A 144,179-nucleotide genomic window follows, 5' to 3' on the forward strand; every position below is an offset into this window, starting at 1 on the left:
AGCAGAGTCATGGTAGGGCAGCAGCATCCCCTTTTGCTCCCAAGTTGCTGAGAAGGTTTAGATGTGAGCAATGGTTTCTCTGTTAACATCTCATTATGATGACTGGTGCAGTTTACACCTCTTGGAGCTATGTGCTTCCAGGCTGTCTCAAAAGTCAGGCTGGCATCATTGGATCCACTCCATTCAGTTCATGTTTTCAAGCTTTTCTTTGTAATCATGAGGTCTAGAAACATTTTTAAAAAGGAAAGCTGAGATGTTTGCTAACTTGTAGCACCCTAAGATGCATTCTGGGAGCCACTTACAAATCCTCTGGGAGGATATGACTTTTCCACCCAACCCCTCTGCTGTGGCGATAAAGAGTCTTGGTGATTTCCTAATGTGCTTGGTTCTTTGCAGGTAGAACGCCAGGGCACACTGGACATTGAGAGAGTGAAGTCTCTTGTCTTCAGAGGAAGTGTGGGGTTTTTGATGTGGAACTAAGAAACAATCCTAAGGGAAACCTAGGGTATAATCAAAGATTAACCTTTCTTTGTGAAACGCTGTATAAGGAGTGTCCACCATGATGGCTCCGAGCTCACTGACCCTGGTGATAGCTATTAAGAACGCCACCTTTGTGGACAGGTGGGCCCTGGTACAAGTCAACATGGGTTCAAAATATGGACTAGTGAGCTTGGAGAGGATGAGGTTAATGTCCCGTTGAGGAGTAGGTTTAAGCGCTGGTGGGAAGGTCCTGATCAGGCCTTTCATGAATTGTACTGGGTAAGTTAAGACAGAGCGTCTTTCCATCGCAGGGAGGAAGATACTAATCGCTGCTGTTGTAGTCCTCCTAGTGAACTAATAGAGAGACCTGATGTATTCAGGGACAGGAGATAGTCTAGAACAACCAGGATGCTTATGGTATCTGGAGAATGTTGGTGTAGTTGTGCCCAGGCCAAAAAGTGTCTCCATTTGGCTTGATAGCAAGTTCTAGTAGACTCTTTTCTACTGTGATTAAGATCACCTGAGGGGAGGCTGAATATTTTCTTTGTAACTAATTCTGACTATTATGCCTCATTACTTGTAATCACTTAAAAACTATATTTCTATAGTTAATAAACGTGTTTTATTGTTTTATCTAAACCTGTATTGATTGCATTGAAGTGTTTGGGGAACTTCCTTTGAGATAACAAGGTTTGTGCATATTAATGAAATGACAGACCGTCTATGGACGGTCCTGGGCAGTGCAAGACACACATTTCCGGGGGGAAGTCTGGGACTGGGAGTTTGCTGGTGTTCCCTGTAATGTAATTCATGCCTGGCTGGCTATAGCACTCATACAATATAGCTGGGAGTGATTTACATGCTCGAGGCTGCGCATGAGCAGGCCAGGAGTGGTTGCTCTCACAGCAAAGCAGTGTAAGAGGCACTCCAGGTTGGAGAATTGAGGGACACAGCTGGCCATCTGTCCAGATTGTACCGTGGGGAATGTCGCACACTATAGGATTGCCTCTGTTGTTTCCTCCTGGGGGCCAGAGTATAAATCCTCAGGGAACACAGAGTCGATCTTGAGTCTTAGTGAACGTAGGAACTTGCCCGTTTTCTCTCTGAAAAGATTTGGCTCATGAGAAGAGAGGTCCTGGGTGGCGTTTTGGACCTCCCTAGGAAAACCCGATGAAAGCCATCAGGAATCCCTCCTCTCAGCTAATTTACAACAGCCAAATTTCTGGAAGCCCTGTCGATCAAGTCCACTGCAGCCTGGAGAGCTATTTTTTGCCACTAATTGAAAGAGACTGAAACTGGGCCCTGTCTTCTGTGGAAAGCTTGTCTGTGGAGTCTGCAAGCCTGGAATAGGCATTAAAATCATATTTTGCTAACACCGCTTGTTAGTTAGTGACACAAAATTGCAGGCCTGCAGAGAAGACCTTCCTCCCCAGGAGGTCCAGTCTCTTAGAACCTTTATCTGCTGGGGTGGCCCTTTGATAGTGCGACCAAGCCCTTTCAGCCGCTGTCTGAACCACCAGCGAGTTGGGGGTGGGATGGGAGAACAAGAATTCATCCTCTTTAGCAGAAACAAAATACTGTCTCTCTGCCCTTTTTGGTGTAGGGGCCCAGGTTGCTGGAGTGTGCCATACTGCTCTAGCCAGTTCTAGTATGGCCTCATTGATGGGCAGGGCCACTATTTCTTGGTCTCTGTGGCTGCAAGATGTCCGGAGCTGGTGTTGAGCGTCCTAGATCTCATCTAATGGGATCTATAGATCACTGACAACTCTTTGTAACAGCTTCTGGTATTGGCGGTGGTAATCCGGCAAAGAAAGCAAAGCTGGAGTGACCACCTCATCCAGGGATGATGAAAAGGAACCCATTGGTACTGTCAGTATCTATGGGTCTGGTTCCACCTCTATCTCCTCGTACACTGATGGAACTAGCTAGTGAGAGGGATATAAGCAGTACGACTTCAGAGAGGGGTTTGGATGCCTGCCATAAGGATCCTATGGACCCCAATAAGGTCAGAAAGAAGGATCAATTGGTACTAGCAGAAAGAGCATAATCTCTTGACTGTCTATAAGAGCGGTTCTCAACCAGGAGTCCACAGCCTCCTAGGGGTCCACGAGCCTACTTAGGGGTCCGCGGGGCCCTGCGGCTAAAACGCAGTACCCCAAGCCCTGGTGACCCACGTGGGGCTTAAGCCCGGAGTCCCACTGCTCCCCTGTGGGGCTGAAGCTGGGAGTGGCACGGGGCTGAAACTGGCAAACCCCCCTCCCCACTGAAGCAGCCCGGGTGGAAGCTGGGAGCTGTGTGGGACTGAAGCCCCTGAGTCTCGGCTCTCCCAGAAGGTAGAAGTCCTGAGCCCATGGGCAGAGATGGGGGGGGGCACAAAGGTGTCCCCCCCACACACACACACTGCAGCACCTTACCCAGAGTGGGGCAGTCCAGGGGAAGCTCCAAACCCCCACCACCCCTAGCCTCCCTCAGGCCCAGCTGCTCCTCTGGCTGGTGGTGCCAAGGAGCGGGCAGCCTTGGCATTCCCCCATCTGCTGCTGGTGTCCGGGGTTGCGGCTGCTCCTCAGCTTCCAGCCCCCTTTGTCTGCTCACGCAACCAGTAAGAGCCACCCAGGTCGGGGGACCCAGCTCTGGGTCCAGCAGAGCCCTTGGGGAGCAGCCACCATGGGGGGAGCCCTCCTGGCACACATCCCCTAGCTACCCACTCCCTGCACCCTGAACTACCCCCCTTCCCAAACACATCCCAAGCTACCACCTCCCTGAAACCTGAGCTATCCCCCTGCCTGTGCACAGCCCCTAGCTATCCCCTGCCTACACCCTGAGCTACCCTCCTGCCCACACACAGCCCCTAGCTATCCCCTGCCTACACCCTGAGCTACCCTCCTGCCCACACACAGCCCCTAGCTATCCCCTGCCTACACCCTGAGCTACCCTCCTGCCCACACACAGCCCCTAGCTATCCCCTGCCTACACCCTGAACTACCCCCCCCCCCCGCCTGCACACAGCCCCTAGCTTCCCCCTGCCTGCACCCTGAGTGGTTTTCAAACTTTTTGAGCTGCATCCCCACTGTGAGTTATATATTTTTGGTTGGGGCCCCCCACAGCCCAGAGGCTGGGTGGCCTGCTGAGGTGAATCAGGGTGAAGGTGGCGCTCCCTCCCTGGACCCCGCTGTGTGGAGTTGGCATGAGCCCTGCCAGCCCTTGCCCCCGCAAAATAGAAGTCAAACTATGCCTATGCCCAAGGGTTCCCCCCCCTCCTGCTGCCTGGACCATGAGTCTGCCCCCCACACCTGCTGGGCCCTGGAGTTTTTATAGAATGTTGAGGGGGGACTCAGCAAGAACAAGGTTGAGAACCTCTGGTCTATCGGATCTCACCTGTCTCTCCAGAGATACAAGCGTGGCCATCTCTGTTTCATCCGAGTCCAGAAACTGCCCCACTGGTAGCAGCAGTGCTGTCAGCACTGGGACACTCCTGCCAGATGCTTCGAGGTGAGATGGCTTCTGGGACAGTGACGTAGACTCCTCCTCCGGAGTAGGGACATCCCTCAGAAAGGCCAGGCTGGTCAGCTCAGGTGCTTCTGCAGGCAAAGCTCCTGGGCTTCTCAAGTTCTAAGTAGGAAGGAGCCACAGACACTGCACTTTGCAGAGATATGTGCCTCATCCAGACAGTACAGGCAGTGTTGATTTTCATCACTGGTGGAGAAGGATCGAGGACAGACTTCTGTGAGGCATTTGACATGGTACTGCATGACATTTTGATTAAAAAATGAGAATGATATAAAATTAACATAAGACAAGGTGGGTGAGGTATTATCTTTTATTGGACCAACTTCTGTTAGTGAAAGAGACATGCTTTCAAGCTACACAGAGCTCTTCTTCAGGTCTGGGAAAGGTACTCAGAATGTCACAGCTAAATACTAGGTGGAACAGATTGTTCCATAAATTCCATAAATAGTTAACACATATTGTAAGAGGCCATTCAAGCTGGAGTGGCCAGTTAACGTCTCTGCAGTCACAGGGCAAAAAAGGGGGGTTAGTGGGTTACAGATTTTTGTAAAAATAAAGATACTGGATTTGTGGTTTAAGGCCATGATTTTCAGTATCTAGCAAAGTTATGACTTTAAACTCCCAGGCTTGTCTTTTGAAGGTGTTGTGCAGGTTTCCTTTGAGGACAAGGACTGAGAGATTAGATATAGAGTGATTGTTTGTGAAAAGTGTTTGCCCACAGGTGATATGATGTTCTTATCTTGTATCTTTTTTCTGTGTGAGTTCATTAGAGACCACACAGATAGTCTGGTTCTACCCATATAGTTGTTATTGGGGCATTTAGTGCATTGGGTAACATGGCACACATTAAATGGATTAAAAAGTGGCTAACTGATAGGTCTCAAAATATAATTGTAAATGGAGAATCATCACTGTACATTTCCAGTGCAGTCCCACAGGGATCTGTTCTTGGCCCAAAGCAGTTTAACATTTTTATCAATGAACTGAAAGAAAACATAAAATCATAACTGATAAAAGTTTGCAGATGACACAAAAATTGGGGAAATGGTAAGTAATGAAAAGGACAGGTCACTGGTATACAGCATTTGGTAAGGGCACAAACAAACAATATGCATTTTAATATGGTTAAACATAAACATATATCTAGAACAAAGAACGTAGGCCTTACTTACAGGATGGGAGACTCTATTCTGGGAAGCAGTGACTGTGAAAAAGATGCGGGAATGAGGGTGGATAATCAGCTGTACATGAGTTTCTAGCAAAACGCTATGGCCAAAAAAGTCTAATGAAATCCTGGGATGCATGAACAGGAGTATCTTGAATAGGAGTGAAACCATTACGGTAACTGTGGTTCTTCAAGATGTGATGCAGACGTATATTCCAAGTGGGTAGTGGAATACACATCTGCAGCTACTCAAAGAAGAAACAGAGATTATATTACCTCTATATTTGGCACTGATGTGACTGCTGCTGGAATACTGTTCTAGTTCTGGTGTCCATAATTCAAGAACGATGTTGAAAAATTGGACAGGATTCAGAGATGAGCCACAACAATGATTAAAGGATTAGAAAACATGACATAGCGATAGACTCAAAGTGCTCAATCTAGTTAGTTTAACAAGGAGAAGGTTAAGGAATGACTTGATTACAGTCTAGACATAGCTACGTGGGGAGCAAATACTTGATAATGGGCTATTCAGTCTAGTGGAGAAAGGTATAAAATGATCCAATGCCTGGAAGTTGAAGCTAGCCAAATTCAGACTGGAAATAAGGTGTAAGTTTTTAAAAGGGTAATTAATCATTGGAACAATTTACCAAGTGTCATGGTCGATTCCCCTTCACTGCAGTTTTAAAATCATGATTAGATTTTTTCTACAAGATATGCTCTAGGAATTATTTTGGGTAAATAATTGGCCCGTATCACACAGGAGGTCAGACTAGACTATCACAATGGTCCCTTCTGGCCTTGAAATCTATCAATCTACAAGAGTGTCACCGGTAGCCAAAAGCTCCTCAGATCCTGAAGGAATTGCCCTGGGCTAACCCAGCAATAGCTCAGCCCCAGTGTACAAGACACTTAACTGGCGCCATTTTCTGCCCAACAGCGGAACTGCTAGTTCCCTTTGAACTCCCAGTGGCAGACTTCCTGTAGCACTCGCACAGCTGGAGCCAGCTGCTCCCTGGCAGGTGGAGCACTCCTCTCAGCACTTCCACTTCCAGAAGAGGCAACTGCTTCACAAGTACTGAGGTAGCACCACCTGGACTCCTCTACACATGGAACAGACTGACTCAGGTCCTCCCCTTCAGCAGTGGGTAAGTACATTACACAAGGAAAACAAGAAGCATCTCTGTAACCTCTTGAATTCTAATTCCTGCCACTGACTCATGTACTCCTTCTGATATAATTACCTTACAGGCATCATTAGTGAATTCCATCTGCTATCATGTTGTCCAAAGTCTTTGCTAAACTTTGTAATTTTGTGCCATCTGCAATTGTCGCTATTTCACTGTTCAACCCTTCCTCCAGATTATAAATATATTAAATGCCAGTTCTAACACATGTCTTTATGGCAGCCAACTATTAACCTCTTTTCCTATTGAAAATTAAGTATTTATTCTTACTCTTTTTTCCTATCTTAATAAGTTAATGGTTCATAATAGAACCTCACCTCTCTTCACACAACTACTTAGTTTCCTGTAAAGTTCACTGGTTTCTCAGAAATTCCCCTTGTTCATTTGGTGTTGTAAACTCTTGCGCGGCACAGCTGTGTTCTGTAAATAGCTGATATGTTCCAGAGGTAGACTAATTCAGGAGTGAGTGAGAGATTCCATTATATTCCATTGATTTACACAGGACTACTCACAGTGCACAAAATGAATCAGGGCTATAGTGTGTAAAGTGCTCCAGGTTTCCAGTTCAGGAATGCATCCCTAACTAGGACAGCACTTATATGTGCTTAACTTTCAATAAATAGGACTGAAAAAAGAGTACACTAGTCACATGGTAATGTCTCCATCAGTACCCTACTGCATGAGTTGTGGTTTTGAGGCATATCAGCCCTCTGCAGTCTATTAAAACTATATGTTTTTGAAACAATGTTAAATGCTCTACTAATAGAATTGTGTGCTCTAGTTGGATATTCTACCATCCAGTTAGTATTCTGGTACTTAGTATAGTGAGATATTAAAATTGGTAAGTTAAAAAATGGAAAGTGTTGCTTTTACTTTGTTTCTTAAAGCTTGGTACTTAGAAATAAATTTGGACAACTAATCACTTCAATTTGAAAGTCAACTAAGTACTGCTATTTGCTATAGTTTCTGAAAGTCTTTGGAAGGATTTGGATACATTTAAAGATTTATTAAAACATTGACGTACTTTGCCTATTACAGAGATAGAGGATGATTGGTAGAAGGCTGTGCAGAACTGATACCAGAGAGTATTAAATCTAACCTTGATATCCTGAATGGCAGGTAACCTGAAAGGTGAATGACAAGCTACTTAAGACTTCATTATAACTGCAACATTCATATTTTTGACTTGATACCTCTGTCACTGTAAACTGCAGATTCAACTGCTTTGTAGACTTAACAGTGATTAAAATTCTAGCATCTATTTTCCACATCAAAGCCGTACTATCATATTAGGTCAGGAAAATATGCAAAAAACTCTGCATATAGAATAAATGACAATTCCAGATGACAAATTCATACTTGCTCTCTTTTCCTTCTCTTTCTAACAATGAGAACAGATCTTTTTAAATTTTCAAAAGCAAAACAATATTCCTCCAATTATAATAAAGACCATTTTGATTGTTCTTAATTGTATTGTAGACACTTTGTTAGAGCTGCAGAATTATGAAACTCTAAATCAGGCACAATCACAGAGTATTACTTTTATCTGGAGGAAGTGGTCTACACTCACATAGTTTGTAGGTATTAGAGAGGATTTTTTTTTTTTAGAGACTTCTTTATGCAGTACTCACAGTTCACTAACTTTTTATTTGGAATTGTACTCACTCCAGGATTCCTCAAAACATTGATTAGCTATTTTAGGCAGTAGCAGAAGATTTTGACCAAAGAAAAAACAACTATATTTTCTTTCTTTATATATTTATATTTTGAGTGAAGTAAACCTGAATTCTCATAACTTTATGAGCTAGAAAGCCTTAAACATTAGAAGATCTTTCCCATAACTTGTAACAGATCATCTTCAAAAGGACAAAACCCCATCCAATGCTGAGTAAACTAAACAGTAATACGCTTTAAAAAAACCCTTTAAATCTAGCTTGTGGATTTACCATCTTACTTTCCTTGTATGCAACTGCAAAAAGGGAATTATTTTTCACAGCTGACAGTGAGTATGCTGAGCCCAGGAGGCATATAGCTCAAGAGATGTGACAGCATGCTTGCACTGTGCCTGAAAAATGTGACTCATCTAAATGTTGCGCAGAAAGAGAGAGAGAGAGAGAGAGAGAGAGAGGATGAGTTTAATTGCTTCTGACTATAGAAGTCAGATCTCAGTTTTCTCTAGAGATGTGCATTGCAGGAAACACTTCCTGAACCTGGATCTTTTTAAAAAGGCCTAATTTAATCATGCCTCAAGATCATTTTATAATGCAAAAATGTAGGACACTATTAGGAGATTTAATTATAATATTTTGTAATTAGTAAAAATTATGAAATGTTCATTATTAGAGGCCACAGAGAAAATTATTTGGGAGAACAACATTATGCAATGGCAAAACACGAAAGCAAAGTGGGTCCCTTTCTTCTTTTTAAAAATGTTCAAAACAGACAATTTATGAATAAATTATAGCTATTATGCTCAAAATGAAAACATGGGAGAAAAGTGCATTGAATAAAGTAAGTCTATTTACAATGAAGACTTAGAAACAAATTCTTGTTAGGCGACAGGTGACAAGAGTTCAGTGATCAAAATATTTTCTTGCTCAGTGGATAATGTTAAACATTTCAAAATGCAGACAATTAGATACAATTAGCATTTATTGCTCAAAAGAGCCCATAGAACTGCAAGCTAAGGAGCTTATATTATCCTCCCATTCTAGAGTTAGACAGGAAGCATAGTTCATTGTTGATATGAATTGGTATAGAAACACTATGAAATTTGTCCTGTACTCTTCTATCCAGCTACACATTGCAGATAGATACACTAAGGGCTTCAGGCTTCTAATGTTTTCAATCTCTCAAATTACATAAGCACCTAATTTATCAAAAAGAAATAAAGGGGCAAAAATCCATTCAGTGTTCAAATAGACAGACTGCCACCTGGACTGCTTCCTAACGTAAGCAATTCCCAGTGGTAAAGTTTAATACCAGATTTTTGTGCTGTACTAATATATTACTATCAGAAATTTTGTTTTGAGTCCTCTATGTGTTGTTAACCAGCCACCTTAATATGCTTTCTAAGAAACTCAAACAATCCAATAATTAATCCGGTTTCCTGGAGGAACTCAGATGGCCACTGTTTGTTTCAGGTTTTGGAGCAGCCATAAATATATGGGTACTACAGTAAGCACAGCTTTACATCATTTAATGAGAAGTAAAGAAAAATAACTGTCCTGGAATACACTCTGTATAGTTTGGTATATACATTATTTTTACTAACACTGGGAGGTTTGAAAAATGCCACACATTTAATCCTTTTACAGTGGATATTTTTTCTTGATATAAACACCTGGGAAATTCTGCCCTTGACAGGCATTAGAATACTAACCTGTGTAGAAATGGTAGTTTGTCTCCTGGTGTGCTGGCACCCCAACCGTTTGTCAGACTAACTGTCTCACATGGTAAAAGTAAAATGGTGCTTGAATTTAACAGAATGCAATCAATTTACAAAGCATGGGCTCTGGTTTGGTCTAGTCAGAAGAGATAAGAAGAGTGGACTGGAAGAGCATTATATAAAATAACACAGGAAATAAAGACTTTTCTTCCCTAGAATTCTTTTTCATTCTCTCCAACTACACATATTGAAAAATCAAAATACAGATTAAAAGGAAGGCACCTCTGGAAAAAAAAAATCTTTTCTCCACTTTATAGTTTACTGCAGTGATGCAATTCATCTTATTTAATATGCCTAACTGAAATGGTCTTCTGGAGACTGCTACATTTAAAATATCTTCTCACAAACTTTGATTAACTTGACAGAAAATATGGCAGATGACTTTTAATGGCAGGAAGGTGGATTTACTGGCAACAATGTCAGGGTTGCACTTAGCAAGAAATTGGCAGATAGTAGAAAATGATTTGGATGGGATTCAGACTCCAACAGATGCAAGAGCTAAGAATTTTGTAAAAGGATTTATTTTAATAGATAAATAGGGTAGAAAATATTTACTTTGGTTAAAAGTATAAGTGCTTTACATTAAAACATGTAGAAACTAACTTACAGTGAAAACAGATTGCACTGCTCCTGACGTGGTCAGAAATGCTCCCAAGGAGAAACGTGTTACCTTTAGCCCTAATCAGGTCATTTATTGCTTCTTGCTTTCCTTGATTGGTTATATATTGAAGAGTCATATTAAAGGTGAAGCAGACCAACATTATTTAACATACAGTAACAACGTACTTCATTTTTATCCTAATTGGCTTAAATGACATTCAGGGCATTCATTATTCATGAAATGTGACAGGATGGGCAGCTCAGAGTTAGAAATTGCAGAAGAAGTACAGGTCAGTGGCAGCACAAGCTTCCTCACACAGGCATGCAACTATACACCAACTGTGCCTTGGAAAGACCACTGTTCAGGCCTTATTTTTACCCACTAGGGTAGGTTTTTTGCCAAAAATTTCTCACTGTTGCAGCTCCACCAGTTGTAGCCAGGGCAGTTTTGCCAACTCTTTTGGTTTTATTGCCAAATCTTGTGATGTTTAATATTTTTAATCACCCCAGGTCATAAAACATCAGACTATCTACTTTCATTTTAAAAAAAGATTCTAGCTCTCATGGTTGCGAAGAAAACCTGAATGCTTAAAAACCAGAAAGCAAATAAAAGAGAACCCAAACTTTTATTAAAAAACTGTATATTTTAAGCCAATCTCGTGTTTTTGAGGGGCCTGACATGATTTTTGAGCAATTGGGGCTGGCACTACTGCAAAAGTGGGAGTGCTAATGTAGACAACGTTCCAGCGAATGCCAGCATTTAAATCACCATATCATATAGATCTGGTGGTAATCGCAGAACTAGACGATTCGGTGCTTAAAACCTCAGATGCTGCAATGGAGCCCTGACTACACTAGAACTGCCATGACTGGAGCTAAATTGGTGGTAATAACTTTGGATATGTTCACCAAGAAGTCGAGCATGGCCCACTCCCTCGTGCAAGTGGCTTACATACCTATTAAGGCCTAGACTAAAACTGCAAACAAGGGAGCCATTCGTGATGTTCACTTTGGTGAGGCAGACATTTGATACTTAATAACTAAATATTTCCTGTAGGCCACAGAACAGGCAATGGGCCCTGTTTTAAAATTCTGTCAGGGTGGATCTGAACTACTTCATTGTACCCTCACATCTAGCTTCCGGAGACAGCTCTAGACAAATTTATGATTGTACAGTCCAGCCTGCTTTAAAGGTACACAAAAATTACAGGATACCAGTTAATTACCTCCCTCTGTCACAGCTACAGTTCATTTGTGACTCCTCAACTCGTGTTTCCAACTATTTCTCACTATTCTACCTCCCGGAGCCTTTCAAGGAGCTATTTTCCCAATAATCTGATACACATAAAAGTAACATTTTACCTTGACAGCAAGAACTAAAAGGCATTTTCCTCAATAATAAGGGTAAAAATTACAGTTCTCAAAAACCTGTACCAATATTAAAGGCTAGATTGAATGAAGTGGGAGGGTTTAGTTGGAAGGTGCAGGGAACCTCCACAAACTCAGACCTGTGTACAATAGAACTAGTACAATTTATGCCAATCTTCACTCTGACTACTTTATTTCCATGTTCTTCCTCCTCTTATCAGCAATTTTTCACCTTTGATTCAGCACTTTGGAGCAATGACCATCTCTCTCTCTATGTTTTTCTAGCACTAGCACGAGTCCCTAATCTGGATTGGCTGCTACCACAATACAAATATTAATCAGCACTCCCCTAAGAGAAAAACTAAGGGGGACCTGTCTTCTGCTACCAGAAGACTTAAGACTTAAATCTAGCACCAGATATGGAACTATTAGCTGAACACTGATCATGTGACTCTGGAGTGTGTATCTGGAAACCCTATCCACAGCCAAAACGGCAGAGTGAAATGTCAGCCAGCAGTATTTGGTTTGATTTTCACTGCCCTGTTCATGCAGGGTAGATCACTCACACACCCCACACAGGAGAATTTTGTCCAAAGTAGTGTGGACCTGGAAATATTTACTAGAATTAATGTGTTATTTTCACTATTTGTTTTTAAAACAGTGACAAGTAATTTATAGCAATTGAAGCAACTTGTAATCTCTGTCATCCCAGTATAAACCTGGAGTATCTCCAAGGTAACTTCATGATAATTTCTCTGGATTTACCTCAGGTAAGAGAAATCACAATTGCAACCCATTATTTGTAGGAAAAGCCAAGTGACAACACCCACCTGGAGAAGTTGGCCAGAAAAGTAAATGAGTATAGTCAGCCTCTTTCATGCTAAAGTAAACAGCGCTACACCGTATCAATTTTCAGAGACAAAAGTCTAAACTAATAAAATTGCCACACAGGTAAAAAACGTGTATTATCGGTTCTTACTGCAAATTTGAAAACTAGTATCAGCAAACTATTAGCAGCTCACTTACGTTTCTGAAACGTCTCTTAGTTTAACCCCCAAAACCTTGCAATTTATACTTTGCAATCTAGCAGAAGAGTCAGCCATACACAGGCAGTCACATACGAAGGCCCCAGTCCTGCATGTTGCTCCACGCAGGCAGATGCTTGTGCAGAGTCTAATACTACGTGTCTCTATGCAGATGTGTGTGTGTAGGATGGTGAGGTCTGCCCATGAAGACCAGCTGGCAGGATCAGGCCCCATTCATTATTACTAACCAAGAAAAAATGAGAACATTTTAAGAAACAGAGGGGAAACCCCCCATAATGTGATGAATCAGCGGTAAAACTGCATTAAAACGGGAACAATCAACCGTTGCCACTCTTTTTAAGTCATCAGATATAATTTTCTCCTAGAGGTCATAATTTTTCTTGTGTCATATTCTGTGCACAGACATTTTCACGCTTCAGAGCTATGAGAAATTTGACAAGTAAGCCTATTAAAGTTATAGCATTTTAATCTTTATGCTTGATAAACACAAACCAAAGTTGTACAGGTTTGATAATGGTAAATTCAACATAAGTTGAATTTATAGTTATAAATAAAAAGAAAAGGAGTACTTGTGGCACCTTAGAGACTAACAAATTTATCTGAGCATAAGCTTTCGTGAGCTACAGCTCACTTCATCGGTTCATGAAGTTGATAGATTTCCACTCCATACGGCTAAATTCAGTGCCTTGCATGACAGGTTTCAGAGTAGCAGCCGTGTTAGTCTGTATTCGCAAAAAGAAAAGGAGTAAAGCTTATGCTCAAATAAATTTGTTAGTCTCTAAGGTGCCACAAGTCCTCCTTTTCTTTTTGAAAATACAGACTAACATGGCTGCTACTCTGAAAATAATTATAAATGTCCTTCCAAAACAAATGGATATATAGTGGATGTATTGTAGAAATATAATAAACTACATGGCTGGGCCTAGATAAGATGATGATTCTCAAACACCAGCACCATTTGCCTAAAGTTAAAACTTAAATCTACTCTCCTAAATTCCTATTCATCCTTCTTATGACACTTTTTCCAAAAAGCACAGTGAATGGTAGATAAAAAAAGTATCTACCAAGGCACCACAGTAGCTCCGATGGAGCCAAACAGCAGAGATCTAAATTCTAATAAATAAATGAAGTTTAGCAATTATTGCCAGCAATCATGTCAAGCAGGCCATAGGAAACTGTAGCAATGCAGCTGGAGAAGGGCAAGATTCTGCAAGCCAGAGAAGTCAATGGAACTCATCCAGCTCATCCAGATTATTTATGGCATGCTGACGAAGCAACAACCTTCCATACAAGGAACAGCTTCTAAGTTGAACAGTGAAGCTGAAACAGTTTTAGAAAGGAAGAAAACAAACAAACAAACAAACAAAAAAAAAAACCCAGAATACCAAAAAGTACAGCTACAAAAACAATGACATTCATTTCAATAATTTTAAAAATCATTTATGTGCAAAAACAGATGTTAGCTTGTCAAACTTTGAGGTAAACAGCAAACTGTACTCATGACAACCACTTTGTTTAGCAGTAAATTTGCTCTATTTAATGGTGCTGTAAACAGGCTTCCACATGTTGCTTCCAAATATTATCATATTGAGTACAAATTCAAGCAGAAGCACATGGAAAGTAAAGTATATATCTGTAATTAATACTGAACTATTTTCAAATACCCAAAACTTTGTATTTCCTTGCACAGGCTATCATAATCATAAAACCCTGAAATGTATAAAATATGTATCAACCTTTTTGTTTTAGTGTCTGATTATAAGCACTCCAGAGGACACTGAGAAGTAGCTTAGAACCATGGTCTGATCTGCCTTTAAACCTATGAAATATGAGGACCTTTTATGCCTCTCTGGCTCTTTTACCCAGTGTCAAGGGGCTGAAGAGGGAGTGAGGATCTCATGGCTCGTGAAAGAATTCTAATTCTTACTTTAAAAGAAAAATCACCACAGATGCATATTATATACAAAGAAAATAAAAATTAGTGTTTGTTCTTGTTTGAACAAAATAAAAGGGTAAATGTGTGTGCCTGCCCTCCCATTTTGCTGGCTCTGTTGCAGCAGCATTTTGTCAAATATTTTCTTAGGGTTTTTCCAAGAACTGCTCTGACATCACTGATGCTACTCCTCAACACAAGAAAGAACAATAAAGCTGAGTCTATGTAAGCTCCTTTAAAAATACATTGGAAGGAAAGGGGAATTCTTTGTGGGGAAGGGGGGAATTAATATTTGCAACAAAAAACATGAGCAGAACAGAAATGAAGATTTTTTTATTTGCAAGGTTTTGGCTAGATCTTAAAACAAAGGGGGGACAAAAAAATTAAAACAAATGTCCTTTTAAATATGACATGGTTGTAACAACTTTAAAATATTATTTAATGAAAACAAAACGTGAGTTTTACACAATTTCCTTTGATGTGTTTTAACTACATAACTAGAGGGATTATTCTTATATTCTAGAATTTAGTCTCAAAGACACCACTCTAAGCAGTTTGAATTTGACAATTAGCAAAGGCTAATTCAGAAGTGTGCTTCTCAATGAAAACATGCTAATTCAAGAGAGAATACTTCTTAGGCCACGTCTACGCTACCCACCAGATCGGCGGGTAGTGATCGATCCCCGATCACTCTGCTGTCGACTCCGGAACTCCACCAGGGCGAGAGGCGGAAGCGGAGTCGACGGGGGAGCGGCGACCGTCGATCTCACGCCACGAGGACACGAAGTAAGTGATTATAAGTCGATCTAAGATACGTCGACTTCAGCTACGCTATTCTCATAGCTGAAGTTGAATATCTCAGATCGACACCCCACCCCAGTGTAGACCAGACTTCCTTAGTGTAAATACACTGTACTTAATGAAATATACTCCTTGTTTGAAAAGAAACATTTAACTTTAAAAAGTATTCCTTTCTAAATGTTCTTCACATGCTTACTTCACCTATTCAGTAAGAGTACATGTGAAAGGTACAATATGAATACACATGTTAGCATCAGAGTATGAACAGTTTTTATATCTCCAGGCAGTAGAGATTTACGGGTCATCAAAAGAACCCACCAGAACATAAAATAAAGTATTTCAGAACTAGTTTGGCATATGAAAATAGTATCTTTCTGATAAAAGTTAAAGTAATGAAACAACCAAGCATTTGAATCAATGGGAATTTGGAGGGAAATTGTCAAATTCTACAGGGATTTTTTCCCCTCCTCAAACAACTGCAGTTTCTGAGATTTTTCCTTTTTTTTTTCTATTTTATTTGGCTCCAGTCTCATACTTAAACACCGAACAGCATTATAGGATAAGGAATGTCATTCAAACGTTATCGTCTTATCAAACTTTTACTGATGTTACAGAAAAATCATGTAATATCTTCCAGGATCCCACTATGAGAAACCAACATTTTTTAGGTCCTATCTTCCTATGTTCCCATAACCAGGCTAAAGTCTTGGACTTTTCAGAGTTTTAGCAAAGTCGTATGTGCCTACCGCAGACTTTCTATGGATAATTCTTCCATCACTGCACTACCACAGGTACAGCTCGACAGATGGTAGAAATGGAGGAAGCAATAGGGTAAAAGGAGCACAAGCATTTTGATCATTGTGTCATCTTACGTCCTTCGAGCACTGTTAGACAACATAGCAGTGAGTACCTAAGCCATCTACATTAGTGTCCCCAAAAGAGTCTAGGTGTAGACAAAGTTTTAGCTCATAGTAGCATAAACACAACTTTTAGGCTGTGTGTACATTGGCTGGCCAAACAATATGGGAACCCTATTTGGTCACAACAAACTTTAAACAAGGCTTAGAACCTTGATTGTTAGTGCAGAAGGAATCAAAGAGCCAGCAGTGTGAAGGTTATCTTTATAATCAGAATATCTTTTTTTTTTTTTAAGAAAACTTAAGTTCTGAAGACTTCTAAAGAAATCCATAGGAGCTCCTTGAAGTTCATTAATATTTTTTCTTGTGGCTTTCTATTGTCCCAGTGTACAACTGTGCTCCATATTTATAAGCATAAAAAAGCATGTACATTAAATCTTAACATGCACCCAGAGAACTGTATGCATATATACATTTCCCATAAAATCTGGAGGCACTGTTAAGATTGAAAATTATATTTTCAGTCTGGTTTGTCATTCTGTACAAGAAGAGCATTTGTGTGCCATTACTTTACAAAGGGCACACATTAATGTATCTGAGTACAGCATAATATAATATCAGTTCCTCCCTTTTTCCTCTTAATTTCAACCTCTTACATTCTGCATACTTGTTTCTGTGAAGGTCCTTGTGAATCAACCTTAGTATGGCATTATATAACAGGCTTGTGTGAGTCTCTGTGTATATATATATATATCTGAAAAGGCCTATGGTGAGAATTAACAGTTTTGTATTCAGCAAACAAACCTAAACTACACGTAAAACCACTGCAACTGATCACCAAAGAGAATGAGTGAATTAATTGTAAATTTTTGTGACATTGCAAATCAGACACAAATAAATCAGTAACCTTGGAAATGGAATACTTCTCGAGCTGAATTTTGCCAATGCTTCATTTTTCAGCATTATTAGAAAGTTCAATAACTCCCTGTTTGGAGAATGAATTAAAAATAGTCCAAAGAAGAGAGGGGTCTTCACAGTTATGATGATTCTGCCAATGACTGAAAAGCTCCTCTTTTCTTCTAAATACCTGCTTACATAAAATACAGTTATAATCAGCTTTACACCAAATTTGAATTTTTTTATTTTGTGTGGCACAGCCAAAATTTTGCAACTCTTTTCCTGGTTCACTGTTACTTGATGGAATAAGCTCACTTTTAGTTAATATATCAAAATTATTTTGGTGAAGATATATTTTCCTTTTCAGTTTTGGAAAAGCATAAAACTCTTCCTCACAAGTGGCATGTTTGACTGGATTTCGTCTCTCTTTGTGCTGCTTCCAGAAATGAGCTGCATGTTTGATTAGTTCTTCCTGAGCGCCCTTGCCTCCCTGTAGAATTCCTTCTTTTATTCTTCCTTGGAGCTCCTCTCCATGAAAACACAACAAATGAAACTTCATCTCAGCAAAAGACTGTGCAGTAAACTGGCATCTGCCACAATTGATCTGCATTTTGACTTCTCCTTGACTCTGAAATAAATCTTCAAAATTGCATTTATTTCCCCTAAAATAGGAAGAAAAAAAAGGAATATGTACGCTACTTCAATACTAGCCGTGTTTGGAATTAGAATGGAAATTTCTAATCTTCTAAATTTTAAGAAGTGGAAAAGGAGGAGGAATTTATGAAACATTATATTTACTTTATTAAAACCATGCATTTTTACTGCAATTAATAAAATATCTGAGTTATAAGGACTGAGAAGAAAAATAACGTGATAAAATAGTAGGCAGTATGGGGTGAACAAAACAAATTATATGAAATTATACACAAATTGAAGCTGTCAGGAAAATTATTGTCTCCAAAATCAGGTTTTGTTAAACTTTTACCAACCCCTAGATGAATTTCAATGAAATGTTAAAACACAACGATAACCATATGTGGGCAACCCAAATATTGCAGCACTGTGCTAGTAAGATGGAAGTGAAAATTACTAGACATTGACTTTCAAAAGAGAAATTCATTAGTCTATTTTCATTTATTGACATGAGAAAAATCCAAGTTCTTTTTTAAAAGGCAGAAATAGGAAAAATAAAATGGAATATTAAAGTTTTTTCGATTTTAACAGTCTATTACTCCTGAAGGCATTCTGCACCAAAAAATTTAAAATTCTGCACCAAAAAAATTAAAATTCTGCACACAATATTGGTCAAATAAATGTGGAGGCTCCAGCATGGCATTGGGGAGAACAGGCCACTGGCTGCACAGAGGTGGGAGATCACTGTGCAGCTCCCCCCGCCCCGGGACACGAACTCAGCAGTGAGGCTGCACCCAACTCTAACACAGTGCAAGGTCCTGGCCTGCCCCAGAAACACCCCAGGGCTCTGCCTCTCTGTGTGGGCCAGCAGGCTCAGCAAGGCAGGATCCAAATGTGGAGGAGCTTAATGTGGGGGGATCCAGGTGTGGGTTGAGAGGGTTCTTTGTGGGGCAATTTGGGTTCGGGTGACTCAGTGGGGATCCGAGTGCAATCTGGATGCACATGGGCTTGTTGGGGGTTCTGGGTGCAACAGTAATGGGACTCTGCAGGGGGTCCAGATGTAGGTGGTTGAGGCTCAGTGGGGGGAGGGTCAGGTCGGTGTGTGGGGGGGTAGAGCTAGACAGGAGGGTCTGGGTGCTGGAGGCTCAGTAGGGGGTCCAGATGCTAGGGGAGTAGGGCTCAGTGGGCTGGGCATCCAGGTGTAGCTGGTTGGAGCTCCGTGGGGTGGGGATCCGGGTGCGGGTGGTTCGCCAGGGGTGGTCCATGTGCAGGGGGAATGGGGCTCGTCGGGCGGAAGGGGGTTCTGAGTCTGCGAGGGCAAGGCTTGGCAGGAGGGTCTGGGTATGAGGGGGTCTGGATGCCTGGGGGTTGGACGCATGGGGGAGCAGCTCCCTGTACAGGGATCCCTCCCCCTGCAGCTGAGGAGCAATGGGTGCAGAAAACAGGGGAGTTTGCAGAGCTTCCTGCAGCCACAGGACAAATCTGTGGGTGGCTCTGACCCGGCCCCGGATGCCATGCAAGGGAAGTCCCGTCCCCCACAGCTCAGCTGTGACTAGCAGCCGAGCCTGGTGCAGGGTAGGAGCCACCAGCCAGGTCTTCATCAGTTCCGCCTCCTGGCCCACAGTGATTTTCCTCTCTCCAGCTGCTCTGGGCACCTGAAACATACTGCTGGGGAGGCTTGCATGACCGCACTTGCAGCTTCCCTTTGCTTCCCTGTCAGAAAGTCATTTTTATGCAGGGAAACAAGAAATCTGCAGGGTACATAAATTCTGTGCATGCGCAGTGGCGCAGAATTGCCCCAGGTATAGTCTATGATACTGTTGATGATATAGGTAAAGATTTTAAAAATATATATAATTTATAACCAGACAGTAAATGCCCTTTTAATTTCTTTCTGTAACAGGATATCAAACATGAAAGATAAAGAAAACAGACGTACAGACAGACAACATCTCTTTGATTTGAATTAGGTTTCTGACAGGGCTCCACAGAATACTTTCCCATAGTAGCTAGAGAAATATGGGTTAGATGGAATTACTATATAGTGATACAAAACTGACAAAAAATTCAAACTAACAGGGTAATTATAAATGATTCATCATAAACTGAACAGTGAAAATTAATGAGGTATTGCAGTGTCCACTTGGGTCCAATACTATTAAAATTTTAATTAACATTTCAGAGGATAGAGAATTCACTGATCAAACTCACAATGGTATAAAGCAGAGAGGGGGTCAAATTAAAACACAGTATAGTATTGACACTGTAGAGAAACAAAATGAACTTAATAAACTACATTTTAATAAATACAAATTCATAGTAATACAAACTAGAAAGATAGCATTTATCCAACCATGGAAAGATTAGTTCACCACAAGATCATAAGGTAGGAGCAGGAGCATTTTCTATCTTCTATAATAGAGAGTAGAAAGCAGTAATCAAATGCATGAATATGGACTAGGTAGCAGTACTTTTGAGAAAGAACAGGGTAACAATACATAAGATGGTAAACAGAGTACAAGTAAACAATGCAACACCATTAGATGTCTTGAAATGTTGTGTTCAGTTTTGAATACCATTCTTTTTAAAAATACAAATGGGAAAGAATACAGATGAGAACAAGGCTAAAAAGTAAGACTAAATATTAGGAAATACTTTTTAACTGTAAGAAGTCAGGGAATGAAAAAAAAAAAACCAGCTCCACTATTGGTTGCGGTATTACTTTAACAGGAAATATTCAAGACTAGACTAGGCACAATCTGTCAATGATAATTTAGGATTAATAAATCCTGATCGACTATAGGAGGAAAGGGATGGACTAGATGACTGACTAGAGAGGTCTAACAAAATTTGCAAGCTGCTCTGAATCTCAACTTGGAAGAAAAAGTTAATAAAAATAAAAAACTTTTATAGTAATATAAATCCATAAATAGCACTAAAACAATGAAATCATTTTCTTATTGACATTTAACTTGTATATACACTCACCTTTCTATTATTTCTTCCGCTCCTTTTATATTTATGTCTCTATTCTTTAAAGCATCTTGCAGCTGCTGTTCACTTGTGGAGGGCTCGGTGCTGATAACAACCCTGTGTACTTCCTTCAGATGGCCAAAGTATACTCTTGCATGGCCAAATACTTTGGCACAAAACTCACAACACACAAGTTTCTTGAGTCTACCTTCATTGTGATGAAGCTTCATGTGAGTGCTTAGGCTTCCTGAATGAACATATGCTTTATGGCAAATTCGACAACTATAAGGCCGTCTATTTGTGTGTGAGTTCATGTGGTCCTGAAGATGGTGTTTAAATTGAAAGTTGTGGTTACAGACATGGCACTTATGCCATGGCTTAGGTACAGTAGAAAATACATTTCTACACAGATCACTTTGCTTAGCAGAAGTGCCATCACTCTGCTTATAACTTAAATATTTATTTGGAAGTGGATCATTTAAGAAAATGTCTTGTTCTATGGAGTCAGGAGTATGAGTTTCTATTATAGCCACAGGAGAAGTCAGTGGAGCTAAAGCCTGCATAACAACTACAGGTTTTGGTCTGATACTACGGTATTTTGTCACTGACTCAGCCCTACAATCTTTTGATTCACGGGGATCAACTTTTATTCTCTCTTTACCCTCTCTAAATTTATTAATGATGCACTTTCTTCTTTTGGTCTGAAATGCCAATATATCATCTGGGGTTCTTCGTTTTCTGCCTCTTCTCTTAGAGGCTACACCATTCAATTTCTTTAGATTATCAACATCCAGTTTAGTGGCTGGACTGAAGGTATTTTCACAGGGGGCTTGTTTGGAGATTTGTGCAAAAGATATCGCTAGTAGTTTATCATAAACTCTGGTAGAAACATTAAAGGTTTTCACCAAAGGTGGTATTTTTTCACATTCAGGTCTTCGCCCAGGAGTAGATGCAGCCACAGTGTTAGAATTTTGTTTAGGTTTACAGAACATTGCATTTTTCATTCTTGAATATGGCAAGATAGGAATTTTTCCTTTTGGTGCGGAGTGATTCAATTGAACTTCATTGCCAAATATTGCCGGTGACAGGACAGTGACAGAATTTGCAGAATTCACCAGTTTTTCTTTAAGTTTCTCAGACAGTATGACTGAGCCTTTTGTGGCTTCAGTAGTTGATTTTATGGAATGTAGATTTATTTTCACAGGATTTCTTGCATTCATTGGCTTGGACAAAGATTCCTTAATGACAGATGGTCCCGAAATACTATCTTCAGCAGTTTCTGTTTTGTTTATTAAAGGAGATACAGATTCTATACAGTTGTTTTCACTGAGTAAAGTAGCAACTGTAATTTCAGTAGAACCATGATCAATTAAAATAACTTGTTCAGATGAATCTGTAGTAGAATGAGCTTCAGGAAGGTCTCCAGTTGAAGTAGTCATTGCTGGTGTCTGTGATGAAATTTGTGCCTTGGTAGGAATCTTGTTATGTGCACTTGAAGAAGAGGTTTGAATTGTTTTTTTGTCAATCAACAATTTATTTTTTACAGATTGATACCTAGGAATAGGTAGTTTGAGGTTTTCAGGAGGGGACACATTTGATTGTTGGATTCGTTGTGCTGCCGGTGAAGGGGTAATATGTGGCAAAGCTACAAGAGAAAAAGTTCCCTCACGACCAGCAACTTGCATTAGAGTATAGTTTTGTGTTGGCATTATAAGTGATTTAGAGCTTGCAGATGAAATAGGATTTGTTTGTTCAGGAAGAACAGGTGGAAGACAAGACACCCCTGATGTTATAACTTTGGGTACCATCTTTGGTGCAATTGTCCTAAACTGACTTTTATTCTGAAAACCATTTCCACTTCTTATTATCCCAGAAGAGGATTTCCGTTTATCTGAAATAATGAAATAAAACACACAAACATGTAATATAATGTATAACAACTTTTTTGTTTAAATTACTGTATCAAAAAGGAACTTGTTTAGGAGCGATTCCATTGCACAAAAACTTACTATGTTGAGCATGCCTTTCTACCTGTCATGCTATCTTGCAAGTCCTTTTTAACGCTTGTGGGTTTTTTAGATCTAGACAGAAGCTCATCTGATATTTCAAAAATTAATGCTACAAAATATGTAAACGTACCTTGGGATAAAATGTACTGCCAGCAAAACCTTATAATCACTCTTATTTCTGCCTGTGGAAATGATATGCACTTTGGCGGCATAGCACCAGAGTTCCATTTAAAGCTATGGTTGTAGTTCTATTCCCTTGTGGGACTCTTTTTTTAAAAGCTTTCCTCAGACTTTTGTAATGTTTTTACATGTTTTTACAATTCAATCACAGACATTTTAAAAGTGAGTCAACTCCTTTTTTAAAGTATTAATGGGGGAACAAAGAAAAACATGTTGATAAAGAATAAAGCTAATGAGCAACAGAAGAAAGTTAAAATATACAAAAGGCAATGGACATGGATCAGCAGAGGCACAAGCCTACCTTTCAGGTAGAATGTGGAAAGACATTAAACATGTGTTACACTGCACCATTGCCATTTTCACATTACAGCCTCATTGCCTATCAATAAACAAACCCATTCTCTGACACCTCAAATTAGCACAGCCTGAGGTTATTGCAGAAAAACTCCTCTCACTTTCTAGGAAGGAGATGAACCAATGTTGCTCTAGATTTCCTGCTTGCTGATTTCAATCACTTTGGTTTAAATCAATCCATCCTGTAACTTGAGATACCTCTCATCCAGAACACTAGATGCTCAGGTTCCAGAAATACAATCTGGTCAGGTCCATCACCTGTACGGTCCTAGGCCTTCAAGTAATATTGGGAAAAGAGCAAGGTGTGGTATTAGGAAAATTCAGTCTTAAACAGAGGGCTGTCAAACAGACAATGTAAAAAATAAAGGAATATTGAAGGCTACAAGACACACCAAAAATTTTCACAGTGAATTACCATGAAGTTGTTTAGTAGAGAAGTTTCTGTAATACGTACAGCATTACAACTGTACAAAGACTGAGTGTACCTTTTTTCTAATACTGCCAACTCTAACACTTTTATCCTTATATAGCATATACCAATTCATATTACAAGTTACATACATTATTTTTAAAAATACATTTTAATCTCACCCTAAAGGCCGTAATACAGAGGGGTTTTCACTAGAACCCACTGCTCTGCCAGAGTCCCTGGGCACAGAATCAAAGTAAAAAACCTATTCTTAGCTCTTAATACACAAGCTCTCAACTGTTAATATTATTGGTAGTATTCAGGCTTTTTGCTTCTTACACACAATTGTTGTTTTTAAGGTAAGATTTTATGTGGGTTTTGAGAAGTACAACATGACTATGTGGATTAATGTAATCATTAGCCCAGGCACATAATTCTGAGCTGTAGGCTAGATTCTGAATTTGAAAGTTCAAAATGCCTATATTATTTAATGACAGGAGATTAAAGGACGACTATATTTTTCTTTTAGGGGACAGAATCTGCTCTTATTTACTATGTTACTTTCACCATGTATGGATGTCAAAGAGTTTCTACACAACAGGCAGGTTTTTAGTTTATTACAGTATTCCACAGGAGGTGGTTTCCATTCTCCTTTCAATTTTGGCTTTCTCTGTGGTCTCCATCTTATTATCCCAAAGTCCCATTCAACAAAGTGAACATTCTGAGATGGATGACAATAGCTTTTTGTTTGAAGTGATGCTATAGCCTTTTTGATCCCAGGTTATTAGAGAGACAAGGTGGGCAAGGTGATATCTTTTATTGGACCAACTTCTGTTGGTGAAAGAGACAAGTTTTGAGCTTACACAGAACCCTACCAAATAAGTACTTTCTCTCTGACTAAAGAAGATGACATATCAGGGTCAATAATCCCAGTAACTCCTTGTGACAGACTGACAATATCCTGAACAAACCTTATTGAATTAAGTTAAACTTTACTAAATTAAGTTTAGCATCTTTGGAGCTCACTGTATTACAAATGCAAATATTTATGAACTATTGTGGGATTGCATGGAAGCTCTTTAGATTAAGGGGGTTTCTCTAGGAGGAGGGGATATATGCTAATATAATTCCTCTTTTTATCAACCCTTTGAAGACTCTCCCTAGGGAGAGAGAGAGACCCAGTGCACACTAATTATCTGCTTCCGGGAACTCCAGATCAGAGATCTTTGATGTTTATAGTAGGGTGGACTAAACTTGTCATTTGAGTGTGCCTGTTCTGAGCTGAAGCTCTGATGAACTTATAACCACAAGGAAGCCCCTAAGTTGGGGTGCTGAAAGAATGTTCTGGCCAGAGCCCACGTGATAGCTGGGAATACTCTGGTAAGCTTATTAGGATGTGTGTACGTTTTTTAATATGTTTTCTCTGTAATGCTTTTTACCTTAAGAATAAAGTAGGCTTGCTTAGAAAACTCCAAGAGGTAACTTACAACTGTAGGAATCACTCTATTATCAGTCTCTGAAGGGAAAGCAAGCAGGTCTGTTTAGGCAGACTGCCTTTGTTGGGAAATACACAGTGAAGGCAGGGAATTGTGCAGCCTGGACACACCCTGGTCCGAAAGGAGTGAAATGTGGGTCTCCACCCAGAAAGGCAACGGCTGGAGATCTGGAAGCTGAGTTGGGTGCCCTTGCTGGATCACGGAGGGGAAATACAGGTGCAGTGGCCCTGAATACTCTAGGACCCAGGAGCCCAGAAATGTCAGGCACCACAAGAACTATTAATTTTGGGGTCTGAGGCACCTTTTTTGGAAACTGCTGCATTAGTGGGTATTTTTACATATTGTCCTTTTGTGAAACTCATGAATTTTCTTTATTGCAAACTTAGAAGACAGCAAAATGGTATTTATTGAAAGGAATTCTCTATACAATTCATCACTCTGAAGTGACAGTCTCATGAAGTTCTTAGCCAATCGAATAATAATTCATGAAATGGCCTTTAAAATAATGGATTTTTTAAATCAATTTTTCATATTATGCAGTATATTGTAACATTAAGCAATGATTTAGCTGAGTTTGAGACAGAGTTTCTATAAAAACACTTTTTTCAACTGGTCATAATTTTATCATAAATATTCCTTCCAAGCTGAACCATCCCATGTTTGGTCTCAGTATTGAGTGCTGACTTTTTTGCCAAGCTTACAATAGTCTAGTGAAGAAGTGTGGGTTGTAATTTCTTTGGTATTGTAATGGATCACACACTTCTATCGCCTCCCAGTGGGAATGCCTTTCAGTCCAGTTCCCCACCCAAGGATGGGTTTAGCTTCAGCTCAGATTTGCAATGTCTTTGCCCCTTTTGTTATCAGAGTGGGAGTGGGATTGGAACGACGCTTATGCCCCTCCTGCAGCAGGGCCAGTTGGTATGGGAGCCTGGGCCCTCTGATGCCAACAGACACTGATCGAAGACACTGCACCCTGGAGTTCCCTTGCAACCTTCCCTGGGTCACTTCCTATTATCTGTCCCTTCCCAGGGCTCCAAGTCCAAATCCCTTACCCAGGAGCCCTCAGGATGTGTCTGTCTTCCTCCCCAGCTTCCCCTTCAAAGCAGAGTTGCCCCCGTTTAAGCTTCCTCTCCAGGTCTGGAGGAGTAAGACTACCTGGGCCCAGTACTGTACCCCTTTGGGCCCAGTGTGGGATGTGCACAGATATGCAGAGGAGACTCAGCTTTATATTTCCCTCTCATCCAACAGCTAGTGTAATTAAGATTCTTATCTAATAATAGAGAGACTGGGGCATCAAAGCCTGTCTCAGGTAGACACAGCAGCACATGGGACAGCAGGGGGAGCTAAGGGTAGCCTGTTAGAGAAGAGATGTGACCCACTGCCAGTGGAGCTGCTGCTTCTCTATGGCTTCCTGCTCCCCTTCCCCCAATCATGGGCCATTCTACCTCTTCCAGGTAAAAGGGGGAACGCTGGATGCTCGGTCTCCTCCCTTGGCCACCTCCCCTTCTTCCTCCTTTTCCATTAGTGCTGGTGGTGGTGGTGGTGGCAACAGGAAGATGGAATGGCAAGGGGCTGGCCAGGAAGATATACAGGTGACACCAGTGGGAACTGTTCATAGGCAGTACTGTGGGTGGAGTTTGTGTGAATACCACCACTTATTATTTTTTGTAATTTAACCAAGGAGTACCTGAAACTTGCTATATTACGTATGGCAGAAAGCTGCAAGATGTCAAACACTGTTTAGTGATAAATGTTAATTTTTAATGGCAATAACTGTATTATGGGAGTATTATATAAGAGTAGGTATATGTAGATTGACAGGTAATGCAAAGAGTATAGCTCTCAATGTGTCAGGTGTGACAGTTTTTTTTAATTGCATTTAGTGATAAAGAAAGCATGGTAAGCACTGTGGCCACACAGAGAGGTTCCGAATGAGGGAGAAGTTCTGTGGAGAAAATAATACGTGATTGTGTAAAGGCTGTATCATAATGGAGATGCAGTAGGGAGCTGAATTAAATTGTATAAGCAGCCTTAATTCTAGCAATTTCTAACTTTCATGTGCTTGACTTTGCAATCTAAATAACATTTTTAACTTTTAAATATATTTGTATTAATAGTTGTGCCTGAAGGTCCTAATCAGGATTGGGGCCTCATTGTACTAAGCACTATAGAAACACAAGAAAATGCAGTCCTTGCATTGAATTGCTTATAGCTTTAAAAAAATGCCACATAACACACGTAGATTCAATACATAACAGAAAATGGATTCAAAACTGTGTGACAGTATGCATGTTGGAGGAAACTATATCAGGTAAAAAGAAAAGGAGGACTCGTGGCACCTTAGAGACTAACAAATTTATTTGAGCATAAGCTTTTGTGAGCTACAGCTCGCTTCATCGGATGCATGTAGCTCACGAAAGCTTATGCTCAAATAAAGTTGTTAGTCTCTAATGTGCCACAAGTCCTCCTTTTCTTTTTGCGGATACAGACTAACACGGCTGCTACTCTGAAACCTGTCATTATATCAGGTAAGGTGCTACAGGGAGTCAGTATTGGAAACCATCATGTTGACTATTCTCATGAAGGAATTAGAGGTAGGATTAAAATCAATACAGAATACACTTGATCCACACCAAAAGCAGAGGCACAGCAAACACACAGGAGGACAGAGTAAAGTGCTAAAGTGATCTGGAGAGATTAGCACAATGGATACATGAGATTAAATAAGATTTAATGCTTATAAACATAATATCCATCTACTTGGAAAAAAGATGCAAACCGATACTAATTGGAAACGAAGTCGTATAGATAGCAGGAAAAACAGAAGTAAGAAATTGCAAGGAATTGTCCTTGAAAAAATAAATCAACATTATATTTTATTCATATGAACTAAACAGACAGATATCTTGTATAAAATTAGGGAGGTGATAATGCTTCTATGGGTAGCTCTGTTACAAATTACCAATATCTAAAATACTGGGTGCTATTCTGGTCCTCAGAGTTTAAGGAGAATATTGAAAAGCTACAGAAAATACAGAGGAAAAACAAATATATAAGAGCTAGATATTATTATTATGTACATGTACAAAGATTAGAAGATAACATACAAGGAAAGAAATCAATTTATACAATATTTAAAAACCCAATGGGGACATGATTGCTGTATATAGACACACTAAAGGAAATAAGATGTGAAAAAAGAGATTATTCACAAAAAGGTAGTACAAGGAGGAAAGGTCTAAAATTAAAAAAAAAACTTTTAGACTATCAATTGGCATGTTTTTTGTGAAGTTGGAGAAACTAGGCATTGGGACAGTTTTCTCAGGGTTCAATCATAAGCTCTCTTCCATATCCACACAGAAGAGGAAGGGGATTTAGGACTGCCCTTGCTCTTCTGTATGGGCTATACAGGAGGAGGAGAAAAGAGATCACCACTGTCACTGGGCTGCTTAGGTTCCAGCTCATGCAAATGGGATTTCCCCCATGAAACAAGGAGGAAGCACCAGACCGTAATTCTCAGAGTAAATCTGATCCATGACGTGTTACCTCTTACTACATTCGTAATAGAACAATCCTGTCCTGTACCTACCTAGCTACTAGGTAGGACATGAGCGATAATAATGTAGGTCAACATCCAGGATCTGCATGACTCAAGGTGGTCTTTTCTGGCCCTACTATCTATGAATTTTACAGAAGAATATGAGTTTTCGATGTCTGCATGAAATCAAGAAGGCAAAAATACCTCTAAACCACCATAGTCTTAGAAGACATTACAGACTGAGAATAATCAACCCTTATTTCCTTGGTAACTGTTGTCCACTTCAATTAATCAATTAATTCTTTGGAAAATAGTGAACAACAAAAAAAATCCCATCTCACAGTAACTACCTAACTGAGTGTATGACTGGACCAATAACAGACAAACATGAAACAAGAGAACGATATTCTTGCTTCACATGAAGATTCAGACTTTAGATCAATAGGGCTTCATATAATTATTTTATTAAATGTGTCATGATATTCCAGTTTTTTGTTGACTTCAAAAGAACTAATCATTTCTAAAGGGAAATACAAATGGTTGAAATATAGAAGAAAACTGTTATAACTGAGAGTCGATATTACATGTGTGTCAACACTAGCCAACTATTACATTTTACCAAATCTCCATACCCACTGTGAATACTGTCTTTCCAGCATAAGTTTCTTGTGTTTGATGACACAGCATAGTTTGTTGGACACAATGTTTCTCTTCAGGATTAGCATGCAAAAAACCACCATCTGCAAAAGTTCTTCAGTCACTTATAAACAGGTCCCAAGACAAGAAATACATTAAAGAGACAATATACAGCTTTATCTTCCAGTTAATGCATTAAAAAAGATACAGCTTTCTCCTCTTTGTCATTCTACCTCCACTCAAATAGCACTTTAAAAATTTATATATTAAATGCTAAAGACAAGGTGATAGTTTAATAAGTGACTAACGCTGGTTAATGTGATAGACAGGATGATTTAGTTTCAGTGTTATGGCATGCAGTCAACAATACCAAAACAAAAAAAAGCTCAAAGAAAATTGAAGTTCCAACAGCTCTTAAATACAGAGGGCTTGAAGGCAGTGCTGATTTACACTTCACACAAGCCCACTGACATCAGTGGGACTGCACAAGCTAAGTAAATTTAGCACAGAACATCTTGAAAACTGATTCTGATGCACACTATTACAGGTGAGGCTGATAGCAGTACCTATTAAGGTTGCCCAACAATGACCATTATAAAACCCTGTTTCCATACTTTAATTGTTTGGACGGAAGTTTTTCATGCTAGCTGTTTGACTCATACAGAATTTTTTTGGACATTTTCAGTTGAAATGGTTCAACTTTTTTCAAGAATGAGACTACAGGGAAAATATGTTGTTTTGTCCATGTAAAAACTCCTGGCAACCTTGTCTTTTAAAAAGCTGTATAAGACCCCATGTTCTGCAGCAGAGACTTGAAATTTGCAGTGAGGATGAGAGGCTGTTTGTACATGCTCAGTAGACTTCTTAGATTTTCAGTAGCTAAATTTCCTGGAGAATCCATCTGCACTGGGCATTCTTCAGCAAATGGCTAAGCATGACTTGCCCTGCAATTGCACCTGTATGCTGTGAACCATGCCAGGTCCAGGCAACTGAACAGACAGCAAGGAGACTCTCTCTCTCCTGTGCAGAGATCCAAATGCAGATGGGACAAGAGCCAGACCTGCAGGAAGAGTCCACTGGGACAGGGACCTAGGGGAGGGGAGGGTTGGGAAGAAATCATGACTGGAAGCTGGTTAGGATGGTGAGAGGGAAAATGAAACAAGTAGTTTGGGTGGACAAAGACTGCTATGGGAAGCCACTGTGGGGACTGGGACTGGCTGAGCAAAGAGATTACGAGCCAGGAATGGGGCTGGGATTGAAAAAAAGTTGGGTGGACAGAAAAAAAGAAGGGAGACCGATCTGATCGGGACTCAGGGTGAATAACTGGAATTAGCTAGGCAAAAAGGGTCGAGGAGCCAGGGGTGGAGACACTAAGATTTGACAAAAAGACTAAGACATAGATTGGGATTAGGAGCCAGTGGGGCAACTGGATGCCAGTGAGTGGGCGAGAGACAGATCGGGTGATGAGTCATGATGTGGGAGAGGCAACTGGGATTGACTGGGCAAGGAGACTGGGGACAAAGATCTGGGGAAAAACTAGGAATGCCTTAGCTAGGAGACTAAGACTGGACGTAAAGAGAGGTGAGACTAAGACTGACATGAAACACCTAAAGAGTGGAGATTGGGACTGGGTAGGCAAGGAGATGGACTAGGACAAGGTGTGGGAAAGAAACATGACTGGGACAAGGAGAGGTTACAGGGGACGAGGCAGAAGAATTTGTGCCCACCAGAGCAAACTCCCTTCTAAATCTTGAGTCTCACCATTCTTCTTCTGACAACAAACATCTGTGAAACCCAGTGGCTGATGACCCATGTTGATGACAACAGGATGCCATATAATCGAATTTCTGGTTGCTTTTTAAAAAACTTAGGAAATTACACACAAAAAAAACTATGTTAAAACAACATTATTAAGGTTGCATTTCAAGCATTTAAAAGCTGGGAAATGCCAGAATTAAGGTGGCCTGTCCAAACTTAATTCAATCCCCTTGTGCATTATGATAGTCTATAATTACATGATCTTATTCTATTTATTTCATAGACCCCTAACTGTAGGATCCTTGCTTCATTTGATGGTAAATCTGCTGTGAATGAGCCAGGGAATTGCACAAGAAAAGGTAGTCTCAACCCGTGGTTCTGCCAGAATTCCTATGTGATTCTGGACAAAGTCACTTAAACCAGACTTTTCACAGGTTGTCATTAATTGTGCATTCTTCATTTTCTGGGTGCCTGACTGGAGAACCTGGGGTCTGATTTGAAGTGCTGAGCACTCTCAACTGCAACTGAGCTCAATGGGAGCTGTGCTTTGCATATATGAAGTGTTATACAGTGCTAAGTACTCTGAAAAATCAGATTCTAGGTATCTCAAATTGGGTACCCAAAATTAGTGGATATTTTTGACAGTAAAAAGATTTGAGAGTTGGAGAAAATGTCTTACAGGAGACTTAAAGAGCTTAATCTGTTTAGTTTATCAGAAAGAAGACTGAGAGAATACTTGATTACAATGCAGAAGTATCTTTAAGGGGAGAAAATACCAGGTACTAAAGGACCCTTCATTCTAGCACAAGAACCAACAGCTGGAAGATGAAGGAAGTCAAATTCAAATGAGAAATCAGTGGTAGATTCTGCTTCTCTTGATGTGTTTAAATCAAGACTGGATGCCTTTTTTAGATGATATGCTTTATACATATAAATTATGTTTTAGCAAAACACAGATGTTACTGGGTTTTATACAGAGATAACTAGATAAAATGAAATGGCATGTGATATACGGGCTAGAGTAGGGTACAAAATATGTAGGAATGACAGAGTAGGTCCTGGTGGTGGGGGAGTGGCACTGTATGTGAAAGAAAGCATAGAGTCAAACATAGTAAAAATCTTAAATGAATCAAATTGTACCACAGAATCTCTATGGAGAGAAATTCCATGATTGAATAATAAGACTAGAGCAGTAGGAATATACAACTGACAACTAGACCAGGATAGTGATGGTGATTTTAAAATGCTCAGAGAGATCAGAGAGGCTAGAAAATTCAATAATAATGGAGGATTTAAACTATGCCCATATTGACTGAGTACATGTCACATCAGGATGGGATGCAGAGATAATTTATCACAAATGGTGTCTAGAAAGTTTAAGGGGGAGGAGAGGTAGCTCCCTTTTATGGACACCCAGCCAGACAGTTAACTATAAAATCCCTGTTAGTAGCTGTTCTCTACTTGCTTTACCTGTAAAGGGTTAAAAAGTCCATAGGTAAAAGGAAGGGAGTGGGTACCTGACCAAAAAATCCAATGGGAAGGCTAGAACTTTTTGAACTTGGGAAAAAACTTTCCCTTTGTCTGTGTTGTTCTCCTGGAGAGCAGGGACAGGGCTGGAGCTATGCTGTAAAAGCTTGTGCCAGGTATGAAAATCATCAGATCATATCTAGAACTACTCATTTAAAATCCCAGATATGTAAGTAGATCAGGAAATGTCTAGGAAGACGCAATTAGGTTTATCTCTTTTATTTCTTTATGCCTTGGGGACTTCTCTGTGCTAATCCCAGGCGTTTTTGTTTTGGTTGTAACCTTTAAGATGAACCTCAAGAAGCTATCTTGATGCTTAATCCCTGTAATTGTTTTAAAACCTAGCAAAAAGCCTAAATTCCAAATGTATTTCCTTTCTTTTTGTATTAAATAAAATTTACCTTTTTTTTCAGAATAGGGTTGGATTTTTATGTCCTAAGAGGTCTGTGCACATGTTGTTTAAGTAGCTGGTGGCAACAGCTGATTTCCTTTGTTTTCTTTCTCTGTGTGTGTGTGTGTGTGTGTGAGTGTGTGTGAGAGTGTGTGAGAGAGAGAGAGCGCGCTTGAGGGTACCCCACAGGAAGAAATTCCCAAGTGCGCCTTCCTTGGTTCTAAAAGAGTTTTTTTATAATTGGGTGGTGGTGGCAACTATCCATCCAAGGTTAGAGAAAAGCTGTAACCTTGGGAGTTTAATACAAGCCTGGAGTGGCCAGTATTAATTTTTAGAATCCTGTGGGCCTCCACCTTCTGCACTCAAAGTGCCAGAGTGGGGAATCAGCCTTGACACCATTAATGACTGCTTTTTGGAGCAGATAGTCCTGGGAACCCACAAGGAGAGGGGCAATTTTTGATTTAGTCCTAAATCAGCATTTCAGCTGGAGCACAGGATCTGGTCCAAGAGGTGAATATACCTGAACTGCTTGGCAATACTAACCATAATACAATTAAATTTAACATCCTTGTGGGGGTGCAGGGGAAATACCAAAGAAGCTCACCACAATAGCATTTAAATTCAGAAAGGAGGACTACACAGAAATGAGAAAGTTGTTGCCAAAGGATATTGTGAAAGTCAAAGCCATAACAAGGTTCCGAAATAAATTTGTTAGTCTCTAAGGTGCCACAAGGACGCCTTGTTGTTTTTGTTGGAAGACAGGATACTAGTCTAGATGGACAATTAGTCTGACCCTGAATGGCCGTTCTTATGTTCTTAGATAATCTAATGGTCCCTTCTCACCTTGAACTCTAGAAAACCTTAATCTCTGTGCCTCAGCTCCCCTTCTCTAAATTGCTGCTAACACCACCTTCTCATCTTGTAGGTGTCAAGAATCAGGGCTTGCAGCAGCGCCAGTCCCTGGGGAAACCTAATGAGCGTAGCTAGTCTGTAATAGGCTGCCTGGTTGGCTATACCACCTAACTGGTGGAAAGAATCAGCAGTCCAGCTCTATTAAAATTTATCACATTGCCAGCAGCAATTCAGTGGCTGTGCAAAGCATTTGCTCACAGATGCATTTGCTCCTGTGCCTGCTTAGAATAGAATATCAGGGTTGGAAGGGACCCCAGAAGGTCATCTAGTCCAACCCCCTGCTCGAAGCAGGACCAATTCCCAGTTAAATCATCCCAGCCAGGGCTTTGTCAAGCCTGACCTTAAAAACCTCTAAGGAAGGAGATTCCACCACCTCCCTAGGTAACGCATTCCAGTGTTTCACCACCCTCTTAGTGAAAACGTTTTTCCTAATATCCAATTTAAACCTCCCCCACTGCAACTTGAGACCATTACTCCTCGTTCTGTCATCTGCTACCATTGAGAACAGTCTAGAGCCATCCTCTTTGGAACCCCCTTTCAGGTAGTTGAAAGCAGCTATCAAATCCCCCCATATTCTTCTCTTCTGCAGGCTAAACAATCCCAGCTCCCTCAGCCTCTCCGCCTCTCCTCATAACTCCTTGTTCCCAGCCCTGCTCCTTGGCCCCAGCCTTGGCCTTGTCTTACCTCATTCCAGGTAACCCAGCTCTGCACCTTAGCTCTGACTTCTGGCCTCTGACTCCAGCTCTGACCCCTGACTCAGACTTCTGACTGTGGCTCTGCATATGGCCTCTGTCCCTGGGCTCCTATTCCTGGCTACCAACTCCTGTCTAACCACTAGACATGACTGTCTACGTCCCAGTCTCTGACAATAGGAATGTTGTGTAAACAAATTCATTAATATTTGTGAAGCACTCATACTAAAGTGATGAAGGCCATAAAAAAGCCCATTTGGAAATTAGTCTGAAGTATGAATAGTCTTCAGTAAATAAGGCATGAGACCACACAAAGAACAATGAGGAAAGCTGCTCATTAAGTGAGCACCACCTATTCTGAGCACTGAATGAGGCAGCACTCCTGTGAGGAAAAAAAAAAAAAAGTAAAGCATACATCCTGCATATGTATGGAGTGAATTAAGATTGCTCAGGTAACCTTAGTTCTGGTATTTCCTAACTTATGAGTTCTTAACTTTGCAACCTTAATAATGTTCTTTTAACATAGGGGTTCTTTTTGTTTGTGTGTATGTAATTCAACATAGGTTTGAAAAATAAACTGAGCACAACATTTAAACTGTTGTTATAATACAGGGATAAAGAACAAAGATGTGTCATTAGCACAGAATCTCCAGGGTGCAGAAGTACACATATGTACAGAAAACAGCACACACTCAGGGTCATAGAGGGAACAAGCTTTAAATAATTTGTTAGAATTCTACAAGTCAAAATGAGAGTCCCTTTAGAGTTACATGTTATCTCTGATTTAAGCATCAAGGTGCTCTCCAGGCTGAGGTATTTTTAAGCTGCTCAATATTTTTACCACTGAGAATAGCAAGGGCTGCCCCCAGTTTAAATCTAAATGAGGTAGCTTTTTTTTTCCCCCATAAGGGAGTGGAGTGATAGTGACTTACAAGGAATGATATGACAGTGGGGAACTTCCTGGATCCCCTAAGTATTCATTTCCATACCTTTCTTCTTAATGGGTAGAACGTTGCAAAGAAAATGTATTTTTTATGTAGTAACTGGACTCCATTGAAACACACTTTCAACCTTAACTATTTTTATGGAAATGTTTAGGTTGGGAATAAATTAAATCTATTTTTGGCACAATCGATTTATGGAAGTCACTTTGGAGGGGTAACTCATAGTATCGTCCAGCACCACTTGAGTACTTTGGGCAAGTTTCTCCTATTTCCTGTCCAACCCAGTTCCTTTTCCATGACATATAGCCTCCTTGCACTGCCAAGCAGATCTCAGCATATTACATGAGCCACAAAATTCATGCCCAAGTTAATTTACACATGAAAAGTATAAAAAAGGTGAATTCTCAATTAAGGCCAACCCTGCCTTTCTTGTTACCTTCCTCTTTTATTAGAAAGTGCCCAGTGGATTCTGTTCCCTATTTGCAGTTTCTTTCTCCAGGCAAAGACTCCTTCTGACAATACCAAGTTATTCAGCCCCCAAAATCTCCAGAGCTTTGCTATCAGAGAAAGACTGGCCAAGGACAGAATCTTTTGCCAAAAGTTAACACATCAAGTGTGGATAAACATTCATAAGATCTTTCTGTCATATTGTTATAATCAAAAATAATGAACCCAAGCCATCATTCTGACTGTGTCCCTCAGAGAAACAAAGCCTCGCACTAGATTTTAAATGTCTAAATGCTTTGTATTTGATCTGAAAATTCATATCTGTGTATTGTTCAAACTCAAATCTTTTAAAAATACATTAAGTGCTACATCTTGGGGGACTTATTAATTGCCACCAGTTTGGATGAACATTTTGGGGGTCTGGCATAAAAAAATAAACATTAAAATATTGCACCACATATTAGCAAATCAAAATTTTAAAACAACACATTTTATACATATATAAAATAGGCAAATCAATTAGAGTAAAATTTGGTCATCTTAAAAAAAGCCATCTTTGAGCTACTGTATAGAGAAGTCTGGAGTCCCTGACAAGAAAAATTAGTTCCTTCTCTAAAATACCTTTGCTTCTAAGAATGGAGGGATCCATTGCCTGGACTTCATTGCTGGGAGAGTGCTACTCATGTCACAGCAACAGAAAGAACGTGGAATGTACTTTTGGAGTGAGGGGACAGCAGAGTGAATTTCCTCCCCATCCCTACTGGATTACAACAGTCCTAAGCCCCACTGAAGATTTCCAAAGCTGAAAATTACATAAACTTAGTAGAAATGCTGATAACATTATAGATAACACGAGTAATAAAAAAGAAAGCTGTAAGTTGTACAAACTTAATTTTACCAAAACCATTCTTATGTACAGGGAAAGCGTTCGGACAGAGGATGTTACGTTATGATAAACTATAGAAAAATTAACTTACTTTTCTACTAGAAGTTCAAAAAGTAGAGGGCCTATAGAACCAGGTAAAAGTATCACTGGGAGTTTTAGCAGAGGTTTCTCTTGCCTGGTATCTTGATTATTTACCCAGAAGGCAGAAGCCCAAATCTAGAAATTTGAGGTTGGGTTTTTAAACAACCATTTGCAGTGGATTAAAGAAAAGGTATAAGGCCCCAAATCCTCTTGTATCATTTGGTCATAGACAATTTTGAGATATAAAAAGAAAGAGTTCCCTTTTGTTGAAGGCTCCGCCTCTCACACTCTAAACTATTAATTTCAATCTCTAATGGTTAAAATAATTTCAGAAGTTTCAGACGAAATTTAAATGCCTTCAAATCAACTGCTGAAAACCATGCAAGAGTGCAAGATACAAAATGCCTAATTATTAATATCATTGTCATCTGTATCAGCTTGGGAAATCAGTCTGTATGACCAATAAGATATCAACAAACAGCAGTGGTTCCCAAACTTTAACAGCCCCAAAACACCTTTCACTAAATTGTGAAATCTTGTGAACCGCCTCCTAAAAATGAGTATTTCCAGGGACTGAAGTTTAAATTTCTTCCGCACTCCGCAGGGCTCCTGCTACTGGACCCTGTTGACCATCCTGGTCAATTGAGCTCAGGCTGCAGGTCCCGCTGACCGCCGGGGCTCGGGCTGCCAGCTCCAACTGCCCGGCCCCGATCTCCCTGGGGCTCGGGCTACCAGCCCTGCCCGGTGCACTGGGATTCAGGCTGCTGGCTCCTCCACTCACGGGACGGGGGAGGGCTCGGGCTGCCAGCCCAAATTGCCCGGCCCCGCTTTCCCTGGGGCTCGGGCTGTCTACCCTGCAACTGGGTCCCACCTGCTGCCTCCAATGCCCGGGTTCCTCTGGCCGCCATTAGTGAAATTTTTCTGATGAACCCCCTGTAACATTCTGCGAACCCCAGTTTGGGTACCACTGACATACAGCTATTCTGCCCTTATTTTTCATACCACTCTGACAATAAGAGAGCCAGGAGAAAACTAGAAATGTTCAATTCAAATCATGAACTGGAGCTGGTGTCTATCTTCCACATCCAGAAATGCTGATATCATAGGAAAAATATTGGCATTTTCCTGTTTAAAAACAAACAGTGTACCTGAGGGAAAAACTGTTTGGTGGACACATTATCAAAGATATATAGCTCAGCTTCCACATCCCTCTACCAACCTTAAAGTTAGTCTTACCCTGAGAATATGCTGTTTCAATACATGGGCCCCAACTGTGCAGGAAGGGAATGATTGTGATAGCATTACAATTCAATTTTTTTATCTTGAGTCCTCTTGCTTCTGTTCAGTTGTCACACGATGCAGAAGGTAATCCCTGAGGACTCGTGAAGTAAAGCTTCAATGGCAAAACTGCTTTGGAGGGACTATCAAAAGTTCTAATTGTTCAGAAGAACTAACTTAATGAATGGAGGTGCAGCACTGGCCACTGAATTCATACAAGCATGGCACCAACATGAATGTGAACGAGACACACTGGAAGATGGCTATTGAGCAGAACATTTGAAAGAAAAGGTTGAAACTGAATGTTAAAATTTTCTCTTCTGGAAGAGCTGCCAGTTGAGATTTCTTAAAATGAGTTCCAAGAGGGATAAGACCCCAACTAGCAGTTCATTCCTTGTGAAGCAGATGTAAAAAAAAAAAGACTATCAAGGTAACATCAACTTGGACAACATTCTGGGAGTAGAAGATATACTGAATAATGTGGTAATTAATAGACAATGCTCCCCCTGAACTGCAGGAAATGATAGTGACCAGGTCTGAGGAATAAATGAAGGTAGAATTCTTGAAAACTGTGGAGCAAGAAAAGGTCAAGTGGCACCGTTTCATGAATAAGTCATGGAATGTTTTCTGTGCTGAATCTTGCTTCCCTTTAAAATAAGCTGAGGATAAAATTTTTTGTCTTTGTATTGACTAAAAAGACCCCCCAAAATACACACAGATGTAGTATTCAAGTGTAGTAGGGGGATAAGGTCTCTTAACTCCAAAATATATTTTTAATACAGAAGCGCTGGAATAGACAATAGAATGAAGACAATAGGGAAAATATCTTGACATTTTATGAAGTACATCCTTTTATATGACATTTAAAACCCTTCTGTATAAAGTGGAACCAGTTCAGAGGAGAACAGAAAATGTTTAATTTACCAGTTAGGCTTAAAGCCTCCTGCAGCAGCAAATATACATCGTATGGTGTTATTTGAGTTGCTGAAAAAGTATGTGTTGACTTCCATATTGCAAACCTGGAAAAATGCTTTCTGGTTCCAGATAAACAAGAGAGCTGTAAGATTGACTGTTGAGACTTGGCCTGAAAAATGTTGGTAATTTTCCTGTTGTTCTTGTACAGTGGTTCATCATCCCTGATGGAAGGACTAGACTCCAAAACAGACTGCTAAATCTGGATGATTTGGGGGAGAACCTTTTCTTAGGGTTTTTGTAAATAAACTCATTTCCACTGAACATGGCCTAGGTGATTTAACTTCTGAATGTGGTAACTGCATCTAGGATTTTTATACTTCTCTTTGATCTATTCCCTTCCCCTTTCTTCTTTTATGATGAGCAATTTATTTACAGTAAAAACATATAGTTCTGGCTGAGATTATACAAGACACTGACACCTATAGCCAATTTGGCTGTGACACAAAAAAATAAAGTTCAAAGAAGCTTCACTGTATTCTATATAGGCATGTCATTTTCCTTTCCAAACAAAGACCTTCATAGAATCATAGAATATCAGGGTTGGAAGGGACCCCAGAAGGTCATCTAGTCCAACCCCCTGCTCGAAGCAGGACCAATTCCCAGTTAAATCATCCCAGCCAGGGCTTTGTCAAGCCTGACCTTAAAAACCTCTAAGGAAGGAGATTCCACCACCTCCCTAGGTAACGCATTCCAGTGTTTCACCACCCTCCTAGTGAAAAAGTTTTTCCTAATGTCCAATCTAAACCTCCCCCACTGCAACTTGAGACCATTACTCCTCGTTCTGTCATCTGCTACCATTGAGAACAGTCTAGAGCCATCCTCTTTGGAACCCCCTTTCAGGTAGTTGAAAGCAGCTATCAAATCCCCCCTCATTCTTCTCTTCTGCAGGCTAAACAATCCCAGCTCCCTCAGCCTCTCCTCATAAGTCATGTGTTCCAGACCCCAATCATTTTTGTTGCCCTTCGCTGGACTCTCTCCAATTTATCCACATCCTTCTTGAAGTGTGGGGCCCAAAACTGGACACAGTACTCCAGATGAGGCCTCACCAATGTTGAATAGAGGGGAACGATCACGTCCCTCAATCTGCTCGCTATGCCCCTACTTATACATCCCAAAATGCCATTGGCCTTCTTGGCAACAAGGGCACACTGCTGACTCATATCCAGCTTCTCGTCCACTGTCACCCCTAGGTCCTTTTCCGCAGAACTGCTGCCTAGCCATTCGGTCCCTAGTCTGTAGCTGTGCATTGGGTTCTTCCGTCCTAAGTGCAGGACCCTGCACTTATCCTTATTGAACCTTCAGAGCATCTGCACCATATATTAGAATTAAAATCTCTCTGGAACGATTGTGGTTCTGGTTAAGAGAAATCTGAAGTTTTCAGAACATATGAAAGTTCCCACTTTCTGTTGAATGTGAACTTGGCGGGGTCTCTCTGGCACACGTACTGAAGGACCCAGTAGAAAAGAAATCAGACTACAGCATCTCCATGTTTACCTCTTCCTGCATGATTCCACCTATTTGGAAGGTTTGCTGACATTGGTAGACCAGTGGAAGTTGCCAGACCAACAGGCTGTGGCTGCTCTAGGATACACTTTGAGGAAGATGCATACATACTGTGGTGATAAGTGCTAATTTACCATACAACATATAAGATCTAGCTAAATCTACAGGAACCAGTAGGAATGCAGAGTCAGCAGGCAGCCTTGTCAAGCTGCCCTAAGCAGAGAGGTCAAAAATTTATTTATTTTGAGTACCCAACAGTTTGTGACAGGATATTCTCTCACTCCCAGCACATTGTTTTGGACAGCAGTGAGTTTGAAGCTGATCTCTCTCAGACAAGGCAACTGAACTGTGGTCAGAATACTATGTTGCAGCAGTCCAGCAGGGGGAGTCTGAACTAAAATAAAGCTCCTATTTAAGCTCCCTTTGTTGGTGTGAAATGGGCAGTCCTAGCTCAGCAATGAAGTCCAGACCAATGCTCATTAATGAAAAGAATGGGTTTATAATCAATGTGCCATCTCAACTAAGTACAGCAGTCAAGCGGACGATCCTACAATATGCCAGAAACAACTGAAATTCTAAACTACAAGTCTAGTAACTTTGTAATGCTGTGTTTTTAGTGAGAAATACGATCTACCTTGAACAATTTATGACAAATCGTACATTACTTTCAAACATTATTTTAATTAATTTATCTTTCAAAATGTTTGTTAATATTCGATCTTTGCATATTTGAAACTTTTCCAAATCAATATATTTTGCATAACTTTGAGTGCACATATGAATATTTTAAAGCATGACAGTCAAAGTTGCCTATTAAAAGTAAAAGTAATCTATTTTGCATCATTTTTAAATAAACTGGAATTATAGTGCTGAAGTGGGACATTTTTGTAGTGTTTATGGTTTTTGTGCCAATACACTTAATGTGAAAAACAATGTGCTTTGTTTTATGAAAAGCATTAGTATGTTTATATGGATTTTTATTCTTATTTGTGGTAGATATTTGAAAACAAAATAAAGCTGTCTGACCAACACTCAAGAAATCTTTGTCAAACTTTCCTGCTTTCATCATTGCTCAGCTCATCACACAAGCCATCTGCATAAATAAAGATGTAAGCATCTGTTATATGGCAAGTGGTCTCAAGGGCAGATGTTTTTATCCTTGCATTCATGTCACTGGGCTTGGATACATTATTTGAACAGATGTACACAATCTGAAAGTGATGTGTCCCACAGTGAAACATCTCCAACTGCTTTCTCTCAAAGTACATAAATGCTATTTGCACCTGCATTTATACTAATGATATAAAGGCAGTGGGGGTTCTGAGAAAGTGCTATGAAATACATGTACATGGTTAATTGAAATTTGAGAGCTTCAAGCGCCAAATGACTGTACTGACATTGATATACACGGAACTAAATTGTATAAATTATTTTTTTTAACATGAATGAATTGATAAGGCCATGCCCAGCAGGAAACCTGTGATTCCAGTTTACGATTAGAAAGATTTTATTCATGGTATATTATAAAAATAATAGAAAAACATATCATAATACATTCCTGGATCTACCTGACCTGTTTCATGTTGTAAGACCAGTTCATATTAGCCTTGTTTTGAGGACAAGATTTATAAATCACATGTTTCCCATCTGAAGATTTGTTAGCCCTCCAACAGGCTGATAATCCACAATGGTAATTTGCATGGCTATTAAGCATTAGAAAAATCTCAGTTTCCAAAGTTAAGGGGACAAATAATACGCTTGCAAGTGAAATTCTGTGCATAATGTAAGATCAAAATATATTATGGTTTAACAATTTATTAGCCTATGATGTTTCAGTAGGGGTTTCAGAATGCTAGATTTAGATTTTTTCCTCGAAAATTTAAATATTTACCACAAAGACAATTCCTTTGTCACATGAGCAAACTCTCTTTGAAAAGTTCTGTTCATAAAAGAGTGTTTTCCTGACTAGTATATATGTGCCCGGCAGGAATACGTATCAAATGACAGTAGTAATACTGGTATTATATAACAAACGTAGGAGTGAGGGGTTTCAGTAGTCAGTCAAGGAACTTGTGCTAACAGTTACGGCTGTGACTTTCTACAGTTGAAAAATAATGGGCACTTTCAATGAGTAGATTTATAGGCTGATAAAACAATAGTATATTGTGTGTGTAATTGACTGAGAGGTTCCACTTCCAATATCATTTGTTTTCTCACCACTTATTCAAAAGAAATGTATCTGCTTATCATTGCACATAAATCATTATGAACTGTTAATGTAATCATAGAATTCTCACAGTGCAACAGCGTGTTTAAGAAACAAATCTGATTTTTGACTAAAAAGGACAAAATGCTTTTGATGGCAAAATACAATATGTCACACCAAGACTAATAAATTTTTAGAATATTACAGTTTCACACTGATGTAACTTTAGTCAGAGTCCTGTCAGCATTTCCACCATAATCCTTCATTTCCGAGTTTTATACCTAGGCTGTTATAATTCACTCTGGGCTAAAACGTGGCACACACCATAAGCCTGGGATGAATTTTTCTTTAAAAACAATTTTAAAAAATGGTTCTGCAGTTTCCATGTATTAAAAAAATAGCAGCTTCACCAGTTTACGTTTTTTTCCTATTACTCAAAAATGTATTTAATATAAAACACTATATGGATTTGAGCATATTGGAAATCACTTTTTATTATTTTAAAAAAATATAGCAAAGACTTTTCAGTTTAAGGACCAAGAGCACATGCAAAAGAGATGGATTTATTCAACAATAAAATATATCTCCAAAGGAATAATAGTTCCATCAGGCCTAGGATGTGCCAATGAAGAGGAATTTACAGGACATATCATAATGGCTTCTTCACAACTTTTACAGCATTGCATAAAATATTCACTCTTAAAAATGTCAAAATACAAACATGACAGGAAGAGCTCTAGACTTCCAGTTAAATAAGAAAAATATTTTTTTTAAAATTAGCATGAACAATACACCGAATATTTAACAAGTCCCTTCTAAATCATTGCAGATTGTTACGGCCTACAACACTTCTCTCAGGTTTTAATACTACTGTTAACAAGAATGAAATTTACAAGTTAAAAAAATCTTTAAATGTTAGTTTTATGACCATATTTACATAGAAAAGGAACTGACGTTTAAGATGAAAATGCATTCAAAATTCTCAGTATAGTGAAGATGCATTACAGCACATATATATACCTACCAATATTGGGGGAGACAAAATGGACACATTTTTTAGCCCTACTAAAATACAAATTGACAAGAAAAGACTTTTGAAGGGACAAAGTAGAAATACAACAAAATAAATACAGGGACTGTTCCTCTTAAGTGCAACAATAGGCACACACAGTAACACCAAGCATTGATCTCAACATACTTGAATACAAGTTTACATTTTCTTGTTTGTACTAGTTATATCTAGTAACTTTAAAATTACTATACTAGTTAATAGTGTGGAGCAGATTTTGTAAATTTTTCTTTCCAAATTCCACTATAAAAGTTCAAAGAAAAAAATATTCTAATAAGTGTAATAATCTTCAAATAATGTAGAACAAAAGAAGATCAGAATTATTTTCATAGTACAGGAAAGTACAGTATTCAGCCTTGTGAACAAGCAGTTATTAGCTTCCATTTTCCATCATGGATAGTGAATGTATATAAGGTACATCTACCAATTCTCTTCAATAACAAAAAAATCCGAACTATTCCAGTTGTAATCATGATTCTAGTACATATGCACAAAATAAAGGTAGAAATAATCTAAATCTGAGCTCATTTTAGTGTAATTCTACTAATTTTCCACCACATTCCAAATCACAAAACTACAGTTTCTCATAAACTTGTTTAGAACGTATACTGTACCTTCAGAAAGGTTTAAAGGGTTCTGCATTGTGCCCTCTGACAGTCACAGTAACTTTCCTTAAGAGGAGAAACAAATACAGGTATTTAAAATTCTTGATGCCATTTCTCAGATTCTTTAAAAAAAAAAAAAGCATCAGTACAACCCACTCAAATATAAGATTACGAACAGATTTACAAAAAGTCATTTGTTTTTAGGAGGACCACTTGTCTATCTTTCTTAAATTCTTGTTTATAAATGCAAGGGTCAACAGAATTAGCCAAAATGCAGGCTATTTAGTTCTGAATGTAAAAGTCAAGTTATTTTTTCTCCATACCCTTCATCTTACCAAACCTAACTACTTGTACAGGTAAGTAGATACATGAATGAACTTTCACAGGATACCTTTCATCTTTAGAGCTATGAAAGCATTTTGTAAACACTGTAAAAACCAGCTGCCACTTTAAGCACAACTATCTTTAATGCCAATGAAGCTGACACTGTGTTCCAGAATGTAACAAAAAAGCCTCACTGTGATTTTTCTTGCTAGTAATTTTCCAAAAATTTCAAGGCTTAAGGAATCAAAGCACTACGCATCTACATAAAGAAGTAGCTATACAAAGCAAAATAAATCATCAGTAAATCATACCACAGTATACATTAAGGGCGTGACCCAAAGCCCATCGAAGCAAATTGAAAGCATTCCATTTTTTCAGAAGACTTTGGACCAGGCTCTAAAGAACTAATATAATATGATTTATACATTACTTTTACTGCTTATTTTTCTGTTAATATTTTAAATGGAGAGATTGCTATTTTAACTTAATTTGGTGCTTGCAAGAAGTGCCAGAGTAACAACTCTGGAAGCTGATGTCCTCTGTATAACAGTAACAACAGTGAAAGCTTCCTTCCATTTCCCAGTCGTTATGCCCCAATCTTGACCTGCAGGAGCTACCTCTAGAAATGATAGTTCAGTTGTTATGGCCCATTTAGTCACTTACTTCTCTAGTGAGACTTTCAACAAGGGTGCCAAGTGTAGTATTATACTTAACACTTATATAGCATGTAAACACCCGTGTATTAGGCAGAGATACCGTCAAAAATTTGCATAAGGCCACTGAACAGTCCTCAAGAGTGTTGACCCCAGTCCTGATTTATGTGTGACTGTTCAAGTTTCTGATGGGACTCTACTGAAAAGTTTTCATAGAATCATAGAATATCAGGGTTGGAAGGGACCTCAGCAGGTCATCTAGTCCAACCCACTGCTCAAAGCAGGACCAACACCCAACTAAATCATCCCAGCCAGGGCTTTGTCAAGCCTGACCTTAAAAACTTCTAAGGAAGGAGATTCCACCAACTCCCTAGGTAACGCATTCCAGTGTTTCACCACCCTCTTAGTGAAAAAGTTTTTCCTAATATCCAACCTAAACCTCCCCCACTGCAACTTGAGACCATTACTCCTTGTTCTGTCATCTGCTATCACTGAGAACAGTCTAGATCCATCCTCTTTGGAACCCCCTTTCAGGTAGCTGAAAGCAGCTATCAAATCCCCCCTCATTCTTCTCTTCCGTAGACTAAACATCCCCAGTTCCCTCAGCCTCTCCTCATAAGTCATGTGTTCCAGTCCCCTAATCATTTTTGTTGCCCTTCGCTGGACGTTTTCCAGTTTTTCCACATCCTTCGTGAAGTGTGGGGCCCAAAACTGGACACAGTACTCCAGATGAGGCCTCACCAGTGTTGAATAGAGGGGAAGGATCACGTCCCTCGATCTGCTGGCAATGCCCCTACTTATACAGCCCAAAATGCTGTGAGCCTTCTTGGCAACAAGGGCACATATCCAGCTCATATCCAGCTTCTTGTCCACTGTAACCCCTAGGTCCTTTACTGCAGAACTGCTGCCTAGCCATTCGGTCCCTAGTCTGTAGCGGTGCATTGGATTCTTCCGTCCTAAGTGCACTTGTCCTTGTTGAACCTTATCAGATTTCTTTTGGCCCAATCCTCCAATTTGTCTAGGTCCCTCTGTATCCTATCCCTACCCTCCAGTGTATCTACCTCTCCTCCCAGTTTAGCGTCATCTGCAAATTTGCTCAGGATGCAATCCACACCATCCTCCAGATCATTTATGAAGATATTGAACAAAACTGGCCCCAGGACCGACCCTTGGGGCACTCCACTTGATACCGGCTGCCAACTAGACATGGAGCCATTGATCACTACCTGTTGAGCCCGACAATCTAGCCAGCTTTCTATCCACCTTATAGTGCATTCATCCAGCCCATACTTCTTTAACTTGCTGGCAAGAATACTGTGGGAGACAGTGTCAAAAGCTTTGCTTAAGTCAAGGAACAACACGTCCACTGCTTTCCCTTCAACCACAGAACCAGTTATCTCGTCACAGAAGAAAATTAGATTAGTCAGGCATGACTTGCCCTTGGTGAATCCATGCCGACTGTTCCTGATCACTTTCCTCCCCTCTAAGTGCTTCAGAATTGATTCCTTGAGGACCTGCTCCATGATTTTTCCAGGGACTGAGGTGAGGCTGACTGGCCTGTAGTTCCCAGGATCCTCCTCCTTCCCTTTTTTAAAGATGGGCACTACATTAGCCTTTTTCCAGTCCTCCGGGACTTCCCGCGATCGCCATGAGTTTTCAAAGATAATGGCCAATGGCTCTGCGATCACATCCGCCAACTCCAACCAACTCACTGTCATACAATGGTGATATTGCATCACAATGCAAATGTAACTGCATCACAAAAATGCCAACAAGTTATGATGCCATATGTTTATCCTGAAGGATAAACACTTAACAGTATGCGAATCCTGCTTAGATGCTGGTCACTTTTGGTTATTAACTTCCTGTGGCCTACAGTAAGTGTAAAAAGCTTTGAATCTCGTTACCTTACTCATCCTCTGAGCTATCCAACTCCCCCAGCGACATCAAACTCTGTGGTTATGCATATATTCAGTCTTCAATTTTATTTTCAAAGTGCATTTGTATTGGTTAAGTCTTCATACATAGAACCAAGTTAGCATTCATGCTCTTAAGGTTTTTAATTTAGTAAAATACAAAGTGGCTCTTAGTCAAATTGTCAGGAGCACTCCTAGCATGGGTAGTCAACGTTGTTGACCTCCTTCTCCTCTGCAACAGATGCACTTGGGAGACTGTTAGCACACAAAAGAGAGAAAATAATGGTGTACCCCCAAGGCTCTCTGCTGGCACTGACACTTTTCGATCTGTACACTAACAAATTCCCACTTACCCAGTACTGCAAGTTCACGTACGCAGATGACATTTGCTTAAGCATTCAAGCACGGTCAACCCCAGAACTTGAAGACACCCTAAATGCTGACTTGACTAAAATGTCTGAATACTGTAATTGATAGCATTTACAACTAAGTGTAACCAAGACAGTTTTGAGTGTGTTCCATCTTAACACCAGAGCAGTCCAAGAACTGAGTATCTTTCTCAATGGACATCACTTGAAACACAAATCCCACCCAGTCTATCTCCGAATAACCCTAGATAGATATCTCACATATCTTAACCACCAGAGAAAAACTGAGGCTCAGGTGAGATTGTGTAACAACCTCCCAAGCAAATTTGCCAGCATTTAATGGGCAGCAAATGCTCAAATTCTCTGATCAGTCTCTCCTCTGATGTCGTCTATTATTCTGCAGGAGAATACTGTGCTCCATTTATCACGCATCAAGTTGGCTGACACACAACTACACTCACTCAACCTCATTGTAAATGGGACAGATCAGCCCACAACAGTACCATCACTTTCTATGTTAAGCAACATCATTCCTTCACACACTTGTTGTGAGGTTGCTACAGCCAGAATATTGAGAAGATCAGCGCAAACCCGAGCCTACCACTATACACAGATCACTTTGACCACCCAAAAGTGTACCTATTGTGGCTGTGACAGTCTATACCTGGGGGAGCATCCTGGAAACCCCATATTTCTCATTTGTATATAGTCATGATCTTACATATAAAGCATGCCTTGTAAGGTATCAGCGGAAAGGTTATGATCTGCTGAAAGTCATTTCTCTATCCATATATGTATATCATTACTGCATATGAAGTTATGAGAATTGTGTTATATGGTTGTCACTAAAACATGCTGTAAATTGAGGAATCAACCAGATATTAGCTCCAGAGGGGCAACAGCAAGGAAAGTAACCAACACCCAGGTGGGGTTTCAAACAACCCACCAACAACCATTGTCCAGCAAGGGACCTACAATTCAATGACTCACCTGCATGAGGCCACACCACAGGAATTGCTCAACCTTGCCTGGAGACTCAGCAATGCCCCCAGACATGCCTGGACTTGTGTTTTCCAAGCACATGGACTGAGGGTATAAAACAGACAGAGTGGACACATACGGGGCCCTTTTCCTGCTCCCACCTATGCTGCAAGCAACGAAGACACTGAGAAGACGACAAGATTCCAACAGAGGAGATTGGCCCAGGTTTAAGGAACAAACCTGTATACGTAGGACTACAATATCCAGTGGGGTGAGAAAACCACTTAATCTAGATGTTGCCCAGTCTAATAGGGTTGAGTGTTTAGACTGCGTGCTTATATTTCATTTCTTTTGGTACCTAACTCTGACTTTTTGCCTATCACTTAATATCACTTAAAATCTACTTTTATAGTCAATAAATTTGTTTAACTGTTTATCTTTACCAGTGAGTTTGTGTGAAGTATGGGGCAAATCTGCTCAGGTTTTGCAAAGACTGGTGTATGTCTTCTTTCCATTGTTGAAGCGGTGAACCAATTAATAAATTTGCACTGCCCATCTTGATCAGTGCAAGACAGTATATTCCTGAGGTACAGTGCTGGGAGGGATTTGGCTCTGGTGCCTTTCTCTGTGAGATTCATCAGTGGCTCTGGAAGCATGCATGCAATATAGCTGGGTGTGGGGCTCCACATGCTGTTGTGCTGAGCGATCACAGCTCCTAGATGGGTTTGCTGCTGGTCACTAGCAGGGAATTGTGAGACACAGCCCAGGCTGGAGATAGTTAAGGGGGCACAGTGGTCCCACTGTTCCAGGCTGCACTCCGGGGGGATCCCATCACAGTGGCCCACTTGCCCAGCCCAGATTTCTCTGCAATGTCGAAGTGGTGTGAAGAATGGTCTGCAGCTGACATCAGAAACCAGTCTCTTATAACTGATCCAACCATGCATGCACCCAGCTTTGATTTGCCACACATCTCATGGACCCTTCTGAACTGATTTTTAAGCTGCTAGGGGTCAATGTGCAACTAGCCTTCACACCTGAGGCCAACGAGAGGATTGCACATGCAGCTCTGGCCAAAAACAGACAATGTCACACGTTACTGACAACTGCGCTCTGACCACATTTGATGGTGGTCTGAAGGATCAGCACTTTGCTGATGAGGCTTGCAAATGGGCTTGGCAAACTCTGCATCTGACAAGAATGGCTTTGCCTAAGAGCCATAGAGGAGATACCTCAGAAGTACAAGGGAAGAGGTTTCTTCTCCCAATATTTCTGTATCCTGAAGAAGAAGGGTGGTTTTTGTCTTATCCTAAAGATGAGGAGACTGAGCAAATACTGTCTCATGTTCAGGATGGTAATGCTTGCCTCTATCATTCCATGTCTGCAGGCTCAAGACTTGTTCATGATTCTCAACTTCCAGGACACATACTTCCATATCACCATCCAGCTGGTCCACAGGAGGTACCTGAGATTCACCGTGGGACCAATCACTATCAGTATTGCCTGATGGTAACCTGTTAGTTACATTATAGTTAAGGATATGATTCTGTTATGGAGGCCACAAATTCCATAACTTTCTGGGACCTCTGGGATTTCTTCCGGGGCAGGGCTGGAGGAGCTGTCAGCCCCAGGGCCACTAGAACAACGGCTGGGTTTGGCTCAGAATCCCTGGGCTTGGAGCAGCTGGTGGTGGTCAACGTAGGTGCTGCCGGAGCAGCGGCTAGTGGCCAGTCTCAGGGCTGCTGGAGCAGTGGTCAATGGCCCGTTGAGCAGCGGCTGCGGTTGGGTCAGCCTCCCTGGGGCTACCAGAGCAGCAGCGGCCAGCCCGTGCCACAGGAGCAGCAGCGGGACTGGAGCAGCTCCAAGCCCCTGGCAGCGCTCTGACTATTTGCCCTCTCCCTCCCTCTGGGTATTTTTAGTAAAAGCCAGAGACAGATCGGGGGTGTTCATGAATTTTTGTTTATTGCTCGCGACTTGTCCCTGACTTTTACTAAAAATACCCATGACAGAATCTTAACCTTAGTTATAGTAAAGGCATGTATTCAATATGTACATTGGGTAAGTGTAGAAAAAGTATTTGGTTTGCAAGAGTTTTCTAGCCTCTAAACGGTTAGAACTCTGCCACATAATATTCTTTTCAGTGCTAATCGATAATCTACAGTTAAATTCCAATTAAGCTTAGTTTCATTAGGATCACTTTTTAATTATTCCTAGAAGACTGACAGTGAATGTTTATTGGGTCAAACCACAACCTTCTACCACTGAAAAAGCTATCGTGTTTCAGAGATTCAAGTGCAGAGGGGACCATTGTGATCATCAAGTCTGACCTCCTGTGTAACACAGGCCATAGAACAAGGGTGGGCAAACTTTTTGGGTATGGAAATTGTATGGCGGGCCATGACTGCTCATGGGGTGTGGGGGTGAGGGCTCCAGCTGGGGGTACAGGCTCTAGGGATGAGGGGGTGGTGGTGCAGGAGGGTGCTCCAGGCTGGGGTGCAGGCTCTGGGCAGAGCTTACCTCAAGCAGCTCCCAGAAGCAGCAGCATGTCACCCCTCCGGCTCCTATGTGGACGTGCAGCCAGGCGGCTCTGAGCACTGCCTTGTCCGCAGGTGCCGCCCCTGCAGCTCCCACTGGCTGCAGTTCCCGGACAATAGGAGCTGCAGGGGCGGCACTTGGGGTGGGGACAACATGCGGAGCCCCTTGGCTGCCCCTATGTGTAGGGGCTGGAGGGGGGGGTGTGATGGGACACACATGCCACTACTTTTGGGAGCCGCGCAGAGCGGGGCAAGCCCCTGACCCTGCTCCCCGGTGGAAGCTCAAGGGCTGGATGCAGTCCACGGGCCATAATTTGCCCACCCCTTCCACAGAACTTCCCCAAAATAACTCCTAGCATAACTTTTAGAAAAATATCCAATCTTGACTTAAACATGGTCAGTGATGGTCAATGCACTGTGACTCTTTGTAAATTGTTCCAATGGTTAATTACCCATACTGTCAAAAAATTATACCTTATTTTCTATCTGAATTTATCTAGCTTCAACTTCCAGACAGACATTCGATCAGGTTATACCTTTCTCTGTTAAACTGAAGAGTCCATTATTAAATATTATTCTGCATGTAGGTACATATAGAATGTAATTAAGTCACCCCTTAACCTTCTTTTTCTTAAGCTAAATAGATTGAACTCTTTTAGTCTATCACTATAGATAGTGTTATTCTACTCTTATAATTATTCTTGTGGCTCTTCTCTGAACCCACTCTCCAATTTATCAACATCTTTATTGAAGCACAGTTCTGTCCATTTAGCAGTTAAAGAGCTCTTGCATACCAAGTATTGCCCTACAATGAGAGAAAGAGATCTGAGAATTTTTAATCTACACCATTGAAAGCACCACCAGGGTGCAAAGAGCTGTTCAGTATCAAAATGTTTCACAGACATACTTGGATTGATTTGAAATATTTAGGGACCGATACTGAGACACTTACTCAATGTAAGTCTTGAATACATGCCTTTACTATAATGTAACCAATAGGTAATTTTTTAGAGGCTTTGGCACAAAAAGCTGTAAGTACTTTATAAGATTAAAACAACAAAATTTTTCATTCTTGATATATTCTAAGGGTTATTGTAATGCTTAGTCTTTTTTATTCTGGGTTTTGCTTTACCATTATTATTCACTGATAATGCACTTTGTATTTTTTTACTAAATTAAAAACCTTAAGAGCATGAATGTTAACTCAGTTGTATGTATGAAGAGACTTAACCAATACAAATTACACTTTAAGTCTCTCACACTAATGGATTTTCTCTAGTCCTCAAAACATTTTTGTGGCTCTTTTCTGCATCTCCAATTTTTCAACATCTTTTCTTAACATGTGGAAACTAGCACTGGACTCACTACTCCAATATCAGTCTCACCAATGCCATATACACAGGTAAAATCACTTCCCTACTCCTACTGACTACTCTCCTGTTTATATATCCAAGGCTCACATTAGACGTTTTTGCCACAGTATTGCACTGTGAGCTCATGTTGTTTGCCCACTATGACCCCTAAATCCTTTTCAGAGTTGCTGCTTTCCAGGATGTAGGTATAATCTGCATTGCTTGTCCCTAGATGTATAATTTTGCATCTGGCCAAATTAAAACACATTTTCTTTGAATGGGCTCATTTCACCAAACATTCCATGGTTCCTTGTATGGCTGCCATGTCCTCTTCATTTAATTGCATCATACATAAATTTTATCAGCAGTGATTTTACATTTACTTCCAGCTCATGGATGAAAAAGTTGAATAGCATCAGGCCTGGTACCAGTTCCTGTGGAGCCACACTAGAAACTCACTACTAGATGATGATTTCCCACTGACTACTTTTTGAAATCTTTTAGTTAGCCAATTCCTAGTGCATTTAACATGTACTCTCATTAATATTGTATATTGTGCTAACTTCTTAATAAAACTATCATGTGGTACTAAGTCAAATGCCCTACAAAAGTCTAAGTATATCACCTACATACAGTTACCTTTATCAACCAAACTTGTAGTCTCAAAGAATTAAAATAGGTTTGTTTCACAAGGCCTATTTTCCATTAAGCCATCTTGACTGGCATTGATTATGCTCGTATCCTCTAATTCTTTGTCAACTGATTCTTGTATCAGCTTTTTCCATTATCTTGTCCAGAACTGATGTCAAGCCAGGTCATCCCACTTGCCCTTTCTGAATATTGGCACATTAGCACTCTTCCAGTCTACTACACTTTCTCCAGTATTCCAAGATTTATTAAAAATGTACATCAGCAGGCCAGAGATCTCACCAGCCAACTCTTTGAGGACTCTTGGGAGCAAGTTATCTGGGCTTGCTGACATAAAAATGTTTATCCCTAGTAGATTTTGTCCGACATCCTCCTCGGTTACTTATGGACTAGAAAGTATTTCTTCATCCTCATATTAGTCCACCATTCTGCTTCTCTTCAAACACAGAACAGAACATTTTTCTGCATCATTAAGTTTTATCACCACCATGTAATAAAGGGCAATACCATTGCTGAAGCTTTTAAAATTTGATACAGTCTTGACTCTATTTTCCTCATCTTTAAAAAAATAACATTAAATAAAAAGAATCAAGATCTGGGCCTCAAGCACTAAGGATGGCTCCACTGTAAGCTTATTATTGACTGGTTATAGAAAGAAAGAAGAAATCTATCATTAATAGTTCTACCAAACTGGAGTCACAGCAATCTCTGAAAAGACTCTACTAGAAGAAAAATGTACATCAGGGTCACAGAACATGTTCCATCAATGGGTGTTGCTTTGTAGTTTCCACAAAAATGAAAACACAAATTGATTTCATAACTGAAAAAGAAACTAGATTAAACAAACTGAAAAAATCCTAAACTACCATAAATTAATCTTTAAGAGGAAGTAGTCCCAAGGAGTAGAGTGTATTTCAAAGATAATTTAATGAAAAAAAATACCAGCAACTCCTTTTCCAAGTATGAAATGGGTGTCTTGACAGACTCCCTAACATCTGAATATCAGGTGAACCCAATTAACCTAATTTTTTCTTGTCCATACCAAGTGGTTACTTTAGTTGTTACACTATTCCAAAAAATCCTTTAGGGTACTACACAGAAAACCATAAACAGGCTGTAAAGGTTATGACATTAATTTTGCTGTCATTCTCATGCCTTAAGTAGGCATCAAAACTCAAAACCTTGTCCTTTGGGAAGGAAGAAGAATCTGAAACTAATTATGGTACTTATTACCATAATATTATTAAATTAAGCCACTATGACCCTAACTGAATTTATTCTTGGCGCCTTTTGTTAAAAGAACAAAGCTTCTCAAATAAGATGGCTGTACCTTCTAACACAGAGAACACCAGTTCAGACTCCTGAAAGGAAGTAGTTAATCAAACCTTGCAATTTCATTCAGATTAAGCTTAATTATCAAACCATTTAAAGCCAGGCGTATAAAGAAATATTACGAACTAATGTATTTATTACATAATTTCACTTCAGAAGTACAAAATTCAAATGAAAAGGGAAATTTAAGACTGAGTGCAGTTTAGAAAATGGTTCATATTAACTACAGTCAGTGAGGTGTTCATTAATACTTTAAGAAGGAATTTCATTTTATTTTTCTTAATTGTTTTCTTTCAAGTATTGTGTCATCTCATAGGTTAGGATTTTATGTAATAGTTGGAACTATTATCACAAATCCGTTTGCACCGATTATTGGCTTGGGGAAAAAAGGTAGCCTTATTTGTGCCAAGCTTACACCTCTCTGTGGACCCAATTATTTTAACATTTTGCAAAGATTGAGACTGAAGTCAAGAGACAACAATGCGTGGAGCAAATACTATATCTGGCATTAATTTACTAAAATACAATAGTGAAGATTAAACTATTGTTGCTGCTCAAAGGATGATCAAGTCTGCAGTAAATTTACGGATTAATAATTCTGCAAGCTCCTGTCTTTTCAATCTTTCATTACTGGTGTGTTGAGACTTCAAAATAATATTAACTCTCCCTCAGATGTTCCATAGGAGAAGCAGATCAATTCTATGTATCAGCAAGTGAGCAGGGACTAATCCAATCAACAGTTACTGTAATAATTATCACTAGCTAATAATGAAATTAAGTATGTCTTAGCTTAATAGCATCACTTCAACATTACACATAATTTTGTAATGATGCTTTTAAAAAAAATTGCCCTTTATTACTGTTATGAAAAAACAGAAGCTTTTGCCTAAGTATCCCCAAACTATAGTTTCAATTTCAGACTCTATAATAGGGTGTATTAGCCACTTCAATCTATATTATGTAAAGATATTGAGCAAACTTCTGATATCAGTTAACAACTATGAACTGCACCTGAAATCAATGACTGGAACTGCTGCTTGTACCTTATTCTTCTTGTGTCCACTCATTCTTGGTAACTGTCCCATATTATGATGCATATCTGGACATAGATGAATTGATAATTATGGATCTTATCCTGAAAGCTTTTTAAAAATATTTGATTAAATATGTTTCTCAAAACTGATTTTTGTAACATCTAGGAGTGAGTAAGAAAGAGCATTTTGGGGGGGAGGAAGAGAGAGGCTTACACAAGTGAAAAAAGATACAGCAGGCAACACTTTCATAATCTCCTTTTCTGTATTTTGTTCATAAAGAAGCTGAAAAAACCTTTCAGCTGAAAAAGTGACTTGTGCATATGTGCATGAAGAAAGGGATCCATAATAAAATTCCCTATCAGGCAAGGCCCATAGTTTTTAATACCCACTTAAAGCACACCAAAGCAACTGCATTCTCATCAAATATGCAGATCTTGAAACAATAGACTATAACAAAACTGAAGGTTGATTTTTTTTAATTTCTCATATCAAATTACAGTATTTTAATCAGCAACAACAGAAGACACTTCATCTAGTTTCCCTATTGCAGTAACCTAACAATGCAGAAAACTTCGGGTTAGATTGAACAGATTTTTTAAATGTAATTTTGCCGTTTGCTGGAAAGTTATCAGAAAAGTATTTCACAAGAAGTTACTCCTTTTGTGCAGTAACGACGGTTCTTCAAGATATGTTCCCCTGTGGGTGCTCCACTGTAGGTGTGTCTGCATCCCTGCACTGCTGATTGGGGAACTTTGGTAGCAGTGTGTGTTAGGCCTGCACATGCGCTGTCTCTCCTTGTGCTGTGCCACGAGGCTAGGCAGCGCGCACGAGCTAGCCCCGCACTGTTCCTTTTCTACCACAGAGTCATAGACAAGAACTCTGAAGTAGAGGGGAGAAAGAAGGGTTGTGAAGCACCCACAGGGACGCACATCTCAAAGAACCATCTTTACTGCACAAGATGAATAACTTCGAGTAGTGTCCCTATCGATGCACCACTGTAGGTGACTTCTGAGCAGTATCCCTTCTGCAGGGCTGGGACTTCGGATTCTGGTCAGTCACAGATGACAGCACTATGGAGCCTAAGACAGCATCAGAGACAGAGTCCCCAGTGATCGTATACTGTTCTGTGAAAAGGAGGACTGACACCCATGTCACCGCTTTACAGATCTCTGAGATAGGGACATTCTTGAAGAAGGTAGTGGAAGAAGAGATTGACCTTGTGGAGCATGTACGAAGAGAGTCTGGAGGGTTATGTTGTGAACTTGATAATTCTGTCTCATAGAATTCGAGATCCACTTAGAAAGCCTTTGAGATGATTTTGCTGAGCCCTTGGATCTTTCCATAATGGAGAGAAAAGGCCTAGGGAGCTTTCTGAAGGCCTCTGTCTTGTCCAGGTAGAAGGCAAGGGTTCTTTTGACATCTAGGGTATGTAATATAGCCTCCCTGTTGTCTTGGTGAGACTTGGGTAGAAGATTGGAAGGTGAATCAATTGATTCATGTGAAATGAAGAGGTTATCTTAGGGATTAATTTTGTATGTGGCCTGAGAGTAACCTTGTCTAGAAAAAATACCGTGTGTGTGTGGGGAGGAAAGGGGGAGATGCGCCATCAGAGCTGCTCTCTCCCCAATTCTCCTGGTTGAAGTAATTGCTATCAGGATGTGCATCAACAATCAGGTGGTCATGGGCTGAAAGGGAGGTCTAATCAATCCTTTCAGTAGCAGATTTAGGTCCCACGTGGGGGTAGGAATTTGAGGTTGAGGGAAGAGATTTACTGTACCCTTGGGGAACCTTTTAGTAGTTGCGTGTGACCGCACTGAGTATCTTTCTACAGGTTGATGTAAAGCTGTTATAGCTGCTAGGTGAATCCAAAGAGAGCTTAGAGATTGTCCCAACTGTTTTAGGGTCAAAGCATAGTCTAGGATATGCGGAAGAGACATGGAGGTTGGGGAGATTCATTGGGACATGCACCAAATCTGAAACCTGGACCATTTCTGCAGGTAAGTACACCGTGTCGAGGACTTCCTACTGTGTAATATTACCTCTTATGCCTCCCTTGAACAGGAGCTTTCTAGGTGTTGGAACCAAGCAGGAGCCATGCCTTGAGGCACAGACTCCGCAAGTTTGGATGTAGTGTACGTCCTCTGTTCTGTGAGAGGAGGTGCAGGATGGCTGGGAGAGGGAACAGCAAGCATGTTGGGAGCTGTGCCACATAAGGGTACCAGGTCAGTCTCCGCTAAGTAGGAGCAATCAAAATGACGTGAGCTCTGTCCCTTTTTATTTTCAGTAGGACCTTGAACAGTAGGGGAAAAGGATGAAAGGTATAGTGAAGGTCCTTTTCCTAGAGGAGGAGGAAAACATCACCCAAAGAACGTTGTCCGATCCCCACTTTGGAGCAGTAATGTGGACATTTCTTATTTAGGTGAGTTGCAAAAACGTCTGTGGACTGTTGGGTGTACTTTCCACTCGTGGTTGTGTGGGAATTTGTGACTGAGACTGTCCACTATCGAGTTTTGTGTGCCCAGAAGGTAAACTGCAAACAGCGTAACATTGTGGGAGATCCACCAATTCCATGGCCTCATCTCTTCTGCACATAAGGAGGGCGACCTGGCTCACCCCTACCGATTGATGTAGTACATATAGGCTATATTGTCTGTTTGGATAGTTGTGTGTGATCCTGTGATCAGCGGGAGTAAATGGGCACAGGCGTTCCTGACCACTCTTAACTTGAGAAGATTGATGTGAAGGGATATCTCCGCGGGTGAGCATTTGCCTTGTGTCGTGAGGCCATTTACATGCATGCCCCACCTTATGAGTGATGAACTGGTGGTGAAGATCAATAACAGTGTTGTTTGTGAGAAGAGGACTCCTTTGCAAACGTTCCAGCCAACAGACTAAGGAGTTTTTGATCCTGGTGGGTGCTGACTGGGATTTGTCTAGCCTGTCCTTGTTTCATCTGTAAACCAAGCTGAACCACAGTTGGAGGTACTGCATGTGAAGCCTGACATGTGGTATTACTGCTCTGCCCTCTGTCATATGCCACAAGAGTTGGAGGCAAAGCCTGGCTGATATTTGTGGGCTATTTTGAATGGTGTCTATGAGAGTGATTAAGGATAGGAACCTGTATTGAGATAAGGCAGCTTTGGCCTGTAATGAATCAAAGTCGGCCCCTATGAATTCCAGGCATTGCACTGGAGTGAGTTGACTTCTAGGAGTCGATCTGTAGATCCAGTTCCTTAAACAAGTATATGGTAGCGTCAGTGACTTGGTGAGCCTCTTGGAGAGATCAGGCTTTGAGGAGGCAATCATCCAGGTAAAGGTAGATCATTATCCCTTGAGAATATAAATGAGCGGCCACCACTGAGAGAACCTTGGAAAATACTTTTTGGGCTGATGATAACCCAAAGAGGAGCACTCCATATTGGTAGTGGTTGTGTCCTAGAGTGAATCTGAGAAATTGTCTGTGAGCCAGTAAGACTGAGATATGAAAACGGGTGTCCTGGAGATCAAGAGCCAAAAATCAGTCTCCCTGTTCTAATGTTGGAATGATCATTGATAAGGTGACTATCTTGAATTTTTGAGGCTTGAGAAACTTGTTGAGAGATCTGAGATCTAGGATGGGTCCCCAACTTCCCTTCTGGTTAGGTATTAGGAAATAACTAATGTAGAACTCTTTGCCTGGTAGATGTTTAGGTACTGGTTCTATGGCTCCTAACTGGAGAAGGCGATCTATTTCTAGTCATAGTAAACTCTTGCGAGAAGGATCCCTGAAGAGGGATGGGGAAGGGTGTTGTGGAGGGGGTAGTGAAGTAAAATGGATGGAGTACCCGGTTCAAATGATCTTTAGGAACCATCAGTCCGATGTTGTGTGTTCCCAGGCACTGCAGACCACCACCAATCAGTGGTCAAATGGGTGTGGAACAACGGTCAGTTGTGTAAATCGCGAAGAGTGACCTAACAATGAAGACTGAAGGCCAGATGGTTTGTGTTTAGGGAAGAGGGGCATCAGTCTTCTTGGTGAAAAGCTTCATGCCCTCAAATGGAGGTCCTTGACTGTGGACTGTACCTCTTTCGGGAAGCCCAACAAACAGAGCTCTGATGCTAGTCACATCACCACAGCCATGGAGATGGACCTAGACACTGTGTTGCCTGCTTCGAGGGAAGACTGCAGTGATGTCTTTGCCATTAGTTGACCCTTCTGGATAATGGCATTAAATGAGTCATGATGTGCTTCTGGCATTTTTTTCAATAAAAGTCATTCAGTTTTGAGTAACTTATAAAATCATATTTTGCCATGAGGCCCTGATAATTGTCAATATGGAATTGTAGAGCAGCTAAAGAGTATGCTTTTGTACCCAAAAGATCAAGGCGCTTCCAATCCCTATCATAGGGAGTAGTCCTTGACTAGTGTTGGCCATGTAAGTTGATGGCATCCATCATGATGGAGTTGGGTGGCAGGTGGGATAACAGGAATTCAAATACTTTGGTGGGGATATAGTATTTTTTGTCTGCCCACTTGCAGGTTGGTTCCACTGATGTTGGGGTTTGCCACACTGTCTTTGCTGGATCTAAAATGGCTACATTAATTGGGAAGGTGATTTTCAAAGAGAACAAAGAGCAGAGGATGTCATGAAGTTCATGGAGGAAGTGAAGGATACCCATCAATGGTATCTGGAGGGTGTCTCCCACCCTCTTCACCCTCCCCGCTCCCGGAAGAGATGGAAGTCATCTGCCAAAGACCGTGGAGGAGGCATGACAGCTTCGTCTGGAGTGGCGGAGGATATGGTCCTTGGTGTCACTGCCTCCTCAGTACCAGCTTCTTTTTCCTCTATGTTTCGAGGCGGTTCTGAAGCTTTGGATGCTGCGGTCAAGGGGATGTGCCTTGAGGTGAGCTCAAAGCCCGAGGCTTGCTGGCAGTGCGCCAATATGGCCATGGGAGTGGTGGTGGTGGCTTAGAGCCCGGGGATGGTGTCCAGGGGTGGCAGTACCAAAGTAGTGGTGGTGGGGTCATCTGCAGGTGTATCCTTGGGCTCTGTTGGTAATAACCACCATATGGAGCTTAGGAGGAGTAACACTACATCATCTGACTCACTGTCTGAACCCTCACTAGAGAGCAGAGGGGCATGGCATGGCAGCAGGGATACTTCCCATGCTTGGTAAAGGCTCATTGCAGAGGTTTTGGTACTGAGAGGTGGGGTCTCTGGAGTGGCAGGATTCCACCAGTACAGATTGTCCTGGTGTCGGGGGGTGGGGTGGGGACCTTGTCTGCACAGGTCGCTCCAGTGCTGGGTGAGGCGTCAAGGGCGGTATTGACATGGGATCGCATATTGGTGCCTTCTTAGAGAAGTGTTTAGTCCTGTCTCTGTCCGTTGGTACCATTGACTTGGTGCCCATGCCTATTGGGTCCGTAGGTCTTTTCAATGGTATCTGCTGCTGAGGATTTCTGCAAGCCCTGGGTACCGGACTGGGGGGGGGAGGGGGGTCTCAGTATGTGTGCTGGAGAATGGCTACGGCTATCTTGGGACTCACCGTGGGGACTTCCCGCTCTCTTTTTCTATGATTTGTGAGAGGCATCAGTGGCTTGTTTCTTCAACTTACTGCTTTTAGATGTTGACGGCTGTGGGGAAGACTCATGTCTGCCAGGTGACCAGTGACACAGGTCCAGAGAGGGCAGAGCGCGGTCTCTGTGAAGATGATCTTCTGCCTCATCTCCCTATCCTTACAAGACTGGGGCCTGAACTGCTGGCAAAGACCACACTTTTGTTGAATGTGGCCTTCCCCAAGGCAGCAAATGCACTTGGGAGCGCTAGTCTCTGACAGCGATTGCCTTTTTCGAGGAGAGACAGCGCATGTGCGGGCCTAGCAGATACTGCTACCGAAGTTCTCCGATCAGGAACACAGGGATGGAAGCACACCATGGGAGCAGCCATGGAAATACTACTCGAAGAAGAACAATTATTAATTGATGTTAACTCTAGGTTAACCTTAATTTAATTAATTGATGTTAATATCTGAACTCCATTTGTTACATTTTTCAGTTCAATCAAATATTTACTGATGAAAACCTGCTGAAATTCAGATTGTAATCCTTTCTGAAGATCAGTCACAGAATAAGTTTACAGAGTACACTGTAGTAACTCCTGCAATATTAATCAATGTTTACCCCCTATTAGCCCAATCTGGCATCCTATTTTGTGTTCTCTTCACTGTCATTTGTTAGGCTTCTTAAGTTTACAGAATAGATGAGCACAAACTTTACACAACAGCTCTGAAGTTACTAGTAAAAAAAGGTCTAGTTTAATACCAGTTAGAAAAGGATAAATGCTCTTTAGACTGAATAAAACTACAGGTGAAGTTCTTCAGATTTCCCTCATTATTACATTTTCAGCAGCTCATATGATGCACACTTATGGCTTGTTGAAGACAGAGGAGCAGTGTGCCTGGAGAGCTGTCTGGTGGAGCTGAGACGGTCTCAACTTCCAAGCTTTCAGTAAAGTTGTCAGAGAGATCAAACCACGCAGTCTGCAACTGCAGGTTCTTCCTCTTCCCTGTTGAGGAAATCCACAAGGCAGGTGGAACTCAGGGTATTAAGAGGTAGCATAGTTGGCAAATGAGAAGACTCTGACAGGTGGTCATTGAAAGATGGTGTCAGACAAAACACTAAGGGCATAAGGCAAATAAATCCCTACCTCGAGGGAATTTTGATGACTCTCTTTTGGGAATGAAATTTAGTTCTGATCATTTAACGAGCAAGGTGATATGAAAAATAAAGTAGTTTTATCCCCAACTTATAAACACATTAGTAAAAAATTGTTTATTTAAAAATAAAGTACTATTGTCAACATACATGCAGAACCAAACAGATAAAGTTAGATGGAGACAGACACGTTCTTGGAGTTGTATGGATTTTTATGTTTTAATTTCTTTAATGCTTTGTTAATTTGTATTTTTTGCACAAAACACAACCAACTTCGGAATAAATTCATCTTTGTGACCAATTTGATATAAGATTTGAGAATGGTGGGGGTAAGGTGGTCTAACTTTTGCCTCTGACTCCATGAAATTCAGAAACATTTAGGCTATGTCTAAACTACGGACCGTACAGCAGTACAGCCATACCGCTGCAGCTGCACCACTGTAACGTCTCCTGTGTAGCTGCTATATGCCGGTAGGAGAGAGCTCTCCCGCTGGCATAATTAAATCACCCCCAACAAGTGGTGGTAGCTGTGTTGGCAGGAGATGGTCTCTCGCCAACATAGCATTGTCCACGCCGGCGCTTTTGTCATTGAAACTTATGTCGGTTAGGGGTGTGTTTTTCTGGGTTTAGGGAGAAAAACCCAGTGTGCCCCCCATTTTGTGATGGTCTATGTCACTCCAAAACATTTACATGAACTAGAATGTTTTTTGCAACTAGAAACATTAGATTCTAATTTCAATCTGTGAAAGAAAACAAACTCTTCTAAAAAGTTAAAAGGGAAGGTTTGAGAACACCAAGGTTGTTGGTATGCCTATAATGGCAACAATATGAACATCAATAAACTACATTGTTTTCTTCATGTTTCCACAGACTAGCATTTCATTTGTTTCTTTTGCAAAAGCTGCCTCAGTAGTGTTGTTTTTAACATCATTGGCTGTAGCCCTGTGTTTGTTGCAATTCTGCAGCAGTGAAATCCACCCTTACCACTAAATAGTGTTACAAAATCTAATCTTACATTTAAAAAATACGTCTAGCTTTTACAGTTGTGAAGATAACCTTGAAACCATGAATCAAGTGTAAACCAATCCATTATTTTCCTCCTGAGTCTGCAGACAGCCTGAAATAATAGCTCTGAAAAATGTAAACTACTCATTATATCTCAGTAGGTTCCCGGAATCTACAATCACGACAATACTTAAGTTGATCATAATTGAATCGGTTAACAGAAACATCAAGCTAATGTTCTTGACCCACAATCTCACATTGCCTCCCATCAATTTTCCTTCTAATTTTTTATCTCTGCAAAATGAATGACTACATAAGGTCTAGTTTAAAATCATCTGAACAAATTACCATTTTCCCCCTTTTCCTCATACTAGTTTACCCTTTCATTCATTCATTCCATATCCAAATTATTTGCTGGGCTTCTCAGTCACTCACAATCTACCCAACACCCTCACACAACTTCTCCTGTTACTTTCAAAAATAAATGCTACCACCAAAACAGAATTTGAAAAGTAGTATTCAAAGCAGTATTTATATTTTGTCCAATATATATTTAAAATATAATATGCCTATACTGGAAAAAAGTATAGGAAATTTTCTAATGATATCTTTTTATTATTCTTGTATGTATTTCCTATTTGTTAAAATTAGTACAAACTACAGAATTTGTTGACCTTTCTGCCACATCTGTAAAAAAAAAAAGTAATAAATTAGTTTTTCAAAGGATAAAAACATTTTCAGATACCAAAATATGGTTAATTCATTAGTTATAAGACTAATTTATATTGTTAAATATGACACACTTATATGTTAAAGCAATTTTTGTAAAAAGTTTAGCTTTGAAAAATATTACCTCCACCTTTCATGTATTTTCATTCCCTAATTCTTCTATTTTCTCCTTATCCTGATGAACAGCAGTCATCAACTCATATTGCATATACATGCAAGATAATCTAAGTATATTCCTTCATAACTAATACCAATGCCATTTTCTGGATCCATCAGTACGTGAACTTGCACAAAGTAATATAAATAATAAATTATGTTTCCCATAAACCAACCATTCACACTGAATAATAAAGCAAGGAAAAGTTGAGTTACATCATGGGAATAACTTTGGGCATGATCCTACAAGATTCTGAACACCCTCAGCACCCACTGACAGGATATTTTCACCACTTTACAGGATCAGGCCCAAAGTTATTGCCAGAAGTACAGCATATTGAAAAATATCTACAACTGTTTCAACAGAATAAATTTGGATTAGATTATAAATAGTAGTTGACTGAAACATAATAAGACTGCCCAAGTTTTAAGCTGGTAGGGGAAAAAATACACCATCCAGAGGGCAAAAGAACATATCAAGGTTTTGGGGGGGTTGTTTTCAGTTAAAAAATGTATTTACCATAGCTTGGAAACTTGGAAAGTTCTTAATAACTTCAGTCATGTCAGAAGATTTCAAGACTCTCTCTAAATTTTGTTCTCCTAATTCACATCACTCCTGCAGGAAAGCCATCTTTACAACATGCAAAAAATAAAACTGAGTTAACGCAACATTTAAAAGGAAACTTTCTACACTGTATACATTATGGAGTGAAATATTTCAAAAACTGCTTACATAAAGTTAGCTTTCAATACTGATTTTGATAATATAACATTCAATTTGTTACTCAGTTACTATTCCAAGAATATTTTAAACTTGCTTTATACTGTAGAGTCTTTTACGCTGTAAACACACTGGGCTAGATCCTCATCTGGCGCAAACTGTCATAGCACTGAAGTCAAACAGGCAAAAGAAATAACCAGGTCAATGTAGCATGAATTCATTCTCACATGTCCTCAGCCCCAAAACTACTCAGAATAAAACTATATTTCAGGTGCTCTCTTGTGGGACAGGAGTTAAATGTCAAGGAAGGTTGACATGAAGAGAAGTTGCAAGTTTACGCATCCATTTTTCACTTGTATCTTTATTATAGATATAACAGAGGAACAAAAGACTAGAAGGATAGCAGTACCTCAGAGAACAAAAGGCAAAATTGATAAGGAGAAGAATGAATTAAGCAAAGACTAGCTATCTGTTGGTAAAAGACCAAGAAGTAGCCTTGCATTTATCTGCTGTTGGTATCTTCTCCATCTTTACTAGCTGAGTGAGCTATTATTAAGAGAGAGAAAGACATATTTCTGGTGGAAATATGCTTTAAGGATACTGCTGACTTATCCATCTGGGTGTTGTGTGTGATGAGACAGACCGACCCAGACCATACAACTGAAAGGACACTAACACCCAGATTTTTAAAGCTATTTAGGTGTTGCTATGCTCAATATTGCCTTGTCTAACTGATTTAGGAGCCTAAATCATTTTCAAAAGGGATTTAGGCATTTAGGAGCCAAAAATTCCATGGACAGTTGACAGGATTTAAACATTTAGGAATTCTGAAAATGAGATGGTCTCCTAAATCAGTTATATTTTGCAATGCTTAGCACAGGAATGCCTAAATACCTTCAAAAATCTGGGCCTAAAAGCTTATCTATTTTCCTAATTAACAGGTTCCTCTGAACATAACATTTTAAAGGTCTTTGACTTATGACAGGTCTATTTCCATCACATTTGTGAATTTGAGTGTAAAGACTTAAAGATATATTTGAGATTTGAGCTCATGCCAGCATAAAAGATCAATAATAGTCGAAGAAAAAACAAACTCCTTTGCCATTGCAAAAAAAGGGTCGGACGCCACAATTAAAGCACGAACTTCACTTATTCCTCTGGTTGATGCAATTGACAATGATCCAGATAAGCAGTGTAATGCTAAACTTTTAACAGCTTCAAAGATGACACCAAAATTCTCTGAAAAGCAGATGAACCATGAAAAAACATGAACTAGTTCTTCTGCTTGGACTTAATCATTCTGGGCCATTCATAAAAGGAACTACAAAGGCCATTTTATCAGGACACTAACTTCAATTCTTACAAACAAAATGATAAAATATTGTAGGTCAGTTGTGTGAAATTATGCACAGGGCTTAATGATCTTTTTTGACAAACTGAGCAATGAGTTTGGAAGTTTTTAAGGCCCTTCTACAAGTAGGCAAATCATCATGTGCTGGCTATCTAGCAATCCAAAAAGATGTTTGAAAACTTGGAAAGGTTAATTTCCTTGTGCAAGACCTTTGATTCAAAACATGGAATTCTTGCCCACTTGAGAGCTACAAAGTTGAATATACTAACAGATTTTGCCAATTTATTAACTTTCAGCTTTCTGACTGAAATTTTCTAGGTATGACCTGTGCCTAAAAAGTATAGTATTTAGAAAGTTTGAGCAACAGTGGTCCAGCTGTTTTCAAATGAGATAGATAGGATAGATAAGGTTACCACATATGAAACTTAATAGCGCATATTATAACTTCAAAGTATATATTAGTTATTCATGAACAAATAAAACAATAATTCAGGTACTGATAATTTAGGTAGAAAGAGCTCTCTGCTACACTACGTAGAAGATCCAGGTTGGAAGGCAAATTCATGACTGCCAAACAAGACTCCAAAATGGGAGTTGTGTTGCTTCCATGGCTACAAACCCAAAGAGTGGTATTGATGATAGACTTTTACGAAGCTTATTGAATCCTGAATAGATCAAGTACAAGTTCAACAAGTACCTGGCTATGACATTAATGGATAGCATGAAGGGGAAGAGAGGTATGAAAGAAAGAGAAGGTAATCGTTTCAAAAATGGCCATATCTAAGAAACAAGTAATATTTTCCAATGCTTAACCCAATCTAAGTGCAGCTACATTCCAATACCTTTGATTTCCCTCTTTCTCGACATTAATTTGCATTGTGTTACTGACAATTTTAATATATTAAAATGAAGATTCACACCAATTTTCTTCAACTAACCCCCCCCCAACTTCTATTTGCTGTCATTCTGAGGAGTGGATGGGACTCACCTGTGAACTGCTCACCAACAACTCTCCTAATTCAGTCAATGGCAATCATGTTTACATATGACATGGCTCTTCCTTACATTGTAATGTACAGGTGGGGAAAAAAGCACAGAACTATAAGTCATGCTAAAAATCACTTATTATTTTGGTTCATGTTGAGTCCCTTTTCTCCATCTTGTGTCTATATTTTGCCCTCTTAGGTTGTAAGCTCTTCAGGGCAAGAGATCTTTTTTTCTGGATAGTTATATGTTTGTGCATGAAAACACATTAAAATAATTCATTTCCTGTAATGGCATCACAAAATGGGGAAGAGAGGGCCAGCCCTCTGTGGAGACAGAGGTGGTTAGGGACCATTTAGAAAAGCTGGATGTGCACAAGTCCATGGGGCCAGACGAGTTGCATCCGAGAGTGCTGAAGGAATTGGCGGCTGTGATTGCAGAGCCATTGGCCATTATCTTTGAAAACTCGTGGCGAACCGGGGAAGTCCCGGATGACTGGAAAAAGGCTAATGTAGTGCCAATCGTTAAAAAAGGGAAGAAGGAGGATCCAGGGAACTACAGGCCAGTCAGCCTCACCTCAGTCCCTGGAAAAATCATGGAGCAGGTCCTCAAAGAATCAATCCTGAAGCACTTGCATGAGAGGAAAGTGATCAGGAACAGCCAGCATGGATTCACCAAGGAAAGGTCATGCCTGACTAATCTAATCGCCTTCTATGATGAGATTACTGGTTCTGTGGATGAAGGGAAAGCAGTGGATGTATTGTTTGACTTTAGCAAAGCTTTTGACACGGTTTCCCACAGTATTCTTGTCAGCAAGTTAAGGAAGTATGGGCTGGATGAATGCACTATAAGGTGGGTAGAAAGCTGGCTAGATTGTCGGGCTCAACGGGTAGTGATCAATGGCTCCATGTCTGGTTGGCAGCCGGTATCAAGTGGAGTGCCCCAAGGGTCGGTCCTGGGGCCGGTTTTGTTCAATATCTTCATAAATGATCTGGAGGATGGTGTGGATTGCACTCTCAGCAAATTTGCGGATGATACTAAACTGGGAGGAGTGGTAGATACGCTGGAGGGAAGGGATAGGATACAGAAGGACCTAGACAAATTGGAGGATTGGGCCAAAAGAAATCTGATGAGGTTCAATAAGGATAAGTGCAGGGTCCTGCACTTAGGACGGAAGAACCCAATGCACAGCTACAGACTAGGGACCGAATGGCTAGGCAGCAGTTCTGCGGAAAAGGACCTACGGGTGACAGTGGACGAGAAGCTGGATATGAGTCAGCAGTGTGCCCTTGTTGCCAAGAAGGCCAATGGCATTTTGGGATGTATAAGTAGGGGCATAGCGAGCAGATCGAGGGACGTGATCGTTCCCCTCTATTCGACATTGGTGAGGCCTCATCTGGAGTACTGTGTCCAGTTTTGGGCCCCACACTACAAAAAGGATGTGGATAAATTGGAGAGAGTCCAGCGAAGGGCAACAAAAATGATTAGGGGTCTGGAACACATGACTTATGAGGAGAGGCTGAGGGAGCTGGGATTGTTTAGCCTGCAGAAGAGAAGAATGAGGGGGGGATTTGATAGCTGCTTTCAACTACCTGAAAGGGGGTTCCAAAGAGGATGGCTCTAGACTGTTCTCAATGGTAGCAGATGACAGAACGAGGAGTAATGGTCTCAAGTTGCAGTGGGGGAGGTTTAGATTGGATATTAGGAAAAACTTTTTCACTAAGAGGGTGGTGAAACACTGGAATGCGTTACCTAGGGAGGTGGTGGAATCTCCTTCCTTAGAGGTTTTTAAGGTCAGGCTTGACAAAGCCCTGGCTGGGATGATTTAACTGGGAATTGGTCCTGCTTCGAGCAGGGGGTTGGACTAGATGACCTTCTGGGGTCCCTTCCAACCCTGATATTCTATGATTCTATGATTCTAATAGAACCAGTGATGTAAATATAATAGGTTAATTCCCTTTTCTGATGTTGGGTACCAAAAAACCCAACAAGATTCAAATTATGAATTATAAACCTTTTGTTTTTTTACGCACTTACGACTAAGACTTCATAGACCTCATTAGACTAATTCACACAATGACTTGCTAAGAAAATTTATTGCCCTTGCTACATCCCCACCCCCACCAGTCTCATCAGATAACAAACTGCACTTTGAAAGAACTGGAAACCTCAAATACTAGGGTTACACATTATGCTGTTAGAGGACTATATAACTAGAATAGCAAATTCATACTATACCCTCGCTATAATGCCCTTCACAATAGCAAACCTAGTCCCTCGATCCCACCTCCAGCCCTGCCACTGAGGAGGCGGCAGCTGACAGCTCCTCTGGCTCCAGAGCTGCAAGCGGCAAGGTGGGGTGGGGACAGGGGAAGTGGGGAGGAGAACAGAACTCTGACACACCCTCCGGCCCCCGGGGTGTGGGGCGGGGGGGTGAGACAGAGCAACAGCTCCTCCAATCCCAAGGCCTCAACCAGGGCAGACTTCTGCTCTGGCCCCAGTGCCAGAGGAGTCCTCTGCTCTGCTGCAGGGCTTGAGGTGTCAGCCACCCAACCTCCCCACAGCGGAGCTCTTTCCCTATAATGAACCACTGGCTATAACAACCAAATGGCTTAGATCTCCAGCGGTTCGTTATAGCGAGGGTGTACTGTATTTAAAATAATGCAGAATTCAGAATACTATGTTTTACCCACAGATTATAATGATAGTGCTTTAAATATTCAGTATTGTTGTACAAACATCATTGTAAATAAAAAACCTTAAACACAACTCATTTAGTCAAAATTATGCTCTAAAAGTTAAACTATTTATTTTAAGACCAATTAAAAATAATCAGCTATGGTATAGCTCTATATGCAATATTTAATAACACACATTTCTTTTACTTCTTAATACCAATCTTAAAATTGAATAAAGGAGAGTACATGTCTTATCTGACACTGCTTGAATGGTTTGTATCCATGAAACCACTTTAACTCATTATTAAAGCTGGTAAGTCATTTGCCATATGGCACAGATGACAACTAATGAGAGACAGAATGGATATACTGCTAAGATTTATTTAAATAAAAATATGTAATATTTGATAAATATTTGTGACCGAGTGCTGGGCAACAGCACCTGATCCAACACTCTGATTGCTGCAACTCCAGGTAGTTGCCCCAGAGCACATCTGACCATGGGAACTGATCCCAATTGATAGACTGGGATAGGCTGGATGGAGTTAAAAGGCTAATTAACTCATTTGCACAGATGGTGCAAAAGTCACAGGAAGTGCGACCAGGAAGAGGAAAGTGAGAGTTGAGTGATAGAGAATGAGAGCTAGGCTTGCAGACAGAGCCATGAGAGATTTCTCCCCTCCTTGGCTCAAGAGCTGAGGGCTCCATGTTATTGTTGGTATGAGGTGACAGTCTGAAAAGTTGGTGGAAAAGAACAGTGTAAATATATTCTTTTACCCAAAGGTCTCTGAACTGTTTGTGGGGGCTACATATATGTAGGACTGAGTCTGCCCTGCCACACCCTTCTTTAGAAATGAATCCCTGACAGCACAGCATTACTGACAAAAATGCATTTTTATTACAAAGAATATTCTTTCAGATAAACATGCAAAGAATAAACCAAATTATAACCTTATCTTTGTTCACTGCATTTCTTCTTTGTATTACTGTGTTATTTTTATTGCACAAATAATCCCTGCCAACATAACTTGAGTTTCAAAGAATAACAGACATACTTAATATAAGTATCCTCAAATCACTTTCACTGCAAAAAAATATGAAATAAATAATAAAAAATTATCTCTGGCTATTCTCCAGGACCAGCTGTGACGCTCAGACAAAGTTATGCCAGGGAACATTTTTCTTGCTCTGCAGGCCTCCAACTTTTCTTTCAATTCGTTAAAGAATATGTATCTTGCTAATTCATTCAGTAAGATCTCAAGCTGAACACAACTGGACCAAATTAGTACTTTGATAAAAAATAACGAAGGATATCCAAGGTGCTGAAAATGCTAGGTGTTCATGATTTCATAAACAGAACCTTTACCTCCAAGTCCTGAGAACTGTGTTAGGAGACAACTTGCTAATTACAAATTCCATCTTTCAGACAGATAATGTCTGGAATCAGGGCCTGCAGCACAGCTCATTTCCAAGCAGCCTCATCAGTACAGCTGGTCTGCTGCAGGCTACCTGACTGGCCAAGCTCCATGGTTCGCTGGAGGGACCAGCAGCTCGCAGGCTGCTCAATGCTCATGCCCTCTGTTTTTCCTGCTTCTGTGTTACTTTACTCCAGCTAACTCCTGCCTTTCACCCAGACTTGCCTCTTTCTTGTCTGCTACTCTGCTCATTCCAGTTCCTGACCTCCAATTTAAACACTGGCTCCAGCTTCTAACTACTGACTCTGGCTTGACCGCTGGCTCTGGTATCTAGCTTCTGACCTCCAGCTTGATCTTTGGCTCCAGCTTCTAACTACTGACACTAGCCCTTGGCTCATGACGCCAGCACCAACCACTAAGTCTGACGCCTGTTCTGACCACTATACTAGACCACCCTCACCACGATCAGCTGATAGATAAAACCAAAGTGCCACTTCCAGTGATTAAGTCTCCTAAGTAACTCTACTTCCCATTACTGCCACTAATGGTATTAGACCCTCCATTTTGGCCAAATTAAAACTTTAGCAATTATGTTCACACTTCATAAATTCCCCCTGTAGTTTCAATTAGATATAATATGCTTCACTGTCATAAATTGTTACATTTCACATGAGATAGTAAATAGCTCATATATCTAGTTTAATTTGTAAAATTATATCGTGATCCTTCAAGATTTAAAGATTTGCAGAAATGTATGAGATTATTATGGTGTCTATTTGCTTTCAGAGAAGACCCAGTTTTAAAAGCACTATTAATGTGGACAAATGTCGAATATAGTCTTCATAATCTCAGTTCATCCTAAAAGTAACTAATGGCATCAAATATTAGGAAATGAAGATTCAGAAAGGAAAAAAAGCACCTTTGAGTTTTATTTGGATTTGATTCAATTCTCAAAGCAGTAATTTCCTCCAAAAACAATACAGCAGCTCTCAAATAATTCATAGATAACAGTCCCTCTTAGAATCCCTGATATGGTCCTGTTCTTTACACTATACTTCTATGGAATATGGCATATAGATGAATCAATACTCCTCTAGATTGGTTTCTTCTCCCACCACGTGTTTCAACTCTCTCACACGAAGCATCTAATTATTGCAGAACAGTCTCAGATTGATCATTTTATAAAAGTTGGCTATTCTCTTCTTACAAGATCCTATCACCACCCCGTTAGTTTGGTCTTCAAAACATCAGACTAAATAGAAACTCGTTGATGTCAACAGAAGAGGCTGTTCCTGGTTTATTTATTTTATTTTCATTCTGTTAGATTTTTAGAATATGCCTCACAAAGCCTGAGATGCTTCACCACATTTTTTTAAGCATATACACACATTTTTCAGCTTCTTAGTAAGATTCCATGCTCTCTACGAGCTATAAAGAAAAGAAGACAGAACAAAGAAGTCAGTGGAACATTTAAAAATCTAGAGAAGATACCATCTACCACCACAGATCAAATATATATGTCCACATTGCTGGAAAAGAATTCGTTAATTTATTAAACCTTCCAGAAAACATGATCTTTTTTTTTCCCCTGTGAAGGGAATAAAAAATTCAAGATTGCAACATGGCAAATCAGAACTTAGACAGTCCTTGGATGTGAAACCGCCTCCTAAAGGACATCCATAGGATTGTACCTTCTTGGCTGCTTTTAGAGCATGTTGTAAAGTGCATGTTAAGTTTCACTGCCACCATTTTTAAGCACTCTTTTGTTTTTGTTTTTTATTTTAATATTTGTAAACACCTATTTCTTTTCTATTCTTTTGATTAATTGGGACTTGGTTCTCTTTGTTCAGTGGGGTGCTTTGCCTGATGGCTTTTGGGCTCATCGTTTATATAATCTTTTATATCATATATCATCAAATATATAATCTTCCATTTCAGTTTTGGAGTCAGATTTTAAGGCCAGAAGGGGCCATCATGATCATTTTAATCTAACTTCCTGCATAACATATGTCAAAGAACCTCATCCAATAATTTCTGCATCAAGCCCATAACTTGTTTAACCTTTAGAATAACCTTTAGAAAGAGATCCAGTCTTGATGTAAAAACTTCAAATAACGGAAAATCCACCACATTCTTTGCTAAATTATTCCAATGGGTAACTAACCTCACTGTTAAAAAATTCTGCCTAAAATTATCCACCTATTAGATCTTATGCTTTTTTTCTGCTACATTAAAGTACCATCTAGCATCAGAAATCTCTTCCCCACGTAGGTATTTACAGACTGAAAAAAAAATTCACACCTTAATTTTGTCTTGGATAAATTAAATAGGTGGAGTTTCTTAAATCTCTCACTATATGGCATGTTTTCCAGATTACAGATCATTTTTGTACCTCTTCTCTGAACACCTTCCAAAATCCTGTCACCATTCTTTTTGAAGTGCAAACTCTGGACTTGTACACAGTATTTTCATAATGGTGATGCTGTACACAGAGGCAATATCACCTCCCTCTGGGTAATCGCATCCACAAACAAATTTAACTACCCTCTCTATTCTGAGGACTCACAGATCCATCTCTCTATTCCAGACTCATGGATGTCTAGCCATCAGCGCAAGCTCAACGTGGCTAAACAGAGCTCAGTCTTTCCCTCCATGCCGTTCCTGCCACCTCCTTTCTTGATCACTGTTGATACAGCTATTACCAGCAGGACAGTGGGGTGGGAGGAGGTATTGTTTCATATTCTCTGTGTGTATATATAGTCTGCTGCAGTTTCCACGGTATACATCTGATGAAGTGAGCTGTAGCTCACGAAAGCTCATGCTCAAATAAATTGGTTAGTCTCTAAGGTGCCACAAGAACTCCTTTTCTTTTTGCGAATACAGACTAACACGGCTGTTCCTCTGAAACTGTTGATACAACCATCCTGCCTGTCAATCAGCCTGGTGTCATCTTCAACTCGGACCTTCTCGAGGTTCTCACATCCAGGTATATTTAAATCTTGCTAATTCTTTCAGTACAACATCTGTAAGACCCAGCCTTTCCCATCATCCACACAGCTAAAACTTGTATCCAGGCTCTCACCATCTCACCTTTCAATTATAGCAACATCCTTTTCTCTGCCCTTGACAAATGCAATCTTGCTCCACTTATATCCATTCAAAATCCTGCAAAGATAATTTTCCTAGCCCATCACTTTGACCGTATCAGCCCTCTCTTTGCAAACCCTCTACTGGCTTCCCCTTCTCTATCACATCAAATATAAGCAACTTGCCTTCACTTGCAAAGCCATTTATGGCCAATCCCCACCCTACCCACCATCTCTCATTTACTATCAAGATATCAACTCCTACCTCACCACCCACTTAATAGTTTTTCAAACGAGCACCTTCACACTTCCTCCCATGCTGCCCCTCATTCTTGGGAGGAGTTTCCCATAAACCTCTGCAAAGATATTTCATTCTACTTCAAAACACTCCTTAAAACACTTCTTTTCCACAATGTCAAAAAAAAAAACTTGACAACGGTTAGACCATGGTATGTGGAGGCCATTGCTAACCATGCTGACCAATATTCTCATTGTTTCCTTATACTCTTTACCTAGATTTCAGAGGAACAGCCGTGTTAGTCTGTATTCGCAAAAAGAAAAGGAGTACTTGTGGCACCTTAGAGACTAACCAATTTATTTGAGCATGAGCTTTCGTGAGCTACAGCTCACTTCATCAGATGTATACCGTGGAAACTGCAGCAGACTTTATATACACACAGAGAATATGAAACAATACCTCCTCCCACCCCACTGTCCTGCTGGTAATAGCTTATCTAAAGTGATCAACAATTCGCAAAAAGAAAAGGAGTACTTGTGGCACCTTAGAGACTAACCAATTGATCAAGAGACTAACCTGTTGATCACTTTAGATAAGCTATTACCAGCAGGACAGTGGGGTGGGAGGAGGTATTGTTTCATATTCTCTGTGTGTATATAAAGTCTGCTGCAGTTTCCACGGTATACATCTGATGAAGTGAGCTGTAGCTCACGAAAGCTCATGCTCAAATAAACTGGTTAGTCTCTAAGGTGCCACAAGTACTCCTTTTCTTTACCTAGACTGTCTGTACCTATCTACTGTCTCATTTTATACTTAGATGATAAGCCCTTGAGGCAGAAATCATCTTTTTATTCTGTTTGTATAACACCTAACATAACAGAATCATAGAATATTAGGGTTGGAAGAAACCTCAGGAGATCCTCAAAGCAGGACCAACACCAACTAAATCATCCCAGCCAGGGCTTTGTCAAGCCGGGCCTTAAAAACCTCTAAGGATGGAAATTCCACCACCTCCCTAGGTAACCCATTCCAGTGCTTCCCCACCCTCCTAGTCAAATAGTGTTTCCTAATATCCAACCTAGATCTCCCCCACTGCAACTTGAGACCATCGCTTCTTGTTCTGTCATCTGCCAGCACTGAGAACAGCCTAGCTCCATCCTCTTTAGAACCCCCCTTCAGGTAGCTGAAGGCTGCTATCAAATCCCCCCTCACTTTTCTCTTCTGCAGACTAAATAACCCCAGTTCCCTCAGCCTCTCCTCGTAAGTCACATGCCCCAGCCCCCTAATCACTTCCATTGCCTTCCGCTGGACTCTCTCCAATTTGTCCACATCCCTTCTGTAATGGGTGGACCAAAACTGGACAGGGTCCAGGGATATGACTAGGATTCCTACACAATACAGTAATTTAAATAATAATACATAATAATACTTTATATTTCCCTGCTTATATATCCAAGGATTGCATACATTATCTTAGCTAGAGCATGAGCTGATGTTCAATTGGTTATCTACCATGGCCCTTAAATCCTTTTCAGAGTCACCAACTTCCAGGATACAATTTTCCATCTTATAAATGAGATCTACATTCTTTGTTCCTAGATTAATTATCTTGCATTTGGGTGTATTAAAATGCATGTTGTTCAAATAAGACACCTTACCAAGCAATTCATGTCAATCTGTATAACTGACTTGTTCCCATCATTTTTTAGTCACTCCACAATTTTTTTGTCATCTACAAGTTTTACCAACAAGAAGTTCATATTTCCTTCAGGTCTTTGATGAAAATATTGACTAACACTGGGACAAGAACAGATGCCTACGGGACCCCACTAGATATATCTCCATTGGATGACAATTTCCCATCTACAATTGCTTCTTATGACCAGTTTTTAATATATTTGATATGGGCTGCATTGATTTTGTATAGTGCTATTTTTTAATCATAAGTGTGCATAAGTAAAAATGCCTTACAGAAGTTTATTATGTCAACCGAGTTACCTTTATCAACCAAACTTCATTGCAACAAAAAAGATACATTCTTTGATAAAACCTATTTTCCATAAAACCACGTTGATTGGCATCAATTATGCTGCCACTCTTTATGTTTTTACTGATTGCATCTCATATCAACCTTTCCATGATTTTCCTGCAGATCAATGACAGACTAATTGGCCTATAGTTACCTGAGTCACCCCTTTTAGACTTTTTGAATATTGGCACATTCGCTTTTTTACAGTCCTCTGGACCTTTCCCAGTGTTCCATGATCTGTTTAAAATCAACGTTAATGATTCAGAGAACTCCTTAGCCAATTGTCTTACTACCCATGGTTGCCATTATTGCAGATTTAAAAATGTTTAATAGCTGCTGTTTAACATCCTTCCTCATTACTGATGGGATTGAAATTATTTCATCAACACTGTAAAATATAATACACCATCCTACCTCTTTCTGAATCAAAACAGAAATATTTATTGACTACTTATGCCTTTTCTGTATCATGATTGATAATTATACCATCCTTGTCTAATATCGGACCTATAACAGACAGGATTTTGTTTGATACACACACACAGTCCTTGTTGTCCTTAATTCTAAGGATCATAGATTTTTATCGACACCTTTAACTTCCCTTACCGATTATTTTCTAACTGCTTGGTATGCATGGCTATCAGCTTCTCCAGTTTTTCTATTTTTCAAAATTATTTTATTTTGTATTGGTACCTTTCACCACACCTTTTCACCAGAATGTTTTTTTAACCAAAGAAGCCTTCTTTCATAACTCAAAGAGCATATTTTGTTGGGTATCTAATCTCTCTTGCGCATTTGAAGAGTAACATTCTATACATACAGTTGTAGGCCCATAAGACATTTCCAAGGCCTCCCTTGTGACACTGGACATTTTCCAATTCACCTTTGAATCTAAATTTGGGGCACAGCATTATGTGTTCAATGATCTGACTGCTCTCACAGAAGTCACACGAAGGGGAGTTCTTTGATTTTCCACTTTTGGCTCAAGTAGCCACATTGTTCATGGTTTGTTCAGATGTGATTCAATGCAGTCCAAAGTCTGTGTGGCAGGTTGAAACCAGGAGGGTAGCTTCTTGGGTTAGTAATAATGTGCTTGTTTCGAAGGGTAGATGAAGTCCAGACACTTTGCCATTCCCTGGCCAGATCCAGAGACATGAGATGGTCACTTGTGGTACATAGTGGTTTTCATGATTTCAGGCATTGTTGGGAATGTAGCCAGGAGGGAAGTTCTGCGTAATCTTCAGAGTGTTTAAGTTCTAATGCTCTGGCTATATTTCAGCTGATAGCAAATGCTGAACATGCAGCTAATACAATGATCACTTGCACAAATGGAACCATCAGTTTTTAGTTCAGTGATCAATTAATCTTTATCCATCAGAATAAAGTCTAATGCAGAATTACCCCAAGTTGAGTGCAATGTTTTTGTATTAGAAAGTTATGTGTGATTTTTAGAAATTCTAAGGACGTTTCACCAGTGGCAGCATGAGACCTCTAGCATGTGTTTCCCATACTGAAATCCCACATAACATGTTTTTTCATCCTATACATTACAAATAGATGTTTAAGTAGCTGCTCATCCACTTCCATTATGTCATGTGGACATTTATCTGTCTTGTGATTTATCAGTTAGCACATTGATCCATACACATTCCAGGTCCCGTTCTTCTGAATTTTCAGTACCTGCTAAGGATATGTCTACACTTCAAGCAGGAAGTACACTTTCCAGTTTGAGAAGATGATTGCACTAGCACGCTACAAACAGTTTAGATCTAGAAAAAAGTCCTGAAATGAAATGGAATACTATTGAAAGTCTTCATTAAAAAAAAGACAAATGTTTCCTTTGACGCACATTTTCTTGTATGAAAGCTTCATTGCACCTTTCAATAATATATTAAAAAAACAATTCAAGATATATTTTGTAAAGTTGATCCCAGTTTTTGGGATCTACATGGATACTGATGGCTGACTTGCTACCAATCTTTGCTATCATCTTGTGCAAGGAAAAATAAGATTTAGTCCTGTTTTATGTGCCAAAGTTCATCTCCCATCCCTTCTTGGGGTTTTTTGAGGGGGGAGGAGGAATGGGGCCACAGTGGCTCATAAGTGCTGAAGACATTTATCACCTCTCTCTTGTGGATATTTTTTACCTGTATAAATTTGCTTACTTTATGGAAGCCTCTTGATACATACCATGTAAATGTCGGCAATCATACTAGAATCTTGCATATTTCTATTTAAGGTTAACCTGCTTCAGTGCTGATGACAAACATCCACTCTCAATTCCACTGTCCTTAAGTTAATGTTGGTTTTCCTCTTGGTGAATGCTTAGTTGCATGAATGACAATTGTCTTTATAGAGGCTGAATAGGTAAAACCTCCCAAAAATAGGTGTCTATATTTTGAAAGCTTTGTGTCAAATAAATGTATTGTTTATAAGGATTTCAAAATGAACTGCTTTCTTCAACAAATATTACACTAAGTCAAAAGTATCTGAAAACCTACAGAAGAAAGACCAAATTCATTTATAAGGTTAAATGGTTGAACTTCTTTATAATCGCTTCTGTAATTCAAACTTTTGTACAGATCAATTTTATAAGTAGTTGAGGAACAACATTTACAAATTTAATCCTTTTATTTTAAATTTAAAATATTCTATAGAAAGCACAAGACTTATTCAATACCACACTAGACATCAAAAATGAAACTCTCCCTCCAGAAAGCAGCCATAAATATGTACCATATGGATTTCATAGCATATAAATCATGAAACAATAAACTCTTTAAAAGTATTTTAGAGGAGGCTCTCTAAAAAGACAAACTAGCACTAAAGCTCAAGAACTATACAATATGGAAAAAGAAAAGTAATAAGTGATTGAGGAGAAATTAGGAAGAGATATTAATAAAAGCCAAGAAAAAATTCAGGGGTAGGACAAACTAAATATATTTTAATGAGAAAAAGTGAGTTTCATTCTAAGGATTTCTCAGAAGACAGTTCATAAAGGATCTGAGTTTTTTCTAGATAGCCCTTTCAGTTTACCATTACTTCCTGCACTCCTTTCACCTAGCAAAATACTTTTATAAGTAAAACACTCCAGGCAGCAAGTATTTGTAGAGATTTGTACTTTGTAAACACAGACAATTAAAAAAACCATACAAATTAAACAGGCAAAATAAAAAAACAGATAACTGTAAAATTTCTGAAAGTATTTTGTCTTCTCAAATGTCAAAAAGAGCACAAGATTTATTTTTCTTTGGCACAGAAGAATGCCTGGACACTCGAAACTAACACTGTGATTACGTTTCTATTTAGCCTCTAACTTTTTCTTTTTTTTAAAGGCAAATCCTCTAATTATTGCTGGCAGCAATAATTTAGCAACAGCTAAGTCCATCTGAAATCGTTGATTCCCAATAACATGCCAAGTCTCAGTACACAGAAATTTCCCAACTGGACAATAGAAAACTAAGACTGTGAAGGAGCTATTCTAATCACTACACTGGCATTTTTTCTGCGGTTTCTGAAACTGAACTAATAATATACATTATTAACCTGACCATTACTGAAGTTGGCATGCCCTCTTCTTCAATCAGAGAATCTGAATTCTAGTAGCAAAAACTCAATAGTGATCACTGAGTAATTCCCTTGAGAAATGAGTATGAAGGAAACGAGTATGAAATTCCTGATTCTGCATGAGATGTTACAGATATATTAGAATCATTTTGTTATTTGCTTGCTGTCAGTGTTTGGAGTCTAGTTAGAAATAAGAGTTACCTGAGGTCTTTACAGTTAAACTGCTGTGAATGTTAATAAACAAAATTGGATATGTTGATGAGGTAATGGAGATCAAGGGTGTTTACAGACTAGTTTTTAAAAAAGAGATAAGACACTGCCCACCCAGTACCTTGTTCAACATTTTTGCTTCATTAAAATCCAGTGAAGCAGTAAGCAGAATTCGTGAGGTTGGAAACGTCTGCTAGAGTGTGCAAACTTCACATAAACTGTTCAGAAACAGAAAAAATGGAGCTGTCAACATCTTGAGGATCAACGGCAGACCTATGACACTGATGGCACAGCCTCTCTTTTAGCTTCACGTTGTAAAATAAAACACTGCGGTCTGAAATGTGAAAGAAAAAGTAACTCATGCACAAGATTAAATTATTTACGGATAAAGGGCAAAGACCTGTCTCCCTCCATTGGTACGGAGTGTCTTAAGTACAGCAGAAAGGTTACATTTTCACTGCATGGGGTGAAAGTGGAAGAAGAAGGGCAACCTTCTTTACACCTTTTAATACTAATGGAAAAAAATGTACCTCCATAGCTCTGAGACAATATGAGGAAACCACTATCTTCTTTTTTACAGTCAAGGCGATGCTACTCAACACTGCCCACTAACCTCAAATGCAGCACTACAGAAATGAGTGCAATGGTATCTCAAATATGAAGGTCCCAGGCCATAGAAGGTTTTGATTTATAAAGCCAACACAATAAACTCCACCCAGAAGCCAAAAGACAGCCATTCGTGTACACGTCAATCATCATGGTCAAGGCTGAGTCTGATAGAAGCAAATGTCTGGGCTCCTGTGATGGAACTGGGCATTTTTGCCACCATTATTTGGCTTTCCATCATTTGCCATCATTGACTAGGACAGTGGTCACCAACCTGTCTATTGTAATTGACTGATCAATCCTGGAGCCTCAGCCAGTCGATCTTGATCTCTGGACTGCTAAAAGTCCAGCAGTACAGCAGGACTCAGAGGCTGCCTGCCTGCCGTGGCCCCATGCCGCTCCATTGGCCAATGGGAGCTGCGGGGGCAGCACTTTCAGGCACCGGCAGTGCATGGCAACCCACTGTCTCCCCCACCCCAGGGACTGCACACAGAGACATGCCAGCAGCCAGCCGCTTCCAGGAGCGGAGTGGGGCTACGGCAGGCAGCCTGCCTGAGCCCCGCTGACCGGGAACCGCCTGAGGTAAGCACCTCCTGGCTGGAGCCTGCACCTCACACCCCCTCCTGCACCCCAACCCAAAGCTCCCTCTCAGACCCTGCACCCTGTCCCACATCCCAAACCCCTACCCCAACCCAGAACCCCCCTGCACCCAAACTCCCACCCAGAGCCCACACCCTTCACCCCCTCCTGCATCCCAATCCCCTGCACCAGCCCAGAGCCCCCTCCTGCACCAAACTCCCTTCCAGAGTGTGCACCTCTCACCCTCTCCTGCACCTCGACACTCTGCATCAGCCTGAATCGCCCTCCTGCACCCATACTCCCTCTCAGAGCTTGTACCCCACACTCCTGCACCCCAACCCCCTGCCCCAGGCTCAGCCAATGCACACCCCACCGTTGAGAATGTTACAGTGATTTGTGACAATCCCTGAAGGATTTGGGATCTATAAACCACAAATGACACTAATAAAAAGTAAAACTCATGAAATATCCAGTGGATTCTATGAGATTAGATGCAGTGTGACCACATGACACCTGCACCCAAACTCCCTCCCAGTGCAGGACACCTCACTACTGCACCAGGCTCAGCCCGGAGCCCCCTCCCACACTCCGAACCCCTTGGTCCCAGCCCAGAGCCTGCACCCCAAACCCCTGCCCCAGCCCGATGAAAGTGGGTGGGGGAGAGTGAGCGACAGAGGGAGGGGTGAATGGAGTAAGCAGGGTGGGGCCTCGGGGAAGGGGCGAGGTAGATCCTGGGTTGAACTTAAGTTCAAAAAGTGATCATGTGCATAAAAAGGTTGGAGACCTCTGATCTAGGAGTCAAAAATATTCCAAGGCTATAAACAGACTCTCAGTTTTGTGTGCATCAGTTTGCAATTCCATCAGTGATGCTTGAGTATTTTTTCTTCCTATCTGTTTTGTCACAGGTAAGAACAACTCTCTAGATTTAGTCAAAGTTCAGGCACTTTCTTAAAAGAAAGTGAACGGAACAAATTAAAATTGTATGTTAAAACTGATATGGGTATGGATGTGAAGTGTTACAATGAAATGCGAAAGAAATCACTTGCATATCCTGAAAGGTGCCATGTTGAAATATTTTTCATGTTGGTTAAAACTGTAGCCACACGTCTAATATCAAATGCTGTTGTGAAGAATTTGTTTAGTATTATAACTCAAAAAAGCATGACAAGATGTCTCTTGTAACACTTGGGGTGTCCATCAACAATGATTCCCAACACCAGTTCCATAATTTCGACAGCACCAGACCATTGACAGTATAGTTTCCCCCCAAACCAGAGAAAATGGAGTAAGTATGATGCAAAACTGTTATATCCTTTCCTTTTTTGAGTCCTGACAATAAAAAGAGCAGTAATAATCAATATTAGGATAGTAACTAATTTCCATGGTAAAAATGATTAAGTCTCTCAGAAAAATCAAAGTAACATAAAAACGGCCTTCTAAAAATCTAATCAGATGCTACCTGAATGTAATTAAATTTTTGTGGGTTCACTGAACTTGAAAGTACCTACAAGCAAAAAGTGCTATTACACCTGATGTATATGTGTAAAACTGTTTAAATGTTAGTTTCAAAAGAGCAATAAAAATGTAAGTGAGACACCTTTGCCTTAGATAAGTGAAATGACTTAATCACAGTTGCTGTTTTATTTTAGGTATATTTATGCACATTGTCATAACAGTAATTTACATGTCTGCTTAAGTGGAGGGCTTGTACCCTTTATGCGTGAAACTCAATTAATTATATTTGTGTAAAAGCTTGAAAAAACACAACACAAATTATTTTTTTAACTTGAGAATAGTTGTTAAATGATTTCAAATAAATTAAACTTGCTTCCTGCAATGAATACTGAAGATGATGGGCTCAATTCTTCCCTGGAACTCCCTGGATCTGCATGAGTTAGAGAAGCCTAGGGCCGTTGGAGGCTGCTTTAACTTAAACCAACAAAAGGATCAGCAGAGCAGACCATCACCTCAACCCTTTCCTACCCAACACATCTACTCAAAGAAGCTACTTTTAGTCACAATACAAAGGTAGCTGCTTTGAGTTTACTTCTACTTTTTGTGCAACTGTTTTTCCAGAAAACACCACCAGGTTCTCCACTGTGTGTTTGCCTTTTTGCACTGGAGACAATTTTTAAATCAAGATTGGATGTTTCTCTAAAAGATATGTTCTATGGCCTGTGTTATACAAGAGGTCAGACCAGATGATCACAATGGTCCCCTCTGGTCTTCAAATCTATGAATATGAATTACGTAAAAACAAAAACAGCAGCAGTCAATTCAATGGATAACAAGCTATAGATGTACAAAACATGAGCAGATAAACATGAGACTAAAAAGTTGTAATGACAGTTGAGTCCATAATTGGGCAGTAGTTGGATTACTCATATAAATAAGGAACGAGAATTTGGCACAACTCATTCAATCCAAAGTGCACTGAAGCATCTAGTATATAACTTTATTGATATTTAAACCAGTGAACATCTATCTGTAACTCAGGATATAAAAAGGGGAAGTAAACAACTAACTGTGAAAAAATGCTACTAATAAAGTGGGCTTCTTTATTTCTTAGTTTACTGATTCACACGACCCCTAAAGACAAAGTTGCTACTGTCTGACAGCTATTAAGTGACATAAAAATAATAAAGCTGGTCGTCTGAATTCACAGTTCTCAGTGAACAAGTGTTCACATCACAAAAAAACACCACCACTCATCATGCCCTTATTGGCAGTCTCCCAAACTGAATGAAGGGTATGGAGAGCAAACTCCATTCTCACCCCTACAGGCAAGTCCCTCTAAATCAGGGTTGCTGAGCAATTGTGAGATAGTCTAGGGAAGCTTGTAATACCACTGACCTTTCTGCACCAGTTCTGTGGACAAACAGAAGACTTCGGTCTTCAAGGCTCTGAATCTAGCATTCTTCACCAGTACTACACCCATTTAAAAAAAATTAAAAAGAAAAAATGATTGAATGCTTACAGCTCATAATGTATAACATGAAAACTTAGGGGTACTATAGACTAGCTGAACTACGTGAAGAAAGGTAGAAGTAAGTAATATCCCCCCTTTTTCTGAAAACTATGCAGTTTCTGCAAAGAATACAAAAGAAATGAAAATCCCAGTTTCAACTAAACTTTTCAACTTTTATATTCTAGGCAGCTTAAAATGAGTAGACAAATTATATGGGCAAAAATGAAATGCCACAGTTAAAATCTGCCTTCTTTTGGTATCACAACCTATTTTCCAAACTTGTTTAAGAAGAAAAGATAATCTCTAATATGAACCAGAAATCAATCAAACAGGGTTCAAAAAATTCGAACCCCCCGCCATTGATTTGTCAACTACTTGGCTGCAAAATCTGACTTTAAAAGACTAATGTGCTACCTTATTATTACTTTTAAAAGGGTTTTCTTCTGGGATTGCACAGCAAAGGAATGAGCATTTAGCCTATCTTACACAGGAAGGAGGAGAGATTTTTATCCTTAAAAACAGGAGGTTCGCCCACATGATCACCTGGGACAAACTTGGCCAGTGCAAGCAGGCTAGAAGGTTATAGGAGCCTGGGAATGTTTATCATCAAGAAAGTAATTACAGCCCAGCAAGATCAGAAGGAATTACACAGGAAATGTGAACAGTAACCCTTTCATGCCAAAAAAATCATGAAAAACTGAATTCTTCTGCTGCCAACCTATGACACTATACAAACCAACTGCAAAATGCAGGAATGGAAAAAACATTATATATTACTAGACTATAAATTCATAATGATGTGATAAAAGTGTACTTCCAAGAACAGAACAGAATCTTTGATCTTTCTTGTTACCATATATACGTTGTACCATTAAGAGTCCAGAAGAAACATGACAACCTTTCAAACACCATCTTAGAAGGGACTGAGAGGTCAGTAGTATTTTTAGAAGTTTTTCATTTTATGCTGACCGAACAGTCTCTGCCCTAGAAGGTGGTTAAACATCTTGCTCTTATTCAATCAGGGACATTTTCCTTCCAAAATAAATAGTAATTTACCCAAACAAAAATGCTAACTCTCATTTATCTATTCTATAAAAATGTATCTCCCAAACTCCAAAACAAATCATGTAGCTCATAAGAATGGGTTCAAGCTGCCTTATGTATTGACTTCAGATGAGAAAAGCTTCAATTTCCTGGAATCACAAGGAAATCTGAATAGTCTAACTATGGCTGAATGAAGTCCTCCAGTGCCAATGTTTTGGGGGTAGAGGGTGTTAGACCATAGATACTCTTCATTATGCCCTGAGAACAATCAGAGTGCTAGTGGGCAGAGACTCCATTCCTGTACTTTGTTGAAGGACTTGGCAAGAGCCGCCCTACCAGCCAAGGAAGGTACTGCAGTTCTGGCCATTCAGCAGCAGCTGAGTGGAGGCGTGGCTGGGACAAGCAATATTGTATTCTTTATACAGACATTCATAACACTATCTGAATACATATCTTATGACCATCAAGTTCAGAACATTACAAGCTTTCATAAAAGATCTTACCTGACATTTTTATACAGAATAACATCATATACAACCAGTTATTTCAATTGCTTACTCTTTGTGGTTCATACCACCCTCTGTTCTCCCCTTGGGGTGTCAGGACCCTGACTGTCAGATCCCCTTTATGAATTTGATGCTGGATTTTCTGTACTTTCAGGGTTAGACGTACACAACTGAGAACAATTCTAATCAAGCAAGTTGCTACTAAGTGATTTTTTTAAAAGCTTTCTACTGCAGAAAAAAATGCATTTCTCTGTATCCACCAGCAGGTGACATTGTAAGAGATTAACAAAAAACCCTAAGGGATAAAACATGAGAGATACGAGAGTCAAGTATTAAAAGATTTTTTTATGGATTTGCTGTTAGAATTATCTATTGAGAGTCTCTTCTAGGTGTCATATTAAACAAAGACTGTGCCCCTTGAAATAAATAATTTTTTTAGAAGTACACTAATTAGCTTACAACCTTGATTCTCCCAATAACTGAAGCACACAGGGTTGTGTTTTTTTCCCCCAATAAAAGGGCACCGAATCTAACACTGAAGGATAAGTAAGCGCAGGAAAGAAAGGACTGCAGGGAAGTACAAAGTGCTGCCAAAATTCTCATTTGAAGTATACATTTATATTCAAAGAAAATTATTTTTTATTTCTTCAAATTGTTATTAATTGTTGTCTCTTTGAAATGAATATTCTTTTCTATTTGTCTACAATTACAGGCCAGCACAGCATCACCCTCGTGTCATGTATTTATAATGAACTCATCGTGGTAGCATCTAGGTGCCAGCATTGTAACATTTCTTGCCCTTTTCTATCCCTATCTTGCAGCCTACACTTTTCCCTCACTACCTGCGTTTCCCATGTATTCCTCTGTCAAAACCTCCTTCCTCTGCTCTCTCCTCCTCCTCACCCCTCCCGTGTCTCTTGGAATTTTCCCACTTCCCAGCCTCATATCCAGTGACAGACGAGATGACTTTGAAGTCTACCCGATTCCATGTTCAGTGGACCTGCCAAGTAAAACAAACTGAACAAAAAACATACCATAGAAGCACAAGATACAATGGTAGAGTACAAAGGATAGGCATACAAACAAGGCAGATGAGGTACAGGCAAGGTCCACCACCCCAGATAACCAGAAAGATCACTGCTGACATTATGACCTGCATAAATAACTATGTAAGTCATTTTGGGAGAAAATGGAAAGTTGAAACAATTTACTGTTACATTTTCCACTACTTTACTGAAACACAGGCAGAAGAGAACCAATTATTTGACCATAAATTTGTTTTTTGAATGGAGGGCTTGTATGTTTAAGCATCCATTTCCCCAAGGTTATAACCTAACCCCACTCTTAGGGCTTGTCTATATGGGAAAACTGACCAGAATAATACCTCATGAGGACACTCTATTCCAGAATAAAAGTAACTTTATTCCAGAATAATTCACACACTTCCAAAGTGGAGTAATCATTCTGGAATAAAATGACTTTTATTCTGGAACGGTGTCCACCTGAGGAGCTATTCCAAAGTAGCTTATTCTGCAACTGTTATTACAGTCAATTTCCCCATACAGATAAACCCTTACTCTGCAACAAGTTTTCACTAGTCAAGGACTAGATGTGACCTCATTCACAACACATGAACACTGTTCCTAGATCCATCAAAGCTATGTATGTGCCCTTCTCTTCTCAGGCCTTTGTCTATATTAAGGATCTTTAGAAAAAAATTCCCTCCGATACTGCTACCACCAGTTTAGTTGTGCCAGTGGCTGCCCTACTGTGCATAAGGCTCCAACCTTTTCAATGGCTCAACGGGTTTAATTGACATGATTGAAAAAACACTGGAAGCTAGGAGCCACTAGGGTTGTTGTCAGTGCAAATAAATTAGTGGCACACTACTGACAATTCTTCCTAAATTTCCCTAATGTAGACACAAACTCAGAGGTTGAGTACTCCCTCCTGTCCGTCATTCTCTACTGTGCTAGCTCAGGACCATAGACTCATAGGACAGATGAAACCAGGTCTCTCATCTGGTAGTGCAGAGCATTAACCATAAGATCCCTAAGGTAGTCAACAGTACTTTTTAAAAAAAAAATAATATTCACTGCTTATGGTAACTCCTTAGAAGCTTTGAAATGAAAGCTTCATTTACTATTTTATTCCCTCTACCATGACTCTCATATACTGATTTGTTATTGAAGGTTTGTTGATGAGTTTTGGAGTTCTGATATTGATTTTTTTAATATTTAGGAAAAGAACTGGGGAGGGTTTTGTTTTATATAAAGAAAGATAACTAGATGGTCTTTGAAAACAGAAAAGAAAGTAAAGGAAGGTCATACTTGGGGCCCGCATACCTTAAGATATTTTAAAAGAGGATTTAAATTATACCTCTTAACTTAAAAGCTGCTAAATTTCCACACATATATCATTATAGATCATTTCAGTGGCAAACAATTGTTTTTAATGTATAAATCCATGAAGCAACCCTTTCTGGAATGGCAACTTTTCAGCATTCTGATCAGTACTGCAAGAGGGGAGTACCTTTAAGTTAAGTTGCCTTTAAGTTAAAAGCTTTTCCCCACAAAACAATATTCAACAGCTCTGTAAAATATAACCACCACCAAAGACTGAATAAAAACAGGTATCTTGACATGTAAATTGAGATGCCTGACCAGAGTAAGAGAAATTGCCAAAGAAAGCCTAAAAACTTTTTCCCCCTGAAATTCTCTCCAAGGATGTGCGTTTGGGCATCCAGCATCAAACAATACTGACCTTTTTAAAAAAAAGAAAAAGAAAAGAAACACCTATTAATCTTTACCATAATTATCTTTCTGACAGCTTTAACATCTTGGGGGGTGGTCTTTCTACTGTTTAATGTCAAATTATTATCTAATAATTGTATATTTAGAGTGAAAGATCTTTAACAATGAGTGATAAATACAAGAATACACATTTTTTAAATATAATTCCCATTAGATGAAAAAGCTTTGTATTGTCTAAACTTATTACTCTTCATATAACAGAAATCAGAGATGGAAAGACCTTCTAGGTTATCTGGTCCATTCCATTTCATTACTCTGATACGACAGGACAGTTGCCAACAATAACATTCCCTAGCACTCTATACAGTCTAGTTTGAAATGCAATGAAATGCAATGACTGTCTACTCCACAGTCTAAGATTACGTTAGGAAGCTCTTCTTGTTACTTAGCTAAATTTTCTCTAGTTTGATTTCAACCCATTATTTCTAATTAAAGCCCCTTGTACAGTTCTACACACAGTTAAACAGTTTTTGAGGTTTTTTGATAATTTTATTTCTGTTTTCTGAAATGAAGAGTTTCCTGAAACAGGATAAAAATATGCAGTTAAACAATTCCATAGTAAATAGTTTGTGTGATGTGAGTTTGCAGCAGACTTCTAGACTATGGCATTTTTCCACTTCTCAAAAGTTGGTCAATAAAATTTATCTCTTCAGTGAGATTATTTCCAAACCTAGAAGTACTAAAGACATACCCTTTCCTGGAGCAATATTGCATGCTCTCTCTCTTTCCCTCCCTCCACCCCATCAACCACTCAATGACGAATACTACATAATCAGAGGCAAACTCTCTACAGTTGACTGAATATTGCAAAGTGGGACAAACTGCCCATTTTCACTACTCTTGTGCAGAAAGATTACTTTTAGATAAGAATTTTACCATTCCTGTTTTCAGAGGACAAACCAGGATTTTCATCCTCTGCCCATACATCCCAGAGCACTGAAAACATACAACAAAGAATGTCTGTAGGTTAAATCAAAGCCACTGCCATGGTACAATGCCAGAAGACGGCAATAAAGATTTAGATTTACTAACAATTTCTTCTAATGATTGCAGTTTTTTTCAGTCTTCATTAGATACCCTTATATTACACAACAGATTTACTTCTTCTCATACAATCAATAAGATTGCAAATGCCTCGGGGTAGGGAATGTATCCATGTGCTTAGTAAGTGTAAAGCACATAGTCAATGCCTAATAAAGAGCCACAAGAGCATCACATGAAGCACTCAGAATAAAACTGGTCTACGCAGCTTTTAAAAATGCCTACTTGGGGAAGATGAGATTGCGTAGCATTACATACCAATGAAAGGAGATTTAATGCTCTAAAATATCTTAGTCATAACTAGAACACGCTTTATTTTGACTTCATCCCAGACTTTAGCCTGGCTATAAAACAAGAAATATTTCCAGGATAATTTAACTGTATCAGAGATAATCTATTACATGTGAATGTCACCATTTCTTACGGTTGGATTCACGCATGCTGTGCATAAAATCTTTCTGTCTTCCAAATTCTGGAGGCCATACAAAGCTTTACCAGAAAGCTTCATTTTCCAGCACATTTGTGGCCTTGTAGGGACTTAGGTGGCAAAGATGACGATTTTTTAAAAATTGAATCCACTCCTTAATGAAGGACGTGCAATCTTCAACCCGCTAATCTCAGTCTAATACGGTTAGATATGCCATCTTTTCCAATGAAGTACCCCTATTTCCAAATTTAATAGATTTATAAGGTTCTTGTAAAAATTTGCTTCATACTCAAAATTGGAATCGTACTTCTTGAATTTGAAGCAAATCTCTTTCTTTCCTCCAAAAAAAATCTGCTGAACTGTTTTAAGTTAGAAACATATTAATGTTTCGAGCCCTTTTGCATTTCTGTAACTCAAGCATGGCTTCATTTAAAAAAAAAAATACAAAGATTTTGTTCTGCATTAGTCTATAAAATGGAATTAAGCTTTTGGGTACCCAAAAAAAAAAAATTTAACAAATTTTATTCATAAACAGTTCACCACACATGAACATCAATATTTTTGACCAATAACTGCCAAAGGATTTTTAAAAACATAAGATTTGATGCACGAGGGTGGAGCACCAAACAGCCTTGAAAACCATCATACTCAATCATACATGTGAAACAATTCTTGGCATAATAAGCCGTAACAACCACAATAAATAATCATTCTAAACAAGCAAGCGCAGGCTATGTGGCAAATAAAATATATTTAAAACATATGCAATTACATATTACACAAAAGACTAATGCTGCTGACATAGCATGCTGCCTGAAGATGTGGCCTTACTCTTTGCTTGATTCTTATCCTAAACTTTACTCCATTCATATGCAAAACACTCAATGCTGAGCTCTTTTCCTTCTTCTCCCCTATTAACTTTGAACAAAAATAGAAGCAGATGATTATACACTCAAATGCTGCACAGCATGAAAGAATCACAGATACAAGAAAATACAAAAAATAAAAATGAGATGACTATTATAATACTTTGTTCCATTTCTTTGAATGGAATGAGCTTCAATGCTTCACTGAAGCATGGCTGACAACTTTCAGCTATATCTCGTATGCTACAAATCTTAACATTTATAAAAGTTTTACCCAGTGCTTATTTATAGGGATCAAGATCAGCCTTCGAATTATGTATGAGTATCTGTGCCTTCACGTTATTAAGTGGAAAATTAGGTAAATTTAGAATATTTTACAGGAACACAGCCAATTACAATTGACAACAGTTCAAACAGGGTCTCAGAAAAGTGATTTTTAGCATCTTAATACACAGATGAGTAGAAACTATCACTGTATTTGTACTACCTTTTAGATTATTATACAGTGTCTATATAAATGGAACATCATTATTACAAGTTATTAATGAGATATATGCAAAGAAATAACATTTTTACAGTTATTATGTTACCACACAATGTATTCCGAGAGGATAGACAAGGGAAATGATCACTTAGGAATGTGAGAATTTCAAAGTTTCCCCACAAGATCTCTGACTTTTAAATTGATTTAAAAAATCCCCAGCTTTCTGGCATTAACTTTTCCCCAGTCAACAAAGGAAAATGCAAGTGCTCTTCTCCCCGAACAAACAATAGGCAATCTTGTTTTTCACAACCACACCAAGGAACTGTGACTAAAATAATTAACATAGTTGATTTGCTTTATGACCATCACTAGCTTTGCCAATAATTTGCCATTTACAATGTGATGATAAAGTAGATATTGCAGAGCATGCAGAAACCTTTATCTGCTACCTGCAGACCATAGGGAAAAATGTATAAATTGTTGGCTCAAGCCTGTCTGCTGTAGTGATAGATTGCCCTGGTGATTAATCCCAAACATAAAATCCATTTTGCCCCTGAAAGAGTTAAAATTACAATTTAGTGACTGTTTTGCTGTTTCAAGTGATTTTACTAATGTTCTATACAATCAGTGACAGACTGGGATATGCACATCAAATTATGCCCCCATTTTGTATATATGTTGAACTCACATCTAAACTTGCCTAATATGTGGTTATTGAACAGCATTCCAAACTGATGCCCTGTGCAGGAAGATGCTTGACACCTGACTGAAGGACCAGGTTGGATAAAATTGAAGATTTTTGTGCAAGAGACTGGCAAAGTCACCGCAGGCATTGGGACCTGGCCTCTAACTCCAGGAAACACCATCATGTCTCTCAGTAGGATCAGCCACTGAGCGCACCTGGGCAGTCTCACATTCCTGTTTTATAGCTTCTCCCCCACGGAAATACTCTCCAGCTCATGGAGAGACACTGATCTGCCCAGTAACTACCAGCCCTTGATTCTGGATGGTTGTGGGCACTTCAAGGAAATGGCCTTCCTCTGCCTCCTTACATGTATACACAAAGATATAAACAAACAGAAATCTGTTGATTTCTCAAATGTTTCCCTCTGTCTCTAAACAAATAAAATTCTGCAGCGCAAAAGGCACGTAAGTCACATGAGCAGAAGTCTTGGATTGTTATTTGTTCTTTTGTTTTCCTGGGGGTAGGGTGGAGTTGTTATGTAACAAGAGAAGGAGCACGATGTTCAACTGGGAAGGAGCAACATTGGTCTCAAAGCAGGACACTGTGGGAAGAAAGGACATTTGTCTGAGTGCAGACTCTGGTGTTGATTTCAACATCTGGGAACTGGAGGAAAAAACTGCCATGCCCTCAGGTCGTAAAAAAGACCCTATTTGAGAATATTTTCAAAAAATTCCTGTACCTCTGGGTAATAAAGGAACACATGTCCAAGGTAAACCATACAGCACAGAGCTGCAAGGCCTGGTTGTCAAAATGAAACATCAGGACAAATAAGAAGACAATGAGGAGGAGGAGGATGTGGCCATGTCTGAACAATCTGGATCAACTGGGTAGTAAACTTATTTTCTGTAAAGAAATGCTTACCATGTCTTACTGTGCCAGTAAATGGTTATTTAGATTATTGTTTGCAGTGTTATTGTAACCATGCTGGTCCCAGGATATGAGACAAGGTGGGTGAGGTAGTATCTTTTATTGGACCAGCCTTTGTTGGTGAAAGAGACACGCTTTCAAGCTACCCAGAGCTCTTCTTCAGATACTCTTCAATATTTATAGAAAATACTCCCAGACTTGAAAAAGAGCTCTGTGTAGCTCAAAAGCATCTCTCTTTCACCAACAGAAGTGGTCCAATAAAAGATATTACCTCATCCACCTAGTCTCAAACTTAGATTATTGTCATACATTTGTGTTTTGGGTGGATTACTTATTAATTTCAAAATGTTTGTGTTAAAAATAACTGGTATGTTAGTTTGCTATGGGAGTATTTATGAATTTTACTTTTACTGTTACTGCTGGACTTCTGAATGATTTTTTATTGCTCAATATAATCAAACATCCTTGGTAAAAATTTCCTGTTCAAAAAAAAATATTAGGTATTTATGAATTTTAACATTGAAAAATATGGGTTTTTTCAAGCTGTTTGGTATGTTGCTAGAGATAAGGGTTTAAGGATTATCTCTGTCTGTTTATGATTTATTATATTCCCTATAAAACTGGGTTTAGAACAAATTAAATCTTTTAAATAGTGGCACAAACAGCTGCAGCAGGAGGAATCTTTCCTTCACAATCTCATTTTTTAAATCAGTGCACTAAGATATACTCCAAATGAGAGTGACTTTTTATTTTTTTTTACATACAACTTTGTTTCAGGGTCTGAGACATGAAGGGTTATGAACATCCATGATCTGCAATGTCCACAGCTTCAGAGTCATCTCCCAGTATCACCAGCAGTGCTACAACTAAACATGTCTCAGACAGTAAAATACCTGTACCAAAAAAAAAAAAAAAAGACTTTCTTCATCATCCAGTAAGGCCATGGATGAGTTCAAAATCAGGACCAGCAAATTCCAGCAAGACTCCACAGATGAAAAAATGGCTGAGTTCATTTATAAAACAAATTCTCCCTTTCACCTTGTTCAGAACAAGCTTTTCATTGACATGGTTGGATCATTATGATCAGGCTACACACTATCCTGGCAGAGCAGACATTGCTGGATAAACATATGAGAAGGAAATTGAACATGCAAAAAAACCTTGACAGGAAAGTCGTTAATCTGAGTCTTGATGGGTGGAGCCATCCAGTAATATATGCTTGTGACACAACAGAAAATGGGCTTGTCTATCTTACAAAAACAACTGATATAACAGGAAATGCCCATACAGCAGAATACCGAAAAGAAATAGCAGTAAAAGATATAAGAAACTGAACAAAAATTCACATACCAAGAGCATAGCTTTGTCACACAATACTGCAAATGTAACAAAGATGGGAAGAAATCTAGAAGATGATAATGAAGAGAACCTGAAACTTACAACATATGAATGCAGTGTTCATTCAATGTATCTTTTAACCAAAGACTTAAATACAATTTCAGGAATAAAGGAAAATGTTGTTGAAATTGTAAAAGTACTTCCATAACAACCATTTTGCTTCAGCTTCACTGAAAAGAACAGGAGGATCCAAACAAATTGTCCTCCAAGAAGTAAAATGGAATTCAGTGGTTGCCTGTTCTGAGCAATTTATCAAGAAGTGGCCTATTCTGATGACTATTTGTGAAGAAAATTGTGTCAAAACACGTGGAATTGTCACAGCCAAAGTCATCAACAACACTGGACTAAAGAGAAATTGAGAAGATCTGCTGAATATACTGAAACCTATTTCCGTAGCCTTGGACAAGCTGCTGTATTTCTGGTGCTGCTGAAATTTGGAAAGAACTTTAAGAGAAATTGAAAAAAGAAATATCCAGCTAACAAACAAAGTTCAACTGCAAGCAGTAAAGAAGCAGATGAATCAGGCACTTACTCCACCTCATTTTCTTGCCAATATGTTCAATCCAAAGTGCCAGGCTAGATGCCTAACTGCTGAAGAAGATGCTGCTGCTATGACTTGGGCATCTAATAATCATGCCAGCCATAATAAACTTCCTGGTTGGAGGCAAAGCATTCAAGCAGGATATGTTTGTTGATGATGATTTAAAGAAAGTCACACCACTAAAATGGTGGAAGTCACAAGCTAAGACCCTGGAACTACAGTTTGAGAGTTTGTTGAAGTACTAGCCCAGCTTTTTGACAGCTCTTGCCTCTTCTGAAGACAGAGAAAGAATATTTTTTTCATTAGGTCTGATTAATTCAAAGTTGAGAAATCAATTGGTAGTTAAAGCAAGGAAACATATTCTCTTCCAGTCTATGAATAAAAATGAGGCAGGAAGGGATGAGACCTACTAGTTTCAACAGTTTAAAGGACAGCTTAAGTAACTTAGGAGACGGTTGTCTCCTTTTCAAGAGAATTAGGTGAGTAAGAATTTAAGCTCCAATCACTTTCACTTAGGCATATTTGAAAATTTTCCCAGACTGATTTGAAATAATCAATTTAATTCACTGACTACAGTTAATCCCCATTCCTTTAATGAATTTTGTTTTTAAGTACATCAGAAGCAGGAAGCCTTCTAAACAACCAGTGGGACCACTGGACAATCAAGATGATAAAGGAGCACTCAAGGATAAGACAAGACCACTGTGGAAAAAATAAATTAATACTTTGCATCGGTCTTTACGGCTGACGATATGAGGGAGAAGCCCAAACTTGAACCATTCTTTTTAGGTGACAAATCAGAGGAATTGTCTCAGATTGAGGTGTCATTAGAGCAGGCTTAGAACAAATTGATAAATTAAACAGTAATAAGTCACCAGAACCAGATGGGATTCACCCAAGAGTTCTGAAGGAACTCAAATGTGAAACTGAAGTACTAACAACTGTGGTTTATAAACTAACATTTAAATCAGCTTCTGACCAAATGATAGCTAATGTGACATCAATTTTTAAAAAGGGCTCCAGAGGTGATCCTGGAAATTACTGGCAGGTAAGCCTGACTTCAGTACCAGGCAAACTGGTTGAAACTATAATAAAGAACAAAACTATCAGACACATATATGAACATAATTTGTTGGGGAAGAGTCAACATGGTTTTTCTAAAAGGGAAATCATGCCTCACCAATCTACTACAATTCTTTGAGGGAGTCAACAAACATGTGGACAAAGGGGATCCAGTGGATATAGTGTACTTAAGATTTTCAGAAAGCCTTTGACAAGGTCCCTCACCAAAGGCTCTTAAGCAAAGTAAGCTGTCATGGGAAAAGAGAGAAGGTCTTCTCATGGATCGGTAACTGGTTAAAAGATAGGAAATAAAGGGTAGGAATAAATGGTCAGTTTTCAGAATGGAGAGAGCTAAATAGGGGTGTGTCCGCCCCAGAGGTCTGTACTGGGACCACTACTATTCAATTTATTCATAAATGATCTGGAAAAAGGGGTAATCAGTGAGATGGCAAAATCTGCAGATGATGCAAAACTACTCAAGATAGTGAAGTACAAAGCAGACTGTGAAGAGCTACAAAGGAATCTCACAAAACTGGGTGACTGGGCAACAAAATAGCAGATGAAATTCAGAGTTGATAAATGCAAAGTAATGCACATTGGCAAACATAATCCCAGCTATACATATAAAATGATGGGGTCTAAATTAATTGCTATCACTCAAGAAAGAGATCTTGGAGTCATTGTGGATAGTTCTCTGAAAACATCCACTCAATGTGCAGCAGTAGTCAAGAAAGCTAACAGAATGTTGGGAATCATGAAGAAAGGGATAGATAATAAGATAGAAAATATCATATTGCCTCTATATAAATCCATGGTATGCCCACATCTTGAATACTGCATGCAGATGTGGTCGCCCCATCTTATAAAATATATATCGGAACTCGAAAAAGTTCAGAAAAGGGCAAAAAAATTATTACGGGTATGGAACAGTTTCCACATGAAGAGAAGTTAATAAGATTGGGACTTTTCAGCTTGGAAAAGAGATGATAAAGGGAGGATATGATAGAGGTCTATAAAATGATGATTGGTGTGGAGAAAGGAAGCATTATTTACTCCTTCTCATAACACAAGAGCTAGGGATCACCAAATGAAATAGGCAGCAGGTTTAAAACAAAAAAGGAAGTATTTCATCACACAACGTCCAGTCAACCTGTGGAAGTCTTTACCAGAGGATGTTGCGAAGGCCAAGACTATACCAGGCTTCAAAAAAGAACTAGATAAATTTCATGGAGGATAGATCCATCAATGGCTATTACCAGGATGGGCAGGGATGGTGTCCCTACCCTCTGTTTGCCAGGAGCTGGGAATAGGTGACAGAGGGTGGATCACTTTATGATTACCTGTTCTGTTCACTCCCTCTGGGGCACCTGGCAATGGCCACTGTCGGAAGACAGGATACTGGGCTAGATGGACCTTTGGTTTGACCCAGTATGGCCGTTCTTATGTTATCATTTAGTTGTAAATGTAAAACATTTTGATAAGAGAAGTTTATGTACCTAAAACATTTAAGGTTGTTTGGCCTAACAAAAAATATTTTATATACTGTTTTGTGTGTTTAATTAAATTCCAATTACCATCCTAATACAGCTTGACACAAATCATAAGCAAAAAGTTAAAGATGTACCAAATCTATTATAAAGGCTCTATTTTGTTGTAAATCAACATGTTTTAATAGCAATATCAGCTAACGAGAATACACTTTTCTTTAGAAAAATAACTGAAGTACAAATGGAAAAGTTAATTAAAATAATTATATAAATGTAGGTTTCTACTTGGTGACTGAAATAATTATTTAAATCTGAATTTAAATCAATCCACCCTGTGAATCCATCATGACTAATCTAGGGCCATCGGCCTTAATTATCTCTCAGTGACTGGCTCACTATCATGGAATAGTTTTTCTGCATGGAAGGTGGGTGCTTCTCACAGCACATGTCAGGGAGACAGTGTCTCTATTTAACAACAGGGTTCTGCTCTGGATGACAGGAAGGGGACAGATCACTGCCAGACAACAAGGGCTTACAAGAACAAGACAGCAGGAGAGACCAGCTCAGCTTGAAATACTAATAGACTTTGGACTCACAATAAGGGGGCAAGTTCAGACATGGGGAGGGTGCATCTCAGGACTTTTATTCTTTTCAAAGATCTGTAACTCTGGAATGCCTTTAAGGAGTGAAGTCGCTGATTAAGAAATTCCTTTGCTAAGCCTGTATTCCTTGCTTTCCTGCAATGATGTCATCATAGGGGTTAAACTAGAAGTCAAGAGCGCTCAGAACTCAGAAAGAAGGGGGTCAGAGAGAGAGAGAGAGAGCGCGCGCCTGAAAATGAAGTTCATTACAGCATGGTTGGTAGACTACTCTGGAATGACCAGAATTGACTATGCTTTAACTTTCATTTCTCTATGGTAACCTAAGGACTTTTTATGCTGTGTTCCAGTTGACTACTAACCCAGACTGTTTTTAAAATGCTGCTTGAGTGTCCCTGTAAATACCTGATGAGGTGCATTAATCCCCGAGGACCATACAAGTGTCTACCAAGAGTCTATTTCAATTGGACTTGCTGAACGGCGCTCATGGTGTGAAGCGGGAGTGCTGAAGCCCCAGAGGTTCGATCTCAGCAGGCGGTAGCCTACCCTGAAGGAACAGTGAGACCACTTGGCAGTCTGGCACATGTCAGGGGTTCCTACAAGAGACTGTTCCAAGTGGGGGGCATAGCACCCATCCTTGATGGAAGCTTGGCTAGCTGATACACAAGCCAAAGATCTCAGAAAACAACAAAAGTCCTGAGATGAATCTTTAGCATGTCTTACCTCACCCTTTCTTGTGAGTTCAAGACCTGTTTGGGTTTCAAGCTCCTCCCAACTTGTTCCTGCAAGCCCTTTTTGTCTGGCAATGGTTGCCTCCTACCCAGAACAGCAAGTCTCTTTTTTCCCCCCCATATGCTTTATTGGTACACTCCAACCCACTCTTGTCACATCTGGCCCACCGTATAGAAAACAATCATTCCAAGGTTGCAGAGACAGAAATAAAGGTGATGGCCTGAGACTGAAGTCTTGATGGCTTCTCAGTGTTAGTCCGTCAATAAGATATCAAGCACCTTCCTCTTCATGGCATCTCTGTGTAATGCAGTTTAATGCACATGTCTTGTGCACGTTTGAACATGAGTTCATCACATAATACAAGATGGAGGTCATAATCTGATACCTATGTATTCCATGCTGACAGAGTGCCTTTATCTCAGGCTTTCAAGTCTCTACAGAAAATATTCAGTGTAATTGAGAAGAAAAATATGAGTGAAGTTAAGTGTGAGGAGCTCTTGAAAAATAAAGTAGTAATTGCTTCTCACAGGAAACATGAATGCTTTAAATTGAAACAGAGAGAGAGGTGCAACCTTCGATGAAATGACAGACAAACACAAAATATCACTGAGTAAGTTAAAGAAAAATATCCTCAAGAGTTGTATGGATGTGATTGACCTGTAAATGGATTTCCGGGCGGGAACTACAAGTGAACACCTTAACCAGGAAGTGACTCCTGGAAGGTCCCCGTTTTCTTTGCTGGAAGCAGGAAATGGGAGGATCAAAGGCTTTCAAGGTCATTTTCTTCTCTGGCCATTAGGAACAATATTGTCAAAGGCAGTTTGTTGGGGTTTTTGGAAGGATATCATGTATATAATATAAAGATGTGCCCAATAGTTCTTCCCCTCCACTTTGCTGGACAGAATCAACCATTTTTTAATATTACAAAAGGCAGCTGAAGCATTTAGGTGCAGGGAAGAGTACTTCTTTCCAAAGGTAAGACCAATTTGTTTTCCTCTTTCAACAAAGCAGAAAAATGTGCTTAATACAGCAACTATAAAGTCCACTGAATACCCAAACATATTATTAATTGTAGGTACTTTTCCTGTAGACTGGTAGTGTGAGATTGCTCGATTAATCACACATAGTGTCTTACACCCACAATGTTATCTGTGTGATTTTTATAGAATATAAGCCTTTGTATTTTCATAACAATATTTTTCTGCTTTATGTACTTTCACCATTTAAGGAATAATAAACATTTGAGAGAGACTGACACTCGGTTGAAAATGTATATAATTTAAGCCCCATTCCCTTAATTCTGAATACATGCTGTCTTCAGACCACCCACTTTGTTCTGATTGGGCTGAGAAACACGGAGAGATCACAAAGCTCAAGAATGATAGAAGTTTATCCCTTGTGGCATCCAGTTCTATTTCATGGAAATAGCAGGCTGATAAGACGCCTGAGCCAAAAAGCAGTCGTACAACAATACCAGTTCGTAAACTGGTGGGTTGACAGGTTAACCAACTGGAGCAGTCCAAAAAAGCCCAGTGCTCAAATTCAATTATACTTATACTACATACTTATACTACTCAGAGAGGTGATTAATAAATACATGATGCAAAAATGCTCCAAACAATACAACACACTAACAGACCTTTCCCGCCTTCTGCAGCTGGGAAATGAAAGGACACAGCTTTCCTTATTAGCTAGTCCTTTCCTGTCTACTAGGGAAAGACTCCCCACTAGAGCTTCCTTAACTCTGGATCTCTCTAGCCTACTGCCCCTGTCTAGGAGGTGAGTTAATCACTACAAGCCACATGGTTGTTCCTATCATGTGAACTGTGACTACCACTTCCTGTTTTAAAGGGCCCAATAGCCAACCCAGGTGCACTGGGATACACACCCCAAAGCCCAAGGCCTTGTTAGAGAGTTACGTTATGAAATGGATATTATGCAGAGAAATCCCATAAATGAACATGCATTTTTATCCAATATCCTGTCAAAATTGCAGGACACAAAATAATTACATATAGCAACTCAAGCAAATGGAGAGCAAAATGTATATTATGTATATACCGTGAGAGAGGAATGTGAACAAAGAAAGCAAGCCCTTTTTCAGTCTTTAACATTGTTCATTACTTGCCATATAAAGATTCAGAGGGATCCCTTGCTACCCTACTCAAAAGTATATAGATAGCATCAATGTATGTTGAAATAGAAGCTTTCGATGAAAAACTTCGGGGTTTAACAATGTATAAATATGTATTAAAAATAAAATAGTTAAAATTTTAGAACACAATATATTAAATAAATATTTGTGGAAATTTAATATTTTTTGTTGTTTTTTATGTCTGACTTTATATTGTGGAAGTAGACATATTCTGAGACAGACAACAGACTGCAGTATCACTTCTCTCCTTCTTCCCACACCTTTCTAGTCTCTCTCCTGTCAACACAAATATTCCAAAAGCACTCTTTCCCATACCTCTTGTGTGTATCTCGTTTTTGAGGGATATCACACATTTTCATCCAAGTTATCTACATTGTGCACAAATTTTATATATTCCCCTCACTTTCAGTGGTGTAATGTATTTACCTCAAATGAAGTATCATGACATTGAGATATAGAAAGAGTTCTTTCGACTAAGCAAAGGAGCCCACAGGATTTTCACTTTGCTGAATGGGTAGTTTTTGTTTCCCTCATTTTGGATCTTTGTCACATACTGAGTCCCATTATTTGGGCTGCGGCAACTTGAGAGATCTGATTCTTCCGCACTCAAACGTCACCGGGAGAACAAAGATTCTCTCCAAAGGCTGAACTCAGATTCCACTGATCATTCCAGGGCCTGGTATATGCTACAAAATTACATTGACATAAGTTACCTTGCAACATATCTACACCAAAATTTGTCTCTGGCTGACATAAACGCCTCCTTACAGCAATGCAGTAAAACCACCTCCCCAAATGGTGTGGAATCATTGCCAACCTATTGACGTCAACACCATGCCAGTGTAGACACTGCTTGACCTATGTTGACCCTATTAGTCCTCCAGCACCTTTCCCACATGCCCCACTCCCTGTGACAGTGACCTCTCTGGTCACAATTTTAAACTCCACTGCTCAGGGGTCATGGAGACTGAAAGCCTCCCTCCCTTTAAAACTAAGGATATAAATATTGTTTTAAAAGTTAACTATTTAAAGGATTAAAATTTGATCATTTAAACTGTTAATTGTTTAAATGAAGAGGGGTAGGGGTTGCTCTTGGGGCCAGTTGCCTGGCTGTGGGGCTGTGGTTGGCTGGTCGGCCAGCGGGGTGGGGCCAGGTCTGGGGTCCGGCCAGCATCCATCATGGCGTGGCCAGAGTGGTGTGGCCGGGGTACGGCCGGAACTGCACAGCCAGGGCAGGGCTGCACAGCCAGGGCTGGGGTGGACGGCGCCACACTGTGCAGCCAGGGGTTAATGGTTAATGTCGGTTAACATTTTACATCCCTATTTAAAACTTCATGAGTAATTTTGAAAAGGCCTTTTCCTGATGGCCCACCTTGATGAGCACACGTAACAGCTATCCCTTGTTGAGTCCAACTGCCCAAAGGACCATACTAGCTCCATGCACTAGACAAACTCCTGCCTAGAGTAGACGGGAGTATTGGATCTCCTGGGCCTGTGGGGAGAAGAGGCTGTGCAAGCACATCTATAGAGCAGCCACCAAAAAGTGGACATTTATAAGCAGACTGCATGTGGAATACAGGCAAAGGGGTACAACAGAGAGCAGCAGCAACGCCACATGAAAGCAAAGGAACTGTGCCTGGCACACCACAAGGCCAGGAAGTGCGATAACCCATCTGTTGCTGAGCCGCAGACTCGACACTTTTATAATGAGCTGCATGCCATACTTGACAGAGACCCCCATCATCATCCCACAGAACACCATAGATGCTTCAGAGGAACCTGAAACAAAGACCCCTACCATGAACAATGAAGAAGAGGAGGGAAAATTCAGCAGGGGGCCACAACCTAGGACCTGCTTGAGACTCAACCGCTGTTTAGCCAGTCTGCCAGCCAAGCATGGATGAGCCCAAAGAAGGGGGAAGAAACCTCTAGTAAATGTGTGCATGCATTTTTCCTTACGACTTTTAAATTTAAATATGGTGCCCAGCCCAACTCACAGTCACAGGTATCAACAAGTCACAGGTATCAACTTTTCACTGTTTTGCTAGTACCATTCCCTCTTCTTGTATAACAAAGAGAGGCAGAGCTGCCATCTGCTTTTCATTCTCCTGTTGAGTTTGGCAAGGAGACGCCATGCAGTGCAGTTTAAGTTCAAAGGGATGTCCCTTGTATCCTCCTGAGAGATCTCTATGAAACTTACATGGATGTACCCTAAAATCCTCTCCTGGAGGTTTCTAGGGATAGCTACCTTATTTCTTCCTCCTCGGTAGGCTACTTTCCCATGCCACTGTGATGACTTTTGGCTGGCACCATTACAGTGGAACAGGCTAGCGGCAGATGGGCCCCGACAGCTTTGGGATGTCAATAGCAGCTGTGCTCTTTGTGCTTTAGTTACCCTCAAGAGTGAGATATCACCTAAAACCATCACCACCTATGGAAAATGGTGCCAATATTCACTGGCACTGCCCTATACTCGTACCCATGGAATAGGGATCAAAATGTTATCGTTTCATGCAACTGAAATTCTTTCCTCACTGCTTCTTGCACTAGATGAGTCATACTCAGTGTGGCTAGGGCTGGAGTGTGGTGCTGTGCACAGAAGCTCCACAGCAGAAATGTCAATAAGCATGTCTTATTATCAACCAGGGCACATTAAGGAAAACCACAACTTCACATACACTGACAGCGGCAGTTCTCACAGATATGTGTAGCCATGATGAAGTACATTTGTGCACTGAAATGGACAGAAATGTTTTCTGCCTTTCCAATTTCGAAGTCCCATTCTGTTAATTTTTCTTTTTTGCATATTGCATGGCAAAAGCGGTGCAGAAAAACAACTTTCTATTTGGGGGAAATATAATTATCTTCATTAGTTCACAACACTTATTGCAGAATACACAGCAGTACTCGAAGCACATACGACTTGTAAATATACAGCAAGCACCATAAAATTCAGACCTTCAGGAAAATACCCACTCATATTTTTAAATGTATAGAAAGCACTACACTATTCCTAGCAGCACCCAAAGCTCCAGGCCCAGAGAACAGTCTAGCACAGAACACTACTGTGGCTGACCATTAAAGTCCTCTTTCAAAGGCTCCCTCAACTGCATAGCTCCATGTTAAGCTCTTGTAATGTCCCTTATGTCTGGCTGCTCAAAATTAGCCACTCCACCACCCTGGTGACAGATTATTCCCCAAGCATCAAGCACCTTCCCTGACCAGCCCACATTGATATCAGTAAAGCATCCCCAATGATGCACCAACGCTTGCATAACCATAGAAAAGTAGTCCTTTCTGTTGATACTCTATGGCTAGTGCCAAAACAGGGATGTGCGTGCCTTACCCCAGGAACCCAGTGCTACAAATCCTTGCATTATGTACAGCGCCAAAGCAAGTGTTATGTGACCAGGACATGGTTGTCATGCTTAGTGACTGAGTCAGAAGTCATGCCCAATGGTCAAAACAGGAGTCAGACCAAGAGATCAGAAAAGAAGCTGGTAGCCAAGAATCGGAGCCTAGTGTCAAAACCAGAGTCAGAGACCAGAGCCAGGGATCAGATCCAGGGTCAGAAGCCAGGAGTCGGAGCCCAGAATCTGAGACAGAGGCCAGATGCTAGAGCCAATGATCAGAGTCAGAAGCCAGGAATCAGAACCAGAACAAGGCAAGGCAGCGGCATGGCTGTGGCCAAGACAAGTGCGGGGCTGGAACAAGGCAGAAAAAAGCAGGCACAGAAGCCATCACAGCCGCGGGCAAATGCTTTGAGCAGCCACCAAACTGTTGCTGCTGGCTTTAAGCCAATCATGCAGCCTCCTACAGGCCAGTTGCACACATTAGGTTACTTTGCTGCAGGCCCTGATTCCTAACAACAAGCAGCCAAGCATGCACACGAACGAGCTACATACAAACTTCGGCAGCAGTACGTTGATACAACTGTCATTGACCAAAGGTGGTAGTGAAGACATGCCCACCATAACTTCACTCATGGATCCTGCTAAGTCAGACTTGGTTAACTTCCCCTGCAACTCTTAAATCTCCTTGAACCAAACATATCTTGACAGCTGCCTTCCTACCTCATTTATGTCTGCTACTCCTTGTCAGGTACCAAGTCAGCCACAAGAATACCTTGGTCTCCTCCACCTCCCTTTCACCTCTGAGGTTTGTGGTTGTAGGGGACTGCAACTTCAATGAGTGCCCCTGGCAATTATCACCCCTACATAGACACAAATGACTTAGATGGAGAAGGGAGTGCTGTTGAAGGTGCTGCCAGAAAATGAAGGATAAAGGATAGATTCCAAGACCAGAAGGAATCACTGTGATCATTTAGTCTGACCTCCTGTATAACACAGACCACAGAATTTCCCCAGCATAATTTGTAGAGCACATATTTTTTAAAACAACATCCAGTGTTGATTTAAAAACTGCCAGTATGTTTCAGCACATATATGCTTCCAGGCAATAAGTTGTTACATTGTTAATTTTTTTCAAAAGCCAACATTGTTCTGAACTTTTTAAACAGTCCTTAATTATAAAATGAAATTGTAGATTTGTTGCAGAATAAAAATACTGTTAATGGACTAGACAATATACCAAATCAAGGTGAAGCTGCTATGCAATGAAATAATAAAAATATGTACTATAATACATGCTGAACAATTCAATTGAAGAATCATTGCATTTCTCGCAATTGCAGTGTCCTGCTTTGTATAATGGTTTAAAATTAAATTAGTGACAACTCAAAATATTGCAGAAACTATTCTGTTTGTTTTTCACATAATTCCACAGATCAGTAATTCAACTCTTTCAAGATGCTAGTGCAAAAAATGTTTCCCAGGAAAATTACAGAACTTATGTTGGAATGATTTACCAGGGGTCATGGAGGATTTTGCATGACTGACAATTTGTAAGTCAAGATTGGATGTTTTTCTAGAAGATACTGATCTAGGTATTGTTCTAGAGTATTTCTATGGCCTGTGCTAGGACATCAGACTAGATCATCATAATGGTTCTTTCTGGCCTTAGAATCTGTGAGAGCAAACAAAACGGCAGAGACTAAACTATCTTGCTTTTCAGAAAGACTTGACCAGACTACAATAGCAGAACTCCAAAGAACCAGATAGAATTCTCCAACACGATATATTAAAAAAGCACTAAAGACCTCATGTAATACTGACCACACAGAGAAGGAAGGCAGAGAGAAAAACATGAAATAATGACATTTGTATTTAATTTCAAAATGTAAAAGGAACCATTACAAAATAAAAATTATTTTTAATTGTGATTTGTATCTTTTATTGTTGGGAAAGGTTTGCATTTCACTCAGCCTAGGTAATGAAAGTATACTAATATGTTTCATGCTGTGGTTCTCACGTATTAGCACAATACATTTGTGTTTGGTTTTCCATTATAGGGGAATATTTTAATTATGTCTCAGGAAAATGTTAAAAAAGAAAAAAAAAGGAACAAAAAACACCCAAAACAAAACACATGATGGTCCCTTATTCAGCATTTTTAAAAAATCAGTAACGCAACATTTAGTTCTGGCATGCAACAGCACAAGCCCAGCATGAGTGCAGGTAAGAATAAATACCAGTGCTAATCTTTTCACTGCTGCTGAACCATAAACATTTTTGAATGGACTTTTTGTGAAGGGGCACCACCTTACTCTGGTGGGAAGGGGACTAACAAACTCTTCTGGGCTCATCCAACACCAACTAGGCACACCTGTAAGGCCTGCTTTGCCTGAATGCAGGGATGGGAGCAGGGAGTTTAAAAAGGGAAAACCTGTCACAGGGAAAGGACTGCTAATCTCAGATGGAGATCAGCCAAGACGGAAACAGTCTCTAGCTTTACTGCCCCTGGAGCTGCATGGACCAGTTGCAAGAATGTCTCAAGAGTAGAGGCTGGAGGTAGCCCTTAATTAAAGGCAACAGACCCACTGAAACACCTCCTGAAAGACTGGCTAAGAGACAGACCACCTTTGCCTTTCTTTTCTGTCACTTGAATTACCCTCTCTCAGAAGAGAAAGAGAGAAGTGCCTTTCTTTTGTTTGTTTTGCTTAGAGAACCCCTCATATCCTACGAATTGAAGGAGGACATTATAAGAAACCTGAAGCAGGGTCTGGTGGGGATTTTGGGAGGATAGGGGCTACCCTCACTCCTGAATACAAGGACCTCACAGTGTGGACTGGAGGAAAGCTTTTCTTAATATTACCTACTATATCCAACAACACTAAAAAGCTAAATGCCCAAAAAAAAAAAAAAAAAAGCCACCACCACCCACCTGTAAATATCAATAAAAAATGAATGGGGCAAATATATGCACAGTGACTCTTTCAAAGTCATGATTCAAGGAAACTCTGTGATATGTTTTCTAAGTCTCTCTTTTTAAAAACTAAAAAAAAAAAAATCTATGAATCCTGCAGTCTTTCACAAGAAGGCCATATGTACGCTATGGGGACAATAATGGCACTGATACCATGCCATAGCTCTGTTGGTATAACCCTGTAGTGTAGATACGAATTACAGTGACAGAATGGGTTTTTCCATCATTGTAGGAACATCAACGCCCTGAGCAACAGAAGCTAGGTCAGTGAAAGCACTGTTCTGTTGACATAGCCACGTCTACACCAGGGGTTAGGTGAACATAGCTACAGTGCTCAGAAGTGTGGATTTTTCATACCCCTTAACGCTGTAGCTACACTGTCCTAGATTTTAATTGTAGACCAGGCCTATGAATCAGACCATGTCTAAGAATTAACAAGTTAAAATGTTTTATAAGGATATTGATTTTCTTACTTTGAGGTACTTACCTTTATTCATCCTGCTGTGTTACAGCCAATAAAACATTCCATCCATGTCAATTCTTATTTGTGAAAAAGCATTCCAGCAATTACCTTTAGTAAAATATACCATATTGAAATATTCTGGTCTACTGTTTATTCACAAAGGCACAAAATAATTCCTGGACATTGTACAAAGGTACTGTAACATGGATTTTAGAAAGTACTAAATACTGCTAAAGTAGAATCCCAATTTGTTTTCCTGAATGGTACTAAGAGATATAATTAATTTTGCTAGAAGGCTTAAAGTACATTACAAGTAGTTTTAGACTAGAAATCACAGTAATAAGTACTTTGAATTAATATTTCTAAAAAGTTAATAAAATCTAAAGCATCACAAGCTTTATTACTCATTTTAAAATACATAATTTCTAACACTATAGCTTCAATGTTTCCAGCTAAAATCTTTTCAAATCAACATGACATTCACGCAAGTTAGTCACACATACACATGATCTGACGTTGCACCCACCTGCCAGCGAACACCACACAAAACTAAGAGTTTTGACCTACATGTTTAAAACATTAAAATATTTCCATAAATGACACATTACCTCTTTAACAGCACATAAAAATCCATGAAACAGCTCAGGTTGCATATAAAGAATGTTCAAGTTTAATGTAGCATAATCATAATACCTGTATGTTAAAAAAAAAAACACACACATAACAGTCACATAACTGTATTTCTAAAACTCTACTTAAAAATAAAGTCAGAAGTATGCTGTATTTGCTTAAATTGGCCAGCATTAATGTTCTTAACAAAACTTTAATAAATATAAAGGCTGCTCAAGACACCAACATTTTTCTTCATACAGGTTTGGAAAAAAATATTTTTACATATATCAAGTACCTCGAATTCCATTATTCTGACAAGCACTGAGAAGCGTTAACATCTGAATTGCAGCCATACAGCAATAACATTTTTTCCAACCTCATAAGTCATCCCCACCCAAGAAAAGTCTTAATAATTAAATATAATGCTATGCAAAAATATTACAAATGCACATTTTAGTACATCAGCATACATATTATCTTGCAAACTTAATTATAACAGTTGTATAACGGTCATCATAACTTGTTTCCTCTCAGTCATAACTTTCAGAAAAATTCTTTCCTGGCCAAAAATGTCCATGTTTGATGTCAGCCAAAAGGCTTTTGGAATTTTTTTAAGTAAAAAGAAAATAAGTTACCACAGTAGGAAAAAAATACATTTCTGCTTTGAGAAGAAATGTAAAATTTCATTCTGAATACAAATAAAGGGCTGAACTCTCAACTTCACACAGGACTAGCACTCAATGAGGTAAAGATGTCTTTGAGTTTGAAAAAGAAATACTGAGACAAGCTACTTTACCTACTGAATGGTCCAATTTAAAACCTATGATATTGACACAAATACTGTATAACTCCATAGTGCCACATCTACTTCTATCTTTCAAATCCAATTTTTTTGTAAGAAAAATAAATACAAATTCCTGTTTTCATACCATATTGCAGCTACAAGTTTAAATAAAGCAATCAGAGAAAATTCAATGATATCAGCTTAAAGTTAGGTGACCAAAGTTACATAGTATTTAAAAGCTAGGTGGTTAATGTAAATCTTGATGTATTGTATGGAAAACATTCAGTTAACATTAACAATGAGAGCAAGATAGTCGTTGGCGGAAAAGCAAAATGACATAAGGGATAAACGTCTTCCAAGAAAAGATTTTGTATAGAACTTTTCTTCAGGCCTGGTATTGGTGTAGTTTTTCCACCAAAGCAAAATATTAAGACAATAAAGCCAAACTGTTTGTTTTTCAAAAGTGTTTAATTCCAACTCCTCTCCCACTGAATACACTACTGCAATCACCCCAAAACTGCCTCTTCAACACTCCCTTTTTATTCTTCCATTTTCATCTTCAGACCTTCCTCCAAGGCAACTATTATGCTTGGAATTCCTTCCCATTTATTTTTTAGTGAGGTAAAGACTATATACCTTCCTTTATGTGAATTCAAAAACTGGTGGGTCTCAAGCTTTGAAACATACATGAATGCTATGTCCCTTCTGATACCATGGCACCACTGAAAATCCTGATGCTTTAGAGCAGTGGTTCCTAAACTTTAACAGCCCGTGAACCCCTTTCACTAAATTGTGAAATCTCATGAACCCCCTCCTAAAAATGAATATTTCCAGGGATTTTAAGTTTAAATTTCCTCTGCACTCCATGGGGCTCCTACTGCTGGACCCCACTGACCACCCCAGTCAACTGAGCTCAGGCTGCAGGTCCCACTGACTGCCGGGGCTCGGGCTGCCAGCCCCAACTGCCCGACCCCGCTCTCTCTGGGGCTCGAGCTCTCTACCCTGCAACCGGGTCCCTCCAATGCCTGGGTTCCTCTGGCCGCCATTAGTGAAATTTTGCTGGCGAACCCCCTGTAACGTTCTACAAACCCCCAGGGGGTTGCGAACCCCAGTTTGGGAACCACTGTTTTAGAGGAAACCTTATAAAGCTGTAAAAGCCTCACATCCATCTGGTGGCTTACAAATAATATTTATACTTTATGGGAGAACTGTCAGTGTCTAGTAAAGTGGTCCCTAAACTTTTCATGTTGGCATGCCCCCCCGCCCCCGGGAACCAGGGCCACGGCTGGAGGGGGGAGGCATGCGGACAGGAGTAAGGGGGCTGAGGCTGGGGCCACAGCCGCAATTGGGGGTGGGAACATGGCCACAGTTGGGAGCCGGTGCCATGACAGATCTGAGGCGGAGCACAGCCAGGTGGAACACCCTTCCCATCCCCAGGCCCTGCCAAACACCCCCTAATGTTTCTTTGCACCTACCTGGGGCATGCACCACAGACTAGTGCACTGGTCTAGTAGATAATGCACAGATCTGGGTCTTGCCACAGACTAGCTTTGAAACCTCATATAGGGCACATTCCCTCTCTGTGCCTCAGTTTCACCAAATATAATGCTTCCTTGCTTCTTATAGGAGACTTAATTCCATACCATTTGTAAAGCACTTTAAGATCCATGAATGAAAGCCACTGTACAAATCCCAATTACTATAACTTTTAAATACCGAATGCTAATAGTGCACCCTTTTTTGCATGTCTTGAGTATAAACTTATATCTGATGGCACTATAAGTATATTGGGGCGCAGCCTGTTCTTTTTACATTTGCACATTATACACAACTCAAAATCTGACTTATACCAAGGTTTTTGTATAGCTGTATTACAAGTTTGGCATCAGCACTTTGATGTGCATAGCAAGAATTCAGCAACTCTTAGCATTAGAAACTCAAATCTATGAAGGCCTATTCTACACCTAAAAGTTCAGCAGAGCGAGCTGTATCATTCAGGACATGAAAAAGTCACATCCCCGGGGAAACGTGTTAAGCAGACGGAAGCCCCAGTGCAGACTGCACTACTGACAAATTGCTCTGCAGACCTATCACCTCTTGGAGAGACGGATTTACTACAGTGACCAGAAAAACCCCTTCTGTCACACCAGTATCTCCACTACAGCTCTGCTGCAGCTGTAGCGTTACAAGTGTAGACATCCCAAACTCAAGCACGTTGTAGATGTGATGCATTTCAGTGTCATTGCGAGGCAGTGTCACCATGAACATAGGAAACACATGCATCGCCTGGAACCACTTCTAAAGTCACGCTGCTGTCTCCATGGGAGAACCCTGTTTATCCACCCAGCGCGCAACCACCCCACCCATTAAAGGAGAACATTTTGAGAAGTGGAGTGCTAGTGGCACCTTAGAGACTAACCAATTTATTTGACCATAAGCTTTCGTGAGCTACAGCTCACTTCATCGGATGCATTCAGTGAAAATACAGCGATGCCATGTATCACATTGGTAGATGTGCAGTTGGCAACTGTGTCCATATATCTATTCAGGGGACACCATGATAGGGCCTAATCACATCAGCCACACTATCAGAGGCTTGTTCACCTGCACATCCATCAATGTGATATATGCCATCGTGTGCCAGCAATGCCCCTCTGCCATGTACATTGGTCAAACTGGACAGTCTCTACGTAAAAGAATAAATGGACACAAATCAGATGTCAAGAATTATAACATTCATAAACCACTTCACACTGGAGAACACTTCAATCTCTCTGGTCACTCGATTTCAGACCTAAAGGTCGCAATATTACAACAAAAAGACTTCAAAAACAGACTCCAACGAGAGACTGCTGAATTGGAATTAATTTGCAAACTGGATACAATTAACTTAGGCTTGAATAGAGACTGGGAGTGGATGGGTCATTACACAAAGTAAAACTATTTCCCCATGTTTATCCCCCTCCCCCCCGCTCCTCCCGACGTTCCTGTTAACTGCTGGAAATGGCCCACCTTGATTATCACTACAAAAGGTCTTCTCCCCCCCCCGCTGGTTATAGCTCATCTTAAGGGATCACTCTCCTTACAGTGTGTATGATAACACCCATTTTTTCACGTTCTGTGTGTATAGAAATCTCCCCCTGTAGTTTCCACAGTATGCATCCGATGAAGTGAGCTGTAGCTCACGAAAGCTCATGCTCAGATAAATTGGTTAGTCTCTAAGGTGCCACAAGTACTCCTTTTCTTTTTGCGAATACAGACTAACACGGCTGCTCCTCTGAAACCTGTCGTTTTGAGACCTGCTTTCTCAGACTTAGAAGTCCGATGCCTTGGCACCGCCACCCCGGCCGAAGCTAGGCCTCAGGCGGCACCCGACCCGGGGCGGGGAATCGGGAAAGTACCGCCACGACCACCACGGGCAGCACGTGACTCAGGCAGGCCCCCTCTGCCGTCCGGCCGCGGGACGGAGCGGCCGGGGGGCGCAGGAGCTGCCGGAGACCGCTCAGCCCTGGCCCCGGCCGCGCGGACTCCCTCTCCGCAAGTTACAGCCACGCTTCAGAATTAAATAACCGGGCCACGCAGGGAGACGGCTGGCCCCGGGGCGAGGCGGGGCCGGGCCCTGCTCGGCCCGGGGTCTGCGTGTGGCGGGGCTGCTGCTCAGTGACGGGTCGCGCCAGGGCGCCCTCCCCACCTCCGCTTCCCCCGGCACCGCCCCCCGCAGCCGGGCTCAGGAGCGGCGGGGCGGTGTCCGAGCGCGCACGGCCCGGAGCCGCCCCGCCAGCCCATGCGGGGGAGGAAGGCGGGAAGCGCGAGGCCTGCGGCGAGAGGCTGCCCGCACCAGGGAGAAGCCGCCACGTCCCACCCCCCAAGGCAGGGCCCGTAACGTCGGGGGGAAGGGAACTTACAGCTCGCCCTCTGCGTGCCTGCGTCACGCCGCCAGAGCTACGGTGCGCCATGACGTCACCCCGCCCCGCCCCGCGGCGGCCGCCTCCTGTCTTTCCCCCTCCTCCAGCGGCCACCCGCTCCTCCGGCACCTTTGTGCGCAGGCGCGGCCCTATCCTGTCTCGCCCGTGCCGGAGTCGCGGCAAGGCGGGGCGGGTGTCGCGGTGCTCTCGCTGAGGGAGGAGCGGCGGGAAAAGGGCTACTGGGAATGGGGCAACTACGCTCCCTTACCCCTGGACAAGCAGCCTGCTGCCCCAGGGAGCCGATCCCGTTACATCCCCGTATCCGGGGCAGCCCCTGGGTCCTAGCTGCACCCGCTGCCTGTCGCTCCCCCGCCCCAGTCCCTGGGTTAAAATCCAGGGTGTGTCACTCGCCTGCCCTGTGTTGCCGCCCTGCACGCCCATGCTGGCCTGTGCCCGGCCTGATGCTGCACAGCCCCACTGGTCTGGGGCTGTGTCAGCGGGGCTGTGTCAGCGGGGCTGCGCGGTGTGGTGTCACCAGTCCAGGGCTTTGTCATTGGGGCTGGGCAGGGCTGGGTGGTGGTACCAGCCCAGGGCTTTGTTGCTGGCCTGGGGCAGCAGGGTGTTACAGGTAACAAAAAGCAAGGGCACTGGTGCCAAACATGTAACCCAGAGCTTACTGCGAGCGCTGCTCCTGGTGGGTTTCTTTAGGGTTCCTTTGAACTCACTATTGCTGTCATTGCATTTACAAAATTTGCCATCATCATTTCCTAACGAGACTGAAGCAAACCTTCCTGCAAGCTAGATTGCGATCATGGCTCTGGTCTTTGTGTGAGGACCTCCAACCATGCCCCACAAGCGAAGGTAGCCACCAGCTTCCCTTGTTTTTAGTGAGCTTGAAGACAAGCTGCACTCAGCAAAGGTGGCTACTGGTCTGTTATGGTGGATGGGAGAAGGGAAGGTGAACAGCAGACGAGAGGTCATAAAGGTGCAAGGGATAGGGAGAGACAAGAGCTAGTGGAGGTGAAGGCAAGGAACAGAAAGAATGAGGGAAGTGTAAGAAGGAGATAAACTGGAGTTTACACAGGAGGACCTAGGGAATGTGGGATTTAGGAGGAGGCTGAAGAGAGGAATATAAGAAGCTGGGGAAAAACTGAGGAAGTGCTGGGAAACGTAAGAGAGAGACAAGCAGAAGAACGCAGAGTGCGCTGAGGGAGTCAGGGGAAGTGGAGAGTAAGAAGGAGATGGAAAAAGTGTAGGGGGGAGGGGAAAGGGGTAGGACAGTAAAGGGAAAGAAAAATGTGAGGATAGATAACTGGAAGCATGTGCATAAGACAAAGGCAGAAGGAGAGCGAGGACAAGGTAGAGCCCCTTCTGTACAACCAGTAGAGAGGTACATATTTTTTCATTAAGGCTGAATTTTTGCAAGTTCCCCTAAAAGCTCAATAACTAAAAGGCAAATACATTTTTATTTATTTTGTACCTTTCCCAGACCTAAAGAAGAGTTACATATAACCTGAAAGCTTATCTCTCTCACCAACAGAAGTTGGTCCCATTAAAGATACTACCTTGCCTCTCTATTTTAATCTCAGAATTTTTAAACCAGTCTTATGATATTTTTGTGTCTGACTCATGCTTTTTGAAGGCTTAGGAGCTTGGCAGTACTGAGAAATACACTTATTTCCAACCATCAAAAGGAAGAGAAGGGTGGTATATTAGAATATTCCCTACTGGAAAAATATAAAATTGCGTGTTCAGCTTTCCACTGGCAGCGATGTGAACCAGAATTCATTATTTTGAGTGCTGATAAACAGGTACCTCTATGTTGGCAGAACAAACATGGGATGACCAAAACATCAGTAGACTGGCATCAAGAAAGGCATTTTTACTCATCTCTGAAACCAAAGTTATGACGAGATATGGAGTCATATTTGTGTTGTCATATAGCCCTTTCATTAGTCTCTATTCTGCCTGAGTATTCTTTGCCATAACTGAAATTATTATTTTATGCTTCAAAATTCTTAACCTCAGCTATCTTAGTCAAGGTCACCTAGGATTAGTGTTTAATAAATGTATTTATTTTGCACCTTTCCCCCCCAATAATTCGAAAATGCTTTGCAACTACAGAACCATTGAAATACAACTAATTTTGTAGTGAAGAGTGGCAATCAACTAACACACTACACTGCAGGGAGAGAAAATTTTGGAGAACAAGAGCAGAGCAAATCCTTACCTTTATGAATAATGTTAAGTAATCTTCAATATCCATGCCAAATAGATAGAACTTTGGATATTAAGATCTCATCAGAATGATCATAAGGTTCCAGAAAAATTCTACATTTTTTTAAAGTTCTTTTTATAAAAATATACAAACCCAGTTGGAGTTGTGTAATCAAGACCATTACTGCAATCAATACAGGTAAATTATCACCAGACTGAACAATCAATTAGTGTAAGACAGTTATTAGATGCCATCCAGAAAAAAATATTATGTCATACAAGCTCAGTCCTGCATTTAACAGTTCTTTGTTTTTTTTTCTAAAAACTAAGATCATGATTGATTTATCTGCTCTTGCCTAAATTAAAGAGACAAGGGGCCTGATTGTCATAATGCAATGATGTAAACTTAAGTTGTAAAATATTATTCTGCAGCCACAGAAAAGGTTAATATAATATTTATAGGAAGTATTATCGGTTATCTTTTTGCCCTGGTAAGAATAAATGCAGAAATTTGGAACAGTAAAATATTTAAATATGGATTAGTTGTCTTAAAGTGGAAGAAGGAATAATTATACAAAGTTGTAGATAGCAGTCCTTAGATTTCTCTAAATTTCTGTGAAGCAGTATTTAACTGTGACTTCTCTCTCTCTCTCTTTTTTTTTTTTAGTAAAGTTGTATTTTTTCTTCTAACACACTTTTTTTGGTGGTATGTGAGAAGTCCTTTACTGAGCATTTCTTGGTTCTCTGTGAGTTTGTGGTTCTGAGTTTGGAAGAGTTCAAGAAGTCATGAAAGTGAAGCAGTAACTTTAATTATACTTTAAAATGTTTTGTAAGTGAATTTGTCTTAAAAACAAAGTGGTAGAAGGGATGATTATAACTGGAATGGAAGATAGACAAATATTAGTAACCAATTAATGATTTATTGCTTCTTTTGATGAATCAATAATGAATGCCAGGGCACTTGATGCAAACATTACTTTCTATTGTTGCCTGTTCTACAAACCAAAGGGATCTTAATTATTTTAAAGACTTAACTGGTTACAATTTAGAATGCAGGGTTATCATAAAGTAAAATTACAGGGAGCACATCATTCAAGGGTCACTTGTAAATTAATAAAGGTAAATCCTTGTCACACTGTGTGGACTTATTTAAAATGAAGTTTCAATTATGATTTTTGTGAATGTTTGAAAAAGCAATATATACTATTTACATGAAATTGAAAAAAATCAAAGATACTTCAGGGACTAAAATGAAATTCAGGGACTAAAATTCAGGACTCTTACAATACTAAAGCGCACTTTTTTGGGGGGAGAGGGGTTAGCAATGGAAGGACATTTGGAGAATTAAATCAATGCAATGAAGCCAGCACAGTAGTGCTTTCCTCATTACACCAATACCAGCAGCAATTTCAAATACCTGGTAACAAAGGAATGCTCTGATGTGTTGTGGAGTACCTTAGAAAAGACATTTTGGAGAAAGTAACTTGGAGAAGTATATGAGCCAGTAGTCAGAGAACAGGTGTACAAAGCAGGAATTCCCTAAATACGAATCCTGACAGGATTTCTGAGTGGATTCTACACTGATTACAGTGGAGACAAATGCATATCACATACCTGTCCTCCAGCGTGTCTGCCCCTACCCCACATGTAGCTCTCTATCCCCACCAAAGGGCCTCCAATAGGTACTTTGCAGAGGATGTGGCCAACTGGTTTTAGAAACCCAGAGAAGAAGGGGAATTTTAAAAACAGAACATGCCAGGTGGTTTTATTTTGAACATCAGTTCTTGGTACTGGGCATAAGGGGAAATGTGCACTCAGCCAGCTCTCCACCTGCATGCTATGTGTGCTCCTATCTGTGCCAACCCAATCTCCTCTTCAATAGCCTGTTCTATTTCTAACTCTCCCCTGCTTTCCCTATCCAGATCCTAACAAGGCTTAGAAAATTAATTTGCTCTGTGGGTGGCAGGATAGACAATCGGGGGGGGGGTATAAATTGTGTTCAGAGAGTGCACATGTTGCAGGGTATTAAAAAGGGGATGCTTGACCACCTTAACCTGCATATCCTGGCTTAGTTGTGGAGGAGACAACTAAGTCTGGAGCACTGTAAATGCTTTTGAAAATACTGCTTGAGCCCTCTCCACTAAAACCATGCCCTAAATTCATCTCCTTGGAGCCCAGAATGCTCAGGGAACGTGGGCAAAATAAAACACCAGCTTTGAAAAGCCCCAGGGTGCCCAACTCCCCCTGGATCCAATCACTTGGCCTAAATTGCCACTTGTACATGTGAAAGATTTAAGAAAATTAGATTTTGATCTCTTTACCTCACTTTCTCCATCTTTAAAATAGGGAAACTAATTCTTACCTACATATTATGAAGACAGATTAATAAATTGAAAAATGTAATGACTGCTAAGAATTATTAAATGTTGAAAATAGTGGGTCAGGAAAAGGGAGATGCCAACCAAAACAATGAGGATGGGGAGGTCCAGATAGAGAATGAGTGTAGAGAACCAAAGAACAGGATGGATGTAAAAAGACAGACAGAGCTAAAAAGAGAAAGAGAAATGCTGCCAATAAATTGTGAAGTTAAAATTTAAAAGCCATCTAATCTACACCCCAATTTCAATATCGCCTAGCACTTTCATGGATAGATCTCAAAGCACTTTAAAAAGGGTAAGTATCCCTATTCCTAGTTTACAATTTAAAAGAGATTTTACTCCTCACCATCCCAAAATGAAACTGCATACTCATCACCAGATTCATACCCAAGAAAAAGATAATTGGGGAGCTCTGAAAGATAATCATCTTTGTACATTTGTAACAGTAGTATAGCTCATACTGATGGCAAGGTTAATGGTGATAAGAAAGGAACTGCAAACATTTTAAATATGACTTTTACTATCGTGGGTTTGGAATTAGATTTCTCTCAACCATTGGTGACTTCTATTATAAAAAGTAATGATAATACTCCTTGGGCTTTTGCAGTATAAGTCTACGTTTAGATGTAGGTACATAAAGTTAATGAATTCCTTGTCAAATACAATGTTAGTAAGAAAGTGGTATTAGTTACAATAGCCTGCAGACATTTGAAAGTTTCTAAAGATCCTAAGGCATATTTTTGCTCTTTCCATTTTGTGCTGTAAGTTTACATATCTGAAACCTGTCTGAATTATTCCGGTTCTAATTTATATATCACATCTTCTAATAAGTCCATTTCAGTTTTATGCATGCTAGTTTAAATAGAACCTCTCATTATATGGAAATTTGTTTGGTCTGATTTTTTTTAATTCAATAACTAGAGCAAAATTAAAAGTGACAAAAATATTCTTGTAATGCTATAGGCAAAATTCATGTTATGGGAGCCTGGCTTATTAGTATTAAAAAAAACACCTTTATTAAACTGAATTTAAGGTTGAGAGTACATATCAGTAACTAAAAACTTCACAAGAATGTTGTAGTTATCAAATTAGCAAGCCATAGAAAACAAGGGAATACACAGTTAAGATTGCATTTAAATGTTTGGGTTTCTTTTAAAAAGTATAGAAATGGATAGTTAAGACACACAAGTAACCTTATCCTTTCCTCTGTTCCTATCTTCAACCCCTGCAATCACTGATTTCCCTTATTCATTCCTTAGATTCTAACCACTCTTTCACCCAAGGTTCTCTCAGTCCAAATCCTTTACTAGCTCCTGGAGGACTCTTAGAATCCTTCAAGATCATTCTAAATAGTAACAATGAGATATGACGCTTCCCAGGACAGTGAAATTGGTTTGTCTAAGTTGATCCCTTTCTATTTTCTCAGATGCTAGTCCATAGGATTAAAATTCTTGGTAGGTCTTCCTTGGACAATGCCCCATGATTTAGAACTGTCCCTTTCCAAATTATATATAAAGAGCTCTGAGAGCTGCATCTGTGTGTGAAGTCTGAGTTCTGAAAACCTACCACTACCATCAAGAACATAGGGGCTAAAATGGAACAACGGGAATAAAATTAACACAGGCAATTTTTGATTAAGCTATCTATAATTGGAAATGCTAACTGACACAGAATCCTAGTTAATAAGTCAGCTATCACACCTACAGGATCTGCATTGGCTGCTTGTTTGTCTCCAAAGACAGCTTAGGGTACTGGTTTTGACCTATAAAGAGGCTGGTTCAGCCACTGCTCTCTGGCAGATATAGAGAAACTGGTTAGAAGAGATGATTCATAGAGTCAGAGGTCAGAAAAGATCATTTTGATCATCTAGTCTAACCGCCTGTTTAACATAGGCCACAGAACTTCCCCAAAATAATTTCTATGGCATATATTTTAGGAAAACATCCAATCTTGACTTACAAATGGTCAGTGATAGAGAATCCACCACAACCCTTGGTAAACTGTTCAAATGATTAATTAGTCTCACTATTATTTCCAGTCTGGATTTTTCTAGCTTCAACTTCCAGCCCTTGGATCGTGTTATAGCTGTGTCTGATAAAGTGAAGAGCCAGTTATTAAATATTTGTTCCCCATGTAAATACAGAGACTGTAATCAAGTCACCCTTTAACATTCTCTTTAACTTAATAGATTGACTTCTTTGAATCTATCACTAAGGCATGTTTTCTAATCCCTTAATCATTCTTGTGATGCTTTGCTAAACCTCTCCAATTTATCAATTGTGAGCAGTAGAACTGGATACAGTATTCCATCAGCAGTTGTAATGACAAATTAGAGAAGTAAAATAACCTCTCTGCATCTATAAGATTCCCCTGTTTATTCATCCCAGGATAACATAAGCTCTTTTGGCTACAGCATCACAATGTTCAGATGATTATCTACCATGACCCCCAAATCTTTTTTACAGTCACTGCTTCTGAAGAAGTGACATGTGGCATAATACCTTTGATCTGTTGAGCATGCCCCCTTCAGTGCCAACTAGTGCTCCAAAAGTTTGTGGCTGCATAGCTAGGCACATGGATGTTGTGATGGCCAAAAGTGTAAGTGTAAGTTCATGGAGGATTGGTCTGTTAATGACTATTAGCCAAGTTGGTCAGGGACACAACCCCATACTCTGGGTGTCCCTAAACCTCTGACAGCTAGAAGCTGGGGCTGGATAACATGGGGATGGATCACTCAATAAATTGCCCTGTTCTGTTCACTCCCTCTGGAGCATCTGACACTGGCCACTCTTGGAAGATAGGATACTGGGCTAGACAGATCATTGGTCCAACCCAATGTGGCCATTCTTATGGACTCCTATGGTGTATCTCTTTGTAGGCAATATCACAAAAGAAAACTAATGTGATATTAATGTTGTGAGATCCAGCTTTGCATAAGGAAATTCTAAAAGTTAAAGTTGCTCCAGCAGTATTACCAGCTACATTCAACATGTATATTATATTATATACATAAAACTAAGTTAAAATAATGTTTAGTTTGTAAAGTTAAGCACTTGGAAATTAGGAAAGGTTAACTTTATGGTTGCTTGTGCAATCTTAATTTCCCGCCCTGGTTTTTCCGTATGTACACTAAATGAGACAGGATTCCTGGGGAAAAACAGTATGATCATGTAATTAAAGACTATCATAATGCATACACAAAGGAGGTTGAATTAAGGTTGCACAGGCAGAAGAATTTTTAATTCTGTCTTTAGAATATTTAAAAAGGGGGTTGGATTACTAAGTAGTAATGAAGAGCTTGTAAAAATTGCTATTGCTAAAACACAGGTAAGGAAACATTTGGAAAATGTGAAGCATTACAAGTCAGCCAGTCCAGCTGCTGTACGTTCTAGGGCATACAGGGAATTTGTTAAAAACTTCTTGTAATGCTGACCATGAATCTTGGAGAGAATAGGGGGGAGAGCTACCAGAGGGCTGGAAAATGCAAAGGTGGAACCAGTTTCCAAAGGAAAAAAATATCCTTTGCAATTACAGTCCAATAAATATTTTGGGGGGCATTAAATAACCAAAAAGGTGCTGGATATCAAATATGAGCATAGATAACACTATATTTCAGACATCCCTTAAAAGGTGAAGATTTTTACTTTAAAACATTTGAATAATTTCATCAAGCAGTCAAGTCTACAGTTAAAACAAACATCATTTATGAAAAACATGCTACGACTAATGGAGAAGACAAATTAAAGAGAGACACTGAGCCAAGTGTTGCATTCACAGCATACAAAGAGAAGTTAAATAAAAAAAATCCCCATAAATTACTCTTTCAGTATGCAACACATTACTTTATCGCTTAAAATCCAGAACCATAGCACAGAAGAACCAAAAAAACAGGGAGAAAATATGCTGCTCCCTAAGGCAGAGAGGCACAACTCAACTCACCTTGCTGTAACCTGGCTCTTAGCAAAATGACTGATCACACTCTTCCTTACAGAGGCCCCTAGCCTGCAAGCAGGGCCAGTAAACCCCTCACAAATTAAAGTGACAGCTTGCAGTACACCACACCAAGTGCTGGTGAAGGCAATCTATATTTATAGGCTTCTCCTAGTATGTGAAGGTCCCGGGAAAAGATGATCATTGATCCCAGTACCAGCTCCTCTCCTATAAAAGTGTTGCAAGTAATAGTATATTATATATATTCACTACAAAGTTAGTAACTAAAATAAGCTCAATGTTACTGGTTAGGTCTGATTGGGTCATATAGCTGTGCTGTGATACTGAAGTCTCTCTACTGCTTTAGTATTACAAGATGTTTAAGACCTGATACTTGGCTACTGTAACTTCAGTGGGGGACTGGGCCAGAACACAGCTAGCATATTGTCAGGGGGAGTAGCGCCTAGTCTCAGGGAAGAGACTGAGGCCTCAATTCTGCAGTGTGAGTTGTAGGGGCAGACCTCTGCAACTATGCAGAGCCTCAGTGAAGTCAATGGGGCTCCATTTGGACACAAGGACCTGCCTATGTGTAACACATTGCAAGATTGGGGCCAAATAGCAGAACATGTGTCTAAGTACCTCATTAGCATGATGAGAATCATGCTTAAACCATGTCCCTTCACACTCACCCATTATTTGCCTGCACTCTTTTACCTTGTCTACTTATAAGGAAATAGGTATACTAGAGGTTTGAGACTTACCACCAGAGCTACCACAGCACTGCACATTTCCTGTGCTCTCATGTAGCTGTTGCTTGCACTTCTTGCCGAGTGCAACAACCCCATTGTACTCCGCACAAAGACTACCAGGATCAGGGACTTAATATGACCAATTTCTTAGATTATTTTAAATGTTTGTCAAAATCTGTGACTTAACTTCGTGATCATGAAAGTAAAGGACTGAAAAAGCACTGGGGCTGAGCAAGCATACTGCAGTATGGTTCCATGCAAGTTTCCTTACAGAGTTCTCGTAGGAAGAAATGGTGACAGTTTTTAAAGAGCAGTACCATAACACTAATAGCATAGTCTTTGTAGTGATACAAGTCAAGATAATGATAGGGGTAATGAAATCATGTCCTCCGGGTCATATTCTGTGAGTTTTAAGATATTATTCCCACCTATATACAGAACTGCGCAGCTCCAGGTTCTAACATTTAGGACAGGGGCATTGTCTTTAAAACATCACTGTAGCAGGCAGGATACAAAATAGACCAATAGTTTGATTTTCTGTGGTGAATTCTTTGTTTCTTCTCATCTTGACTTGCAACACCCAATGGGCTGCTGAGACCCATGCATAGGGTGCCTATGCACCAAGGGCAAGTCATGCCTGACTAATCTAATTGCCTTCTATGATGAGATAACTGGCTCTGTGGATGAGGGGAAAGAAGTGGATGTGTTATTCCTTCACTTTAGCAAAGCTTTTGACACGGTCTCCCACAGTATTCTTGCCAGCAAGTTAAAGTAGTAGGGGCTGGATGAATGGACTATAAGGTGGACAGAAAGCTGACTAGATCATCGGGCTCAACAGGTAGTGATCAATGGCTCCATGTCTAGTTGGCAGCCGGTATCAAGGCGTGCCCTAAGGGTCGGTCCTGAGGTCGGTTTTGTTCAATCTCTTAATTAATGATCTGGAGGATGGCGTGGATTGCACCCTCAGCAAGTTTGCAGATGACACTAAACTGGGAGGAGTGGTAGATACGCTGGAGGGTAGGGATAGGATACAGAGGGCCCTAGACAAATTAGAGGATTGGCCAAAAGAAATCTGATGAGGTTCAACAAGGACAAGTGCAGAGTCCTGCACTTAGGACGGAAGAATCCCATGCACTGCTACAGACTAGGGACTGAATGGCTAGGCAGCAGTTCTGCAGTAAAGGACCTGGGGTTACAGTAGACAAGAAGCTGGATATGAGTCAACAGTGTGTCCTTGTTCCTGTATAAGTTTGGGCTGTATAAGTAGGGGCATTGCCAGCAGATCGAGGGACGTGATCGTTCCCCTCTACTCAACATTGGTGAGGCCTCATCTGGAGTACTGTGTCCAGTTTTGGGCCCCACACTACAAGAAGGATGTGGAAAAATTGGAAAGAGTCCAGCGGAGGGCAACAAAAATGGTTAGAGGACTGGAACACATGACTTATGAGGAGAGGCTGAGGGAACTGGGATTGTTTAGTCTGCAGAAGAGAAGAATGAGGGGGGATTTGATAGCTGCTTTCAACTACCTGAAAGGGGGTTCCAAAGAGGATGGATCTAGACTGTTCTCAGTGGTAGCAGATGACAGAACGAGGAGTAATGGTCTCAAGTTGCAGTGAGGGAGGTTTAGGTTGGGAAAAACTTTTTCACTAGGAGGGTGGTGAAGCACTGGAATGCATTACCTAGGGAGCTGGAGGAATCTCCTTCCTTAGAAGTTTTTAAGGTCAGGCTTGACAAAGCCCTGGCTGGGTTGATTTACTTGGGGATTGGTCCTGCTTTGAGCAGGGGGTTGGATTAGATGACCTCCTGAGGTCCCTTCCAACCCTGATATTCTATGATTTTAAACTACAATAAGACATTTAAAACTATTAATTCCTGGTTGTTATTTTTTCTTCTCTTTCAAACTAAAATTTTAATAATTTTTTTTATGGTACCAAGTGATCATGAAAACCACATTCTCCTTCTCCAGTTAGGAGTTAAGGCTAGGAAGTCTTGGAGGTAAAAGTTGTAGGGATTCTCAGCCAGGAGGGTCACAACCACTCTGCCTTTCTCAGACTGCTAAATAGGAGGAAGTACTCTAATTAGATCCTGTCGATAGGAGGGGCATCCTGGTATGGAAAAAGGTTGTGAATCATTGACCTATTGGTAACCTTTTTGGAAAGTACTTTGGCTTATCTCCAGCATATATGTAAACTGTGTTTGTGTTTGCCATTACTGGTAATCTGTAATTTCTACTTCCCTGGTTTTCACTGCATGAGAGCACTATAAATAAGTCTAGAGATCTTCAGTTGCCTTCACTGTTTAGACAGCTCCCACTGAAGTTAGGTCACTGAACTAGAGAACAGACTTCCCAACTGGCTCTCAAACCCACATTGTGGCAGCAGTGCCACACTGTCATTCTGGGCCACATGAGATATCACCTCTTCTCCCACAGCGGTCAGGCGTATTACCAAAAGGTTCATCTCAGAGTCACTAACTCCACATTTAATTAGTGATATTTTAATCACATCAGTGTCATAGCAGGATAGTTTCATATTTCATACCCACGGGTGCATGTATGGTTTGGAGACAGAAACATGAAATCAAAGTTCCTCTTAAGTGTTTTCGTGTCGGGGGGAGGGGGAGAAATCACTTGGAATAAAAGCATGAAAAAGATGTTCAGATTTTGTTTGTTCCCAGATTGGATATAAAATTAAAGGAGCAAACTCTGGTCACAATGAAGTATCATATGCTGAAACCTCATCACATTGCCACATCACCAACTAAATTGAGTAAAGGTCTGGGTGCAGTAAAATGACAGACCCTTTGGCAAAAAAATTGGTCTTCAAATTTCGTGGGAAGTATATTTGTTATCTGATTCAAGACAAGAGTCTGCAGAGTTGAGCCTTGCAAGCTCTACAGCCAAAACCATGGAAATCCAATTTAAAATTTGAATAGTAAGTATATTTGTTGCAAATGGGTACATATGTAAGAGTTCTTGATGCACATCTCCTGCTAATTTACCCTTAATCTGGGAGGTGGGGGAACCACCATTTTTATACTGAATATTTTATCTGAAGTCTGCTGTATCTCAGTCGTTCTGAAAACACTTTATTTTTCCTCAGACATTGTTAAGAGGAAATTAAATAGAATTTTAACCTTAATCTTTCTTATGAATACGTTCTGAGGGCTTGATTCTCATTGATACTCTGTCAGTGTGAAGGGCCTTAAAATGGGTGTAAATTACAATTAGAATCAGATCCTGCATCTTTTACGCTTTTGTGATAGGTAAGGTTTCTCAGTCTGACGTCCACAGATTCAGGTCCAGGGAACAGAGAGCACCTGGCACTGGCCCAAAAACACATTTAAGCAAGAGTATGTCTTCAGGAATCAGAATATTATGTTTAAAAAAAAAAACATTCAGAATTTACAATTTAGTTTTACACTTGTTCTTTTCAGGATTAGTAATGTGCATAAAATCATTTTTCATTATAATTTTAAAACAATGAAATAGGAAAAGATATTCCATAGATTAAATAAATGCCTTGCATAATGACAGGTTTCAGAGTAGCAGCCGTGTTAGTCTCTATCCGCAAAAAGAAAAAGGAGTACTTGTGGCACCTTAGAGACTAACAAATTTATTTGACCATAAGCTTTCTTGAGCAAGCTGTAGCTCATGAAAGCTTATGCTCAAATACATTTGTTAGTCTCTAAGATACCACAAGTACTCCTTTTTCTTTTTATAGATTAAATAGTTTATTAACAAAGTTATATTATTATACTGTTCATTCATATGCACACTGAACAAACAGTAGACTACTTGGTCCATGCAAGGAAAATAATCTGAAATTGTATTTTAAATACATGGGGCCAGCTATGCCAATTTACACAGTTCCATCATTGGTAAAATGGGGATTGTGCTTACCTCAGAGGGTTGTTGTGAAGCTAATGGATTGTTAGTACAGTACATTGTCATCCTCAGATGGAAGTTGCTCCGTAAATACAAAGTATTATTTTATCTTTATAGTCATAACCAATATTCTGTCCTTGACAAAAAAAGAGAATAGGAGGAAAAAGAGGAGGCCAAGGTAGGTCACCAACCCAGCTATTAGATAGGAGTTGTTGAGCACTGAAAGGAAGGAAGACTAGTAATCTTGATTGGTGACTAGTAAACTTTGGCCAAGAAACAAAAAAAGTTTTGTTATAGGGTAAAGTATGTCACAAAAAGGATGCTGGATACCCTAAAGAATTCCTACCATTTACAGTAAAGCTCATTGGAGACTTATCTGTATCTACATATTTGTCCAATGGCATGAAGTAGACTTGGTTCAGATGACTCAATGCATCTGATAGGTTGATTAGACATTGTAGGAATGCATGGCCATCCCTCCCGGTCAATCTCCAAGGGAGGCCACACCTTCTCAGCATCATTCACTTAGAATGATAACCTGTAAAAAAGGTGGGGGGGAGGGTAGTCTCTAAAGCCGAGGCTCTCTGGGCTAGGACGAGCATTAATCTGTCATCAGGGCTCAAGCTCACAAGTTGGGTGATTGCACCCAGACAGTATAAAGGACTCCAGCCCTCAAGTAGAGCAGAGTAGTAGATAATCCAGGAGCCCAGGACCTTCAGCAGGGCAGGGCACTAAACAGTCTAAGGCTCCAGCCCTCAGGCAGGGCAGAGCAGAGTAGTAAATGGTCTACCATCCTAGCTCCTGGTCTAAGGTGGGGAGGCTTCCACCCCAGGGGTCAGGTAGACCCAGGCCCACCCTACTCCATCAGGTCCCAGCTGGTAGAAAAAAAATGTGTTGGTATTGTTTAAATGTGTTTAATTAGTTGTTTTAATAGTGTATATAAAATAAAGGTTATGAAAAATCACTGGCTCTAATGAAATCCAATATGGAGTATATCATCTGTGACCCTTGGACTCCATCTTTGTAAGCAAATTTGTTTACAGTTTAGACACTGGAGTCCCCTGGCTCAAACCTGGACAGAACCAGTTTTTCCCCACCCAAAACCAACCCCCAACACTCTATTCCATCAGAACTTTTCCTGCCTTAAAGATTATATAAGATCTTGCTCAGCGCCTGCACGGGGCTGTCCATTCCAGAAGCAGTGCATGCACGGTTGGGTCTTCCCAACGTTCCAGAGCTAGCGAGAAGAACAGCGTCTATCCCAAAGCGAGACAGAGGAGGGAGAGGCCTGTCATCATCATCGTTCCCGCCACAAGTGAACCCATCTTACCTGTATGGGAATCCTGCAGCTTACCTGGTGTCCATCATCCCAGAGGGTCTCCCTGCCTGCGACAAAGTCCACCAGTTGTCAGGACTCCCCAGTGGTCCTCCTCAAAGGCTCCCAATCAGCCAGAGAGTTGAATGGTCGTGGACCTTGCATCTGTGCATAGCATCCACTGCGCCTAAATATAGTAGGAGAGGTTTCTGTATTGGGGTTTCATTTATTATTTTTCTGAACACCAAGGGAGGTTTTGTGGGTCTGAGCTTCAAGCTCCTAAAGCCAGTCACTGTTTCATTGTATTGGTTAGGTTTGTGTTTCTTCTTCTCCCCCCTCCCCCCGCCCGCCCACCCACCCAATTTCTCCCAGTTTTCTGTACCTTTACCCTGAATACACTTACCTTTGTTTGCACCATATACCTTGTCTTCTCTTTATTTTATTTATGTTACACAAGGAGGGAGGGGCACTCTTATTGTAAGCTAAATCCACTAGTGACAGATACAGGGGGGAGTCGAGGCTGCACCTTCTGAGAAAAGGAGCTTTCCTTTTATCTCCTCTTTACCATTTCTAAAGTTTTCCTTTCTGAAGTGTTGCCTTATTCCCCTTGAGGTAACACAGCCCAGAGCCCTAACATTGGCAGAGTGTTCTACTACTGGGTCAGCAGGGAATCCAGCCACAACACACCGACCTGGATTCAGGCAGCAAAGCAATCAGCCTAGTGTTAGCTGTCCCTGGGCTACTTCATACCCTCCCCTCAGCATGCACCTGGGTCCAGAGGTCATCCTCCATCTCCTCAGGATGCACAGCCAGTGGCAATCCCAGGAGCTCCTCAGCATCAAGCATGTCTGGCAGCTCTGGTGAGTCCTCAGGACAGCAGACATCTTCTGCAGGCTCCTACACCAGCAGTGAGTTAGAAGCATCTGTCTCTCTCAGCAGCTCCAGCCCCACTGAGCTGCAGGACCCACCTTCTGTACTTCCTTTTCCTATCCCACCCCTCTGTTTCTGGTGGGGCGGCTGTGGACTCCCTGGTTCCACCCACCAAGGTGTGTGTGGCTTTCCCTCCCTCTCAATCTCCTAGGGAAGCCGTGCTCCCCCACTACAATGTATTTCAGCTGCTTTTGGATTTTAGGTATTTGAATTGTTGATGTTTAAGGTGATGTGTATTTGAAATAAGAGTCAATACATTATTCAGTAAAGCACTGCTGTAATGATTGCAACATATGGCCTTTTACATAGAGCGTTCCTTTTGTTGCTTTTCTTATTACACCCCTCTCTTCTAAATCTTCAGCATGTAAATTACATTAACTTCAACTCCATTAGACTAAGGGCTTGTCTACATATATAGCACTGCAGCGGTGCAGCTGCACTGATGCAGCTGCACCATTGCAGCGCATTTGATGAAGATGCTCTGTACCGAGGGGATATTTATTCAAACCCTTGAGTGACATAAGTTATGCCAACATAAGCTGTAGTGTAGACATAGCCTAAGACTCAAAGAGCCTGTGAAGGTATAAGGGATACCATTCCTCTGGGGTTAGAGGCCTGCAGCTAGCTCATTAGCCCCCCTCCAGCCCTCATTTAACCTGGGAAAACAGCTAGAACTTAATTAGCTGATCCTCAAAAAAAAAGACAGCAGGAAGTGTGGGAGTAGCAACACCCTCCAGAAAACTGAGGGGCCAGTGGCTGTGTGCTACAAGGACTGCTGCTGGAGCAACTGCAGAGAGGAATGGCTCCAGAAACCAAATGGACAGAAGTGTAGAGTTCTTTTATTACTGAGGCTCTGAAGTAAGAGCCAGGAAATTTTGGTGACAGGTTTCAGAGTGGTAGCCGTGTTAGTCTGTATCAGCAAAAACAATGAAGAGTCCTTGTGGCACCATAGAGACTAACAAATTTATTTGGGCATAAGCTTTCATGGGCTAGAACCCACTTCATTAGATGCATGGAGTGGAAAATACAGGAGCAGGTATAAAGAAAAGATGAAAAATGAAAAGATGGGAGTTGCCTTACTAAGTTTGAGGTCAGTCTAACGAGACAATTCAATTAACAGTAGGATACCAAGGGAGGAAAAATAATTTTTGTAGTGGTAATGAGAGTGGCCCATTTCAAACAGTTGACAAGAAGGTGTGAGTAACAGTAGGGGGAAATTAGGTTTAGGTTTTGTAATGACCCAACCACTCCCAGTCTTTATTCAGTCCTAATTTGATGGTGTCCAGTTTGTAAATTAAATTACAGTTCTACAGTTTCACATTGGAGTCTGTTTTTTGAAGTTTTTTTGTTGAAGAATTGCAACTTTTAGGTCTGTTATTGAGTGACCAGGGAGATTGAAATGTTCTCCTACTGGTTTTTGAATGTTATAATTCCTGATGTCAGATTTGTGTCCATTTATTCTTTTGCATAGAGACTGTCCAGTTTGGCCAATGTACATGGCAGAGGGGCATTGCTGGCACATGATAGCATATATCACATTGGTAGATCTGCAGGTGAACGAGCTTCTGATGGTGTGACTGATGTGGTTAGGTCCTATGATGGTGTCCCCAGAATAGATATGTGAACAGAGTTGTCACTGGGGTTTGTTGCCGGGTTTGGTTCCTGGGTTGGTGTTTTTGTTGTGTGGTGTGTAGTTGCTGGTAAGTATTTGCTTTAGGTTGAGGGGCTGTCTGTAAGCAAGGACTGGCCTATGTCCAAATGTCTGTGAGAGTGAGGGATTGTCCTTCAGGATAGGTTGTAGATCCTTGATGATGCACTGGAGAGGTTTTAGTTGGGGGCTGAAGGTGATGGCTAGTGGCGTTCTGTTACATTCTTTATTGGTCCTGTCTTGTAGTAGGAGACTTCTAGGTACCCTTTTAGCTCTGTCAATCTGTTTTTTCACTTCACCAGGTGGGTATTGTAGTTTTAAGAATGCTTGATAGAGATACTGTAGGTGTTTGTCTCTGTCTGAGGGATCAGAGCAAATACGGTTGTATCGCAGAGCTTGGCTGTAGACAATGGATCGTGTGGTGTGGTCTGGATGAAAGCTGGAGGCATGTAGGTAAGTATAGTGATCAGTAGGTTTCCGGAATAGGGTGTATGTATGTGACCATCGCTTATTAGCACTGTAGTGTCCAGGAAGTGGATCTCTTGTGTGGACTGGTCCAGGCTGAGATTGATGGTGGGGTGGAAGTTGTTGAAATGCTTTGGTGATCTTCCAGAAAAGACCATCCTAGCCACTATGGATGTAGATGCTCTCTACACAAACATTCCACACAAAGATGGACTACAAGCCATCAGGAATAGCATCCCTGATACTATCACGGCAAACCTGGTTGCTGAACTTTGTGACTTTGTCCTCACCCACAACTATTTCAGATTTGGGGACAACGTATACCTTCAAATCAGCGGGACTACTATGGGTACCCGCATGTATGCCAACATTTTTATGGCTGACTTAGAGCAACGCTTCCTCAGCTCTCGTCCCCTAACGTCCCTACTCGTGCTACACTGATGACACCTGGACCCATGGGAAGGAGGCCCTTGAGGAATTCCACCATCATGGGCCCCCACACCAGGAACAGGGGCCCCAAAATCCACTGGTCTGTGCTTCAGCAGAGAGGTAAGCTAAAGTGCAGGAAAATGGGAAGTGTGAGAGCAGTCAGTTAGCCTCAGAGAGGGCATCAGACAATTTATTCTAGAGAACAAACAAACATTTTAAAACATTTGGAATGCTTTTGACTGTTCAGCACTAGATCTACTGGTTTCCTTATACACCAACTGTACATAACTACAAAACGATAAGGCAGTGCAGAATCTGACCAAAGACCTTGTCATTCCCCCTTCTCTAACAAACAGTGTAAGTAAATTAAAAAAGTGCTTGTGGAGCTATGAATGGAAAGAGATATGGAAGAACTACATATTATGTAATCAGAAAAACGAACAGCAGTCTGATAGTTGGTAGAAAATTATATGTATCTACAGAAAATTGATGTCGACACTCAGATCTAACTGATAAACTTATTAAAAAGTTACTTTTGTGGTTTGTCCCTCTTAAAAATGGTTGTGGTATGTGGTAAATAGTACAGTTGTTGCTATTATATCATTCTGTGTTTGTCAGTGGTAAGAAAAGAAAATCCCACATCCCACAAGTTAGTACTGACTCACAAGCAAGGAAACTTATGCAAGGATTTTTTTTTTAAATTAACGTTTCCCTGTTTTGTTCTTTTGAACTGAAATATTTTTCCTTCTCTTGATGCTCCTCCTCTTTTGGAATAGGCCCCTGGTAGCCTCAGTGGAGAACGGGCAGGTATGCTTACAGCACAAAACCTGTTAGAAGGAACACTGTTGCTGTTCACTGAAAGTTGGTGAGCCTGATTCTGATCACCCTTAAACCAGTTTTACACAAGTCTTGGCCCCATTGAAGTCACTGACAAAACTCTGATTAACTCAGTTGGGCCAGGGTTTCTCTCATTGATTTCAAAGGAGTTACCTCTGTACACAGACCACTTTGACCATCCAAGAGCTCACTTGTCGTGAAGGCAGCCGTTGTGGGCCCACTTAGCCCTACCCAGATTTCTCTGTGACATCAATTTGATGTGAAGAATAGGCTTCAGCTGATGTCAGAAACCAGTCTCTTAGAACTGACGCTACATGCATGTACCCAACTTTGATTTGCCACACTATTCATATGCCCTTTTGAACCAGTTCTGAACAGGCCAGGGTCAATGTGCAGCCAGCCTTCACATGTTGGGCCAACTAGAGGATCCCATTTGCAGCTGTAGACAAAGACAGACAATGTCACACATCACTGTGTTGGCTACCCTCTGACCAAATTTGATGGTGGTCTGAGGGCTCTGTACTTTGCTGATGAGGCTGCTGCAAATTGGCTTGGAAAGCTCCACATCCATTTAGAAGACTCCTGATTTACACTGGCATAACTGAGATCAGAATGTGGCCCTACGTCTCTATTAAAGCAGAAAATTAGAAACTGAAGATTCTTATTTACAGCTGAGTAAGGATGTGGGGACAAAGAATAGATCTATAGTGGCCAAAGGGAGGCTCTCAGCTATTCTGCCTGTGCAGGATCTGGAGCAGTCTTTCTTGTTGCTACTTTAGAATTGGCCACATATTTACCCCATGCCTACTTCCAGAAGTCATGAAGGGGAAGGAATGTGGCACTGGCTCGCTCTCCCCTAAGCGAGATGCCATGCCCACCTGGGATGCCACTAGATATGCTAGCTGCCCCACCCTGGGTCTTGAAGTGCTAGCAGCAGAGGTTTGCTTGGGGCTTGCATGCGTATGCAAGAGGGATGAAGAAAAGTTCTTTTTACCCTCTTTCCCTAGCACCCTTACAAGCCATAACAAATGTTAGGTGCCAGATAATGACCATGCCCAAACACATCACAGCATATGTACTCTGAACAAATACAATGCTTTGACTTCACCATTATATAGAAAATTCTTCCATAACCACCACTGCTAGTTTTACCTAGTTACCCTTGATATTTTTTTACCTTAGCTAATGCTAACTAATATTCCCAGTGTAGTAAGTACTTCCTTATACTGAGTAAACTTTATCTAGTTATCTAAGGCAAGTCTTGAAAATTTTCAAGTCTGACCACAGTACATAGCTGTAATTGCAAGAGTCAACTAAGAAAGTGCCAGATCCTATAATCCTAAATTTCCTACCAGGAGTCTCCACATGCTCATCCCATATCCCTCCCTCCATGCTGGTCTCCTGCTGTTCTCACTCTTCTTTCTGAGTGTTTCCAAGGCTTGTCTGCACAGCAAGTTCGTGTGCAGCACTCTAGGATGTGACTTCATGGCACACTAGCTACTCCACAGTAACTCCCCATGTGGAAATTTACTGCACACTAAATGCCTCACATTTAATAGGGCCCAAAAAACAACATGGCAATTAAATCTGCTTTGGGCAATTTTAATGCGCAGTAAGGGTGTCTACATGGGGAGTTAGGGTGGAGTAGCTAGTATACTGTAAATTCGCACCCTAGATTTCAGTGTACTAACTTCCTATGTAGATGAGCCCTTAGTTTTTAAAAAAAAAAAGTTCCCTAACCTAGCATTTTCCTCATCAAGCTGTTCACCTACTTTCGGAGTGGCTCTTGTAGTAACTTTGTTTCACCACGTATGTCACTGAGGAAAAAGGTTTTATTATAATAAAAATATAATAATCGACATGTGCAATACAGAACCAGAATGTCTTGACATCTGCAACTTTGACTTTCATAAGTTCCAAGACACACATGCCCTCTTCACATAGGAGGAAATATTATATTTGATTACATGCTGCAGTTGAGCAGGACAATCCACCTAAATTAATGTTCCCATTCCAGTGACAGTTTTTTCTCTTTGCAGCTTTGTTTGGCTCCATGAACCATATGCACAGAAGCACAAGACTTATAATCATCAATTACAGTTACTAAACTTCAATGTTTGGATCCTGTTAGGAAGCCAAAGCTAGTTTTAAAGTACTTTAAGTTTTAGTACAATCATGCAGACATTTCCAAGTCTAAAACATAACATTGCTCATAAAATCATTACTGTCATCTCCATGCTTCAGAAACATTAGTGAATTCTCAAAGCCTCATATTTAATAGGGCCCGAAAAGCAACATGGCAATTAAATTTGTGCCACTTTCCCCTTTATTGGAAGATGCTACAGCACATTTATTGAAAAAGAGATGCCACGATGTGCTGAATTGTTTTTATTGGTTTGTTCATAAAAATCAGCTTATTTACCAAATTAACACAGTGTAATATAATAAAAATATGCCAGTTTCATTTCCAGTTAAAGACCTGAAATCCCTGCAAAGTGTATCAATATCAAGTAATAGTGATGTTTTACATATATCTTGTGTGACATTCAGAACCAAACTCAGAGAGGATGTTAAGCTAGTGTCTACTGGCCCCCTCAGTGTGTAAATTAGACTCCAATTCCCTTATACTCAGACCCTCTTTTCAATGTGTAGCTTACATCCCTTTACACATACCTGCAGGGCTGCTGGAACAATTTACATTGAACCAACCTGTAAATCCTGTATATGATGGAAACCACTTCAAGCCAGAGGGTACGGCAGCACCCCTAGTTTCCGCACCTATGCATACCTGTGAATTTGGCCTGGGAAAGGATTGGCGCCTATCTTATAGTGCCCTCCTTCTACCAGACCAGGTTTTGCTCTTGCTGAGCCAGCTCACTCTGTGGGGTAATTCTGTCTGAAGCTCTCTCACAGAATCCAGAGATGCAGTTTCCAGCAGGTTAGTTGTTATTTTAAGCCTTCTTAACAAAACAAATCAAAACCTCGCAGACTCTTCCCTCAAAGTCTGTGCTGACTGAGTAGTCCCTTCCCCAAGTCTGTCCCTCACACGAGTAAGTTCAGCAACCCAACATTTCCTGGCTTTTACCTCAGAGCCGCAGTAATAAAAGGACGCCACACTTCTGTCCATTTGGTTTCTGGAATAATTCCTCTCTGCAGTTGCTCTAGCAGCAATCCATTGGGTGCACAGCCATTAGCCTCTCAGCTTTCTGGAGGGTATTGCAGTCTTCCCCCTTAATTTCCTGCTGCCTTCTTTTATGAGGGTCAGCCAGTTAAGTTCCAGCTCTTTTTCCCAGGTGCAGTGGGCAGGGCTACTCTGGCAGCTGCAGGCCTCTGACCTCAGAGGAATGGCATCCTTTACACCTTCACATATCACGCTAACTTGAGTGAGCCTGTCAGGGCATTCACTGCAGGGTCCCATCTTCTTTGGTTCTTGAAAGAAAGTTTGCATTCCAATGGTCCTTCCTGGGCTAATGTTCTATTTGAAAAATCCAAAAGGCTGTAAGGCTAAGTACCACGTGGGCACAAGTAATCACGTGGGCATTTGAGACCTTCATGGGGGTCGGGGGGGGGGGGGAGAGGGAGTTTCCCATCAGGAGTAAGGGGAATTTTTCAATAACCCTTAGTTAGATCTAATGTTGTGATAAAGCAGGCTTGACAGAAACAATCCAGAAGATCATTGACTTGGGGCATTGGATATGCATCAAATTCAGAAGTGTCATTTATCTGATAGACATCAATACAAAATCAGACAGTCCCATCTGGCTTTGGTACCAAAACCAATGGACTACATCGGGGGCTACTGAACTCCTAGATTACTCCCAATCTTAATGTTTCCTGTACTTCCTGAACTAACACAGGTTTTGATATCACTTCCGGGTGGGCTTGGCCCCTGGCCCTGTGAGGATGTGGTGAGTCACCAAGGAGGTTTGTCCTGGCAGTGGAGAGAACACCTCCTTGTAAATTCTCAGCGGCTGTTTATTCGACTTCTTTGCCTATTAGACTGCCCCTCCTCAAGTGGCATCTTTTCTAACCCAACTTTGGCTGGCTCAGGGAGCTGAGGCCCCAGATCCTCTTCTCTCTCTTCTGGGTGGATGAAGAGGCTTTCCTGTACCTTCCAGGGTTTTAAGCAGATTTACGTGATAAACCTGCTCTTATATTCACTGATCCGGGCACTGAATTTCATAATCTACTGGCCCCACTTGATGGAGCCCTGCCTTTTGGCCAGTTGCTTGCTCTCCGAGCTGGGAAGGAGTAGGAGCAGTTGGAATTCCCTGCCTGTAGCCCCTTTATTATATTGTTGCATCTGGGTCTGTTGGGCCTGAGTGAGGTTATTTCAGGAAAAGTGGCCAAGTGTTCTAACATTTCCCTCATTTGAATGACATATTGAAAGACATTGGTAGAGTGGGTGAGGTGAGCTTCCCAAAATTCCCTAACCAAATCTAACATGCCTCAAAGCTGTCTCCTGTAAAGAAGTACGAAAGGGGAGAAGTCCACAGAGGCCTGAGGGACATCCTGCACTACAAACAAAGATATGAGAGCAGCTGGTCCCAGTCTTTGGCCTCTGTTACCACAAACTTTTTAAACATACTTTTGAGGGTCTTATTGAACTGCTCCACCAGACCATCCATCTGGGGATGGTAGACTGAGGTCTGGAGTGGTTGTACTTTCAGCAGTGCCTACTTTGTTGGAGCATCCAGGACATGAAATTTGTGATGACTGTTGATGGAAGGCCAACCTCATAAAACACTTGGAGTAGCTCTCACACTAGGGTGGAGGCAAAGGTCTTTTGTAAGGGAATTGCTTCTGGATATTGGGTGGTATAGTTGACAAGTACCAAAATAAACTTGTGACCTCAGGTGCTCTTCTACAGAAGGCTAATATGTCAATCCCTACCTGCTCAAAGGGAAACTGGTGAGATGCGTGTTCAGAGATGACCACCACCTTGAAAGGGGCAAGTTAGTTGAAAGGATGCCTACCTAATCAGGCCCCATTCAAAATCTGGCCAGAGGAGGAAGCAGAGGAGGTGATAGTGGTGCCCACATTATAACTTTCAGCTGTGGTAAGACACGTGGGAGACCCCTCTTCAAATTCTTTCTCCCCCTTCTCATGGGAAAGGGGATTGAACCTGGGTCTCCATATCCCAGTGACTGCCCTAACAACTGGGCTAAAAGTTACAAGGTGGGCACCCTCACTGTTTTGTGCAGGTGAGGCAGGCACCTCACTCCTTCTTACAAAGAAGAACTGAGATGCCTAAGCCACCTGTCTCCAGGAGAGTGGTTCCTGGTTATGAACCACAAGCAGAGATAGGCACCCCTCTCCTTAGCATCTCCCATTGGTTAGTGTAGGCTGCTGTCTGCCTGGCATGCTGGCTTTTGTAGATCACATACTTAGGTGCTTCTCTCTCCCCATGCATTGTACAGGGAGCCTAGTGCCTAAAAGTGAGGTGCTGCAACACTGAGCATTGTAATGCTGAGTCCCCTTGTGGATCCAGGCCTCAGTCCTTATAGTTTGACCTTAAAAACGTACATGAGTGCCACCTGGATTCTCCAGAGCCTGAAGAGAATGGCAACCTCTTAATTCTCTTCTAAACCCTTCATAATCTCCTCAGGAAAGATACAGTCCAAAGATCCTTATAACCAGTAGCAAATTCTAGTCCCTGAACTAACAGCTGATTGTCTCCTTGGTTTCTAGCAAGATTGAGAATCTGATGCCTGCATTCCAAGTGCTACAGATATTGGGACTCAGCCTTTACACCAGTCACATCTCTTGGTCCTGCATCAACCAACCATTGAGCCCAGAGGGAGGCCTCCAACTCCCATGTGTTTAACTTTTCCCTCCTGATCTCCAGTTGGCACAGGTCTCAGATGGTGAATGTGAGGACTGATTCCCTCAGTGGAAACTTTTTGTATATCTTCAGAAACAGCTACTGAGCACATCTCATCTACCACACCCCTCACCTAGATATCTCTAGGCCAGTGGTAGGCAACCCGTAGCCCACATATGGCCTAGCAGGGTAATCTGATTGCAAGCTGGGAGACATTTTGCCGATGTTGACCATCCGCACGCATGGCCCCCCACAGCTCTCAGTGGCCACTGTGGGCTGCAGGTTGCCCACCACTGCTCTAGGCCCTTCCAACTAAGCTGCCCTGCTTTCTGCACAGGTGCGCAGAGGATTCAGCTAAAATTTCTCTTTTGGGGCTTAAATAAAGAAAACACTGCATCTTAAGTACATGGATTACACAATCACTAGGGGTTGGGTTTTTTGTTTTTTTAAATACACAGTATATATCACACACACGCACAGGTTTATCCCTTCAAAATCTAACTGTGGTGCCTATTTATTCAGTAAACCCATATGCATGCATACAATACAGTCAGCTTCTAATAAGAGAATTTATCTCATCCAGCCATGTTAAACAGCACCATGTTAAGCAGCTCTGTAGCATGGCCAAGAGTGTAGTTGTTCTAATATGGCTTTTCTGTTTGAAATATGGTCCAGATATAGATTATAAATATTTCCATAACTTGATTCTATAGCTGTGTTGTCCCATCCATGCTAGTAACAAAAACAGAGAGACCTATAATTAAACCAGACACCCATACACTGATATAGTTAGAGCTGTAGTGTGGCCAGGCCTAAAAGTGGCCTCTTTGGGGACTGAATGTGCTCTAGCGTCTGATCTTCTTTCATGCATCTTGTGCACAGGCCCAAGTCCTCCTCAACATTTGATCTCTGGAAAACAGATGTTAGGAAACAAGTTCTTATCTGGTGACTTTATCTTATCTCATGTTATTCATCTGCTACATTTTGGGTTTTAACTACAAAACCATCTTCCCTGTCCCAGCTGAATACTCTACATGGAACCTAAAATTATATTTCCAGCAGCTGTATGTAAAATATGTATTTAAATAATTAAAAACCCACCCTCTTTAGAGAAGCAGAGATCTAACAGCAATGCATATCCTTCCCCCACCCCCAGGCTCTGTTAGAGGTGCTACTACAGAAAAACAATCCATTAGACCCAGGACTCACAGAATCATTTTCTACCACCATCTTCCTTCCTTGTTCTCAGTAGCAGAAACCACTACAAAACATTACTACAATGATCAAAAAAAAATCTGCCTACATCATCCAATATCTACAGCAACCAACTGTTCCTTATTTTCCGATTAGTCGCCTAATTAGCTCCAAATGTTCCTTATTTTCTCCCTTATAGTCCTTACTCTGAAACCTGATGCTGGTAATGAACGCTGTCCTCTTGTGACCTTTTCTCTTCCTGTCTCTGCTGCTGACTAACTGTGCAAACTCGAAAGCTTGTCTCTCTCACCAACAGAAGTTGGTCTAATAAAAGATATTACCTCACTCACCTTGTCTCTCTAACTTTAAATTGTGCGTTATTGTAAAATGGTGACAGTTGCACACTTTATCACTCTCCTCACACACCTTGAGATCTGTTTGCCACATTGCTGAAGGCTGAGCCAGGCAGAAATCTGCTCTCCTGTCTTTCCAAATCACACGATAGTGGAGAGGTAGGACAGAACACATTTCTCACTGCTTGATATAGCAGTGTTGCCACCCTGTTGTGTAACTAGCAATATAAAATGAAAAGGAGTACTAGTGGCACCTTAGAGACTAACCAATTTCTTTGAGCATAAGCTTTCGTGAGCTACAGCTCACTTCATCGGATGCATTTTTGCAAATACAGACTAACACGGCTGCTACTCTGAAACCTAGCAATATAAACTATCAGTACTACAATAAGTCATCACATCATATCACAAAAACAAACAACCCAAGTTTCTCAAAAGTGGCCAAAAGTTGTTTTGGGTGCTTTATCTTTCCGAGGGCCTGCCTTGAAAAAAAAAAAAATCAGACCCATAATATCAATGAAATAGTTTCAGCAAATCTCGTGGAGGTCCATTAGAACTAGAAAAGAATCAGAAATGTAGGTACAGTAGAAAAAACAGAACAACCAATGTTATATTAAAATGGACTTTAAAAAATAAAGAACCAGCTCCTCATGACATAAATCAGTATAATTGCACTGAAGTTAACAGAGCAAGGCTGATTTACACCTGCTGAGAATCTGTCGTGAAAACTTGAATTTGTTACAAAAGCCTGGGCTAAATGAAATAATTATGGGCATATAGACTGATGGACCCAATCACCAGCTTGGGACAAACAAACAATCAGCCACACTAAGTTCAGTTTGTAGCGTTTTCCTGGGGGCTCTGGTTATTCATTATCACAAAAAATGGAAAGGGAAACTAGAATAACCACCAAAAAAAAAGCATCAGTCCTATTCTCAACTGAGATTGTTGGGGTCCTCTAGCCTCCAATAGAGGAATGGACAGGACCTTCACCAGCTTGTCTTCCCCCTTACAGCCTACTGCTGTGGCCAGGAGGGTACACCCCCAACCTTTTCCTGGTTCTAGCCAGCTACATGCTGTTGGGCCCTCATTTATATCCCCAACCTGGGGCTCATCAGTCCCAGTCACTAAATGCTATCCAGCTAGGTCAGCTGATTCCCAGCACCTGCCTTCTGGGCTCCTCTCCAGAACAGGAACAGCTGTTCCACTGCTCCCCTGGCCTTTAAAGGGGCAGGCCGCCCTGTTATAGGGCTTAACACTCCTCTCAGAGCAGTAAATCATGAGTAACCCGATACAGTTACTTGAGCTACACTGATGTAAAACAGGTATGAGAGAAGAATCAAGTCTTATGTCAATACAAATTTAATATTTGATGCCAAACAGACATGTTAAGTTTCTTATCAAATAACTTGACTAAGATGGTCATGGGCCATTTTCAGTACTGACACCTTCATACTATGAAAAAGACAGCATCAGTGTCTTGAGCAATGTTTGCATGAGCGTATAAGTAACAAGTAATCTTATAATGTAGATAATAATAGAGAATCAACATGTACCATTACTATGTATATTTTATCCTAATACAGACAAAATTCAATCTGTTTTCTCTCTTAAATATAATTATGTATCATGTAAATGTGCTACTAGCATTTCTAAGTACCAGAAGATTAAAAAACTGTGGAAAAAATAAACTTTTTACCATGCATGGTTTATGTGATGTCTCCATCTAACAAGAATATGTGCGGAATATAAACAGTTAATGGAATGAATGCCTTTTTTTGAGGGGTCACTTCTTAATTGTTAGAATTCAGTTGACGTATCACCGTGACATGTTTAGAGCGAATCAAACTGTACTGTCGAGACTATACTTGTACAAAGTGGATAAGAGCCCTATTCTGCCTTCAGATAAGCTCTCATCTGAGGTTTACATGGTTAAATTTGCTCTCTAGTGTAAATAATCAAGGGCACATAAACTCTACCACCACGAAAAACTAAGCACAAGTCAAAATCTGCAGACATGGACTCCAAAAAAAAAAAAAAAAATTACAAGAAAGATGAGGAACTGGGCCCAATAATCAGGTTCTTCCAGTTCTCCTCTTCTACCTTGCAATTTACTGTAGTAAAAATTTCAAGGATGAATTAAATTTACTATTGCTTTAATTTATATTCAAGTCATATGCTCCTATCTCTTGTCTTTCTTTCCATGAATCATTCCTCTCCTCTGCATACAGTACCTTAAAGGACCACCCATGCCACCTTAAAAATTTAGATGTACTCTCCTTTAATCTACTTTCTCCTTTTAATTGCCAATATTTTTTTAAAGTACCAGTAAAATATTCTCTCTGGGATATGTATACTGCACGTGCAAAGAGATGGACTCAATGATCTAGTAGGTCTTTTCCATCACCATCTACTATAGTTAAGGCTTTATTACTTTCAGACTCACATGCATTTCACCGAATATGTGAAATTGATTGTTTGCTGTGAAACCTGTAAAATCACTGTAGAAAATGTGAAATTCAAACTTTCTGCCTAACTTTGCTTACTGCACATGTGTAAGGAAAAGCTAGGAATGTGATTTTGCTGAGGATATGAACAGACTTTAGGAGGCAGGTGGGCTTAGGGCTGGGTCTTTGGTTGCAGCCAGATAGCCTGCTCTTGGCCTCTCAGTCTGAGGCTGCAGACCAGACCACTGAGAGCAGCTGGCAGAGAAGGGAAAACAAAGTGCAGGATCCCAGAAGAAAAGGGATCCAGTTCTCCCAAAGAAAACAATGCTATTTTTCTAAGCTGAAGTCGCCTAGTCTGAAGGAAAAGGCTCCTTGTTTCAGGAGCCCAAGTAGCACTAAAACATTCAGAAGGGGAGGGAAAAAACCTCAAGAACATAAGAGAAAAAGGATCCTCCCTCCACCGATCAAGTATCACAACCAACAATGATCATGGAAATTCTGATTCTTCCTTCAGGTATGTGCTGACATTTCTGGGGCCTTGGAAAGCATTGTTTGGTTGATACAGGCCATTACAAAATGTGTGCTTGTGTAATTTAAATATTCACCCACAAAAACTAGTATATTTTTCCATGAAAACTACAGAGGTCCCTGCTGCTGATGTGCCTCCTCATCCTGCCCACACCCATGCACATTTGGCCAGCAGGTCTGCTTTTTCAGGGATCCATTTGTCCACTCCCAAGACCCTTTCAGCTCAGGGACACAGAGAACCCCAAGGGGCTGTACTCCATGGCAGGCAGGAAACACGAACCTATTGTACAGTGTCCTGTCCTCTCTTCCTTTCCCTATTCCAATTTAATTAGGCCTATTTTTCCACCAAAGAGAGGCCCTATTCAAGATCCATAGCTTCTTTTGCATGAGGGTTGAAGCTACACCTGGGTATTATCCCCTAAACAATATCAAATGAGGAAAGTATTGAGGAAAGTGCTGTCAGTGGTCACTGATTACACTGGACTGACTGGACACATTTTTGGAGATCTAAACGCTCTCCTTAAGAAAGCACATTTAGGGCCCCAACTTAAAGATAGGGTTGCCAACTGTCTAATCGCACAAACCCAAACACTCTTGCCCCACCGCGTGCCATGACCCTTCCCTGAGGCCATGCCTCTGCCCCGCCCCTTCTCTGAGGCCCCTCCCCTGCTCATTCCATCCCCCCTCCCTCCATCACTTGCTCTCCCCCACCCTCACTCAGTTTCACTGGGCTAGGGTAGGGGGTTGTAGTGCAGGAGGGGTGGGAGCTCTGGGAGAGAGTGTGTGTGTGGGAGAGGGCTCTGGGCTGGGGCGTGGGGCCGGGCCTGGGGCAGGGGGTTGGTGCAGGAGGGGGGGAAGAGTGTGGGCTCTGGGAGGGAGTTTGGGTGCAGGAGGGGGCTCAGGGGTGCAGAAGGAAGTGAGGGGTGTGGGCTCTGGCTAGGTGGTGTTTGGGCAGCTCTTGGAAGTGACCAGCATGTCCGGCTCCTAGGTTCAGGGGCAGCCAGGCAGCTCTGCATGCAGCTCCTGCCTGCAGGCACTGCCCCTGCAGCTCCCATTTTCCCTGGTTCCCGGCCAATGGGAGCTGTGGAGTTGGTGCTTGGGGCAGAGGCAGCATGCAGAGACCCCTAAGCTGCCCCTACACCTAGGAGCCGGTCATGCCTGTCATTTACAGGAGCCACACAGAGCCAGGGCAGGTAGGGAGCCTGCCTTAGCCCTGCTGTGATACTGACTGGACTTTTAGCAGCCTAT

The 144,179-nt window shown here is 40.6% G+C and overlaps 1 protein-coding gene across 4 annotated transcripts; it reads right to left on the reverse strand.

The window, feature by feature from the left end:
* Window positions 1-14,225: 14,225 nt before the first annotated feature.
* Window positions 14,226-113,874, reverse strand: ZNF438 (zinc finger protein 438). 4 transcript variants are annotated; one of them, XM_048837750.2, is made up of 7 exons: window positions 113,802-113,874; window positions 109,109-109,193; window positions 108,525-108,608; window positions 55,908-55,995; window positions 44,801-44,857; window positions 20,911-22,786; window positions 14,226-17,951 (listed from the first exon to the last, which is right to left on the reverse strand). In XM_048837750.2, exons 5-7 carry the CDS (start codon window positions 44,826-44,828, stop codon window positions 17,342-17,344), a joined length of 2,514 nt encoding a protein of 837 aa, XP_048693707.1. In that variant the 5' UTR covers window positions 44,829-44,857; window positions 55,908-55,995; window positions 108,525-108,608; window positions 109,109-109,193; window positions 113,802-113,874; the 3' UTR covers window positions 14,226-17,341. The 4 variants fall into 4 exon arrangements, with proteins under 4 accessions (XP_048693707.1, XP_048693705.1, XP_048693710.1 ...); XM_048837748.2 differs by lacking the exon at window positions 55,908-55,995; XM_048837753.2 differs by lacking the exons at window positions 55,908-55,995; window positions 108,525-108,608.
* Window positions 113,875-144,179: the final 30,305 nt, after the last annotated feature.

Source organism: Caretta caretta, chromosome 2 (assembly GCF_965140235.1).
Source record: "Caretta caretta isolate rCarCar2 chromosome 2, rCarCar1.hap1, whole genome shotgun sequence".
NCBI lineage: Eukaryota > Metazoa > Chordata > Testudines > Cheloniidae > Caretta > Caretta caretta.

Excerpts from the sequence above, each read along its gene's own strand:
- ZNF438 (XM_048837753.2), bottom strand. The coding sequence starts at position 44,828 with ATGCAGAACCCTTTAAACCTTTCTGAAG. Across the intron at positions 22,787-44,800 it reads CCCTTTAAACCTTTCTGAAG|ATAAACGGAAATCCTCTTCT; the intron begins GTACAGTATACG and ends TCATTATTTCAG. Across the intron at positions 17,952-20,910 it reads GCGGAAGAAATAATAGAAAG|GGGAAATAAATGCAATTTTG; the intron begins GTGAGTGTATAT and ends TTCCTATTTTAG.